We start from the raw sequence: 144179 nt of genomic DNA on the forward strand, positions 1-144179 counted from the left end.
GATCGTAGCGGGACACTGGTTTCAGACCGATTTTTTTGCACCCAGCACGGAGCGGACACTACTCCAGATAACGATTAGGGCTGCGGACAGAAAAACAGTGGGCGAGTCGGCCTTACACATAGAGTGGCACAGATACCCGCATTAAGCATAAGGTGGCAAGCAGGCTGCCGCAGTTGGAGCGTGAAGCCACAGCTGATGCCTCTGACTCGACCCATAAAGTGTTTTCTCTTTACAGGTTAAAATCCCTGAAAATTTTTTTGAAAGTAGCCATTAAGGGGATTGTATAAATGTAGCCCGTTTGCTGGCCATGTGGATAATGGGCATTGCCTGGCACCTACCTTTTGGATCAGTCACTCTCAGTCTTATCCCCATTCTCCTGGCTCTGATGGGTAGGAGATAGATGGAGACCAGGTGCGTAGTCTGTGAGCTGCAGAAACAGGTGCAGTAATGCAGTACAATTAGATCTTAGGAAGAAGCGGCACCAGAACATCCCTCAGCATGTACTAAATGCAAAGATTAGATACATCATCTTTTCTCTCCTGCAGTGGTTTACAGAACTTGTCTCAAGAGCTGACACTTTTACTTCAGGACTGTCACTCCGCCTCTCACCTGTACACTTCCGATCTCTGTTTTCGGCATGGGCTGTCTTCTTTGCTAGTTGTCCCCCAGGGGGCACCTTTCATATAGATTCCCCTACTCGCTCCTCAGCCCCTGCTACGCCATTCCATGACAGGTCTGGTTTTACTACGCTCTGCGCTGCGCCACTCTCCCATCACCGAGCTTTTATGCAGTTGGCATCTGTGTGGCTCCTTGCAGCATTCACTGGGCCCAATTAGAGTTGAACCCGGCTGTTACCTTGCCCATTCCGGCCTTCACTACAGTCCAATGGGAGTTTTGCCCTGTATCTCTCTCTCTCATGGGGGGTCACGGCCGAGACTGACTTGGTTCTGAGCTTGAAATCAGTCCAACGCTCTAGAACTCCCACATGCACCGAGCAAAGGTTAGGAAGTGAGGGGATGTGGCCAGGTATCTTATTCTATACTACAATCCCCTCACACACTATCTGATCCTGGAAGATGATATCCTGTATCCCATGAGACTAATGCACTGAATGGGAACATTTAACCTAAGCAGTTACCAACCACATTTAAAAAAAGGTTTTGTGTTGTTTTTTTTTTGCTTGCTTTTTTTTAATGTTTCTAAAGAGATCCTTAATATATAAAATGCAGCTGCCTTAGCTCCATGCAACCGCCTTCCTCCCAGCGCAGACGTCCCCTGACAACTGACTCTTAGAATGCGTTGTCAACACTTCCCCGTCTCTCTGTTGACTGATATTGACTTTCTCAGCTGGGAGACGTAGACAGAGGTCTGCATCACAGAGATAGCGATGACCCGGAATGGGGAATAAATAAGTGAAGCTCTCACTATGATGCCACTACTAACACCCCTGTTAAATGAGGCTCAAGCCAGTGTGGCTGCCGGCGAAGCCGGGCCCCTGCATTAACAACCACTTTCATGCAGAATATCCAATTTTGGCATCAAACACCTGTCATGGAAAATCAGCATTCCTAGCTGGTGTGTTATACAGTACACTGGTGAGGACGCAGCTCATCATCGAGGCCGGATTAACGGCCACATCAAGGGCCTGGGCCTGAGAAGTGAATGTGGGGGGTGTGGCCAGTGATGTGTGGGTGTGGCCAGTGACGCCCCTAAACCATCAACCTCAATGTCTCCCTAAACAAGTAACTTTAGATACATTTTGTGAGGAAATAGAAATACAATTTTAATATTTACAATCCATGGCTAAACATGTGGCCAGCTGGGCGGCTCGTCACTCATGCCGTCATGACGATGGGCCTATTTTTATCTGGAGGCCTGGAGCTGTAGTCCCATCCGCCCCAATGGCCCTGCTCATAGTCTTTGCTGCACGGCTGGAGAGCAAAACAGGTTAAAAGCCATAAAACCAGACTTCATATTGTCGTGAGGAACCCACCCATCTGGACCGCACTCACACCAGGGCCCTCCATCACTGATGAGAGAGGACCGATCTATCTCAATCACAGAAACCTCATAGGCCTGTGTTACATCACCTAGAGTTATGACCACCGTGCAATTTCTGCCAGGCTTCTGCCTTATTTGGTGGGTTAATTTCACTAACTACCTCAATCATACTGTAACAGCCATCTGCGTAGTGGAGAGGTCCACGATTCAGAAAGATCATTAATCACAGTTTACAGTGAGTGATTGACAAGGAAAAGAGTCTAAACCTGCCAGCCCGGGAGGAAGGAGAAGGGACGTGGATCAGCTTGGAGGAAGCCACACAGATTGTGAGCCTGCAAGCCAGGCCGTCCTTGTGTTCCTGCAATGTGTTTCCTCTGTTCTCTAAAGCTCTGTATGAACAGCAAGCGTTATGTAAGGGAAATATTATTAATTGAAGAAGGGATTGCAGCTAAGCTGTGTGTGCACTTGAAAAAAGATAGCGGAAAACAAAGGCAGAGAATGAAAGCGATCGCATCTACCGCTATATCTGTGTCAGGGGAGGAAGAAAGACCACCCAGCCAGTGTGGGGGAACATGGTATATACTGCACTGTGTGCGCATACCTTGAATGAAATCATTCACCAGCACATTAATGCATTGATCATTCAGTGCTTGTGAGTAGTTGCCTAAATTAGCAGCTACTTACAATGCTTTATTTTTTTTTTTATGTAAAAAAAAAAAACCTCCTGACTTCCTCTCGGCCTATATGTGTCATATAAAGGCACTGAGGAATGTATTTAAAAAGAAGGGTATAATTTTCTTTTAATGACCCTGCCGGGAAATAAAGTGATCACACGTTCTGGCAGCAGTGCATTATGTCAGGCCGAGGGGTCCCGTGAAGGAGAGTTCTCAGATTGCCCATCCAGGATAATTAAAGAGGCCGATGTCTATAAACTAACATGCAACATATAATTTCCAATAGATTTCTTCATGACAAGAATATTGTTACATATTGAGACTGAGACGAGGCCATTTCTTACACCCAGTAGACCTATGTCTGGTCATTTCCGTTACCTAGAGGGGTGAGGGCCCACATAGAGAATGTAGAAGAGCACTTGCACAGAGGGTGAGGTGAGGGCCCACATACAGAAAGGGTTGGGTATGATATGCCAACGGCTGTATAGCCGCCGGGTGAAATACCGATGCCGGAAGCCCGATCATGAGAGATCCCGACAGGGGCACGTAAGTGCACTAACCGTACCAACCCCCACTAACTCTAACCCTCCCTTGATAATACCTAACCTCCCCGATGAGTGCCTAACCCTCCCCCCGGTAGTGCTTACTAACCCCCCTCTCCACATCCTAAACCTCCCCAGGGAGTGCCTAACCCTTACATCCTCACTGTGGTGCCTAAACCCTCCCTCCCCGCAGCCTAACCCTCCCCGGGGGGGTGCCTAATCCTAAATCCTCCCGGCGGTGCCTAACCCTCTCTCCTTCCTGGCTAAGACGGGCCAGCTTACCTTCGTCCAGGAAGCCGTCCGTCGAGATTCCGGCGTCGGGATCTAGATGGGCGTCGTGATTTCGACGCCTGTCTTTAGTCCCGAGTCTGGATTTAGACGCCGGTATTTAGACGACTACCCAGCTGTCGATATTTCCACTACATCCCATACTGAAAGTAGGAGAAAGTTTGCATAAAGGAGTGAGGTGAGGGCCCACATACAGAATGAGGGAGAACACTTGCATAGAGGGTGAGGTGAGGGCCCATATAGAGAATGTAGGAGAACACTTGCATAGAGAGTGAGACGAGGGTCCACATAGAGGATGTAGGAGAACACTTGTGTAGAGAGGGTGAGGTGAGAACCCACAGAGAATGTAGGAGAACACTTGCATAGAGGGTGAGGTTAGGACCCACATAGAGAATGTAGGAGAACATTTGTATAGAGGCTGAGGTGAGAGCCCACATACAGAATGAGGGAGAACACTTGCATAGAGAGTGAGGTTAGGGCCTACATAAAGAATGTAGGAGAACACTTGCATAGAGAGTGAGACGAGGGTCCACATAGAGGATGTAGGAGAACACTTGTGTAGAGAAGTGAGGTGAGAACCCACATAGAGATTGTAGGAGAACACTTGCATAAAGAGTGAGGTGAGGGCCCACATCGAGAATGTAGGAGAAAACTTGCATAGAGGGTGAGGTGATGGCCTACATAGAGAATGTTGGAGAACACTTTCATAGAGGGTGAGGTGAAGGCCTACATAGAGAATGTCGGAGAACACTTTCATAGAGGGTGAGCTGAGAACCCACATAGAGAATGTAGGAGAACACTTGCATAGAGAGTGAGGTTAGGGCCTACACAGAGAATGTAGGAGAACGCTTGCATAGAGGGTGAGGCAAGGGCCTACATAGAGAATGTAGGAGAACACTTCCATAGAGGGTGAGGTGAGGGCTTATATAGAGATAGAGGATGTAGGAGAACGCTTGCATAGAGGGTGAGGTGAGGGCTTATATAGAGATAGAGGATGTAGGAGAACACTTGCATAGAGAGTGAGGTTAGGGCCTACACAGAGAATGTAGGAGAACACTTGCATAGAGAGTGAGACGAGGGTCCACATAGAGGATGTAGGAGAACACTTGTGTAGAGAAGTGAGGTGAGAACCCACATAGAGATTGTAGGAGAACACTTGCATAAAGAGTGAGGTGAGGGCCCACATCGAGAATGTAGGAGAAAACTTACATAGAGGGTGAGGTGATGGCCTACATAGAGAATGTTGGAGAACACTTTCATAGAGGGTGAGGTGAGAACCCACATAGAGAATGTAGGAGAAAACTTGCATAGAGGGTGAGGTGATGGCCTACACAGAGAATGTAGGAGAAAACTTGCATAGAGGGTGAGGTGAAGGCCTACATAGAGAATGTCGGAGAACACTTTCATAGAGGGTGAGCTGAGAACCCACATAGAGAATGTAGGAGAACACTTGCATAGAGAGTGAGGTTAGGGCCTACACAGAGAATGTAGGAGAACGCTTGCATAGAGGGTGAGGCGAGGGCCTACATAGAGAATGTAGGAGAACACTTCCATAGAGGGTGAGGTGAGGGCTTATATAGAGATAGAGGATGTAGGAGAACGCTTGCATAGAGGGTGAGGTGAGGGCTTATTTAAGATAGAGAATGTAGGAGATCGCTTGCATAGAGGGTGAGGTGAGGGCTTATATAGAGATAGAGAATGTAGGAGAACACTTGCATAGAGGGTGAGGTGAGGGCTTATATAGAGATAGAGAATGTAGGAGAACGCTTGCATAGAGGGTGAGGTGAGGGCCTACATAGAGAATGTAGAACATTTCTTGCATAGTTGTTAAGGTGAGTGCTCACATAGAGGGCCCAAGTAAGTCCTTACATTGAGGGGGTAGGAGAGCGCCCGCCTGCAGTAAGCGATCACATAGAGGGTACAGGTCAGTGCTTACATAAGAGTTAGCAGGAGGCGGGAGAGCGCACACACATACACTAAGTGCTTGCATAAATAGTGATGTACTTCATCATTTAAACATGATGCTAAGGTTGAACTGGAGAGTAAGAATGAGACAATTGTGTACAACAAGAGAGAGAGATGAGACAGATGCATAATGTGCAACATCAGAAAAACTGAGAATAAAGGACTGTCTACCCACATTAGAGAGACCGTCTGGAAGTAAGAGACAGGGTGAAATACAGAGTCAGAGAGATAGACAGAACAAAACATGGACTGGACAAAAGGAAGGGCAGCCAGCCTGGACAAGAAGCAAACATCGGGCAGAGACGTTGGGGAATCATAGCCATTCTGCCTCCAGATATGGGCATAATCCAGAGAGACCTGCAATAAGTGGCAGAAGTGAGAGACTCGGACAGATAAGCAAGAAGCACTGAGCAATGAGAGACGTGCAGAGGAAGTGAGCGCTGGTAGACGCACAGACCTGCAAAACAGGAGACAGACCAAGCAGCTATGTATAGAGAGAGAGAGAGAGATCAGATAGTACAAGGATGCAAAGAGAGAGAGAGAGAGATAGTCGTGTACGTCTGGGAGGAGAGGAGACAGCTGGTACCAGTGATGTTCTCTCCTCCGTCTCCATGGTAACCTCTAGGCATCTTACAAGGAGATAGAGGAGAGATGGGGGAGAGCGGTGGGTGTGCATGGGAGATGGAAAGAGACAAAGTGTGATTTAGAAAGAGAGAGCCAAGGAGTGAGCGAGACAACAAGCCACACCAGAATGTGACAGACAAAGTGTGACTGAGTGACACCAGAGGGGCGCCCTGAATCGTTCAGAGAAAGTGAGAGTGGGGGAAATGCCCAGTGACTGTCTGCTCCTCTGTTCTGCACAGAATGTCCTCATCTTGTCCGAACCTGCAATAACTTGTCCTATTAGCACAGTCACAGCTCTGCAGAGTATGTATCTCAATTCATTCTTTATGCACATGCTGTGTGTATATCTCCCCCCCCCACCCATTTAACCTCTCGCTTACCAGTGGCCTGCCACACATTGCTCACCTAACCCATTCTGCTCAAGTTATCCTTCTCCAAACTAGCTCAGCAGAACATCGCCCCAGTCCCCATGTTCCCAAGGCACTGCAGAGTGTTGCATCTTGCATGCAACAGTGGACGAGGAAGGGTAAAGACCATAAGAGAAAGGTGGAGACAGTCTGCGAGGGAGGGAGAAAGATAATATGAGTGGATGGAAAGGGAGAGGGAGAGAGCACATTGATCCTGCCAGACAGAGAGAGAGAGAGAGCAGAGGTAGAGAGAAGCATCACACTCATCTGCTCCCCCCTCAGCACCCCAAAACCAGCCTGCACCCCAAACTGAGGTCAGAGCTGTGCATGTTGGTAGTGCACCAGTTGTGTGTGTTTGTGTAGGTGTGTAGTCAGTTTTGTACTGTATATGTGTGAATGCAACAATGCATCAATGATTTGCGTAGCAATGAAGCAATCTGCATGTGGAACCATTCACCTGTTGTACATCCATGTAACGTGCAGTAGCTGGGTGCATGCTTTGTGGGTGTGTGAAACCCTAACTTGTGTCTTTTGGTTGTGGGTGTGTAACACTACATTATACATTTCAGCCAGAGACACCAGTTGCTTTTCTTGCATAGATATTTTTGTGGGTTCATCATACAGTTAGAGGACGAAAGCAAAACACTGGTGCGGTTACCGTCTTATCCATGGCTACGTCTCATTCAGACATACTATTAGTGTAATAACAGCATTATGACAATTTGCTGACATTTTGTTACGTCCATACAAATCTCAACCTGCAACAATTACACATCCTAATGGTTTTTTCACATGCACAGAAGGGCAGCCTGTGGCTTTCCAGCTGTTGGGGGAACTGCAAGACCCAAGCACATACAAGGCATGCAGGCACTTGTAGTTCCACATCAGCCTGGAGAGCCACAGGTTGCTTACCTGTGAAAGCATCTGGTCATTTGTGGGGTGCAACTTTGAAAGCAGATGTACAGTTAGCCCTTGTACAAGCTCCCACCTGTCTCCAATTCTCTATGTCCCCATACATTTAACTCTAGCATAACTGCCAGGGGCATATGGCGTATTTCATATAGTTGTAGAGCATTCTCTTAAGCCCTATATGCAGATATTAGGGCGCAGAGGACTATATATAACCACATTGGGAGGACTCAGCTGGAATGATCATTGAGATAATAATGTGCAACCAGGGAAGTGTGGGCTATTCTACAATTGTCTCTGTATAACTGAATTCCCATCCCACAGGCAATGATCATCTCGTCTTGGGGCTAACTCTGTGCGGTCCAAGATGAAGTGGTATGTAAGAGGGCTTGCTGGGGCAGCAGTGTAAGTAGCAGGGGCAACGTCTGAGCATTTAGAACGGAGGAAGCTGTGTAAGAGATTGAAGTATGAGAGCTGCATGGTGAAAGAGCTGATGACTAGAGAGAGATGAATGTAATGGTTCTTGAGCTTGTAAATGAATTCATGTAGGAGAGCAGTATGTATCAGCTTTAAGTGTGAGATGGCTGTGAGCTACTGTATTGGTTTGTGATGGGAGGGAGCCATCTAAGTGAGATGGTGAGGTAAAGAAGCACTTTTAGTATGGCTAGACATAGGGAAGAGAAGCAGTGTCACAGTATATTGGAGGAAGCGTTGGCCATTGTTGCGGGGGCAGTGATTGAATGTTCAATGTGGCCGAAAGTAATGCTGAATCTTCAAGGCGAGGGAAACAATGTTAGAGTGCTATGTTTGCAGGTAGCCAACCTTGAAATGTCCAAAGTAATTAGACTCTACAGTGTACAGGGAAGCAATACTAGAATGTCTAATAGGTGTGGGGAAGTTATATTAGAATGGTCACTGAGTAAAGAAGCAATATTAGAATGCCCACTGTGTGGGAATGCAATGTTAGAATGTCCAGTGTAAGCAAAGGCAAGTTAGAATATCCAGTGTGTGAGAAAGCAAGGTTAGAATGTCACATTCATGGAGAAGCAATATTAGCATGTCCAGTGTATGGAAGCATTGTTAGAATGCCAAAGGGAGAAAACTATGTTAGAATGTTCAATTAGTTGCAAAGCAATGTTAGAATGTCAAATTCTCAGGCAAGCAATATTAGCATGTTCGCTGTGTGGGGAAGCAATTTTAGAATGCCTGATGTGTGGGAAAGTAATGTTAGAATGTACAGTGTGTGGGGAAGCAATGTTATAATGCCAAATTTGAGGGAAAGCAATATTAGAATGTCCAGTGTTTGGGGAAGAAATGTTAGATTGCTTAATGTGTGGGAAGCAATATTAGATTGCTAAATGTGTGGGGAAGCAAAATTGGAATGTCCAGTGTAAGTATAGGCAATGTTAATATGTCGAGTGTTAGTATATCCAATGTGTGGAGCAACATTATAATACCCGGTGTGGGGAAAGTATAATATATTGCCCAGCATATGTAAATGCAATGTTAGAAAGGCCAATGTAAGTGCAATGTTAGAATGCCTAGCTTGTAGAAATGCAATGTTAGAATGTCCAATGGGTGGGGAATCCATGTTCGATGACCAGTATGTATGGAAACAATGTTAGAATGCCCAGCATGAAAAAATGTAATGTGAGAATGTAAAATGTGCAGGGAAGCAATGTTAGAATGTCCCGTGTTTGGGGAAGCACTGTTAGAATGTTCAATGTGTGGGGAAGCAATTTTAGAATGTCCTATTGGAATGTCCACCATAAGCATTAACAATGTTAGTATGTCCAGTGCATGGAAAGCAATGTTAGTATATCCAACGGTTGGAGCAATATTAGAGTATCCAGTGTGTGGGGAAAGCATGTTAGAATGCCCAGCATATTGGAATGCAATGTTAGAAAGTCCAATGAATGAAAAGTCTTAGAATGTCCAGCATGTGGTAAGCAATCCGTATTTTCTCTCTGAATTTTCAATGTGTGGGAAGCTGAGTGTAGTGAAGCACTGCGAGAATCATCTTTGTGTGGGGAAGCACGCTAGAATGTACTGTGGGCCTGATACAGCAAGGAACACAGCCGCAAATATGCATGCACCCGGCCAATGTTTGCGTTCTGCGCATGCATCGCAGTGCGCAAACCAGCTGCTGCGATCGGGAAGCAGTCGCAGTGAGCACGCAGTCTGTGATTGACAGGAAATGGCCGTATGGGGGTGGTGGTCAGTGAAACGCAGGTGTGCCAGTGCGTTTGAACGCCGTTACAGGAAAGTGCATAATTAAGTCCCTGCGACGGCATACGTAGCCTGAGCACTAGATGCACACAGGAAGTTTAGCAATTTCTGAGTGAGGTCAGGTCAACCACTATTGTGCATATGGGTCCGATGGTTCTCGATGTTACTGATGTATTCGCTGTCTTGCGAGGTATTGTGGATGTAAGTAAAGATAAGGGGGTGGCATTATGTAGTGCTGGGCACCTGCATCTTGTGCTGCGGCAGCTTTGCAATTGTATTAATTAGCATATTTTTGCAGCGGCCATGTGTGTGCGTGTGCAATCTTGCGATCCGTGCTGAATCAGGCCCTGTGTGTGGTGAAGCACTGGTAGCATTTGCTGTGTTTGGGGAAGCAGTGCTATAATTCTCTGAATGTGGGGAAGCATTGTTAGAATGTGCTGTATGTGGGGAAGCACTGCTAGAATGTGCTGTATGTGGGGAAGCACTGCTAGAATGTATTGTGTGAGGGGAAGCACTGCTAGAATGGCACTGTGTGTGAGGAAGCACTGCTAGAATGTGCTGTGTGTGGGGAAGCACTGTTACAATGTGCTGTATGTGAGGAAGCACTGCTAGAATGTGCTGTGTGTGGGGAAGCACTGTTACAATGTGTTGTACTTGAGGAAGCACTGCTACAATGTGCTGTGTTTGAGGAAGCACAGCTAGAATGCTCTGTGTGGGGAAGCACGGCTAGAATGTGCTATGTGCGAGGAAGCACTGCTAGAATGCGCTGTGTGTGAGGAAACACAGCTAGAATGATTTGTGTGAGGGGAAGCACTGCTAGAATGGCACTGTGTGTGAGGAAGCACTGCTAGAATGTGCTGTGTGTGGGGAAGCACTGCTAGAATGCGCTGTGTGTGGGGAAGCACTGCTAGAATGAGCTGTGTGTGGAGAAGCACTGCTAGAATACGCTGTGTTTGAGGAAGCACTGCTAGAATGTTCTGTGTGTGGGGAAGCACTGCTAGAATGAGCTGTGTGTGGGGAAGCACTGCTAGAATGCGCTGTGTGTGGGGAAGCACTGCTAGAATGAGCTGTGTGTGGAGAAGCACTGCTAGAATACGCTGTGTTTGAGGAAGCACTGCTAGAATGTGCTGTGTGTGGGGAAGCACTGCTAGAATGAGCTGTGTGTGGGGAAGCACTGCTAGAATACGCTGTGTTTGAGGAAGTACTGCTAGAATGCACTGTGTGTGGGGAAGCACTGCTAGAATGCACTGTGTGTGAGGAAACAGCTAGAACGATCTGTGTGTGAGGAAGTACTGCTAGAATGTGCTGTGTGTGAGGAAGTACTGCTAGAATGCACTGTGTGTGGGGAAGCACTGCTAGAATGCGCTGTGTGGAGAAGCACTGCTAGAATGCACTGTGTGTGAGGAAACAGCTAGAACGATCTGTGTGTGAGGAAGTACTGCTAGAATGAGCTGTGTGTGGGGAAGCACTGCTAGAATACGTTGTGTTTGAGGAAGCACTGCTAGAATGCGCTGTGTGTGAGGAAGCACTGCTAGAATGCGCTGTGTGTGAGGAAGTACTGCTAGAATGCGCTGTGTGTAAGGAAGTACTGCTAGAATGCGCTGTGTGTGAGGAAGCACCTCTAGAATGCGCTGTGTGTGAGGAAGTACTGCTAGAATGTGCTGTGTGAGGAAACACAGCCAGAATGATCTGTGTGTGAGGAAGCACTGCTAGAACACGGATTGTAGGAGTGTACTCCTCTCATAATCTTAGGTCTGTCAGGAAGTAATGTTAATCTGTTGATGAAAGCAGATATGGTGGAAGGTGGGGTGTGAGCAAGCAATGTTATATTGGTGAGTATGGTTAATAAGTGTTAGATTTATGGTATTTTGAGACCAAAAGTTTGAAACTTTCAGTGTATGGGGCAGAAATGTAAAAATATTTAATGTGTAAGAAAACTAAGTCAAGAGTGTTAACTGTAAAGGAAAGAAATGTTTAGTATGTCCAGTGGGTAGGCATAATGCAATTATGTTATTAGTAGTAGTAGTAGTATTATTATCCATTATTTATACTGCTTAGCAAGGGTTTTGCAGTGCCTTAGAATGTATGTAAGCATTAATATAGTCGTACATTTCACACAGTCCCAGATGGGAGGGATTCTTCCCCTCTCTGGCATGGACTCATCCATTGCCGCCTGCAGTGCAGCTATTACAACGGCTCCCTACCCTCTTAGCGCAGTCATTGTTCCTCATATTTCTCATAGCCTGCTGCCCCTCCAGTTTTAGTACATGTCCTCTTGCTCTGGTGCTTCTCTTCCTCAGGAGAATGTGTCCCTCCTGCACCTCATTAAAACCATAAACGCCCTAGGGCAAATGACAGATCAACCGCAATGTACTTTAAAAACTTAACTAAATACTTATCTACAAACAAACACACGGACAACAAATGCGGAGTTAAAAAAAAATTGGTCGGCCTTTTTGTTTAAAATATCGTGGATAAACTCGATATGGTGGCACCAGTAAGAAACGGGCAGTTGACAGGGACAAAACCTAGGAGCAGATGACAACAAATACTTGCAGGGCCAACTTCCCTGCCCAAAGGTAAGTACGAAGTTCTCCAAACCCCTCCCTCCCCCCACCACACACATACCAATACACTAAAGGCCCAGTTAGAAATCCAAGGCCGCTGACCCCTTTACGGGAATGAGCCTAAACGGGAGCGCACATATTATCATGGCCCCTAGCCTGCTGTTCTTTCCTGCCCTACAGAAAAGATCTACAACAAGGAAACCAAACAGGGAAGGGAACGCACTGAAAAGAGGCAGATTCCTGCCTGTAAACACTATAAAAATAATAATCTCCCACCAGAGCCGTAACTAGACTTATTGTTGCCCTGTGCCAAAGAGAGCATTGGCGCCCTCCCATTTTTGAAATAGGGACATAAGATAGTGCACCTGAAAAAGGGCCATGGCCTCATGGGGAAGGGCCAGGGAAGAGATGGGGGAGGCCAGGAGATGCTGGGGATAAAAGAAGAGGAAGCTACAAGTGAGAATGATAATAAACAGTAAACTTGACAGACCCCCTGTCTTGTGGTGCCCTGTGCCATGGCACTGGTCGCACTACCCTAGATACGGCCCTGATCCCCACCTCTAAGCACACCACAACCAGCTGACCCCTAACAAACCCTGCATTAAACAATTAATCTGTCCAGAGCTGGCCCTAGACAGGCAAACTAGGCAAATGCCTAGGGTCATGCATTCCAAGCCTGGTGTCAACTCAGCTTGACAGCGGGCAATGGCTGGACTGAGACGGGGCGATGGCGGGAGATTGGAGCTCTGAGTGGGTGGCAGCTCATACAGCCAGCAGCAGTGGGAGCGGAGAGCAGAGACAGTGGGGGCAGCGGGCAGTAAGAAAAATCGCAGCTGGAGGAGGGCTGCTGTGCATGCCCAGCCACAGCAGCTCTGCATCCCATGGACCTTTGTGGAGTCCAGCAGGCTGGGACTGTCTGCAGGGAGACACATAGGGGGATGGGGGCGCCAATGCTCTTGCTGGCACAGGGCACCAAAATGCCTAGGTACAGCTCTGTGGATGAGGATTGCAATGGGTGAGGGATGTTGGATGTTGCTGGCTGCTGCTGTGATCTGTACTGCTGGTTGATTGATGCTGTGCTTGGAGAGGGGTGCTGGGTCAGAGGCAGAACTAGCGATGGTGTCACCCAAAATCTTGCCTAGGGCATTAAACTGGTTAGGGCCGGCTCTGAATCTGTCCCTAGCCTAGGGGTTTATGGTTTAACGTCACACACATAAAAGTGCCCTCCATCGCCATTATTATCATTAGACGTAGGAAGTTGTGGACCGCTTGTGGCACTATATAAATAAAGGATAATATTACTACTACTAATAATAATAATGCAAAAACTAATTGCCAAAATAAGGAATATGCAAAAAATGTAAGTCAATTATTTGCTTCTTTTATTTCACCTTTTTCTATTACATTTACCTATATTTAAGGTTCAGTTACTCAATCAAATACGTAATAAAAGCTATTACATTTTAGAAAAATAAAAAAATGTACATGTCAAAAAATTATTTTGGGAAAAGTGGAACCTATTTGAGATTTAACTAACAATATTGGTTACTTGTGATTCATTGTACAATATAACAGCAACAATTTATCTCTCTTTTTAAAATTAGTTTGTCAGCGCCTTTACATTCCGAGGTTGCGTAATACAATGCTTCTCTCTTCCTGAAGCCACTTCTTCAGGGGCATGGATATGCGTTTAGCGTTGTCTAGAGACACAGCAGAGGAGCAGGCAGCCTCATCCAACACAGTTTATCTAACATAGAGTTCCACACAGAGAAGCAATCATACCGAGTCTTGCAAAACTTATTTGTCCACAGTGCCATCTACAGTCATACACCTGTACTACACCACACTCTGTGGGCCGGATTCAGTTAGACGCGAAAAGCCGTAATCGGCGAAAAAGTTTCGCCTATTGCCGCTTTTCGCCTGTTTGCGTCTTATCTCCAAATTCAATTCCAGGACGTTTTCGCCTAAGCGGAAAGTCAATGCACTGAAACAGGCGGAAAAGTTTCTCCAATGAATGGCAGGTGGAAATAAGTGCAAAATCTCTATTTTGGGGTGCCAATGTGGGGAAATGATTCAGAACCTATGGATAGCCCGCCCCCCAAAGGACAAATCAGCCCAAAAATTAAAAAAATACCTCAGAACACCCCAACAAAGATATGTCATTTTTGGGGCGAAAATTTTAAAAAGTGGGGGACAAGGATAAAAACTAGCGAAATAGGTTTCTTGGGGGGCAGTATGGATGGGGCAGGTAATTTTAGGATTGCAGGTGCATGCAGCAGGTGGATTTTTCAAATTTTTTTAAAAGTGCACTTTAGAGACACAAAAATATGCTGGCACCCATTTACAAGTACCCCAAATTTGATAGGACTATTTATTTTCTCCAAAAAATACAGCTTTATGCCATTCTTCACCACTTTTACAAACATGCTTCTAGAAAGCATTTAACACAACTTAAGGACACAAAGTACATTTATTAGGGCTAATAGTACACATCTGTAATGATTTCCAGTGTCAGAGCGTCTTATTTTGGGGTACAGACTGATTCCCCCAATCTATTCAATACTTTCCGCCTGTTATGCAGGCGATTTCGCGTCCCAAACAGGCAAATGCGGCGGAAGGTACAACAAGTCCGGGACTTTTCGCGGCTAATTGAATACGGGCATGTGCTTGATTCAGAGATGGATGCAGAAGGCTTCCTTGGACACAGCAGCAATGTGTAAATACTGTATGCTAATGCTGCGCTAGGCGTCTGAAGGAAAAAGGCGCCGGCTGTCAGCATCTGCGTTCCGAGTGTTGTGTCCGAAGATGCATCGGATCAACATCGTGACCATAGGTCGCAATGTTTCCAGCATCGGCTGAGTGAGCTGCAGCTTACGCAAAATGGTCGCCTCCTGCCTGCTTATGAGGCCAGAACTCAATCTGTACGTGTGCAGGACGCAGAGACGCTCCACCATTGGGGATGTACGTAAACCATCGGGTTTACGTACATCTCTGAATCAGGCCCCCAGATACTTTTTTGGCGGTAATGACACCAAGGCGAGCATGCGCGCTTTCTCTGGGAAAACCGCAGTCAGCGAAAGGTGACAATGGTATATTTTGAATTAAATACGTTTTCTTAAATATGAAAAAACAAAAAAGCAAAAGGAACCAAAATAAAATATGTTATGGCATGTCAGAATGATCCGGGACATGCATATGTGCAAATTAGACTGTGCCTGTAGGCTTGATGTGAAACACATACAGTAGCTCCAAGCTGATTCTCAGATATGACCTTTGTAAAGAAAACATGCATTTGCATAAACGTCATACGTCTCATTATGTAGACTAGGCACCATTTTAGTTACTATTCTTTGCTCAATCTCTTACGTATTTACGTCCTTTAAGAGATCCGGCCTCCAGCCTTAATACAATGGGCTATATTCAAAGATGGAGGCTAGTGCGCCTTTATGCTAATGCTGCAACCGGTGGAATCCGTACAGAGACACCCACTGCCTGCAGCGCTAATCTGCCGCTATGTATACAAGAAAGCGCTATTGCCGCACCATTAGACATTGCACCAGCCCTATGAAGGGGCAGAATGTGCGCCTGTTCGTGGCCGCCGAAATCAGTGCAGCTGCAGGAAAAAGACAGTCGCTTACCGCGACACTCTTACATCTCGCCAGCCGTCCCGCCTGTTACCACCCAGGAACTCCCGTTGACATTGCCTCTCTCTGCGTTCATTCGTTCTGGGTCTTTCGGCAGTAACCATTGGGACCCATGCGCAGTGCGTCCCAGACGCATATGCAGATTGCAAACATCGGCCACTTGCGTGCGGCATCAACGCTGCGTGCACCTCTGGGTCCAACTCTCAATCAAGTCCAGAGACGTTTGTGAGAGAGCAATGTTACAATGGCTCTGATTCAGAGACGGAATGCCGATTTTTTCGCAGATCAAACGCGATTGTTTGCTCTTGCACATGTGCGAACGCAGCGATCACATTGCGATTATTCTAATACACAGGAACCACTCGCAAAGTGAGTGATAGGTAGTCAGCAATAGGGGTGGTAATGGGGGGGTGATTAATGGAACACAGGTGTGTCAGACCGTTTAAATGCCGTTTCATGGGCGTGCATAAATTAGCAATTGCGTTCTCCTGCGTGTCACGAGAGCTTCAGTGTTTGCGGCTGGTCAGACTTGACTTTCGAGCTGCGTGACTGCCCTGTTCATGCTGTTGCACATCATCGGACAGATATGAGAAGACAGCAGTGGGCGTCCCTATGCTCGGCTGTGCTTTGGATGACAATTACATATTTTAGCAACTGCGATCCGTGAGCGAATGCAGCTGCAATTACATTACCGTCTGTCTCAGAATCAGGCTCAATGTCCAGTGAGTACAGGTCAAAGCAAATAAATGTTGGGGGCTACAATGGTACCATTTTGTGGTATGTGGGGAAGTAGTGTAACGTGTCTTCTGGAGGGAAGCAGTAGGGGAGGACCTTGGGAAGCAGTATGAGCGAGATTGTCTGGGAGTGGCCGGGTGTACAGACACAGCTGGATGAGCGAGATTGTCTGGGAGTGGCCGGGTGTACAGACACAGCTGGATGAGTGAGATTGTCTGGGAGTGGCCAGGTGTATAGACACAGTTGGAGGAGTGAGATTGTCTGGGAGTGGCAGGGTGTACAGACACAGCTGGATGAGTGAGATTGTCTGGGACTGGCCGAGTGTACAGACACAGCAGTATGAGTGAGATTGTCTGGGAGTGGCCGGGTGTACAGACACAGTTGGATGAGTGAGTTTGTCTGGGAGTGGCCGGGTGTATAGACACAGCTGGATGTGAGATTATCTGGGAGTGGACGGGTGTACAGCCACAGCCGGATGTGTGAGATTGTCTGGGAGTGGCCGGGTGTGCGGCAGTATGAGTGAGATTGTCTGGGAGTGGCTGGGTGTACAGCCACAGCTGGTTGAGTGAGATTGTCTGGGAGTGGCCGGGTGTATAGACACAGTTGGAGGAGATTGTCTGGGAGTGGCCGGGTGTATAGACACAGTTGGATGAGTGAGATTGTCTGGGAGTGGCCGGGTGTACAGCCACAGCTGGATGTGAGATTATCTGGGAGTGGACGGGTGTACAGCCACAGCCGGATGTGTGAGATTGTCTGGGAGTGGCCGGGTGTGCGGCCACAGCTGGATGAGTGAGATTGTCTTGGAGTGGCCGGGTGTACAGCCACAGTTGGATGAGTGAGATTGTCTGGGAGTGGCCGGGTGTACAGCCACAGTTGGATGAGTGAGATTGTCTGAGAGTGGCCAGGTGTACAGCCACAGCTGGATGAGTGAGATTGTCTGGGTGGCCGGTTGTACAGCAACAGCTGGATGAGTGAGATTGTCTGGGAATGGCCAGGTCTACAGAAACAGCTGGATGTGTGAGATTGTCTGGGAGTGGCCGGGTGTCCAGCCACAGTTGGATGAGTGAGATTGTCTGGGAGTGGCCGGGTGTACAGCCACAGCTGGATGAGTGAGATTGTCTGGGTGGCCGGGTGTACAGCCACAGCTGGATGAGTGAGATTGTCTGGGAGTGGCCAGGTGTACAACCACAGCAGGATGAGTGAGATTGTCTGGGAATGGCCAGGTGTACAGACACAGTTGGATGAGTGAGATTGTCTGAGAGTGACCCCGGTGTACAGCCACAGCTGGATGAGTGAGATTGTCTGGGACTCGGGTGTACAGCCACAGCAGGATGAGTGAGATTGTCTGGGACTGGCCGAGTGTACAGACACAGCAGTATGAGTGAGATTGTCTGGGAGTGGCTGGGTGTACAGCCACAGCTGGATGAGTGAGATTGTCTGAGAGTGGCCATGTGTACAGCCACAGTTGGATGAGTGAGATTGTCTGAGAGTGGCCAGGTGTACAGCCACAGCTGGATGAGTGAGATTGTCTGGGTGGCCGGTTGTACAGCAACAGCTGGATGAGTGAGATTGTCTGGGAATGGCCAGGTCTACAGACACAGCTGGATGAGTGAGATTGTCTGGGAGTGGCCGGGTGTACAGCCACAGTTGGATGAGTGAGATTGTCTGGGAGTGGCCGGGTGTACAGCCACAGCTGGATGAGTGAGATTGTCTGGGAGTGGCCGGGTGTACAGCCACAGTTGGATGAGTGAGATTGTCTGGGAGTGGCCGGGTGTACAGCCACAGCTGGATGAGTGAGATTGTCTGGGTGGCCGGGTGTACAGCCACAGCTGGATGAGTGAGATTGTCTGGGAGTGGCCAGGTGTACAGCCACAGCAGGATGAGTGAGATTGTCTGGGAATGGCCAGGTGTACAGACACAGTTGGATGAGTGAGATTGTCTGAGAGTGACCCCGGTGTACAGCCACAGCTGGATGAGTGAGACTGTCTGGGACTTGGGTGTACAGCCACAGCAGGATGAGTGAGATTGTCTGGGACTGGCCGAGTGTACAGACACAGCAGTATGAGTGAGATTGTCTGGGAGTGGCTGGGTGTACAGCCACAGCTGGATGAGTGAGATTGTCTGAGAGTGGCCAGGTGTACAGCCACAGTTGGATGAGTGAGATTGTCTGAGAGTGGCCAGGTGTACAGCCACACCTGGATGAGTGAGATTGTCTGGGTGGCCGGTTGTACAGCAACAGCTGGATGAGTGAGATTGTCTGGGAATGGCCAGGTCTACAGACACAGCTGGATGAGTGAGATTGTCTGGGAGTGGCCGGGTGTACAGCCACAGTTGGATGAGTGAGATTGTCTGGGAGTGGCCGGGTGTACAGCCACAGCTGGATGAGTGAGATTGTCTGGGAGTGGCCGGGTGTACAGCCACAGTTGGATGAGTGAGATTGTCTGGGAGTGGCCGGGTGTACAGCCACAGCAGTATGAGTGAGATTGTCTGGGAGTGACCGGGTGTACAGCCACAGCTGGATGAGTGAGATTGTCTGGGAGTGGCCAGGTGTACAGCCACAGCAGGATGAGTGAGATTGTCTGGGAATGTCCAGGTGTACAGACACAGTTGGATGAGTGAGATTGTCTGAGAGTGACCCCGGTGTACAGCCACAGCTGGATGAGTGAGATTGTCTGGGACTCGGGTGTACAGCCACAGCAGGATGAGTGAGATTGTCTGGGACTGGCCGAGTGTACAGACACAGCAGTATGAGTGAGATTGTCTGGGAGTGGCTGGGTGTACAGCCACAGCTGGATGAGTGAGATTGTCTGAGAGTGGCCAGGTGTACAGCCACAGTTGGATGAGTGAGATTGTCTGAGAGTGGCCAGGTGTACAGCCACAGCTGGATGAGTGAGATTGTCTGGGTGGCCGGTTGTACAGCAACAGCTGGATGAGTGAGATTGTCTGGGAATGGCCAGGTCTACAGACACAGCTGGATGAGTGAGATTGTCTGGGAGTGGCCGGGTGTACAGCCACAGTTGGATGAGTGAGATTGTCTGGGAGTGGCCGGGTGTACAGCCACAGCTGGATGAGTGAGATTGTCTGGGAGTGGCCGGGTGTACAGCCACAGTTGGATGAGTGAGATTGTCTGGGAGTGGCCGGGTGTACAGCCACAGCAGTATGAGTGAGATTGTCTGGGAGTGACCGGGTGTACAGCCACAGCAGGATGAGTGAGATTGTCTGGGAGTGACCAGGTGTACAGCCACAGCAGGATGAGTGAGATTGTCTGGGAGTGACCAGGTGTACAGCCACAGCAGGATGAGTGAGATTGTCTGGGACTGGCCGTGTGTACAGACACAGAAGTATGAGTGAGATTGTCTGGGAGTGGCTGGGTGTACAGCCACAGCTGGATGAGTGAGATTGTCTGAGAGTGGCCAGGTGTACAGCCACAGTTGGATGAGTGAGATTGTCTGAGAGTGGCCAGGTGTACAGCCACAGCTGGATGAGTGAGATTGTCTGGGTGGCCGGTTGTACAGCAACAGCTGGATGAGTGAGATTGTCTGGGAATGGCCAGGTCTACAGACACAGCTGGATGAGTGAGATTGTCTGGGAGTGGCCGGGTGTACAGCCACAGTTGGATGAGTGAGATTGTCTGGGAGTGGCCGGGTGTACAGCCACAGCTGGATGAGTGAGATTGTCTGGGAGTGGCCGGGTGTACAGCCACAGTTGGATGAGTGAGATTGTCTGGGAGTGGCCGGGTGTACAGCCACAGCTGGATGAGTGAGATTGTCTGGGTGGCCGGGTGTACAGCCACAGCTGGATGAGTGAGATTGTCTGGGAGTGGCCAGGTGTACAGCCACAGCAGGATGAGTGAGATTGTCTGGGAATGGCCAGGTGTACAGACACAGTTGGATGAGTGAGATTGTCTGAGAGTGACCCCGGTGTACAGCCACAGCTGGATGAGTGAGATTGTCTGGGACTCGGGTGTACAGCCACAGCAGGATGAGTGAGATTGTCTGGGACTGGCCGAGTGTACAGACACAGCAGTATGAGTGAGATTGTCTGGGAGTGGCTGGGTGTACAGCCACAGCTGGATGAGTGAGATTGTCTGAGAGTGGCCAGGTGTACAGCCACAGTTGGATGAGTGAGATTGTCTGAGAGTGGCCAGGTGTACAGCCACAGCTGGATGAGTGAGATTGTCTGGGTGGCCGGTTGTACAGCAACAGCTGGATGAGTGAGATTGTCTGGGAATGGCCAGGTCTACAGACACAGCTGGATGAGTGAGATTGTCTGGGAGTGGCCGGGTGTACAGCCACAGTTGGATGAGTGAGATTGTCTGGGAGTGGCCGGGTGTACAGCCACAGCTGGATGAGTGAGATTGTCTGGGAGTGGCCGGGTGTACAGCCACAGTTGGATGAGTGAGATTGTCTGGGAGTGGCCGGGTGTACAGCCACAGCAGTATGAGTGAGATTGTCTGGGAGTGACCGGGTGTACAGCCACAGCTGGATGAGTGAGATTGTCTGGGAGTGGCCAGGTGTACAGCCACAGCAGGATGAGTGAGATTGTCTGGGAATGGCCAGGTGTACAGACACAGTTGGATGAGTGAGATTGTCTGAGAGTGACCCCGGTGTACAGCCACAGCTGGATGAGTGAGATTGTCTGGGACTCGGGTGTACAGCCACAGCAGGATGAGTGAGATTGTCTGGGACTGGCCGAGTGTACAGACACAGCAGTATGAGTGAGATTGTCTGGGAGTGGCTGGGTGTACAGCCACAGCTGGATGAGTGAGATTGTCTGAGAGTGGCCAGGTGTACAGCCACAGTTGGATGAGTGAGATTGTCTGAGAGTGGCCAGGTGTACAGCCACAGCTGGATGAGTGAGATTGTCTGGGTGGCTGGTTGTACAGCAACAGCTGGATGAGTGAGATTGTCTGGGAATGGCCAGGTCTACAGACACAGCTGGATGAGTGAGATTGTCTGGGAGTGGCCGGGTGTACAGCCACAGTTGGATGAGTGAGATTGTCTGGGAGTGGCCGGGTGTACAGCCACAGCTGGATGAGTGAGATTGTCTGGGAGTGGCCGGGTGTACAGCCACAGTTGGATGAGTGAGATTGTCTGGGAGTGGCCGGGTGTACAGCCACAGCTGGATGAGTGAGATTGTCTGGGTGGCCGGGTGTACAGCCACAGCTGGATGAGTGAGATTGTCTGGGAGTGGCCAGGTGTACAGCCACAGCAGGATGAGTGAGATTGTCTGGGAATGGCCAGGTGTACAGACACAGTTGGATGAGTGAGATTGTCTGAGAGTGACCCCGGTGTACAGCCACAGCTGGATGAGTGAGATTGTCTGGGACTCGGGTGTACAGCCACAGCAGGATGAGTGAGATTGTCTGGGACTGGCCGAGTGTACAGACACAGCAGTATGAGTGAGATTGTCTGGGAGTGGCTGGGTGTACAGCCACAGCTGGATGAGTGAGATTGTCTGAGAGTGGCCAGGTGTACAGCCACAGATGGATGAGTGAGATTGTCTGAGAGTGGCCAGGTGTACAGCCACAGCTGGATGAGTGAGATTGTCTGGGTGGCCGGTTGTACAGCAACAGCTGGATGAGTGAGATTGTCTGGGAATGGCCAGGTCTACAGACACAGCTGGATGAGTGAGATTGTCTGGGAGTGGCCGGGTGTACAGCCACAGTTGGATGAGTGAGATTGTCTGGGAGTGGCCGGGTGTACAGCCACAGCTGGATGAGTGAGATTGTTTGGGAGTGGCCGGGTGTACAGCCACAGTTGGATGAGTGAGATTGTCTTGGAGTGGCCGGGTGTACAGCCACAGCAGTATGAGTGAGATTGTCTGGGAGTGACCGGGTGTACAGCCACAGCTGGATGAGTGAGATTGTCTGGGAGTGGCCAGGTGTACAGCCACAGCAGGATGAGTGAGATTGTCTGGGAATGGCCAGGTGTACAGACACAGTTGGATGAGTGAGATTGTCTGAGAGTGACCCCGGTGTACAGCCACAGCTGGATGAGTGAGATTGTCTGGGACTCGGGTGTACAGCCACAGCAGGATGAGTGAGATTGTCTGGGACTGGCCGAGTGTACAGACACAGCAGTATGAGTGAGATTGTCTGGGAGTGGCTGGGTGTACAGCCACAGCTGGATGAGTGAGATTGTCTGAGAGTGGCCAGGTGTACAGCCACAGTTGGATGAGTGAGATTGTCTGAGAGTGGCCAGGTGTACAGCCACAGCTGGATGAGTGAGATTGTCTGGGTGGCCGGTTGTACAGCAACAGCTGGATGAGTGAGATTGTCTGGGAATGGCCAGGTCTACAGACACAGCTGGATGAGTGAGATTCTCTGGGAGTGGCCGGGTGTACAGCCACAGTTGGATGAGTGAGATTGTCTGGGAGTGGCCGGGTGTACAGCCACAGCTGGATGAGTGAGATTGTCTGGGAGTGGCCGGGTGTACAGCCACAGTTGGATGAGTGAGATTGTCTGGGAGTGGCCGGGTGTACAGCCACAGCTGGATGAGTGAGATTGTCTGGGTGGCCGGGTGTACAGCCACAGCTGGATGAGTGAGATTGTCTGGGAGTGGCCAGGTGTACAGCCACAGCAGGATGAGTGAGATTGTCTGGGAATGGCCAGGTGTACAGACACAGTTGGATGAGTGAGATTGTCTGAGAGTGACCCCGGTGTACAGCCACAGCTGGATGAGTGAGATTGTCTGGGACTCGGGTGTACAGCCACAGCAGGATGAGTGAGATTGTCTGGGACTGGCCGAGTGTACAGACACAGCAGTATGAGTGAGATTGTCTGGGAGTGGCTGGGTGTACAGCCACAGCTGGATGAGTGAGATTGTCTGAGAGTGGCCAGGTGTACAGCCACAGTTGGATGAGTGAGATTGTCTGAGAGTGGCCAGGTGTACAGCCACAGCTGGATGAGTGAGATTGTCTGGGAGTGGCCGGGTGTACAGCCACAGTTGGATGAGTGAGATTGTCTGGGAGTGGCCGGGTGTACAGCCACAGCAGTATGAGTGAGATTGTCTGGGAGTGACCGGGTGTACAGCCACAGCAGGATGAGTGAGATTGTCTGGGAGTGACCAGGTGTACAGCCACAGCAGGATGAGTGAGATTGTCTGGGAGTGACCAGGTGTACAGCCACAGCAGGATGAGTGAGATTGTGTGGGACTGGCCGAGTGTACAGACACAGCAGTATGAGTGAGATTGTCTGGGAGTGGCTGGGTGTACAGCCACAGCTGGATGAGTGAGATTGTCTGAGAGTGGCTGGGTGTACAGCCACAGCTGGATGAGTGAGATTGTCTGAGAGTGGCCAGGTGTACAGCCACAGTTGGATGAGTGAGATTGTCTGAGAGTGGCCAGGTGTACAGCCACAGCTGGATGAGTGAGATTGTCTGGGTGGCCGGTTGTACAGCAACAGCTGGATGAGTGAGATTGTCTGGGAATGGCCAGGTCTACAGACACAGCTGGATGAGTGAGATTGTCTGGGAGTGGCCGGGTGTACAGCCACAGTTGGATGAGTGAGATTGTCTGGGAGTGGCCGGGTGTACAGCCACAGCTGGATGAGTGAGATTGTCTGGGAGTGGCCGGGTGTACAGCCACAGTTGGATGAGTGAGATTGTCTGGGAGTGGCCGGGTGTACAGCCACAGCTGGATGAGTGAGATTGTCTGGGTTGCCGGGTGTACAGCCACAGCTGGATGAGTGAGATTGTCTGGGAGTGGCCAGGTGTACAGCCACAGCAGGATGAGTGAGATTGTCTGGGAATGGCCAGGTGTACAGACACAGTTGGATGAGTGAGATTGTCTGAGAGTGACCCCGGTGTACAGCCACAGCTGGATGAGTGAGATTGTCTGGGACTCGGGTGTACAGCCACAGCAGGATGAGTGAGATTGTCTGGGACTGGCCGAGTGTACAGACACAGCAGTATGAGTGAGATTGTCTGGGAGTGGCTGGGTGTACAGCCACAGTTGGATGAGTGAGATTGTCTGAGAGTGGCCAGGTGTACAGCCACAGCTGGATGAGTGAGATTGTCTGGGTGGCCGGTTGTACAGCAACAGCTGGATGAGTGAGATTGTCTGGGAATGGCCAGGTCTACAGACTCAGCTGGATGAGTGAGATTGTCTGGGAGTGGCCGGGTGTACAGCCACAGTTGGATGAGTGAGATTGTCTGGGAGTGGCCGGGTGTACAGCCACAGTTGGATGAGTGAGATTGTCTGGGAGTGGCCGGGTGTACAGCCACAGTTGGATGAGTGAGATTGTCTGGGAGTGGCCGGGTGCACAGCCACAGCAGTATGAGTGAGATTGTCTGGGAGTGACCGGGTGTACAGCCACAGCTGGATGAGTGAGATTGTCTGGGAGTGGCCAGGTGTACAGCCACAGCAGGATGAGTGAGATTGTCTGGGAATGGCCAGGTGTACAGACACAGTTGGATGAGTGAGATTGTCTGAGAGTGACCCCGGTGTACAGCCACAGCTGGATGAGTGAGATTGTCTGGGACTCGGGTGTACAGCCACAGCAGGATGAGTGAGATTGTCTGGGACTGGCCGAGTGTACAGACACAGCAGTATGAGTGAGATTGTCTGGGAGTGGCTGGGTGTACAGCCACAGCTGGATGAGTGAGATTGTCTGAGAGTGGCCAGGTGTACAGCCACAGTTGGATGAGTGAGATTGTCTGAGAGTGGCCAGGTGTACAGCCACAGCTGGATGAGTGAGATTGTCTGGGTGGACGGTTGTACAGCCACAGCTGGATGAGTGAGATTGTCTGGGAGTGGCCAGGTGTACAGCCACAGCAGGATGAGTGAGATTGTCTGGGAATGGCCAGGTGTACAGACACAGTTGGATGAGTGAGATTGTCTGAGAGTGACCCCGGTGTACGGCCACAGCTGGATGAGTGAGATTGTCTGGGACTCGGGTGTACAGCCACAGCAGGATGAGTGAGATTGTCTGGGACTGGCCGAGTGTACAGACACAGCAGTATGAGTGAGATTGTCTGGGAGTGGCTGGGTGTACAGCCACAGTTGGATGAGTGAGATTGTCTGGGAGTGGCCGGGTGTACAGCCACAGCAGTATGAGTGAGATTGTCTGGGAGTGACCGGGTGTACAGCCACAGCAGGATGAGTGAGATTGTCTGGGAGTGACCAGGTGTACAGCCACAGCAGGATGAGTGAGATTGTCTGGGAGTGACCAGGTGTACAGCCACAGCAGGATGAGTGAGATTGTCTGGGACTGGCCGAGTGTACAGACACAGCAGTATGAGTGAGATTGTCTGGGAGTGGCTGGGTGTACAGCCACAGCTGGATGAGTGAGATTGTCTGAGAGTGGCCAGGTGTACAGCCACAGTTGGATGAGTGAGATTGTCTGAGAGTGGCCAGGTGTACAGCCACAGCTGGATGAGTGAGATTGTCTGGGTGGCCGGTTGTACAGCAACAGCTGGATGAGTGAGATTGTCTGGGAATGGCCAGGTCTACAGACACAGCTGGATGAGTGAGATTGTTTGGGAGTAGCCGGGTGTACAGCCACAGTTGGATGAGTGAGATTGTCTGGGAGTGGCCGGGTGTACAGCCACAGCTGGATGAGTGAGATTGTCTGGGAGTGGCCGGGTGTACAGCCACAGTTGGATGAGTGAGATTGTCTGGGAGTGGCCGGGTGTACAGCCACAGCTGGATGAGTGAGATTGTCTGGGTGGCCGGGTGTACAGCCACAGCTGGATGAGTGAGATTGTCTGGGAGTGGCCAGGTGTACAGCCACAGCAGGATGAGTGAGATTGTCTGGGAATGGCCAGGTGTACAGACACAGTTGGATGAGTGAGATTGTCTGAGAGTGACCCCGGTGTACAACCACAGCTGGATGAGTGAGATTGTCTGGGACTCGGGTGTACAGCCACAGCAGGATGAGTGAGATTGTCTGGGACTGGCCGAGTGTACAGACACAGCAGTATGAGTGAGATTGTCTGGGAGTGGCTGGGTGTACAGCCACAGCTGGATGAGTGAGATTGTCTGAGAGTGGCCAGGTGTACAGCCACAGTTGGATGAGTGAGATTGTCTGAGAGTGGCCAGGTGTACAGCCACAGCTGGATGAGTGAGATTGTCTGGGTGGCCGGTTGTACAGCAACAGCTGGATGAGTGAGATTGTCTGGGAATGGCCAGGTCTACAGACACAGCTGGATGAGTGAGATTGTCTGGGAGTGGCCGGGTGTACAGCCACAGTTGGATGAGTGAGATTGTCTGGGAGTGGCCGGGTGTACAGCCACAGCTGGATGAGTGAGATTGTCTGGGAGTGGCCGGGTGTACAGCCACAGTTGGATGAGTGAGATTGTCTGGGAGTGGCCGGGTGTACAGCCACAGCAGTATGAGTGAGATTGTCTGGGAGTGACCGGGTGTACAGCCACAGCAGGATGAGTGAGATTGTCTGGGACTCGGGTGTACAGCCACAGCAGGATGAGTGAGATTGTCTGGGAGTGACCAGGTCTACAGCCACAGCAGGATAAGTGAGATTGTCTGGGAGTGGCCGAGTGTACAGACACAGCAGTATGAGTGAGATTGTCTGGGAGTGGCCGGGTGTACAGCCACAGCAGGATGTGTTGGTGCGGTGAGAAGAAAATGTAGTTGGTAAGAGCGCAGTGTAGAAGACAGCATGTGCATTTGTGTTGAAGATGTGTAGCGGAAAAGTAAGACAGCTGCAATGAATGAATTAAGTCGTCTAGTGGAGGAGCCTGAGATGTAAGTGTGGAACAGTATTAACAACTGAGGGAAGTAGTACAAATCCACCAGCTGTCGAGAGACATAGCGGAGGCAGCAGGGCTTGTAGTAAAAGCAGTGTTGTGGTAGGGTTGCAGGGTTGTAAGACTTGATGTTGTATCAATATGCTAATCTCCCCCCTCTCTCTCAGGTCTGGCTGTGATTCCACCTACTGCATTTTATATTGTATACTACTCTCACGCACATGTTCTTCCCTCCCCCAAATCCTACACCCCACGAAGCTCCCTCACCATGGTGCAATACGCCCTTCATATTCCCCCCTCCTTCCGGCCCACCAGCATTTACGCTCCTTCCTTCATCCTGCACCCAAACCCTCAGGTTCTACCCACCATCCCAATCTTCAACATGCTTTCCCTGTAATCAGATCACAGAACTTGCCACCAAAGATCACATACTTCCCCCACAGGAACACCCAGCACCCCCATCAATACTCTGTGCCCACACGGGGCAAACGCCAGTCCCCCGCCTCCGGTTTGCTGTTCCCTGCAGCTCTTGAAGGAGCTGTTCCTCCTTCTCCATACCCCTGGGCCATCCTGTGGGACCCAACAGTCACAGACGAGGATGGGGCTCAAAGCTCCGCTTCTTCCACTCCTCGGCCGTTCTACCATCAAGAGTGGGGCCTCTTGGAGCTTGGCGAGCCCGCGCGAGGATTGGACTTGAGAGGGGCTCCCACCACCCTGAGGCCCCACAATTTTCCTCCAAAAGACGAAGGTGAGCAGCAGCTGCTGGAAGTGTCAAAGGACAAGGCACCATATTCACCTAAAACATTTCTGTATCTCTTAACAGGAACAGATCCACAGCTGTACGTCACCATTGTCATCTCCGTGGTCATTGTATTAGTGGCTACTGGGATCATCATCAAGTTCTGGTAAGTGAACAACGAGAAGGTGAATGTAACAAGTCCATAATAATATATAATAACCAGTGGTGGCTCCTATCTTTAGAGTTGAGGGGGGCTGCAATGGCCCAGCTACTGCTATTTGCACATAGGGTCCTAGACCCGATAATTAGAATTTCTTATTTGCAGCAATAAGAAATGTTATATAGCCGGGGTGTGTGAAGCAACACCCACACAGACATGGGCTCTGAAGGTGGGGGGCCAGGCATGCACAGCAGGGGGAGTGGCAGCGACTTAGGTGAGTGGTGCATGGGTGAGTGGTGGCGCAATCATGGCCCCGCCCCAGTGCCAAGATTATAGGCATTGTAAAGCGGGGGGGTGGCGGGGCTATGATTATGCAATTCAGCGCGAATCGCGTCAAAACACCCCCACTCCAGGCCACCCACTTTTGCTTGGTAAGTGGGCGGCTGCAGGGGGTGTGAGTGGGATGCAGAGAGGTGCCTTGCCTACTCCTCCAGGCAGCCGGGAGCGCCAACCAATTTTAGGGAGCCTCCTGGCCGTTCCGTAGGCCAGTCTGAGGCAACTCCTCCTCATTTATCCCTGCAGGATGGTCCGAAGCTGTCTCCTGCTCCCTACCTGCACTGCACTAGTGAGTAGCGATCATACTCACAGGAGGAGGAGCTGGAGCTCACTGGAGGTGGCAGAGCAGTGGTCGATTTTTACTTGGGGAGGAGAGGGGGACCTGCAGTCCTCGGTAAAGTCCGCCACTGATAATCAATAGAGAGAGGGAGAGAGAGTCTTTATATATAGCTAACCAGAGAACAAGATGGTAACTAGCTCACAGGAGACTTCCCATTACTGTACAAGCATATATTGAAATATAGCACTCCAGTTGTGCAAACAAACAAAATAAATGGGGCAAAATGATTGTGGAACATGTAAAAATGTACATGTTTCTCTAGCCAACATATGCTGTATAGTTAAGCGGGGCCCATAACTTAAAAATTATTTATGCTTAATCAGTAATCACTGTGCAATTTACCAAAGTTTTAACTGAAATTGTCTATGCAGCACTCGGAAACACTCTCTGTATTGCAATGGTTGTTGCCATGGTTACATATTTTGAATGGTAGCAATTATTGATAGAAATGGGATGTCAAGCAGAAGTCCTGTTTACAGCACATGTGGTGATTACAGTAAGTTATAGTACCCACCAGTAGCTGGGTCCCCCTTTCCTCTTCCACCATTGTATGTGGAAAAAAGTTTTTATGCCCACCGATCTGTATTGTGCACCTTGTGGATTTAAATGTAAAATATTAAATAATATATACCTAATATTTTTCTACTGTATGATGCCCACAGCCCATTAGAGGCAGGATTGGCCACCTAGTTAGGACTAAAATATCTATAGATTCTGCAGACAGCCATTAGCCTCATTATCCCAATTTATGCCCATTAGACCTCCCCACATGCCATCAGACCTCTCCACATGTTCCATATATGTTCCTCAGACCTCCTCCATGCCACTAATATGACATCTGATCTCCTAACATGCCTCATGCACTTTACATGCCGATCAGACATCCCTCACATGCCACATACATGTCCATCATATCACCCCCACATGCCATCAGACCTCCCCACAAGCAACTTATGTGCCAATCAGAGCTCCCACATGCACTTTACATGCCAATCATACTTCCTCACATGCCCAATACATGCCCATTGGGCCTCCACACTAACCGGTGTAGAGAGCAGGAAGGCAGGGGTGCACACTTCATTCTCTTTGTCCAATGACTGGGTGAGCTGTGTGACCTCTATGCACTGGAGGTCACGTGATGCGGATGCATGTGCCGATCCATTCTAGCCAGCATCATGCCCCCAGCCACCGTGCCCGGTGCACCTTAGAGTAACCTCGGTTGTATGTGTCCTAGCCCACAGATGTTGCATGATAATTAAGTTCCTGCTCTGTCTACAAATAAGTGGTGATGCCATTACCATGACAATCACATTCTATTGTTGAGACTGCTGCTGTGTTAGCTAGTGAGATAAGTAATTACACTAGCAAAACTATATGGTTGTTAGGGACACTGAAAATGTTTTTATAAAAATAGTTTTAAATCCCACTTAGAGACATTCTGCTGTTCCATTTGTTCAGTGCTGCACAATTACTTCATTTCTTAATTGAATCGTTGTGTTGAAGTCCTTCCTGCTTCAAGGGCAAGGCTCTGTTTTATGGTTGGCCATTGATAGTAACCATTGATATATTGTTGGAGATGGTCAATGGTTTTACCATCGATGACAGAGGTCCAGTGGTGCACAGTTCGTAACTTTCCCCTTTGTGCACGCATGGTCACGGTCTCCTTTCCCCTATGGCTATGGTTTTACAATGACCATCTACGGCAAAACTTTGATGGACAACCCCACTCTAAGCCTGATTCAGCAGCGGACACAATTCTGCAATATCCGCAGATCAGGTGATTATTTGCCATTGCGCATGCGTTTAAGTCACACTGCGCACGCATGGCGATCGCTTTGCGATTACATACTCATATTATTATCATTAATTTATATGGCGCCACAAGTGTTCCGCAGCGCCTTACAATGTATGAAAACAAATAGGTGACAAAAGACTTACAGTACAATACAATACAATACAGGACAAGGAACATGGATAATATACATTGCTACATTAGCGACCATAACACCCAGATAAGCAGCAGAACATAAGCAACCAAGTGTTAGGTGCCCAAGTGGGGAGTAAAAAGTAGATGAAAGTAAAGAAGGGAGAAGCACAAGAGGGTAGAGGGCCCTGCTCGCAAGAGCTAATATTCATATAAGAGTCATTTGCAAGGGTAATTTCATGTGGTCAGCGTTTGGGGGTGGTAATGGGGGGCACCGTTTAAACCCCGTTCCGTGGGTGTGCATAAATGAGCCATTGCGATGGCGTTTGCAGCATGAGAGCTCTCTGCATGCGAGAAGAGCTGCAGTATTTGAGACAGGTCAGACAAGCCGCAATGGCCGCATGGGTGTCTGATCTGCGCCAATGTTACCGATGGTTACGCAGGTATGCAAGGCTGGACGCAGATGAGAAGGCAGCAGTGGGCGTCCCTGTGCCCGGGTAAGCTTTTACCCTGTTAGCATATTTTCGCAGCTGCATTACGTTCCAAATCGCAGCTGCGATCGCATTAGCGTCCTCTGCTGAATAAGGCCCTCGCTTCCCATGCCTGGAGAGAATAAACTAACGGCAGATGAAGTAGTCTCCACCCATTAGTAGAGTCAATTGTAGTCCTGATTGGGTGGCTCAGTGCAGGCTACCCCAGATTGACCACCCTGCTCAATCTCCCCTTGTATTGATTGTTATTCAAGTGAATATAGCAGGGGGACAAATGTATTTGATTCTTGATAAAAAGGGCTTGTAATAATAATAATAATAATAATAATGTTATCTATATATATATATATATATAGCGCTTTTCTCCTAAAAGGACTCAAAGTGCTTAGCCCATGTTGTGTGTGTAAAACACCTCTAAGTTAATTTGGTTTGTAGCAGCTCTTGTAAGAGCTATTAGAGCAATAATTATACCTACTAAAGTCCAGCTTCATGCATGTAAAGTATGATGCCCGCACTGGTTGTGTCCTGTGACCAACATATTATAGTGCACGCTTTAGTCCATTCCTTGGATGTCTTGCTTTAAGAGCTCTGCCACCTACCTAGAACTTAGACCTCATCCAATGTATGCATTCAGCCAGGGTAACCAGCAAAAAGGTGCTTCGGCTACACAAGTGATTTTAGGCGCAACATGAACATCCTGCAACTGGTGGGGCAGCACATCGCTGAGTAAGTGGCACCAGTGGGAGAGGTCAGTGACGAAATTCTACTGACATCTAGAGGAACCCAATAAAGCTAGTAGACAATGGTGTGGCAGAGTAACTCATCCTGTCAGTTTATGGTGGCAAAATGTTTGATAAACCCCATCAGCTGTCCAAAAACTAAATTTTGGGACACCCAAGTTACCAGAGAGAAGAGAAATTGCAGCACAGGGGAATCTGCATCTTGACCGTAGTTGCGGACCCCTGCAGGAGGAAAATTGACCTACAAACACCTCCTGGAGCCCAACACCAGGTTTTCTCCATGGCTGGAGCTGAATGCACTTGCCCTTCCTGCTGTTGACAATTGGGAAAACTGCTGGATGCCACACTCTATTGTTTTAATTCCTGCAAAACCATATTTTAGTGGCATTACCCTTTGATTTGAAAACCGACAGATGCATTTTGAGAGCTGGGGGGTCTATGAGCAGTGGGCTCCCCCAAAACATGTTCCCGGTAGCGCCACCTTTCCAGTGATATATTCAGAAAGATGGTGCATGCAAGAGAGCAAAGACAGAACTAGCTTTTGTGCAGTTGGCACATAAGTAGGGGAAGGATTTTGGGGGGCACAGCACTGGCAGCACCAGTGGCAAATTAGTCGGAAGTGTGCAGCGTAGGGCTCTCCTGGATCTATGGACCTGTGTGCAACACACAATTGCACCCATGTTAGCTCCGCCACTGAAAACTGAAAACTCCATCCCAGTCATCATTCTAGAGACAGATCCATTTTTCTGGAGATGAGCTGGCAGTAGCAGCAGCTTCTTTGATGAATTACTATATCCATGACAATTCTTGAGAAGCAGGATTTGCCTGTTACGTTAATAGGACAAGCCACTTTTGGAGGAGAACCTTTTACCCTCACTTTAGAAGATTGGCGATTTGGTGAGAGGCCAGAATTCTATTCTACACGCACTGCTTGGTGAGAGGGGCGTTTACATTCGAGGTTTTCTTTGTCCAACATTACACAGCGCACTTCCTATATGGCCTGGAGTTTAATCAGCACAGAAAGAGTGAAAAGAAAATCATAGGCAAACATTGTACGACATAATATTTGATAACCTTTGAGCATATATTTGCAAAACCCGCCCCCAAATAACGACCAAATGTGCGATTTGCAAAATGCACCCAGTTATGGTAAATAAATAATTGCAGGCCATTATGCACTGCTAATTGTGGTACCTCTGAGTGGCTTCCTGCTGTGTCCTTCAATACCCTTACTGCGTGACTTCCTCTCCAGCAGAGCAGAGGAATATTGCTTCCCCCCACAGAACAAATTACATTACAAACACACTCCGCTCGGACGTGACCTTGCATCCGAGATGCTCGTATTTTAGAAGTGAATTCACTATTATGTCACCATATTAGGCAGTGCTGTACAGAGGATATTCATCATTCACATTATGGCATGTCCTATTGGAGATTACAGTCTATGCTCATTAACAGAAACACACAGACACCAGAGCCCATTTTAAACGACAGCTGACTAATCGGTCTATGTTTTGGGGCACCTTTGGGAAACCTATGCAAGCACTGGCAGGACATACAAGCTGCTAACAGATAGGACCCTGGTTGAAATTGAACTTAGGACCCCAGAGCAGTGAGGCCACTGTACTGCTGCTATAACTTACAATTTTTCAGGGGATCAGTCGAAGGAAGAGGAAAAAACAGGGATTATATTGGTGTTGGAGGAAGAGATATTTTTTATACCTCACAAAACTCTACATGGACAATTATGTTCCCCTGTCAATCGCAATCATATTGTCTAGTTATTCTCGTCACTTTACTGAGGGTTGCATCAAGGTAAACAAAGCAAGACTATTGTAACCATTGAGCAAAGTCCATATGTATAGTCAGTCTGTCACTTTTATAAACACTTAGCATTTGCGCCAGAGATCAGGTCTTCTCTTCCATTATTAAAGGGACGCATATTGCACCTTCCAGTTACATTCCGTCGGACAAGTGTATTTTCTAGGCTCACTTTGCCATATGTAATAAACAAAACAAACAACAGCCTTCAAACACAAAAAGTTATAACGTAATAAAGACAAATCTAATGTCCTTTCCTACTTTGAGAAATTAAGTTATGTAATGGGGGGTATCCACTCAGCGATATACAAACGACAACACGATTGCGACATTGCTGTCGTGCTCTCGTTTGTATAGCTAGTGATGTGCCTAGACTGAACGTCCACTCGTTCAGCCCCGGCACAGCCCTCATCCCCGCACATGCAAATCCTAAACTAAGCAATATATTGGGAGAAAATGGAAAGGTTTAATGAAAGAGGTGGTTCTAGGGGGAAGGAGGCTGGACTCTGACAGGATACAGGACTCTTGATGGAGACTGGACTCTGTTATGCTAGCAGTTGGCTAGAATCTGCCAAGAGGCTGGATGCTGGTAGAAGGCTGGACCTCTGGACACTGGCAGCAAGCTTGACTCTGGACAGACCCTGGTAGGAAGCTGGACTCTGAACGCTGGTAAGAGGCTGGACTCTGGAAGGAGGCTGGATTCTGGTGTTTGAATTTATACTTTTGCACAGCACCTTCATATTTTTCAGGCTCCCCACAAAATTATCTGCAGATCTATATTATCTCGCTGTCTCCAGATACAGGAGAGTAAATACCTACTTGAATCTGTGTGCACCATCTTGACCAAGGGATAAATTTACTAAAGGTTGGTTTGTGGTCGTTTTCTAAACTGTTTGTGTCTAAAAAATGGCTATTTATCATCCGACAAGGTTTCAGCTTCAATTGAATGTTAATTGGGGGAACTTTTTGTTTTTTTCTTTAACTATTTATTTTTCTATTGCTTTTACGCCTAAGAAGCCTGCACATATCATAGTGATCTGTGCAGTGCTCCTCCCAAATTTGCCTGCCACAGGCAGGTCCTTTGTTTGGGCGGGTTTCCCGTAGTTTTGCCGGGACACCTATTTATTTAAACTGCCGTCAGTTTTAAAACCGACCTTTAGTATATGTGTGGATCCTATTCTTTTCTAAGTGAAAGTATAAATTTTTGTCCCAGTATTCCAAAGTCTTTTTTTTTTGTTTGTTTTTGGTGGGTGCTGACTTTAGTAAATGGCCGGGTTTTGGTCGGTTTGCAAAATCTACGGAAGATCGACCAAAAACACAAAACTGACCTATAGTAAATAAACCCCCAAGTTTGCAGACAAACTAGAGGCTGTTGCACCAGCTCACATATAATGTTTTCAAAAGGATAAATATCCAATAATAACTTAACTCAACCTAACTCAATTTAAAAAAAAAACCAAAAAAACCTTTATTACACTTGTAAAAAATATATCGATGAGCGCTGTGGTGTAAATCATATGTATATGTAAGCCAAGTAAAATGCACAACACATAAAAACTTTATAATAAATAAAATAATAAAAACAATTTAAAAATATTTTCTTTCCTTTGACATGTTTAAAGCTCTTTTTGTGCACAACTGGTGTGGAGCACAAATAGACTGACAGCTCCAGGTATTGTGGGATAGGCAATGAGGGTACTCTCCCCATGCTTACCATGACTCTTCATTTCCCTCCGGTAGTCAGCTGCGTGACGTCAGGCGATTTCCAATGCAGTGTTCAACTGCCGCCTGTCAGTAGTCTTGGTGGTTCTTGTTGCCGGACTGCTGTAAACGAGCGGCTCCCTTCTCAGTCTGTGTTGCTGACCGCTGTGTCCCGGCGGAGGACCGATGATGGTCAACTAACTGTAGAGCGGCCACTGATTGGCTCCGGCTCCTGACCGACTGACCAGCCCATGTGGGAACTGTGAGAAGCCGGAGCCAATCAGTGGCCGCTCTACAGTTAGCGGCCGCTGATTGGCTGCCAGCTCCTGACAGTGCACACTAAGCAGTCAGGAGCCGGGTAGCGGTGTATGTGGTCACACACATACTGTACACCACTAATGTATGTGTCCGGTCTGGGTCACTCGGTTTGTTTTTTTTGACAAGACCTGGGGATACTACGGAGACCGGCGCCAGGATGTAGGTGAGTATTGTTTTGTTTTTTTTCCCAGGTACTCCCAGTGGATTCTATCTACGGGACAAGCAGACGTGAACATCTGGCAGCAGGTAAGTACTGTATGTGTGAGTGGGACAGGTGTATGTATTAAAGTTATACTGTATACAATGTGTATGTACTGATGTTATTTAACTATTTATTTTTCAGTGGGGGTACGGGTGTCGGCTACCTGCTGGCACTTGTAATTCCACAAGTGCAAAAGGGCAGGCATGCTGGCAACTGTAGTTCCACTGTAAAATACAATAGTTTTTAACTATTTCCCCTATTATTACCCCCATACCCACAACCCAGGGGTGTGGGGAAAAGCCCCGGACTTCAGACTAAGCCTGTAGTTTCGGGAGAGGGGGGGAACACCTTCTTGTGGGGGTCCACACCTACTCTGAGATCCCTGGCTTAGCCTGACCAGCTTGGGGTGTAAATGCTTTGGCTGGGGAGACCCGGTGATAGGGTCTCCCAGCTGTGGCATTACACCCTGGTCGGTTTGGGTCCGGTGCTGGTTTTAAATATAGGGTGACCCCTACGCATTTTTTTCCCCCCTATACTTAAAACCATTGGCCCTGCAGCCAGGTGCTGGTTCATAAATTCCGGGTGAACCTTACATTTTTTCCCCCCGTAATTTTAGGAACCATGACAGGCTAAGCAGCCCGGGGCTGGTTATGCTTTTGGGGGGGGGACCCTACGTAATTTTTTTTAAAGATTTAACCCTTTTTCTTACAGGGACAACACACAAGCAGCCTTTACATATCTCACAGATATGTGCAGGCTGCTTGTTCAGGAGAGTTAGGCAGAGAGAAGACGCTGCAATCTCAGGTGAGTAATCTCCTTCAAAACTTGCTACTCGCGGGAGATATCTCGATCTGCTTCACCATTGGCCAACTCACTCTCAGCTAACTCACTTCTTAGTACATTTGTGAGTTTCAGGAGCCTCAATTCACCCGAGTTTCGGCGATGCTAATCGAATTGAAAAAAAAAACTTGATCAGACTCGATTCTTAAGGCGGGTATCCACTTGCCGAGTAAAATGAGCGATTGAACGATAACGATATCGTTCAATCGCTCAATAATCGTTCACAAATCGGGCATAAAAATGTCGAAAACGACCAGCGATGCAAGCTCCCGCTGGTCGTTTTCGACATCAATCATCACCTGAACGTGCTGGTCAATCAGCCGATAATGACAGATTGAGAGCATGTTCAGGGATGAGGGAGGGTGTCTGCACTGAACTACACATCATTCAATGTAGGCACTGCAGGGGAAGAGGAACGACTGTACGTTTACAATCTTGTAATCGTACTTTCGTTCCACTATCTGCTAGTGGATACGCAGCTTTTGTAAATTTACCCCTATGTCTCTAGGGGTGGTCCTTTTATCCAGCTCCAAATGGCTACTTTTTTTGGTTGTTGGTTAAAAACTTTATTGATACTTTGTAATTAAAACATGTTTGTTTCCAGACTGATGAGTGCATTTCTTCAGGCTTACTATATGCATATAAAGTGAATATATGTATGCTGCTTCTGTGTTTTTAGACCTTTTGTCTACATTACATTAAGTTTATGCAAAGAGTCAATATTTGCAGCGTTTTTCAAGACCTCTGCAGTTCGCCCTGGCATGCTGTCAATCAACTTCTAGGCCACATACTGGGGGCCACACCCCCTTGGCTGAGAAGTAACCCCACACATGAATGGTCTCAGGATGCTTTACTGTTGGCATGACACAGGACTGATGGTAGCGCTCGCCTTTCCTTCTTCGGACAAGCGTTTTTTCCAGATGCCCCAAACAATCTGAAAGGGGATTCATCAGAATAAAATAACTTTACCCCAGTCCTCAGCAGTCCAATGTTTTTCCTGGAGAGAAGTGGCTTCTTTGCTGCCCTTCTTGACACCAGGCCATCCTTCAAAGTCTTCGCTGCACTGTGCTTAGAAGATGCACTCACATCTGCCTGCTGCCATTCCTGAGCAAGCTCTACACTGGTGGTGCCCCGATCCTGCAGCTGAATCAACTTTAGGAGACAGTCCTGGCACTTGCTGGACGTTCTTGGGCACCCTGAAGCCTTCTTCACAACTATTGAACCTCTCTTTTTGAAGTTCTTGATGATCCGATAAATGGTTGATTTAGGTGCAATCTTACTAGCAGCAATATCCTTTCCTGTGAAGCCCTTTTTGTGCAAATCAATGATGACTGCACGTGTTGCTTTGAAGGTAAGCATGGTAAACAGAGGAAGAACAATGATTTCAAGCTCCACCCTTCTTTTAAAGCTTCCAGTCTGTTATTCTAACTCAATCAGCATGACAGAGTGATCTCCAGCCTTGTCCTCGTCAACACTGTCACCAGTGTTAAAGAAGGAATCACTGACATGACATCAGCTGGTCCTTTTGTGGCAGGGCTAAAATTCAGACCCGCACACTAGGCTGCGTTAGCACGCAGCCAGACGATTTTTGCGCATGTGTACGTTTGACAGTGCGTGAACTAGTCTATGCGATCGGGAAGCGTTCGCTCGCTGCACATAGACAGCTCACTAGCTAGATTGACAGGACAAGCAGGTTGTGGGTGGTGATAGGGGATGGTCCATGAAAACGGGGGAGTGGTAGTGCGAACGCAGGCGTGCCTGAGCGTCTCAACGCCGTTTCAGAGGTGTGCTTATATAAGACGCAGCGTCATAGTACACGTCACATTGTTAAAAAATCACACTGAATCACTCGCAGTGCTTGCGGTAGGGTATGGTCAGCCACAAGTGCTTCGATCGCTTCCGATGGTACTCGATGTTACCGATGGTTGCATACACTTCCTGGACATGACGTGGGAAAGTGGGCATCGTAAGACAGGCTGGTGGGCGTCTGCATACACAGCACGATCGCACGCTAAGACATAGTGGGCGTGCCATTGACTTGCCGTGCGATCTCGGATTTGCATACTTTCGCTGCGTGTGAACGCATCTAGCGGGCGAGTCTGAATCGAGCCCTAAGTTCATTGTCATGGCAAAGAGGGACTCTGTAATTCATCTGATCACTCTTCATGACATTCTGGAGTATATGCAAATTGCCATCATAAAAATTGAAGCAGCAAACTTTGTGAAAACCAATACTTGTCTCATTTTCAAAACTTTTGGCCATGGCTGTATATATTGTACAAACTCACATAGTAAAATAGAGTAAAATAATAATATGGTGTGTAATGAAAAAAAATGTGCAAATGTGTGCAAAATATACAATATGTATATTTTGTAAAATGTTATATAAAAAGAGTATGTGTAAAAAATTTGCAAATGTGTGCAAAATTCGCAAATATGTATATTTTGTGCAGAGTAAAATGATGATATGGTGTGTAATGAAAAAATGTGCAATTGTGTGCCAAATACGCACTGTATATATTTTATGAAATATATAAAATAGATTAAGTGGTGTATAATGATATTAAAAAATTATTAAAAACAGGGTGCATAATATCTACATATGCCACAGTATGGCGCATATGACAGTTATGATGCTCGGCGGTCACATAGATGTATACTGTACGCTTCCATGTACAACATCCACCTTACGCTTTTATCTCCTCTTCCTGCAGTTGTGAGCGCAGACAGAAGCGGAGGCACCATCGCAATGACCGGTGCCCTTTACCAGAAGAGGGAAGCTTGCAGCCCCTCACCGACCTCTCCCCAGACACTGACATCCCTGGGCTGCATCCTCTAAAACTTGGGGACTTCAAAAGTGGCCTAGATGATAGAGGCGTCCCCTGCAGGACGAGCAAGTAAGGAAAATGTCTATTAGGTCCCCCATAAATGTCACCTGTTTCTATGCCCATACCTAGAAATTGTCCCCTATTTATACTTTTCATAGAATGTAGGTTTTATAGAGGTTGTATTAGGGAATTACAGAACCACAAAACCCCCAAGCTATAACTCATGAGGGTAAAATAAATTGGTCAATGTTAACGACTTGTATAACCTCCTGATTTAAATAAAGACACTTGAAGATCCCCCTACATCATCGGGACAGTGTCCTAATGGGATAGACTACAAGTCAAGAAGCTTACACTTAGAGGCATCTAGCTCCCAACATGGCCGCCTGCTGGTAAGGAGTACAGTGGGATTATTTAGTAAGTATAAACACTTTAGTTATTACAAGTAGATTTTTAAAATCAGTAATACACATTGTTTAATACATACTTGTCACTACATTTATTCTTCTGTCTCCGGAGTAGGGTTGGTCATTGATCATCCACGTTTAGCAATCCGATGGCTACTGGCGGCCTTAGGCTGCTTGTCATTGATGGCTTCACACCGATGGTTACAAAACATTGACCATCGAAAAGGAAAGTTGTCGATGGGCAACCCTATTCCAGAAGCAAACTGAGGGTGGACACTATGACACAATTTGTCGAGAACCACGTTATCACGTTCCCCATCCTGCCAATTTCCCTAAGAAGTGGTCGGGATCCCCAATCTTCCAGAGGTCTTTAAGACTACCCAAGAATTATGGGTCTCCCAGATGTTCTGAGAGAGTGGGTAAGTTGGCTTTCATATATGAATGCTAGGTGCTAGCTTTACTTCCTCTTTAACAATGGTTCTTCCATATCTGAGAGTTGATTTGTGGAAAAATGATTAGCTATAAAGAAGCAGGGAATCCATAGTTCTGCTATAATAACCTATCCCATAGGGTCACTGTGCTGTGCCCATGAGCAGGGGAGGTGAAGTGCAAGTGTTCCACAAGTACCGTTGTCACATCAAGAAAGTGTATATATGGACTGTGCATTTCTCGTTATTTTAGGAATTTAGGACATTAACTGTAATTCAAAATGAGTGCTCATCAAACCTGTCACAGGCATAGAACTAAGCGAGCAACAGGTATTCCTCAACTCTGTGGTGCAATGAATGCTCCCAGCCTGTAAAAAGGGAAATTTGAATTTCAAGATTGGGATTTTTTAATGCTCAGGGAAGGGGGGTTATATATGGAGGTGTCTCTGATTATGACCATATGTGATCTACTCTATCTAGTCCTCCTGTAGCCATGTGTTGTAGATATATTGTACAAATAGCACATTCACTGGAAGCATCACACAATAAAGATGATCTGCTGGAGACTGATGGTCCACAAGGTGAAGAAGAGTCTAGGAGATAGCTGGTGGGTCACTATAAACTACAAGTAGTGGGTTTCCTGCACATAATTTTAGATACCATAATGAAATATTGCCATTGTGTCAATAAGTTGTTCGGTTCATCTTTTCACTACAGATAGGTGTAATAGATTATTATTTTCAATTATATCAACCGGGGTGCTACCTTCAGCTCTAAGACATGTATCTATAGACTAAGTAGTAAAAAAGGAGAGTTATGGTAAAACTTACCCTTGTTAACTCTCTTTCTACTTCAGGGTCCACAGGGTTGACCTTGGGGTATAGCTGGATCTGGATCCACGGGCACCACGCAGTTAAAGCTTTTCTGCTCCCACGATGCACTTGGGTCCATCCTCCTCTATACCCCGCCCCCGAGCCACAGCACCTCAGTTTTAGCTGGTGCCTGGCCGGAGTCGGGTCACCCTGGAGCAGTGGGGCTGCATAAGCAGCCCCTAAGCTTTGCTTTAATTTTTTTTAAAGATTTTATTATTTTAATTTTTTACTATCTTCAGAGCGGCAGCATAAGACTGTCCATCTGGACGTCCATGCTGCCGCTCCAACAAGCCCCGCTGGCGCTGCAACGCCGGTACTGATCCGGGGATCGCAGCAGGACCCCGGAGTCAGTGCTAGCGTGGCTAGTCTTTATGCTGCCGGTCTCTGGGGACAGACCGGCGGCGCTAGTAGCGGCGGCGGGCTCCCCCCTCTGTGGATTACCCCGCGTGTCCGCTGGACCACCAGGAGCTTGAGCGGCTCCTCCCCTCAGCCCAGCGCGCCTTCTCTCAAGCGTGCTGGCGTCGCTGGGCTGTGCTCTCTCGGCCACTCCTCCTCAGAGCTCTCCGGCGGCCATCTTCCCAGGCAGCAACGCAGAGCTCCCAGGCAGGCTTCCAGTGGACCGGTCCCCCTGCGTACCTCTCCCCTGATCAGGACAGTGTTCGCAGCGCTATAGCCCTCCCAGACACTGAATCTGGGAGGTTGATTGTAGCTGAAGGTGCAGTGAGTATAACTTCCTGCATGGTATGTGACTTTTGCTAGTGCTGCTGTCTGTGCTTTTTCTACTTACTGTCAGCGTTTTACCTATCCCTTTCCTTCTCCTACGGCCCACAGGTGCGTGGGGGAGGGGTGTTCTTTCTGTGTACTTCACTTATATAGATCTACGTATTTGTGAGGTCCGTCACATACAGCGGTGTGCTACTCAGTACCAGATTGTGGGCTGTTTGTGTTGCATACTTGGGAGTGCGTGGGTGTTATACGCCTTACCTCGTTTCGATGAGACACTTTTATTGCAAAAAATTTTGTGTCATGTCTGATGAGGAGAATGAGCGCTCCGTGGCTCCTGTGTTGGTTTCCTGCCGACGCTGTTCGGCAGGAGTTGACGGGGCGGATTTGTCTCAGGACGGTCTGTGTGGGCGGTGCCAGTTGGTACTTGGACCTTCTAAACCCCCGGTAGCGCAGGATCCTCCGTGGGCGATGTTTACACAAGTGCTGGCGTCGATCGCGGACCGACTTGCAGTCCCGACTGCGGCCCCTTCTAGGGCGTTGCCCCAGCCTACCATCCCCCGTTCCCCGGGTGTGACGCGTCTGGTACAGTCTCCTCCCGGGTCTCAGACTGTGGGTCCTTATGCGGGTTTGCCGGTCTACGTGCAATCCCCCACGGTGCCGCAGCAGTCGATGGTACCTTTTCAGGGCTATCCTCAGGCAGTACCCCCGCCTTGGGTGGACGTCCTCTCCAGCTCTGTTCAGAGCCTGGCGGCTTCGTCATCGGCTTTTCAATCTATGTTGCACAGTGATTTGCCCCCTCGGGCGTCCAAGCGTTCCGGCTTCACTGGCGGCTCAGTTCACGGACACGGATGTGTCTTCGGATGACGGGGAGATCCATGAAGACTCTGACTCGGATGCCGGGGCCCAGGAGGTGGAGGCTAAGTCACATTGAGTAGGATGTGCCGGCCCCCAGGTCAAAGTACCCAAATTTTAAAAAGGCCAAAGTAGCTTTGACGGTTTTTCCCGTCCGATCAGTTGACGGATCATATGGCAGGGGCCTGGCAGTTGCCCAGCAAGAGGTTCCAACCGCAGAAGCGGTTGGCTTCGAACTATCCGTTTCCGGAGGTTCATTGCAGGAAGTGGGAAACTCCTCCCGCGGTGGATTCCCACGTTACCCGCTTAATTAAAAGCGCTACGCTGCCTTTGCCGTCAATCTCCTCCCTGAAAGATCCCACGGACAGGAAGGTGGAGTCTATCTACTCTCTCTCGGGGGCGGTGGTCTGTCCGTCCATCTCTTGGGTGGCTAAGGCCATCGAGAGCTGGGCCAATGCTTTGGAGGATACCTTTCCGGAAGATGCTCCGGAGATCCAGAGAGCGTTGATAGGTCAAATGAGGGATGCGGCTTCCTACATTGGGGAAGCATCGTTAGATGCAAGCCTGCTGACCTCTCGGGTGTCGGCTGCAGCTGTGTCGGCCCGTCGGTCCTTGTGGCTGAGGTCTTGGAGAGCTGACGCTGACTCCAGAAAGGGGCTGGAGGCCTTACCTTTTAATGGGGAGTTGCTTTTTGATCCAGACTTGGACAAAATTGTGGACACTCTGGCTAAATCTAAGTCAGCCTTCCTCCCTTCGGCTTCTGCACCTACCAAGGTTCGGAGTTCTGCTTTTCGGTCCTTTCGGGTTCAGGGCAAGGCCAAAGGTCAGTCCTTCCCGAGGCAGTCGACGACCAAGGCCGCTTCTAAGCCCAAGAAACAGGCCTGGAGTGCCAGGCACCCTTCTTCCAAGCAGGAAGATAAACCTTCTGCCTGATGGGACGGGCCTCCCTCTGGGGGACCACAGAGTGGGAGGCCGACTATTTCTATTTGCCCAGTGCTGGCACAATACCACCACGGATGCCTGGGTTCGAGAAGTGGTCTCCCAGGGGTACACCCTGTCTTTTCGGCACAGACCGCCCCACCAGTTTTTCTGCGCGAGTCCTTTTCCTGTCGCCCCCCTTTTCTGATTTTTCACCAGGACAGAGCGGTGCTCCGCACTCGTCCTGAGTTTTTGCCCAAAGTGGTTTCCAAGTTCCACATTAATCAGGAGCTTGTCGTGCCAGCTTTTCAGTCACCTGATCTTTCCGCTGGTGAGGCTTCCTTAGATGTAGTCCGGGCACTTAGAATCTACGTGGACCGGACTGCTTCGGTTAGGAAGTCTGATTCTTTGTCCTCTTCGGTTTTCACAAGAGGGGTTGGCCTGCCAACAAGCAGACGTTAGCCCGTTGGCTTCGTTCAGTTATTTGTGAGGCTTATGCACAGGAGGGTTTACCTGTGCCAGCCTCTGTTAAGGCTCATTCCACACGTTCTGTGGGTCCCTCTTGGGCTGCTAGACGTGGCGCCTCCGCTGTTCAGCTGTGTAAGGCGGCCACTTGGTCTTCCATTCAAAAGTTTTTGAGGTTCTATGCGTTTGACACCTTCGCCTCTCAGGATGCATCCTTGTGTCTGACTCCGTGGGAAATGGAGTCGAATATACAATGGCCCTGGAGGAAGCACTTCTAAATAGAAGTGTCAGCGAGGAGGGAGAGGAGGACCCTTTGAGGCCAATTGCTGGAGACAGATCCAAATAGCAATCCGGAGGGTTCTTGGACACTCTCTTGCGTCGAGGAGGTGAAAACCTTGCACACAGGAAAAATGTTCCGTACACTGTTGCAGAGAGGGAGTAAGTAAATTGCACACAGGCTAGGTAACAATCGCACTGCTGTGGTGAGAGATAGTAATCGTCCAGCACACAGGTAAGATGATCAGTACACTGTTGCAAAGGATGTCAGCAATAATCCACAAAAGACACAGGAGAACCTGGAACGAGGTAGCAGCAAAGAAGCACTCGTTGCGACAACGTTGCACAGGCAACTTCCTGTGATCTGGAGTCTGGCTTTATCCCCAGCAGTAGCAGATCATTGGTGTATAGCGTCACCAGACCAGCAGCTGCTACCATTGGGTATGGAGTCGTCAGATGATGCAGACTGTCATAGCTGCATCCATGTTGGCAACCGCAAAAACCAGGCATGGAGCAAACTAAGGCAGTTCACATGGCACTAAGCAGAATACTCAGCGCGTTACTCTCCGCCGCACCTGACGTCTGACCACATGGGAGATCAGGGGAAGCCGGCGCAGAGGTGAGCAACGGCCAATCCTAGGCCGCAACCTGACTGTACGTCTACCCATGGGGGAGGCAAAGGATTCGCAGGGAATACCTGCTGTGGCCATCCCATAGGGGGAGCTACCACAGGGACCGCTAGGTGGTCCACAATTTTTGTTAACACCTATGAAAAAGCCCAGGGAGGGTCTTGAGGACAGGATGCCGGGGTTGAGGGGCCAGGTGCCGTATAACAAGATGCACATAGACCATCTTGAATGAAATCCTCTGAAGCTAAGCCTGCTAAACAGGACTTGCAAGACACCAGAGTGGGAGCAGCAGGCTGCTTGTAATTCTTGCTTTTGCTAGACATAGCTGCAAGGATAATTGTAGCAGACAATCTGATATACAGTATGTTATAGCCCTCACAACTATAGGTAGATGTGAGGTACAATAAACCCCTTGTACCTCAGTATTCCAGGGTTATAATGAAATAAAGGAAAAGGTATAAGCTGACAGCTGTGAAAAAATAAACAGACAGCAGCGCTAGCACAAGTCACATACAATGCAGAATATACAATATAACTGCAGTGGGCACTAGGAAATAGCACTGTATAACCTGGCCTTTGGGAGAGGTATACAGGGAGACCGGACCCATCGTTCCCGACCTGAATGCAGAAAATGGCTGCCGTGAGTATCAGGGGGGGCGGAGGGTGAGAGAGGAGCAGCTCAGGGGTGGCAAGACCGCAGTGGAATGTGCTGACATCAACCACCAGGTCCCTGGCCTTAATCTGGGCCCTGCGCCAGTATTTGTAATGCCCTGGTGGTCTAGTGGAGTCCCGGACGAACCGGTGTCCAGATCAGTGCCTCCGGTCTGTCTCCTGAGACCGGAGGCAAGACTGCGCATAGACTTGAGACCCCGCAAGTGGGATTCCGCCTTACCTGTCCCTTTGAGTCCCAGCTACAGTCTGGGGTCCGAGGAGCCCTGCTAGCTAGGTCCCCCCGGAGCCCCGTCGAGAGTACCTAGCCTAGGGCTGGTGTTGCAGCGCCATGGAGGGGTGATGGAGCAGCAGTGCAGAGGTCCAGAGGACTGTCTACCGCTCCTGCACTGTAGTAAAATGAAAATAAAAGTAAATCATAAAAATCACTGTTCTAAAGGTGATCCAGCTCCCGCTGGACACCAATGAAATTGAGTTGCCCTCAGGCTGTAGGTGGGGTATAGGGGGAAGGACAGGAGCATCCTGGGACAGGAAAATGCTTTGCTGTTGGTGTCTGGTCCTCCAAATACCACCTACCCCCCATTGTCCCTACCCCCTATGAACCCTGAAGAAGAAAGAGCGCTGGTTGGTTGGTGCACTGATAAATCCGATTCATTAAATCTAATGGGATTTCTCAGTGCACCAACCAACCAGCTCTCTTTTTCTTTTTAGTCTATAGATACACACAGACTACTTCTCACTCTAGGGTCTCTATAAACGGAATTGTGAGTGTGGTTATTTTGTCGTTGATGAGAAGTAAAAAAGTTTATATCCTGCTTAAAAAAAATATATATATATATTTCTAAATGGCAGAAACTTTAAAAAGTTACACAACTGTTGAGGAAATGACTCCAGTCCACCAGGATGAACCACAATCTGTCCCTGTGATAACTGGCGTGGTCTTGGGTGACTCAGCAGTGATACATATGTTTCTTTATGTGCACAAATGTTACATTTGTCCCAAAAGCATGTACCAGGTGTAGCCCAATAAGTGGAACAATGCAAGAACTATGAATGCAATCTCCTAGGCCTGTGCCCTGTCCCAAGGCTTTGTGTGGATGATACTTGGGGCTCATCAGCAAGCGTTTGGCTAAAATAAAAATTTTCTGATGGTAACGCCTCTCATCATGATCATTAGGAGCCACAAAACTCTGCGATGCCAGACAGCCAGAATTACAAATCGCACATATACACAGCAAGGACGTAGGAGGTGCAGGTGTGAGACGGAGGGTAGAGAGGCCTTCTCATGGGAGATATACCATCTACAATACAGAGCCTGCAAACATGACATAATGTGAGGAGGGAAATATAGGCAGCAGGAAACCACAGCCGTGTTTTGCTAGTAAAGGCATTGCCCTTTTAATATTCTGCCATAAACACAATCAGAAGCACTGAGTTTTAGAACCCGATGCTTGGTTAATAAACCCCTGAGAGTTATATAGTAGGAGCACGGGTTCCCTGCAGCACAGAGTATATCAGGAGGTGAGTGATGTGTCAGTGAGGACAGGACGGGCTGCATGTGACAGGGCAGTGACAAGATTTGAGCAGAGGAATGGAGGCAGCAGGAAGTCACTGATGAAAGTGACAGAGGACCTCATTCAGAGTCGATCGCTTGCTGTAAGCGATCGCTCTGAATGAGGGCGTCCATTTACTTTTTTTAAGTGCCGCCTTCTGGTCGATCGCTAGGCTGTGGGTTACCACCCACAGCTCTAGCGACCGACCAGGGTGATGGTCGCGATGGTCATCACCATCGCGACCATCGGGGCTTACGACCAGACCCTAAGGTTGGGTCTGGGCTCTCGTAAGCCCCAGGGAACTTCCTGCTATGTTTGAGCAGGAAGTTCCCCACTGAAATCTTCAATGTTGTCAGTGGGGCCGCCCCCAAACGGCAATCGTTCCGGCTGGAACGCCTCAGTTTGGCCGGACACGCCCAGCAAACGGGGCGAGCTGTCACTACGAGACCCCTAGTGACAGAGCGCCCGTCGCTAGCCGGGTCTTGCGCATGCGCACGATGGAGCCGGCTCCTTCATGAGCATGCTCTGTGGGGACCATCGACCCGGTTGCGAGCGCATCGGCGCTTGCGACCGGGTCTGAATGAGACCCAAACACTGAAGGCAGCCTTGCAGTGGCCTGCAGAAATCAGAGATGAGTGGTTCGGATCTTCTCACCTAGTTTAGATCTCACGAGGCAAAACGTCATCATTCACGGAGATCTATGCAGAGATCTGAACTTCCTGGGAAGATCCTAACCAAGACCGAATCGCTCATCTCTAGCAGAAATATTTATCATATTACAACCAATCATCTCACTATGATCCAGTGATGTCATTAACACCTAATAAATTGATAGGCTGTCAGCCTCCACTGGCTTGTGGCTACCATTACCTATTTCCTCAACGTCGGTCGCAGTTACGCTGGATGTCTTGCATGCATAGGAAGCCCGTTGTTAATCTTAGTACTCTCTTTTTACCCCTGCCACCGGCCATTATACATTTCTTCTCTCTCCCCTCTGCATCAGGATCCCAGTGGTGACCATGTGAGCTCACACGAAATTCTGTGAAGCTGAGAAGGACTCTAATGGGTGATAAAGAACCCGTCTGACAGCGGGTGGCGGCACAACCCACTTTTCTCCAACCACTGCACCCCAAACACAACTGCGTGATTGGACCGAGCATCAGAAGTGATCAGCCAATGGGAGAGGACCTCAAATAGACAGAAGTAGACCCCCAAAGGTGGGGCTGTTTGTATATATTATGTGTATGTATGCATGGGCGCACATAACCACCCACCCAGGGCTGCCCGTGGAGAAGACTATGATGCCATGAGGCATCATCATAGAAAATGTATGTAATAATATTGTTATATATATAGATACGTGTATGTATGACTGCATGTATGACTGTTAACATGTGAGCAAATTTCACTAAGGGCTTAACCCCATGTATGTGACGTGAGTGTCTCGGGTCCCCCCTCCTAAAAAAAAAAAAGGAAAAAAACTTTGTGTATTGTGTCTGCTCATCTTCTGGGTTTTAATCACAGATTTTATTTCAAATAAAACCAATTTTAAAGTGTAACAAATGGACAGAAGGAAGGTTACGCTGATGGGATGGAGGGCATTGGAGAATTCACTGCCCTCTATAGCAGTACACACCTCTGCCAGCCACGGGTCTCCGCCTGCACGTGGCAGGACACGCTCCCGCTGTCCACCGCCCACAGATCTTCCTCTGCAACAGAAAGTCAGATCAGTGCCATCACCGCCGAATAACACGGAAGCTGTGCTAAAGGCGCAGACTGGGAAGGAGCCGTAATATTATTATTATTACCGTTACTATTTATTTATAGAGCACAGCACTTTACAATAGGTCTTTCGCACCACGGATGACACGATTTTAACTCTCTGTGTGTATGTAAATAATGCAAAGAGATCGCTTAGAAACCCTGATGTATTTTTTTCTATAGATATAGTAAATTAATGACCGTTTTGGATACATAGTAAATGATCACCTATCAAGGATCGCTAAGCCTAAATTACAATGGTCTTCTAGTGTTCATTCCAGAACCCTGCACCTGTCACAAACCCGGGCGGTTCCGCTTTCCTGCCTGGGGTGTCGCTCTCTGATCTGGTGCTTCTAGCACACACGCACACACACACTGCTGAATCTCAGTAGTTTGCTCCTAGCTCACTCAGCTGACGCAACAAACTACTGAGATTCAGCAGTTTGTGTGCTAGAAGCACCAGAGCAGAGAGCGGCATCCCAGGCAGGATAGAGAACCTCCACTGGTTGTGACAGGTGAGGGTGCTAGAATGAAGACTAGTCTTCTATAGTAGAGCTGCTCATGACATTAACAAACTGTTTATTTACGGGAAAGTACCCGGAGTGTATCAGGACTTTAGACATCTGACACAGTGACTATGGGGGAAGATTGTTTCTGATGCGCAGCAGGCTTCCTGTAATGCTACTGAAGTGACATCAGTCTGCAATAAGAAGCAAAGCCATATAATTTCACGTATCTAAGGTCCCGCCACTGTATGTGAACCTTTACTGAATGCTATTAGCAGCTCTTATATAAGAACATTTGTACTTTAGAAGTGCTTTAAGGAGACAGCATATTAACAATCTCATTTATTCATTTAAAAATGATATTCCATTAGATTCTCTCTGAAGGTTCTAATGCAGGGGTCATCAACATGCACCCCTCCATCCGCTGTTGAACTGCACATCCCAGCATGCTCTGTCACCGTTTTTAGCATGCCGTGGCAGGGAATGCTGGGATGTGTAGTTCCACAGCAGCCGGAGGGACGCATGTTGAATAGCCCTGTTCTAACGTATAGAATAGAGTGAAAACAGGACCGACGTTCCAGTGTTTGATATCTTCCACTGAATGGTTAACATTGCTGCACTACTAGGACCTGGGGTCCCTGTTATATTTGGCACTCTCACATGAAGGCAATGTGGTGGTGGTGGTGCTGTTGCATTTCCTGTCTATAGACTGTTTAAATGTTTTGATGTTTTTTTGGACCTCTCTACTTAAGGAGTCTATACATATGTACAAATGCACACAGAGGACGTTGTAGTCATATTATCTGCACATAATAAAAGGAGTTTGAGTGTAACTGTCTATCTCAAAGGAAATAAAACCATATGGTTGTCTAGTTTCTCACTGAGCCTTGGAATTCCTGGTGACAAATATCATGGCTATTCAGAAGTAAAAATAATATATGTACAAACGCTTGATCCATGGAATAATGCACCCGATTCAGAGACGTACGCTCATCCGATGATGAACGTACGAGCGACATGTGAGTGTAGTGGAAGAGTGCGTAACAATATTGGCCCTCATTCAGAGCCGCTCGTTAGCGGCAGTACGCTCGTTCCGAGCGATGTTTGCACATCTGCGCATGCGTACGGATCGTTATACGCATGCGCGAACCAGTCAGTGCGGCCGAAAATCGTTTGTACGCTATATAGCGAGTGCCTGCTATTTTGAGTGACAGAATGAGGCGTATGTGGGTGGTAACAGGGGAAGGTGCTTGAAAATGGGGAGTGGAGATCCGAACGCAGGCGTGCTTAAAGGTCAAAACGGGCGTTTTATGGGTGTGTATATTTAAAACAGCAGCGTCAATGACCACGTCACTGGGTTATTTTAGAGCCAGAACTGCTCGCAAATTTGTGGTAGCAAACACCAACCACAAGAATAGCGAGCAGTTCATACGCTGGTCGATGTACTCGATTAATCTAATAAATAGCGGACATGACGTATGGTGCGAGCGGCCAGGGGGCGTTTTTAACAAATAAACGAGCGTATGTTTTGCTCGTTCGTTCAGACTTAGAGGTGTGAACAGACTGCAATGTGCGTACGGATCATTTGAATAGCCACCCCTTGTTTTTAAACGAACGACCGCAAATAGCGAACGGCTCTGAATGAGGGCCATTATTCCTTGCAAGGAGCAGTGAAGGCCTGCTCCCAATATCACAGGGTCATGCCTCATTTCGGGCACTGTGATTGGGACTGTCGGAGGGTATGGAATTGGGCTCACACCGAGGTTGGAGCCTTCGCCTTCCCTTACCTTCGTCTTCTTCAGATTCACTTTCCGGAGCAGGAAGCAGGAACTCTGCGCAGAACTGAACCTGCACAGCAGATCTACAACAGGGGGGGAAAGGCAGGGATCATTACAAAGGCATGGTAGGAAAAGAAATCCCACTGTCAACCTGATAAACATCTGACCCATATGCACAGGTAAGGCAGGTCAGACCTTACCCAGGAATTGCTTACTTCAGCGCAGGCTATGAGACCTCAGGCGGCGTCTGGTATCGCAGTGGCTAATTTATGCACACCGTTGAAACGCACTGGCGCACCTGCGTTCGCCTGACCACTCACCCGTCACCACCCACAAACGGTACTTCCTGTCAAACACTGTGCGATGGGTCTGCGTTGCCGCTGCGATCGCAGTTCCGATCGCAGTGGCTGGTTTGCGCACGTGCACTGCAATGCGTACGCATGCGCAGTGCGAAATAATCGCCCGATGGCGTGCATATTAGCAACTGCGATCATTGCTCAATCCGGCCCTCTGTGTCATCACATATGTTAAGCGATTCTGGGAGACATGGACTAAGCCTTGAAGAGAGATAAAGTATCAACCAATCAACTCCTAAAAGGTCAGTTTTAAAACACAGCCTATAACGTGACAGGAGCCGATTGGTTGGTACTTTATCTTTCTCCAAGGCTTAGTACATCTACCTTAAAATGTCATTCATAAACATTGTGCACACCAAGGGCCTGATTCTGAATCGGTCGCAAGTGGGAATGCGGATGGGTCTCGCGGGTATCTGCAAAAGGCGCACGCGGTGTAGAAAGAAGTCGCCAGCTGTGCGTGTTCCCCACCGTGCATACACACCAGGACAGAGAACCACCCAGCCAGAGATTGCGAGTGTGGACAGATTGATCTGGCAGTTGACAGATCACTCTTTCCGTGAAATCTGCGCTTCTGGGCGGCGACCTTGTGATCGCACTGATCCGTCTCGTGGGAATGTTGTAGACTTCCATGCTCGTTCGCAGAGTGTGGACGGAGACAGGACGCCTGCTTTAGACTGAACTCATGCACCCAGCATGTGGAGGGTACAAGTCCCGATGCTAATAATGGCGTCTGGAAGTAAGGTGGGCGGGATGGCCATCTGCATGCAGACGCACGGATACTCGCATTAGCGCAAGGTAGTAAGCTGCCTGCCGCGGCCGGACTCAGAATAAAGTCCTAAAATGAGTGACTTCCAGAGATGAGAGCGTATATTACATACAGGCATGTGGAGATTAGACAAGAACCGCACACAGAACCAAGTACATTAAAAGTGTCTGTACCCAGATACATGAAAACGATCAATCGATCCACTAGGACCCAGTGACTTAATGGAGGCAATAAGATCAATCAAACACAAAATGGCTTCCTCCACTGTGTGTACGTTATGTGAACACTGAACATACAAAGGGTAGGAATATGACAGAAAAGGACCCACCCATCTACTGCCCCTCCCTTCGGAAGCTCCTCCCACAGCAGCAGTTCTCTGCCCCCCGTCGCCCAACGGCAGAGACCGTCAGGAGTACAAGCGGCTGCCACGCACAGGAGCCGGGGGATATCGGGGCTTGAGAGCGTGCTCAGATAGCGGCCGGTTTTCACATCACGGACTGAAAGGAAACAAAAACAGAATTGTACATAAAAAAGCGTAAGTAAAAATAAATGTTTAAAAGTCATTTATTGGCTAAGCCCTGCGATCTATCTGGACACCATCTTCTTTTTTGCGGTTGTTGGTCGGTAAATTATTCATAGTGCGGTGGACGCAATGCTGCGCTAGATGCACCTATAAAACACTCTAGGAAATCAGGGTGTAAAACGCAGGGAGACAGCTTGTGATACGTCCAGTGATTCGTCGTTTTTGTGATTCAGTGACGACACCACCCTAAACGCCAGCAGACGCTTCAGCTGTGTCCCAGGGGCTAGCTCTCATTCTGAGCAGATAAAGCCGTAAGGTGGATCACTGCCTCGTTACCATAAACCAGCACCAGGCTCAGACTCTTACTTGGTAAAATTCACTCTCATCTTTGTAGAAAGGAAAAAAAAAAAAAAAAGTTAATTTCAAATAATCTGTCCCCAGATAACGCATAAAGTAAAAGCACTATTGCACGAAGCGAGCACGTACACAATGGCGCACGAAAGGAAAGCAATAAAAACAAATTAGTAAAACAGCATGCGGAAAAAGTAATTGAATAACAGATGAAAAAATCATCTGAAAGGCTGCAGCTGTCTCGCTAATGTACTACATCTGCATTGGGGGAAAAACAAAAACATCCGAGCTTCAGCCGTCACATAACGTACAGTCATTCTGCCCACAGTAACCTGTATCTTCTATGATGAGTCTCAGTAGTGCAGGGCCTTTAGTTTTGTCCTATTTAATCCCCTCTAATCTGTGGATACTTTCTAAACAAAAACTTGTGTTACCTAGGAGGCAGCAAGCCCTCCAACAGCTGCACAGCTCCTAATACATGTCAGATCCAATAAAGTAAAGGAAGATATATCTGGATAGATTTATGTAATAATTAAGTAATCAGTTGAAAAAGATGCCTAAGCTAGTACAAAAAAACATATCCTCATATACGTGGGTCTATCACTATTGGGCCCGATATACATGCGGAAATGCTAGTTTACGCATGTTTTTTTGTAAAGGGCCTATTCATTACTAGGGGACCGATAGAGTTGCCTATTACACGTTTTCGGAGTTTGCTTGCTAGAACCAACACCATCTTCAGATGGCGTTGATTTCCGGAACCCGCTCCTTCTTATGGGAAGGAAGTTTGGGGTTGCAGAGAGTCCACCGACCTCCTCACTTCGAGACCAGCTGCCGTGCGCAAATGTGACCTCAGGTCCGGAGCAGTAAGTAACACGGATACTGATCGCAGGAACAGCTGCTTTTCGGAGCAATATTGAATTAATCCGGTAATTAGGTATCTACCACCATAACTCGCAGGAAGTTGGATAGTTAATTAGCAGGAGCAGCCCAGCCCCCGATGATGAATAGGCCCCATGGGGAGTAGTGATGTCACTTGTGTCACATGACTCACCGCAAAAAAGTGTAAATGGAATGGATAAATGTCAGTAAAGGCAAATCATAGCTATATAGGGGGATCAGCTCATACATGTGACTTTTGTTTCAAATAGAATCTTGTTCATTTTAAGGAAAAATGCAGACTTTTAAAGTAACGCGCTGGTTTTATAAACAGCATGTCATATAGAGATGAGTTTGTAACCACAATCGTTCTGTATCTGTGTGATATAGGAGCCTCATATCACTAATATACTGTATGCCACTGGGGACCCTGCTCCTTCTCCTGTGTAACTCTCAGCCTTCTGCCTCCATTCCCCTCCTCACATTATGTCACTGCCCATGTCACATGCAGACCTGTCCTCACCGACACATCACTCATCTCCTGTTATACTCTGTGCTGCTGGGGGAACCTGCTCCTTCCACTACATAACTCTCAGTCTGTGGCTTTCTGCTGCCTCCATTCCCATCATCACATCATGTCACTGCCCCTGTCACATGTAACCTTGTCCTCACTAACATTTCACACATCTGCTGATATACTCTGTGCTGCTGTGGATCCTTCTCCTCCCACTATATAATTCTCAGTCTGTGGCTTCCTACTGCCTCTAATCCCCCTTCACATCCTGTCACTGCCCCTGTCACATGCAGCCCTGTCCTCACTCACACAATTCCACATGTGAACAGGCCATTGCCTCCAACTAGACCAATAAATATATCTCCTGAAATAATCTACCCTGCAGCCTCACAATTTTGTAAGGTCCTGTAACTTCTCTGTGACTTCTAGTATCCTTATATTTTACAGTAGGGTGTACATTAGTCTCCTTACAGAACATTATCCAATGGTGGGTTAATTCCTCCTGTGTTAGCTGCTCTCCCAGGTCCGGCCACCAGCAAATGCAAAGGTCACTTTTCTGTGCATAAATCACAAAGTTTCACAGAATCCTGGAAGGAAGGATTCTTGTTTCATAATTCCATAATGTCTCTTGGTTTACGTCCATCTCCACCTGATAGGTTGTGGTAAAACTACACATTACTTTTAGTGCTTTTCCTGTGATGTTCAATAAAACGCCTCAACCGTGAATGATTTGAGTTCCATTTGTAATTTTCCGCCTGAGCTCAATAAAACAATAATTTAATGATCTTGTAGTGCGACCTACATAATGCGGGTTACACTGTGTGCAGGGAAGGGTATCAGCTAAATAATCTGCCACTGTACCAGCTGTTTAAGTGAAATATGGTTTTATCTGAATATTTACTAATGAGGCACAGCGGCACCGTTCAGCAGGTCTATTAGTTACTAATGTGATGGAAGGTGGGACAGGAGAATCTGCCCTCTGCAGGGACAGAGGGCCGAATCCGGAGGTGGAGGCAGTACCGATGATTGCGCAGTTGAGCGATTTTTCTGCGCATGCATGAAAATTCTGGCAAACCCTTAAAGCATAGACGCAAACCTAGGTGTACGATGGCGTGCGCAGTGCGCACGACATCAAAATGATTAGAGATGGCATCTGCGATTCATGGGCATATTAGGGTGGAGACTGGGAGGTGACCTGAAGTGGATGCAACAAGAGGACGACTCATGGGCGTGATTCGGCATACGGCCGCGATCTCTTTCGCAGCAGCGCAGCCACAATGGTTATATTTTAAGAAAGTTACAAGGAAGACTCTGCGCTAGCCAGAGGCTGCTCGAGGAGACGATGCGACCGACCGATGGAGCATCGAGTGGTCGGACCCAGCAGCGTACTTGTGCCTTGCTCAGATAGCAGGGTTTGCTCGGGCCATGGCATGGGGAATGCTTTAACTGGCATCTGCATATTTTCACAAATGCAAATCCGTACGAAATCGCATCCGCGCATGTATAGCGTCCACTTCTAAATCAGGCCCAGAGTCTGGAGAGGCGTCCTATGACAGCGCAATGTAACACGCTGCACTGCAGTCACAGTCCATTACACACACCACCCCACCGGCTGCTTTTCTTTTATTTAATATGGTCGCTTTCTCTGCTGTGTTGCTACACAACAACAAGTGCGCAGTGGCTCCTGATGATAACTATAATTGCAAGGGTCACTCATTAGCTGTCTCACTCAGGGGGAAATGTATCAAGTGGAGGTGATGCCCATAACAGCTAATGAATCAGATTCTAGCTATCATTTGTCTAGTACATTCTATAAAATGATAGCTAGAATCTGATTAGTTGCTAGTGGCAATACCTCCAGTTGTCCTCTTTAGACGATTTGATAACTCTCCCCCTTGGTATCAGGGGCATAGCTGTAGTGTTTGTAGGGCATGCGGTTGCTCTGGTGCCCAGACTGCCTCAGGAGCCCACCTCCTCTGCTGTTCAATCGCTTCATCCAGCCGATTGCTGTCTCTGGGAGGGAGAGACTGTGACACTCCCAGCATTGCCTGATGGATGGATGGAGGAGGAGCCGACGGACAGATTGCTGGGGCCACCAGCTGATGAAGTGTGTGTGTACTGTGTTTTAGAGCTCACTGTGAATGAACTAGGGGCACAGTGCTGCATATAATGTGGACTGGGGGCACAGTGCTGCATATAATGTGGACTGGGGGCACAGTGCTGCATATAATGTGGACTGGGGGCACAGTGCGGCATATAATGTGGACTGGGGCCACAGTGCGGCATATAATGTGGACTGGAGGCACAGTGCAGCATATAATGTGGACTGGAGGCACAGTGCGGCATATAATGTGAACTGGGGGCACAGTGCGACATATAATGTGAACTAGGGGTACAGTGCGACATATAATGTGAACTGGGGGCAGAGTGTAGCATATAATGGGAAATGGAGGCACAGTGCGGCATATAATGTGAACTGGGGGCAGAGTGTAGCATATAATGTGAACTGGGGGCAGAGTGTAGCATATAATGGGAACTGGGGGCACAGTGTAGCATATAATGCGAAATGGGGGCACGGTGTAGCATATAATGTGAACTGGGGGCAGAGTGTAGCATATAATGGGAAATGGGGGCACAGTGTGGCATATAATGTAAGGGATTGGAGGGGAGGGGGAGTGTATCACGCCCCAAGATTCAAATCTCAGTCCACTCTTACACCCCCTTAGATATGCTGTGTCATTCCGAACACTCCTACCCATTCCTCTGTGCACTGTGACAGTACTGGGGCATCAATAGAAAACACTCACAACCCAAAGGGTGCAGGAAGTACATCTTACCAAGCTGATCAATGACTGTGCCCAATTGTGTAGATGGATTGGGGGGCGCCCCCTGAAGACCCGGCACCCTAGGCTACAGCCTCATCAGCCTCATGTTTCATTGGCGCTGTGGAGAGAGATGTCTCTTTAGAAGCATCGGGGGCACCTTCAAAATGTTGCTATGGGGCCCTCAAAATTCTAGCTACAGAGACGGATTGTGTATGCTTCTGCGTCACTTTACCCGTAATCAGAGGAGGGCGAGGAGGAGACTTGGAGGTCTCACCAGCTCCTACCCTGTAAAGGTGAGACTTGCTCTACATATTTACAAACTGGTTTTACCTGCTTTACATCCCCCCGCCGAGTATTAGTAAGCCACTACGGAGCCTGTATTTACCAACACTTTCACCAGCCCCAGATTTAAATGACTTTTTGCCGGAGTCAGGGTCCTTATAAAATGCATTCATTCATTCATTGGTTGTCCACAGGCCGGAGATTAAACAGGTGGGGTTGGAACAACAACAGACAATTACAATGCTACCAGCGGCAACGTGAGGCTCCTGTCAAACCGATGCAAAAATATTGTGGTATCAAAAGCAGGTCAATATGTACCGAAGTTCAAACACCGGGGAGCTGTCTTCCCACATTAGTAGCAGAGTCGCCAGCTCGGAGAAATGTGCATCCAAACAAGTGATGGGAATTCACAGCAGCGTGAAATAAACTGCCTCGGGGTATGTGCAAAGTAACGTTCAGAGCTGGTGATGGACGGAATGATATTACAGTGGAGGTGTGGACATGCGGCAGGGAATTTAGATGGCAAGCTCCAGTGGTGCAGGCAATGATACGGTGTAATATACAAACAATAATAATTTTGATTTAAAGAAACTGAAAAACATTTACCGGTTCTGCTTGATGCCAGCTGGAATTACTAATCTGCTTTATTACAGCAAGTCACAGAACAGGGACATCCGTAAAGAATACTGAACTAGGGAACTGTTGTCTTGTAATGATATATGAGGCCACCTGAGTGGTGAATCTATAATGGGTGCAAGGTGTTCTCTACACATGGGCCCCTGGCCCATGGCGCCATCACAGGTATTAGCAATGACTCCAGCGCTGTGCCAGCCTTTGCCATCTTCTGTGCACGTGCCATCGTTTAGAAAATCACATGGGAGACGACGCTGCTGGCAGAAGTCATGGAGAGGGCGGTGGCTGCGCACGGATTCCCTCCCCCCAGACGTTAATACGCCTCTGACATCAGACAAGTATAGAATATTAATAAGTCATCTAACAAAGAAGTTATGGGATACAAAACAGTGATTCCAGGTAGAAAGAACTAGCGTCTGCATTACCTAAAAACAGCCAGCAAGACTCCGTACTATCTGCATAAGACTAATAACGTACATTATACCTGGATGAATGTACAGACACCGTTTTACCTTATAGGGGCTAATGCAGCATTGAATGTGTTTGCAGAGTGTATCTTATGTGATTCTGCATCATGCAATGCTCTGGAGCTGAGCGTACACAAGTAAGTGCCTGGCAGATTCGTACACATTTCAAGCACATCTACACTTGCGACTAAGGAGGCTTCACTAGGCTGTAAAGGGGCCCCCCACACCCTGCACCCATAATAGATACGCCCATGGATGAAAGCGGAAATGCCCCTATTTCCTGATGTATCAGGTGCACCTAGTATGGTCTGCTGCAAATGCGCAATGATGAGGGCGACTAATCGCAAACCGAGTGCACGGGTGTAGGGCAGTCGCACCACAAGATGCGTACAACTCTGCATATAGGCAAATATATGCATTTGTACCGGGCACACCATGTAGGAGCATCTAGCCCAGAGGTTCTCAAACTCGGTCCTCAGGACCCCACACAGGTCACGTTTTCCAGGTCACCTAGCAGGAGCACAGGTGTACTCATTACTCACTGACATTTTAAAAAGTTCTTGTGGAACTAATTATTTCACTTGTGATTCTGTGAGGAGACCTGGAAAACATGCACTGTTTGGGGTAATGAGGACAGAGGCCCTGATTCTGGGCGTTTTCTTTTTTTTTGTGCGGCCTACTGGCCGCTCGCATAGCTGTGGGTGACCTGGATTGTATCAGAGAGGTCAAGACCATCGCGACCATCGGGCTTGCGACGAGACCCTTGTGGTAGGGTCTCGTGGCTGCAAGCCCCAGAGAGCTTCTGGCTTTAATAGAGCCGGAAGCTCTCCCACTGACATCACTTGTGATGTCAGTGGGGCCACCCACAAACGGCAGGCGTTCGCTTGGGAACGCCTCATTTTGTGAAGCCACCCCCCGGCCACGCCTACCAAACGGGGCGAGCTGTCAATCACCATCGACAGCTCGCCCCCTTTGGTGCGAGACCCGGAGCGACGGAGCACCTGTCGCTAGCCGGGTCTCACGCATGCGCACGACGGAGCCGGCTCCGTCGTGCGCATGCCCAGTGGGCAAACATCGACCCGGTTGCGAGCGCTCAGCGCTTGCGACCGGGTCTGAATCAGGCCCAGAGTTTGAGAACTTGTGATCTAGCCCAAAAAGTGCACATTTAATATTACAAGCATCCCAAACTCTGGGGGTGGGGTGGATTTACAGATAGACAGTAAAAACGTCGTGGATAGACACCAGGTGTTAGACAGTCAATAGGTCGGCATAAAAATGGTTGACATAAATATAGTCTACACTTTTTTTTTTGTAGCCCTAATCTTCACCCTCCCTCCTGGTGCCTAACCCTAACCATCGGGGTAGGTATCTGACCCTAACCCTCCCTTCTAGTGCGTACCCTAACCGTCAGGGTAAGTGCCTAACCCTAAAAAACAAACAAGCAAAAAATATGAGATATGGTAAGAACTTACCCTTGTTATCTCTATTTCTACGAAGTCCATAGGGTTCCACAGGATACCTTGGGGTATAGGTGTGACGTCAGTCGCAGGGCACCAAAGAGTTAAGCTTTCAGCCTCCCAGGATGCACTAGGTCCCCCTCCTATACCCCGCCCCCGAGCCAAGGCACCTCAGTTAGTTACCAAGCCATAGGCCGGAGGAGGAGAAGGAAGAGAGAGAACAAAGATCTGGACACATACAAGAATCACATTCTCACCAGAGGGAGACGGAAAACCGGTGACCAGAGCAAAGCCCATCTGCAGCACAGGTGCGACAGGGCGGGAGTCCTGTGGAACCCTATGGACTTTGTAGAAATAGAGATAACAAGGGTAAGTTCTTACCATATCTCATATTTTCTACTTCAGGGTCCATAGGGTATCCACAGGATACCTTGGGGATGTCCCAAAGCAGTATCCTTTAAGGGTGGGGACGCTCCTGTGCAGAAAGGAGAATCCGCCGCCCGAAGGAAGCATCCTGAGAGGCGAAGGTGTCAAACCTGTAATACCTCACGAAGGTATGGACAGAGGACCACGTAGCAGCCTTGCAGATCTGGACTGCAGAGGCACCACGTCGAGCTGCCCACGAAGGACCCACAGACCTAGTGGAATGAGCCTTCAGAGAAGGAGGAACCGGTAGGCCTTCATGAAGATAAGCTTCAGAAATAGCCATACGGATCCAGGCTGCCAAAGTTTGCTTTGAAGCAGGCCAACCCTTTTTACGGAAGCCATAGAGGACAAACAAAGCGTCCGACTTCCTAAACGAAGAAGTGCGGTCAACATAAGTCCTTAAGGCCCGCACAACATCCAAAGAGGCCTCACCCACGGAAAGACCCGGTGAGTTAAAGGCCGGAACAACGATTTCCTCGTTAACATGAAACTGGGAAACAACTTTGGGAAGAAACTCGGGCCGAGTGCGGAGTACTGCCCTGTTCCCATGAAAAACCAAGAAAGGGGGTCTACAAGAAAGAGCCCCTAACTCAGAAACACGTCTGGCCGAAGCAATAGCCAGAAGGAAAACAGTCTTAGCTGTTAGCCATTTAAGATCCACTGATCCCAGTGGTTCAAACGGCGGTCCTTGGAGAGCCCTCAGGACCACAGCCAAATCCCAAGGCGCCACAGGTGGAACAAAGGGCGGCTGAATGCGGACAACACCTTGCATAAAGGTGCGCACATCCGGGATTGTAGCAATCCTACGGTGAAACCAGACAGACAGGGCCGAAACCTGTACCTTCAAAGAAGCAAGGCGAAGCCCATGATCTAGTCCCGCTTGCAGGAAGGCGAGAATCCGAGACAGACGAAACTCCCGCGGTGCATAACCTCTCGGTCGACACCACTGGAAGAACGTATGCCACACGCGATGGTATATCCTCGCGGAAGACGGTTTCCGAGCTCGCAACATGGTACGCACCACAGAGCTGGAAAACCCCCGGGACCTCAGCATCGCCGTCTCAACAGCTACGCCGTCAAAGACAGCCGAGTCAGGTCCGGGTGACAAGGACCCTGAGACAGGAGGTCCGGTCGTAGCGGCAACCGCAGAGGACTGTCCACGGACAGACCCTGAAGGTCTGAGAACAAGTGCCGTCTGGGCCACGCGGGAGCTATCAACAGGAGCGTCCCTCCTTCCTGTTTGAATTTCCGGATTACCCGTGGAAGAAGGGAGACTGGAGGGAACAGGTATGCGAACCGGAACGTCCACCGGACGGACAGAGCATCCACCAGAGACGCCCCTTCGTCTCTTGTGCGAGACCCGTACACCGGCAACTTGTTGTTGTGCCGGGACGCCATGAGGTCGATCTCTGGAAGACCCCATCTGTCCACCAGTAGTTGAAAAACGTCCGGGTGCAGGGACCATTCCCCCGGATGAACGTCCTGGCGACTTAGAAAGTCCGCCTCCCAATTGAGCACTCCCGGGATGAAGACCGCTGATATGGCCGGAAGATTGCGCTCCGCCCAAACCAGGATCCGAGACACCTCTACGAGAGCCGCCCGGCTTCGGGTTCCTCCTTGCCTGTTTATGTAGGCCACGGTGGTAGCGTTGTCCGACTGGACCTGTACCGGGTGACCCTGGAGAAACCGATGTGCCTGCTGGAGAGCATTGAAGACCGCACGGAGTTCCAAGATATTGATTGGAAGCTCCGCTTCTGTCGGCGTCCACCTGCCCTGGAACAGATGTGGACCCGAAACTGCTCCCCAGCCCCGAAGACTGGCGTCCGTTGTCAACAGGAACCAATTTGGAACCCAGAACGGACGTCCCTCGCTGAGGTGGGTCGTCTGTAACCACCAAGCAAGGGACAGGCGAACCTCCGGGGTGAACACCATCGTCTGGGACTTCAGAGACTGAGGCAGCCCGTTCCACTTTGACAGGATCAGGTGCTGCAGAGGTCTGGAGTGAAACTGGGCATATTCCACCATGTCGAACACCGACACCATGGAACCCAGTAACCTCATCGCCGAGTGTAAAGACACCCGGCGGCTGTGCAGACAACTGCGCACCCTTGACTGCAAAGCAGAGATCTTTTCCTCCGTCACGAAGATCTTTTGCTGTCCCGAGTCCAATAAGGCTCCAAGATGCAGAATCCTCCGAGACGGGATTAGAGTGGACTTCTGCCACTTGATTAGCCAGCCGTGCCGTTGCAGCAGGGCAATGGTCAGGTCCAAGTGGCGTAACAGGAACTCTGGAGATCCCGCCACCAATAACAGGTTGTCCAAGTACAGCAACATGCGGACTCCCTGCAGCCGCAGAGAAGCCGCCATAACCGCCATCACCTTGGTGAAAACACGTGGTGCTGTCGCCAGGCCAAAGGGTAACGCCCGAAACTGGAAGTGGTCGCTGCGGATCGCAAACCTGAGGAACTGTTGATGGCGCAAAAGAATAGGGACATGCAGGTAAGCGTCCTGTATGTCCAATGACACCATGTAGTCCCCAGGTTCCAGCGCCAGAATGATGGACCGTAGGGTCTCCATCCGAAACTTCGGTACCCGCAAAGACTTGTTGAGTGCTTTGAGGTTGAGAATCGGACGATACGACCCATTGGGTTTCTGTACCAAAAAAAGATTTGAATAGAAACCCTGGCCCCTCTGGGAGAATGGAACAGGCACTATAACTCCAGCCTGGAGCATAGTGTGCAATACCTTCCGCAGCTCCGTAGCCTTGTTCCGGTCTGATGGTAGACCCGTGGTGAAAATCGAGCCGGGGGTCTGTGCCGGAAGGAGAGGGCGTACCCGTGGGAGATCACCTCCAGAACCCAAGTGTCTGTCGTAGTGACCGACCAACACTGGGCGAACTACAGCAGGCGGCCTCCCACCCTGGGATCCCCTAAAGGGAGGCCCGGACCGTCAGGCCGCAGGCTTGTCATCTGGCTTGGGGGCCGGACGCCTGGTACTCCATGCCTGCTTCCGGGGCTTGACCGATTTCCTAGGGCCAGCCTGACGAGGAAACGACTGTGGTTTGGGCCTGCCCTGGGCCCTAGATGACCGAAAGGACGATGGTCCAGAACCAGAAGGAGCAGCGGCCGACGGGAGACAAGCCAATTTGGCTGCCGCCAGCGTGGCCGCAATCTTATCCAGATCCGGACCGAAGAGAACTTCTCCGGTAAACGGCAACGCTTCCAGACCCTTCTTGGAATCTGCGTCCGCCTTCCAGGATCGCAGCCACAAGGTGCGACGAGCAGCTACCGCTGCTGAAGAAATTCTAGACACCAGAGTACTAATGTCTAGAGCCGCCTCGTTGATGTAGGTGGCCGAATCACGGAGATTGCCAATCAACTCCGCCTGTTCGGCCGGACAGTCAGAATCAAAAGAAGCCTCTAATGAATCCGCCCAGCGCTCCATCGCTCTGGCAACCCAGCAAATGGCCATAGCCGGCCATGCTGCCCCCCCCGCAAGGGAATAAACGGACTTCAGGCAGATTTCCACCTTGCGGTCCGTAGCATCCTTAAGGGAGGACATGGATGGCATCGGCAATGTGGCACTACGGACAAGACGGGTCACGTGAGAATCCACCTGTGGAGGGGATTCCCACTTAGCAAAATAATTATCCGCGAACGGATAAGCCACCGCCAGGCGTCGCTGCGGCTGGTATCTTTTGCCAGGCTGTTTCCACGCCTCCTCTAAATGGTCCACCAACTGACCCGAAAGAGGAAAGACTGTGGCATCGCCCTTCACGTCTTTGAAAAAGGCATACTTAGACTTAGCCGCTGGGGGAACTTCGTCCTCAATCACCAAGGCTGTGCGGACCGCCCGAATAAGTCCAGGAATATATACTTTGGACTTAGCATCAGCGTCCTTAGTATGGAGAGGTTCCTGATCGTAAGGATCCAGAATCTCCCAATCATCAGACGTCCCTTCGTCATCCTCATAAGGAGCGGATAGAGACGCCACCGGCCGTTTATGAGGCCGCATCACAGACTCCCCTTGCAACACATCCGACAAGTGCTGTACAGAACTCGTCAGGGAGTTAACCCACGCTGGCTCCTGAGAAACCGGGAGCGGGGAAATAGGGAGACTGTGGGGTACCACCAATTGTCGTGGGAAACCCTGCATGGGTGACGACACCACAGACTGCTGGGCCAAACCCATCGGAGTAAACGCGGGCTGCGGAGCTAACTGGCCCACTAAAGCTGTTAGCGCCTGAGCAAAACAAGCCCAGGGCGGCTCCTGTACCGGTGCTGTAACCGTAAGAGGCCGCGCCATGGACAAACACTGCCGGCAAAGGCCCTCCGCGCTACCCTCCCCCTCCGCTAACGGTACTTTACACGTGGTACACTGTAGCCGGAGGGGAAAATCACTTTCAGACATGATGGCACCACGTATGTGACCCCTCTCACCAATTATATATTAAATAGGCGAGAGACCACCCTGCAGCACCGCACCGCAAGGGCTTAGCAGAAAGAACAGGGACAGTAATAAAGCTGACAGTCTTGAGAAGAAAAGTTACAGGCAGCAGCGCTAGCACAGTCACATACAATGCAAAGAAAATCAATTCCTGCACTAACAGCGCTGATCACTCAACTACACAGACACAGGGCCTGGTAGGACACAGCGCTGCATACACAGACCTGACCACAGCGGAGGAGAGGTATGCGGGGGGACCCAGACCACGATGCTTCCAATGCAGGCTTCCAGCAGCGTTCACCATGCTTCTGAAAAGATGGCCGCCGAGGAGCAGAGAGAAGGCTGGCCTGTGGGAGGAGCGCTGACACAGGGCCAGTCAGCACAGTGCAGAGAGGGCTGTGTGCAGCGGGGGAGGCGCCGGCTGTGAGACAGGGAAGGCGCGCTCCCCTAGCATGCATTTAACCCCTGGGACGCCGCAGTGCTACCGCTCTGCTGCGGTCCGCTGTCCCAGGGGGTAGTGGAAGCGCAGGTTGGTCGCCTGGCTCCACGCTGCAGCCAGTCCCCAGGGAGCCCCCTGCCTGGGGACTTAGGACCATGTGATCAGCGGGGACCCACCGCGGGACCCCGCTGCTTACCTCTGTCCCCCTTGAATCTGGCCATGGTCCGGAACATCTGGGGTCACCGCTAGCTGTGACCCCAGATGCCCACCAGCATCCCCGGATCAGTACCGGCGTTCTGGTACCGGCGGGGTGTAGGGAAGACAGCATGGACGTCAGGACTGACTGTCCATGCTGTTCATCCAGATGTGCAGCCACAGCTGCATGAAGAAAAGCTTCAGGGGCTGTTCTAGCCCCCACTCCAACAGGTGCACCCGACTCCGGCCGGGCACCAAACTAAACTGAGGTGCCTTGGCTCGGGGGCGGGGTATAGGAGGGGGACCTAGTGCATCCTGGGAGGCTGAAAGCTTAACTCTTTGGTGCCCTGCGACTGACGTCACACCTATACCCCAAGGTATCCTGTGGATACCCTATGGACCCTGAAGTAGAAAAAGTGTCAAACATTTTTGTCAACAATTTTCATGTCAACCTTTTGACACTGTTGACCATTTGTACCTGTGGACCTTTAGTGTGTCAACCTTTAGTCCCAGTCGACCTAATGACTGTCTAACATCTGGGGCCAAATGTAATATGGTGAGAGTTTAGAAACTCAGCCGATGTAATAAAGTCACAGAACATGGAAACTCAGCCGATGTAATAAAGTCACAGAACATGGAAGCTCAGCCGATGTAATAAAATCACAGAACATGGAAACTCAGCCGATGTAATAAAGTCACAGAACATGGAAATGCAGCCCATGTAATAAAGTCACAGAACATGGAAACTCAGCCGATGTAATAAAGTCACATAACATGGAAACTCAGCCGATGTAATAAAGTCACATAACATGGAAACTCAGCCGATGTAATAAAGTCACATAACATGGAAACTCAGACGATGTAATAAAGTCACAGAACATGGAAACTCAGCTGATGTAATAAAGTCACAGAACATGGAAACTCAGCCGATGTAATAAAGTCACAGAACATGGAAACTCCCATGTTTTTCGGACTCAAAACACTCTCAAGATTTAAACTCTCATCCAGGTGTTTCCTTTTTTTGAAAATAAAACTTAATCAATGTATTAGTGTCAGAGTTTTATTGCTAATCTCTCACATTTCTAAACGCTCACCCTATTACATATGGCCCCTGGTGTCTATCTAGACATTGTCAACCTTTTTATGATCTATCTACAGTCCGGAACCCACCTTTGGGAATCTCAGATGAATCAACTGTTTTCAGGCGTTTTTTATATCTTCAAGGCTTCATCCTGGCACTCAGGTGCACATCTCTCACTGTCAGGATATAGGAGGTATGTTATCCCTACATACTGCTGTACATTTACTCTGTAACACCCCATTAGTAATGTACACAGTGTTGTTGGTTTCGGATGACTCGAAATGGTCCAGGATCCCCTGTTTACAACCTGAGACCTATGATGTGGAAACAATATGGCAGAGCAGCACAGAAGACTCACCATTCAGATATCCGTGTCCCTGATCAATATTAAACCCAGAGGTGACAAGAAGATTGTTAGGTGTGACAGCGACAGCATCAGCAAAGCCGGAGCTGGAGGTGTGATTGGACAGGCGAGTGAGGCGGTCTAGGAAGGAGAGATGAAAACAGGAATAATGAGCTGCTGGATCTTCACTCCATCCAAACCGTTTATACAAATAGATTTAACTCACTGTTACCCCATCTACTCACGTGCAATGAGTACGAGTCACCTGGAAGTCTGAATACAGCTTCATCTCGCAACGTTTAGCAAACTGCGCATGAGTTACAGTCGACGCATCTTAAGAGGAGCTGCCCACCCCAGTCGTTTCTCACCGACAACTTAATTGGGCGTTACTGGGAGGCAATGGGGCATTCGCATGTAAAAGAAACGTCCTGTAGGCATTTGGCCAGAATTGTGTTCTGAGAGTCGTGCCTATACAGAGTCCATCTGGCATGGGGTAGGTGCAAGTGCCGTTACTAATGATGACAGCTGCTCGCATATGCGTCCGGGAGGCTGTGAGATGTGTGATCGCACAGATGTGTGCAACTCAGAATACAAGCGGATAGTAGCACAGGAGTTATGATTGCTGTAGGAGCCCAGAGCTGCGACTGCATTGCGTGCGAATCAGGCCCAATATATTAATTACACGTACTGGATTGTATCAGACAGGACAATGACGTACAAGTGCTAAATTAAATCCCCCTAAACTGAGCCACATGCGAGAAAGTCGCCCTCACCTTGCTTCCAATTGACAGCTTTTAAGCAGACTCCCTGGGTCGCGAGGTAGACTTGGTCCGCGGTGGCACAAAGAGCGCACAAGCCCCTGAGAAATAGTTCCAGGGCGTCGCAGGAGTGCAGGAGACTCAGGGAGCCGGAGGAAGACAATCTCCAAATTTTCAAAGAACCGTCTGAAGAACCAGAGTACAGCAACCCAGAGTAATACTGATAACGGAGGAAGAGCAAATGTATTATAGTGTCACATGGTTACCAGCGCACATCCTACACCGCGCCCTTACCTGCAGAGCCGACACCTTCTCTCCGTGCGCTCTCTCTGACCGCAGGTTCTCTTGTGTTTCCAGATCCCAAACATCAATCTTTCCACCATCTGCAATACAGCCAGCGATTACTATTGAAGCTATAGCTGGGTATCCAAATAGCCCCGAACATTGTTTGGGCGCTATTGGATCCCCCAGGGCTATCCAATTAGCCCCGAAGTCCGCCCCACGCCGAACTGGCGAAAACACATAGGATCCGCAATAAGCTCGCGGACCTATATGTTTTCAGGAGAAATGTTCTATTCTTTCGGATGAAATAATAGGATAGGGAGAAAAAAAACAGATGAAAAATCCCCGTTTTTCGCTGATCGCGCCTAATTGAATAGCGTTAAAAACTGAAAGAATGGACCATACCACTTCTTCTAACACCCTTGATTATTTCTAGCTCACCTTATATTCACTTATATTAAATATGAAGTATATACTTAAATATATATATATTAGTTTTTTCTAATAGTCTTAATAATTCAGTAACAACTTATTTCAGACATAGTATAATGTTAGTAATCACTACTACCGTTGGATTTGGATAAAATAGATACTTTTCGATTTGGCGTCACTGATGACAGCTTGTACCATTAATATAGCCTCTTAATACTTTGTTATTTATCTGATATCTTATGTAAAACGCTGAATAAATCACAGAAATATGAACAGCATCAAAGACCTCACAAGAAATCATGTTAGAAATGTACTATTTACTAGGCTAAACTGTTTGCATTGAAGCCAAATGCATTTAAATGATTTAAATTTGGAGAGAGGAGTTTATGTGCTTATAGCTGAGCTGTCTCTGATGTGTTTCCAGGGAAGGGAGACGATTAATATATTTTAGTTTCTTTTTATTCAAAATTTCTGTTATTTATCACACAAATGTTTTTACTATTTCGCCCTGCCATAAAGCGCAGAAGGACACCTGTAATGATTAGATTTATGCAGAGGAGCCCGGCACTCTTCCAAAACAAGTCTGTTACTGATGCCCTAGTGCCTTCCGCAACCAAACCAGCTTAGACAAACAAAATGAAGGGGGCACTCTAGGGACTGCTGCTGTAAAAGATACTTGTTGCCAGCAAGTTTTGTCCAACGTTTCAGATTTATTCTTTCCTCATAAACTGATATGCTGAATAAATATGCCTAATGTGCTGAGATGTATCTACACCAAGTCTAATATGCAGAGCCATATGCAGTCCCAAGTCTAATATGCAGAGCCATAGATAGTCCCAGATCTAATATGCTGAATCATCTCTAGTCCTAAATCTAATATGCTGAGTCATAGCTAGTCCAAAGTCTAATATGCTGAGCCATAGCTAGTCCCAAGTCTAATATGCTGAGCCATAGCTAGTCCCAAATCTATTATGCTGATCCATAGCTAGTCCCAACTCTAATATGCTGAGCCATCACTAGTCCCAAATCTAATCTGCTGAGCCATAGCTAGTCCCAAGTCTAATATGCTGATCCATAGCTAGTCCCAACTCTAATATGCTGAGCCATAGCTAGTCCCAAATCTAATCTGCTGAGCCATAGCTAGTCCCAAGTCTAATATATTGAGCCATAGCTAGTCCCAAATCTAATATGCTGAGTCGCCATATCTAGTCCCAAATCTAATATGGTGAGCCATATCTAGTCCCAAGGCTAATATGCTCAGCCATAGCTAATCCCAAATCTAATATGCTGAACCATCTCTAGTCCCAAATCTAATATGCTGAGCCATAGCTAGTCCCAAGTCTAATATGCTGAGCCATAGCTAGTCCCAAATCTAATATGCTGATCCATATCTAGTCCCAAATCGAATATGCTGAGCCATAGTTAGTCCCAAATCTAATATGCTGAACCATCACTAGTCCCAAATCTAATATGCTGAGCCATAGCTAGTCCCAAATCTAATATGCTGAACCATCACTAGTCCCAAATCTAATCTGCTGAGCCATAGCTAGTCCCAAGTCTAATATGCTGATCCATAGCTAGTCCCAACTCTAATATGCTGAGCCATAGCTAGTCCCAAATCTAATCTGCTGAGCCATAGCTAGTCCCAAGTCTAATATATTGAGCCATAGCTAGTCCCAAATCTAATATGCTGAGTCGCCATATCTAGTCCCAAATCTAATATGCTGAGCCATATCTAGTCCCAAGGCTAATATGCTCAGCCATATCTAAGCCATAGCTAATTCCCAAATCTAATATGCTGAACCATCTCTAGTCCCAAATCTAATATGCTGAGCCATAGCTAGTCCCAAGTCTAATATGCTGAGCCATAGCTAGTCCCAAGTCTAATATGCTGATCCATATCTAGTCCCAAATCGAATATGCTGAGCCATAGTTAGTCCCAAATCTAATATGCGGAACCATCACTAGTCCCAAATCTAATATGCTGAGCCATAGCTAGTCCCAAATCTAATATGCTGAACCATCACTAGTCCCAAATCTAATATGCTGAGCCATAGCTAGTCCCAAATCTAATATGCTGAACCATCACTAGTCCCAAATCTAATATGCTGAACCATAGCTAGTCCCAAGTCTAATATGCTGAGCCATAGCTAGTCCCAAATTTATTATGCTGAACCATCTCTAGTCCCAAGTCTAATATGCTGAGCCATAGCTAGTCCCAAGTCTAATATGCTGATCCATATCTAGTCCCAAATCTAATATGCTGATCCATAGCTAGTCCCAAGTCTAATATGCTGAGCCATAGCTAGTCCCAAATCTAATATGCTGAGCCATATCAAGTCCCAAATCTATTATGCTGATCCATAGCTAGTCCCAAATCTAATATGCTGAGCCATAGCTAGTCCCAAATCTAATATGCTGAGCCATATCTAGTCCCAAATCTATTATGCTGATCCATAGCTAGTCCCAAGTCTAATATGCTGAGCCATAGCTAGTCCCAAATCTATTATGCTGATCCATAGCTAGTCCCAAGTCTAATATGCTGAGCCATAGCTAGTCCCAAATCTAATATGCTGAACCATATCTAGTCCCAAATCTATTATGCTGATCCATAGCTAGTCCCAAGTCTAATATGCTGAGCCATAGCTAGTCCCAAATCTAATATGCTGAGCCATAGCTAGTCCCAAATCTATTATGCTGATCCATAGCTAGTCCCAAGTCTAATATGCTGAGCCATAGCTAGTCCCAAATCTATTATGCTGAGCCATAGCTAGTTCCAAATCTAATATGCTGAGCCATAGCTAGTCCCAAATCTAATATGCTGAACCATCACTAGTCCCAAATCTAATATGCTGAGCCATAGCTAGTCCCAAGTCTAATATGCTGAGCCATAGCTAGTCCCAAATCTATTATGCAGAACCATCTCTAGTCCCAAGTCTAATATGCTGAGCCATAGCTAGTCCCAAATCTAATATGCTGATCCATATCTAGTCCCAAATCTAATATGCTGAGCCATAGCTAGTCCCAAATCTATTATACTGAACCATCTGTAGTCCCAAGTCTAATAAGCTGATCCATAGCTAGTCTCAAGTCTAATATGCTGAGCCATAGCTAGTCCCAAATCTAATATGCTGAGCCATATCTAGTCCCAAATCTATTATGCTGATCCATAGCTAGTCCCAAGTCTAGTATGCTGAGCCATATCTAGTCCCAAATCTATTATGCTGATCCATAGCTAGTCCCAAGTCTAATATATTGAGCCATAGCTAGTCCCAAATCTAATATGCTGAGTCTCCATATCTAGTCCCAAATCAAATATGCTGAACCAGCTCTAGTCCCAAGTCTAATATGCTGAGCCATAGCTAGTCCCAAGTCTAATATGCTGATCCATAGCTAGTCCCAAGTCTAATATGCTGATCCATAGCTAGTCCCAAGTCTAATATGCTGATCCATAGCTAGTCCCAAGTCTAATATGCTGATCCATAGCTAGTCCCAAGTCTAATATGCTGATCCATAGCTAGTCCCAACTCTAATATGCTGAGCCATAGCTAGCCCCAAATCTAATCTGCTGAGCCATAGCTAGTCCCAAATCTAATCTGCTGAGCCATAGCTAGTCCCAAGTCTAATATATTGAGCCATAGCTAGTCCCAAATCTAATATGCTGAGTCTCCATATCTAGTCCCAAATCTAATATGCTGAGTCTCCATATCTAGTCCCAAATCTAATATGCTGAACCAGCTCTAGTCCCAAATATAATATGCTGATCCATAGCTAGTCCCAAGTCTAATATGCTGATCCATAGCTAGTCCCAAGTCTAATATGCTGATCCATAGCTAGTCCCAAGTCTAATATGCTGAGCCATAGCTAGTCCCAAATCTAATATGCTGAGCCATATCTAGTCCCAAATCTAATATGCTGAGCCATATCTAGTCCCAAATCTATTATGCTGATCCATAGCTAATCCCAAGTCTAATATGCTGAGCCATATCTGGTCCCAAATCTATTATGCTGATCCATAGCTAGTCCCAAGTCTAATATATTGAGCCATAGCTATTCCCAAATCTAATATGCTGAGTCTCCATATCTAGTCCCAAATCTAATATGCTGAACCAGCTCTAGTCCCAAGTCTAATATGCTCAGCCATAGCTAGTCCCAAGTCTAGTATGCTGATCCATAGCTAGTCCCAAGTCTAATATGCTGATCCATAGCTAGTCCCAAGTCTAATATGCTGATCCATAGCTAGTCCCAAGTCTAATATGCTGATCCATAGCTAGTCCCAACTCTAATATGCTGAGCCATAGCTAGTCCCAAATCTAATCTGCTGAGCCATAGCTAGTCCCAAGTCTAATATATTGAGCCATAGCTAGTCCCAAATCTAATATGCTGAGTCTCCATATCTAGTCCCAAATCTAATATGCTGAACCAGCTCTAGTCCCAAGTCTAATATGCTGAGCCATAGCTAGTCCCAAGTCTAATATGCTGTCCCATAGCTAGTCCCAAGTCTAATATGCTGATCCATAGCTAGTCCCAAATCTAATATGCTGAGCCATAGCTAGTCCCAAATCTATTATGCTGAACCATCTCTAGTCCCAAGTCTAATATGCTGAGCCATAGCTAGTCCCAAGTCTAATATGCTGATCCATAGCTAGTCCCAAGTCTAATATGCTGAGCCATAGCTAGTCCCAAGTCTAATATGCTGAGCCATATCTAGTCCCAAATCTATTATGCTGATCCATAGCTAGTCCCAACTCTAATCTGCTGAGCCATAGCTAGTCCCAAATCTAATATGCTGAGTCACCATATCTAGTCCCAAATCTAATATGCTGAACCAGCTCTAGTCCCAAGTCTAATATGCTGATCCATAGCTAGTCCAAAGTCTAATATGCTGATCCATAGCTAGTCCCAAGTCTAATATGCTGATCCATAGCTAGTCCCAAGTCTAAAATGCTGAGCCATAGCTAGTCCCAAATCTATTATGCTGAACCATCTCTAGACCCAAGTCTAATATGCTGAGCCATAGCTAGTCCCAAATCTAATATGCTGAGCCATAGCTAGTCCCAAGTCTAATATGCTGAGCCATATCTAGTCCCAAATCTATTATGCTGATCCATAGCTAGTCCCAAATCTATTATGCTGATCCATAGCTAGTCCCAAATCTAATATGCTGAGCCATAGCTAGTCCCAAATCTAATATGCTGAGCCATAGCTAGTCCCATATATAATATGCTGAGCCATAGCTAGTCCCAAATCTATTATGCTGAGCCATAGCTAGATCCAAATCTAATATGCTGAGCCATAGCTAATTCCAAATCTAATATGCTGAGCCGCCATATCTAATCCCAAATCTAATATGCTGAGTCTCCATATCTAGTCCCAAATCTAATATGCTGAGTCTCCATATCTAGTCCCAAATCTAATATGCTGAACCAGCTCTAGTCCCAAGTCTAATATGCTGATCCATAGCTAGTCCCGTCTAATATGCTGATCCATAGCTAGTCCCAAGTCTAATATGCTGATCCATAGCTAGTCCCAAGTCTAATATGCTGAGCCATAGCTAGTCCCAAATCTAATATGCTGAGCCATATCTAGTCCCAAATCTATTATGCTGATCCATAGCTAATCCCAAGTCTAATATGCTGAGCCATATCTAGTCCCAAATCTATTATGCTGATCCATAGCTAGTCCCAAGTCTAATATATTGAGCCATAGCTATTCCCAAATCTAATATGCTGAGTCTCCATATCTAGTCCCAAATCTAATATGCTGAACCAGCTCTAGTCCCAAGTCTAATATGCTGAGCCATAGCTAGTCCCAAATCTAATATGCTGATCCATAGCTAGTCTCAAGTCTAATATGCTGATCCATAGCTAGTCCCAAGTCTAATATGCTGATCCATAGCTAGTCCCAAGTCTAATATGCTGATCCATAGCTAGTCCCAACTCTAATATGCTGAGCCATAGCTAGTCCCAAATCTAATCTGCTGAGCCATAGCTAGTCCCAAATCTAATATATTGAGCCATAGCTAGTCCCAAATCTAATATGCTGAGTCTCCATATCTAGTCCCAAATCTAATATGCTGAGTCTCCATATCTAGTCCCAAATCTAATATGCTGAACCAGCTCTAGTCCCAAGTCTAATATGCTGAGCCATAGCTAGTCCCAAGTCTAATATGCTGATCCATAGCTAGTCCCAAGTCTAATATGCTGATCCATAGCTAGTCCCTAGTCTAATATGCTGATCCATAGCTAGTCCCAAGTCTAATATGCTGATCCATAGCTAGTCCCAAGTCTAATATATTGAGCCATAGCTAGTCCCAAATCTAATATGCTGAGTCTCCATATCTAGTCCCAAATCTAATATGCTGAGTCTCCATATCTAGTCCCAAATCTAATATGCTGAACCAGCTCTAGTCCCAAGTCTAATATGCTGAGCCATAGTTAGTCCCAAGTCTAATATGCTAATCCATAGCTAGTCCCAAGTCTAATATGCTGATCCATAGCTAGTCCCAACTCTAATATGCTGAGCCATAGCTAGTCCCAAATCTATTATGCTGATCCATAGCTAGTTCCAAGTCTAATATGCTGATCCATAGCTAGTCCCAAGTCTAATATGCTGATCCATAGCTAGTCCCAAGTCATATATGCTGAGCCATAGCTAGTCCCAAATCTAATATGCTGAGCCATAATTAGTCCCAAATCTATTATGCTGATCCATAGCTAATCCCAAGTCTAATATGCTGAGCCATATCTAGTCCCAAATCTATTATGCTGATCCATAGCTAGTCCCAAGTCTAATATATTGAGCCATAGCTATTCCCAAATCTAATATGCTGAGTCTCCATATCTAGTCCCAAATCTAATATGCTGAACCAGCTCTAGTCCCAAGTCTAATATGCTGAGCCATAGCTAGTCCCAAGTCTAATATGCTGATCCATAGCTAGTCCCAAGTCTAATATGCTGATCCATAGCTAGTCCCAAGTCTAATATGCTGATCCATAGCTAGTCCCAAATCTAATATGCTGATCCATAGCTAGTCCCAAGTCTAATATGCTGATCCATAGCTAGTCCCAACTCTAATATGCTGAGCCATAGCTAGTCCCAAATCTAATCTGCTGAGCCATAGCTAGTCCCAAGTCTAATATATTGAGCCATAGCAAGTCCCAAATCTAATATGCTGAGTCTCCATATCTAGTCCCAAATCTAATATGCTGAGTCTCCATATCTAGTCCCAAATCTAATATGCTGAACCAGCTCTAGTCCCAAGTCTAATATGCTGAACCAGCTCTAGTCCCAAGTCTAATATGCTGAGCCATAGCTAGTCCCAAGTCTAATATGCTAATCCATAGCTAGTCCCAAGTCTAATATGCTGATCCATAGCTAGTCCCAACTCTAATATGCTGAGCCATAGCTAGTCCCAAATCTATTATGCTGAACCATCTCTAGTCCCAAGTCTAATATGCTGAGCCATAGCTAGTCCCAAATCTATTATGCTGATCCATAGCTAGTCCCAAGTCTAATATGCTGAGCCATAGCTAGTCCCAAATCTATTATGCTGATCCATAGCTAGTCCCAAGTCTAATATATTGAGCCATAGCTATTCCCAAATCTAATATGCTGAGTCTCCATATCTAGTCCCAAATCTAATATGCTGAACCAGCTCTAGTCCCAAGTCTAATATGCTGAGCCATAGCTAGTCCCAAGTCTAATATGCTGATCCATAGCTAGTCCCAAGTCTAATATGCTGATCCATAGCTAGTCCCAAGTCTAATATGCTGATCCATAGCTAGTCCCAAGTCTAATATGCTGATCCATAGCTAGTCCCAAGTCTAATATGCTGATCCATAGCTAGTCCCAACTCTAATATGCTGAGCCATAGCTAGTCCCAAATCTATTATGCTGATCCATAGCTAGTCCCAAGTCTAATATGCTGAGCCATATCTAGTCCCAAATCTATTATGCTGATCCATAGCTAGTCCCAAGTCTAATATATTGAGCCATAGCTATTCCCAAATCTAATATGCTGAGTCTCCATATCTAGTCCCAAATCTAATATGCTGAACCAGCTCTAGTCACAAGTCTAATATGCTGAGCCATAGCTAGTCCCAAATCTATTATGCTGAGCCATAGCTAGTTCCAAATCTAATATGCTGAGCCATAGCTAGTCCCAAATCTAATATGCTGAACCATCACTAGTCCCAAATCTAATATGCTGAGCCATAGCTAGTCCCAAGTCTAATATGCTGAGCCATAGCTAGTCCCAAATCTATTATGCTGAACCATCTCTAGTCCCAAGTCTAATATGCTGAGCCATAGCTAGTCCCAAGTCTAATATGCTGAGCCATATCTAGTCCCAAATCTATTATGCTGATTCATAGCTAGTCCCAAGTCTAATATATTGAGCCATAGCTATTCCCAAGTCTAATATGCTGAGCCATAGCTAGTCCCAAATCTAATATGCTGAGCCATATCTAGTCCCAAATCTATTATGCTGATCCATAGCTAATCCCCAGTCTAATATGCTGAGCCATATCTAGTCCCAAATCTATTATGCTGATCCATAGCTAGTCCCAAGTCTAATATATTGAGCCATAGCTATTCCCAAATCTAATATGATGAGTCTCCATATCTAGTCCCAAATCTAATATGCTGAACCATCTCTAGTCCCAAGTCTAATATGCTGAGCCATAGCTAGTCCCAAGTCTAATATGCTGATCCATAGCTAGTCCCAAGTCTAATATGCTGAGCCATAGCTAGTCCCAAATCTATTATACTGAACCATCTGTAGTCCCAAGTCTAATAAGCTGATCCATAGCTAGTCTCAAGTCTAATATGCTGAGCCATAGCTAGTCCCAAATCTAATATGCTGAGCCATATCTAGTCCGAAATCTATTATGCTGATCCATAGCTAGTCCCAAGTCTAGTATGCTGAGCCATATCTAGTCCCAAATCTATTATGCTTATCCATAGCTAGTCCCAAGTCTAATATATTGAGCCATAGCTAGTCCCAAATCTAATATGCTGAGTCTCCATATCTAGTCCCAAATCAAATATGCTGAACCAGCTCTAGTCCCAAGTCTAATATGCTGAGCCATAGCTAGTCCCAAGTCTAATATGCTGATCCATAGCTAGTCCCAAGTCTAATATGCTGATCCATAGCTAGTCCCAAGTCTAATATGCTGATCCATAGCTAGTCCCAAGTCTAATATGCTGATCCATAGCTAGTCCCAAGTCTAATATGCTGATCCATAGCTAGTCCCAACTCTAATATGCTGAGCCATAGCTAGCCCCAAATCTAATCTGCTGAGCCATAGCTAGTCCCAAATCTAATCTGCTGAGCCATAGCTAGTCCCAAGTCTAATATATTGAGCCATAGCTAGTCCCAAATCTAATATGCTGAGTCTCCATATCTAGTCCCAAATCTAATATGCTGAGTCTCCATATCTAGTCCCAAATCTAATATGCTGAACCAGCTCTAGTCCCAAATATAATATGCTGATCCATAGCTAGTCCCAAGTCTAATATGCTGATCCATAGCTAGTCCCAAATCTATTATGCTGATCCATAGCTAATCCCAAATCTAATATGCTGAGCCATATCTAGTCCCAAATCTATTATGCTGATCCATAGCTAGTCCCAAGTCTAATATATTGAGCCATAGCTATTCCCAAATCTAATATGCTGAGTCTCCATATCTAGTCCCAAATCTAATATGCTGAACCAGCTCTAGTCCCAAGTCTAATATGCTCAGCCATAGCTAGTCCCAAGTCTAGTATGCTGTTCCATAGCTAGTCCCAAGTCTAATATGCTGATCCATAGCTAGTCCCAAGTCTAATATGCTGATCCATAGCTAGTCCCAAGTCTAATATGCTGATCCATAGCTAGTCCCAACTCTAATATGCTGAGCCATAGCTAGTCCCAAATCTAATCTGCTGAGCCATAGCTAGTCCCAAGTCTAATATATTGAGCCATAGCTAGTCCCAAATCTAATATGCTGAGTCTCCATATCTAGTCCCAAATCTAATATGCTGAACCAGCTCTAGTCCCAAGTCTAATATACTGAGCCATAGCTAGTCCCAAGTCTAATATGCTGTCCCATAGCTAGTCCCAAGTCTAATATGCTGATCCATAGCTAGTCCCAAATCTAATATGCTGAGCCATAGCTAGTGCCAAATCTATTATGCTGAACCATCTCTAGTCCCAAGTCTAATATGCTGAGCCATAGCTAGTCCCAAATCTAATATGCTGAGTCGCCATATCTAGTCCCAAATCTAATATGCTGAACCAGCACTAGTCCCAAGTCTAATATGCTGATCCATAGCTAGTCCAAAGTCTAATATGCTGATCCATAGCTAGTCCCAAGTCTAATATGCTGATCCATAGCTAGTCCCAAGTCTAAAATGCTGAGCCATAGCTAGTCCCAAATCTATTATGCTGAACCATCTCTAGACCCAAGTCTAATATGCTGAGCCATAGCTAGTCCCAAATCTAATATGCTGAGCCATAGCTAGTCCCAAGTCTAATATGCTGAGCCATATCTAGTCCCAAATCTATTATGCTGCTCCATAGCTAGTCCCAAATCTATTACGCTGATCCATAGCTAGTCCCAAATCTAATATGCTGAGCCATAGCTAGTCCCAAATCTAATATGCTGAGCCATAGCTAGTCCCATATATAATATGCTGAGCCATAGCTAGTCCCAAATCTATTATGCTGAGCCATAGCTAGATCCAAATCTAATATGCTGAGCCATAGCTAATTCCAAATCTAATATGCTGAGCCGCCATATCTAATCCCAAATCTAATATGCTGAGTCTCCATATCTAGTCCCAAATCTAATATGCTGAGTCTCCATATCTAGTCCCAAATCTAATATGCTGAACCAGCTCTAGTCCCAAGTCTAATATGCTGATCCATAGCTAGTCCCGTCTAATATGCTGATCCATAGCTAGTCCCAAGTCTAATATGCTGATCCATAGCTAGTCCCAAGTCTAATATGCTGAGCCATAGCTAGTCCCAAATCTAATATGCTGAGCCATATCTAGTCCCAAATCTATTATGCTGATCCATAGCTAATCCCAAGTCTAATATGCTGAGCCATATCTAGTCCCAAATCTATTATGCTGATCCATAGCTAGTCCCAAGTCTAATATATTGAGCCATAGCTATTCCCAAATCTAATATGCTGAGTCTCCATATCTAGTCCCAAATCTAATATGCTGAACCAGCTCTAGTCCCAAGTCTAATATGCTGAGCCATAGCTAGTCCCAAGTCTAATATGCTGATCCATAGCTAGTCCCAAGTCTAAAATGCTGATCCATAGCTAGTCCCAAGTCTAATATGCTGATCCATAGCTAGTCCCAAGTCTAATATGCTGATCCATAGCTAGTCCCAACTCTAATATGCTGAGCCATAGCTAGTCCCAAATCTAATCTGCTGAGCCATAGCTAAACCCAAGTCTAATATATTGAGCCATAGCTAGTCCCAAATCTAATATGCTGAGTCTCCATATCTAGTCCCAAATCTAATATGCTGAGTCTCCATATCTAGTCCCAAATCTAATATGCTGAACCAGCTCTAGTCCCAAGTCTAATATGCTGAGCCATAGCTAGTCCCAAGTCTAATATGCTGATCCATAGCTAGTCCCAAGTCTAATATGCTGATCCATAGCTAGTCCCAAGTCTAATATGATGATCCATAGCTAGTCCCAAGTCTAATATGCTGATCCATAGCTAGTCCCAAGTCTAATATATTGAGCCATAGCTAGTCCCAAATCTAATATGCTGAGTCTCCATATCTAGTCCCAAGTCTAATATGCTGAGTCTCCATATCTAGTCCCAAATCTAATATGCTGAACCAGCTCTAGTCCCAAGTCTAATATGCTGAGCCATAGTTAGTCCCAAGTCTAATATGCTAATCCATAGCTAGTCCCAAGTCTAATATGCTGATCCATAGCTAGTCCCAACTCTAATATGCTGAGCCATAGCTAGTCCCAACTCTATTATGCTGATCCATAGCTAGTTCCAAGTCTAATATGCTGATCCATAGCTAGTCCCAAGTCTAATATGCTGATCCATAGCTAGTCCCAAGTCTAATATGCTGAGCCATAGCTAGTCCCAAATCTAATATGCTGAGCCATAATTAGTCCCAAATCTATTATGCTGATCCATAGCTAATCCCAAATCTAATATGCTGAGCCATATCTAGTCCCAAATCTATTATGCTGATCCATAGCTAGTCCCAAGTCTAATATATTGAGCCATAGCTATTCCCAAATCTAATATGCTGAGTCTCCATATCTAGTCCCAAATCTAATATGCTGAACCAGCTCTAGTCCCAAGTCTAATATGCTGAGCCATAGCTAGTCCCAAGTCTAATATGCTGATCCATAGCTAGTCCCAAGTCTAATATGCTGATCCATAGCTAGTCCCAAGTCTAATATGCTGATCCATAGCTAGTCCCAAGTCTAATATGCTGATCCATAGCTAGTCCCAAGTCTAATATGCTGATCCATAGCTAGTCCCAACTCTAATATGCTGAGCCATAGCTAGTCCCAAATCTAATCTGCTGAGCCATAGCTAGTCCCAAGTCTAATATATTGAGCCATAGCAAGTCCCAAATCTAATATGCTGAGTCTCCATATCTAGTCCCAAATCTAATATGCTGAGTCTCCATATCTAGTCCCAAATCTAATATGCTGAACCAGCTCTAGTCCCAAGTCTAATATGCTGAACCAGCTCTAGTCCCAAGTCTAATATGCTGAGCCATAGCTAGTCCCAAGTCTAATATGCTAATCCATAGCTAGTCCCAAGTCTAATATGCTGATCCATAGCTAGTCCCAACTCTAATATGCTGAGCCATAGCTAGTCCCAAATCTATTATGCTGAACCATCTCTAGTCCCAAGTCTAATATGCTGAGCCATAGCTAGTCCCAAATCTATTATGCTGATCCATAGCTAGTCCCAAGTCTAATATGCTGAGCCATAGCTAGTCCCAAATCTATTATGCTGATCCATAGCTAGTCCCAAGTCTAATATATTGAGCCATAGCTATTCCCAAATCTAATATGCTGAGTCTCCATATCTAGTCCCAAATCTAATATGCTGAACCAGCTCTAGTCCCAAGTCTAATATGCTGAGCCATAGCTAGTCCCAAGTCTAATATGCTGATCCATAGCTAGTCCCAAGTCTAATATGCTGATCCATAGCTAGTCCCAAGTCTAATATGCTGATCCATAGCTAGTCCCAAGTCTAATATGCTGATCCATAGCTAGTCCCAAGTCTAATATGCTGAACCATAGCTAGTCCCAACTCTAATATGCTGAGCCATAGCTAGTCCCAAATCTATTATGCTGATCCATAGCTAGTCCCAAGTCTAATATGCTGAGCCATATCTAGTCCCAAGTCTATTATGCTGATCCATAGCTAGTCCCAAGTCTAATATATTGAGCCATAGCTATTCCCAAATCTAATATGCTGAGTCTCCATATCTAGTCCCAAATCTAATATGCTGAACCAGCTCTAGTCACAAGTCTAATATGCTGAGCCATAGCTAGTCCCAAATCTATTATGCTGAGCCATAGCTAGTTCCAAATCTAATATGCTGAGCCATAGCTAGTCCCAAATCTAATATGCTGAACCATCACTAGTCCCAAATCTAATATGCTGAGCCATAGCTAGTCCCAAGGCTAATATGCTGAGCCATAGCTAGTCCCAAATCTATTATGCTGAACCATCTCTAGTCCCAAGTCTAATATGCTGAGCCATAGCTAGTCCCAAGTCTAATATGCTGAGCCATATCTAGTCCCAAATCTATTATGCTGATCCATAGCTAGTCCCAAGTCTAATATATTGAGCCATAGCTATTCCCAAGTCTAATATGCTGAGCCATAGCTAGTCCCAAATCTAATATGCTGAGCCATAGCTAGTCCCAAGTCTAATATGCTGATCCATAGCTAGTCCCAAGTCTAAAATGCTGATCCATAGCTAGTCCCAAGTCTAATATGCTGATCCATAGCTAGTCCCAAGTCTAAAATGCTGATCCATAGCTAGTCCCAAGTCTAATATGCTGATCCATAGCTAGTCCCAACTCTAATATGCTGAGCCATAGCTAGTCCCAAATCTAATCTGCTGAGCCATAGCTAGTCCCAAGTCTAATATATTGAGCCATAGCTAGTCCCAAATCTAATATGCTGAGTCTCCATATCTAGTCCCAAATCTAATATGCTGAGTCTCCATATCTAGTCCCAAATCTAATATGCTGAACCAGCTCTAGTCCCAAGTCTAATATGCTGAGCCATAGCTAGTCCCAAGTCTAATATGCTGATCCATAGCTAGTCCCAAGTCTAATATGCTGATCCATAGCTAGTCCCAAGTCTAATATGCTGATCCATAGCTAGTCCCAAGTCTAATATGCTGATCCATAGCTAGTCCCAAGTCTAATATATTGAGCCATAGCTAGTCCCAAATCTAATATGCTGAGTCTCCATATCTAGTCCCAAATCTAATATGCTGAACCAGCTCTAGTCCCAAGTCTAATATGCTGAGCCATAGTTAGTCCCAAGTCTAATATGCTAATCCATAGCTAGTCCCAAGTCTAATATGCTGATCCATAGCTAGTCCCAACTCTAATATGCTGAGCCATAGCTAGTCCCAACTCTATTATGCTGATCCATAGCTAGTTCCAAGTCTAATATGCTGATCCATAGCTAGTCCCAAGTCTAATATGCTGATCCATAGCTAGTCCCAAGTCTAATATGCTGAGCCATAGCTAGTCCCAAATCTAATATGCTGAGCCATAATTAGTCCCAAATCTATTATGCTGATCCATAGCTAATCCCAAGTCTAATATGCTGAGCCATATCTAGTCCCAAATCTATTATGCTGATCCATAGCTAGTCCCAAGTCTAATATATTGAGCCATAGCTATTCCCAAATCTAATATGCTGAGTCTCCATATCTAGTCCCAAATCTAATATGCTGAACCAGCTCTAGTCCCAAGTCTAATATGCTGAGCCATAGCTAGTCCCAAGTCTAATATGCTGATCCATAGCTAGTCCCAAGTCTAATATGCTGATCCATAGCTAGTCCCAAGTCTAATATGCTGATCCATAGCTAGTCCCAAGTCTAATATGCTGATCCATAGCTAGTCCCAAGTCTAATATGCTGATCCATAGCTAGTCCCAACTCTAATATGCTGAGCCATAGCTAGTCCCAAATCTAATCTGCTGAGCCATAGCTAGTCCCAAGTCTAATATATTGAGCCATAGCAAGTCCCAAATCTAATATGCTGAGTCTCCATATCTAGTCCCAAATCTAATATGCTGAGTCTCCATATCTAGTCCCAAATCTAATATGCTGAACCAGCTCTAGTCCCAAGTCTAATATGCTGAACCAGCTCTAGTCCCAAGTCTAATATGCTGAGCCATAGCTAGTCCCAAGTCTAATATGCTAATCCATAGCTAGTCCCAAGTCTAATATGCTGATCCATAGCTAGTCCCAAGTCTAATATGCTGATCCATAGCTAGTCCCAAGTCTAATATGCTGATCCATAGCTAGTCCCAACTCTAATATGCTGAGCCATAGCTAGTCCCAAATCTATTATGCTGATCCATAGCTAGTCCCAAGTCTAATATGCTGAGCCATATCTAGTCCCAAGTCTATTATGCTGATCCATAGCTAGTCCCAAGTCTAATATATTGAGCCATAGCTATTCCCAAATCTAATATGCTGAGTCTCCATATCTAGTCCCAAATCTAATATGCTGAACCAGCTCTAGTCACAAGTCTAATATGCTGAGCCATAGCTAGTCCCAAATCTATTATGCTGAGCCATAGCTAGTTCCAAATCTAATATGCTGAGCCATATCTAGTCCCAAATCTAATATGCTGAACCATCACTAGTCCCAAATCTAATATGCTGAGCCATAGCTAGTCCCAAGTCTAATATGCTGAGCCATAGCTAGTCCCAAATCTATTATGCTGAACCATCTCTAGTCCCTAGTCTAATATGCTGAGCCATAGCTAGTCCCAAGTCTAATATGCTGAGCCATATCTAGTCCCAAATCTATTATGCTGATCCATAGCTAGTCCCAAGTCTAATATATTGAGCCATAGCTATTCCCAAGTCTAATATGCTGAGCCATAGCTAGTCCCAAATCTAATATGCTGAGCCATAGCTAGTCCCAAGTCTAATATGCTGATCCATAGCTAGTCCCAAGTCTAAAATGCTGATCCATAGCTAGTCCCAAGTCTAATATGCTGATCCATAGCTAGTCCCAAGTCTAATATGCTGATCCATAGCTAGTCCCAAGTCTAATATGCTGATCCATAGCTAGTCCCAACTCTAATATGCTGAGCCATAGCTAGTCCCAAATCTAATCTGCTGAGCCATAGCTAGTCCCAAGTCTAATATATTGAGCCATAGCTAGTCCCAAATCTAATATGCTGAGTCTCCATATCTAGTCCCAAATCTAATATGCTGAGTCTCCATATCTAGTCCCAAATCTAATATGCTGAACCAGCTCTAGTCCCAAGTCTAATATGCTGAGCCATAGCTAGTCCCAAGTCTAATATGCTGATCCATAGCTAGTCCCAAGTCTAATATGCTGATCCATAGCTAGTCCCAAGTCTAATATGCTGATCCATAGCTAGTCCCAAGTCTAATATGCTGATCCATAGCTAGTCCCAAGTCTAATATATTGAGCCATAGCTAGTCCCAAATCTAATATGCTGAGTCTCCATATCTAGTCCCAAATCTAATATGCTGAGTCTCCATATCTAGTCCCAAATCTAATATGCTGAACCAGCTCTAGTCCCAAGTCTAATATGCTGAGCCATAGTTAGTCCCAAGTCTAATATGCTAATCCATAGCTAGTCCCAAGTCTAATATGCTGATCCATAGCTAGTCCCAACTCTAATATGCTGAGCCATAGCTAGTCCCAACTCTATTATGCTGATCCATAGCTAGTTCCAAGTCTAATATGCTGATCCATAGCTAGTCCCAAGTCTAATATGCTGATCCATAGCTAGTCCCAAGTCTAATATGCTGAGCCATAGCTAGTCCCAAATCTAATATGCTGAGCCATAATTAGTCCCAAATCTATTATGCTGATCCATAGCTAATCCCAAGTCTAATATGCTGAGCCATATCTAGTCCCAAATCTATTATGCTGATCCATAGCTAGTCCCAAGTCTAATATATTGAGCCATAGCTATTCCCAAATCTAATATGCTGAGTCTCCATATCTAGTCCCAAATCTAATATGCTGAACCAGCTCTAGTCCCAAGTCTAATATGCTGAGCCATAGCTAGTCCCAAGTCTAATATGCTGATCCATAGCTAGTCCCAAGTCTAATATGCTGATCCATAGCTAGTCCCAAGTCTAATATGCTGATCCATAGCTAGTCCCAAGTCTAATATGCTGATCCATAGCTAGTCCCAAGTCTAATATGCTGATCCATAGCTAGTCCCAACTCTAATATGCTGAGCCATAGCTAGTCCCAAATCTAATCTGCTGAGCCATAGCTAGTCCCAAGTCTAATATATTGAGCCATAGCAAGTCCCAAATCTAATATGCTGAGTCTCCATATCTAGTCCCAAATCTAATATGCTGAGTCTCCATATCTAGTCCCAAATCTAATATGCTGAACCAGCTCTAGTCCCAAGTCTAATATGCTGAACCAGCTCTAGTCCCAAGTCTAATATGCTGAGCCATAGCTAGTCCCAAGTCTAATATGCTAATCCATAGCTAGTCCCAAGTCTAATATGCTGATCCATAGCTAGTCCCAACTCTAATATGCTGAGCCATAGCTAGTCCCAAATCTATTATGCTGAACCATCTCTAGTCCCAAGTCTAATATGCTGAGCCATAGCTAGTCCCAAATCTATTATGCTGATCCATAGCTAGTCCCAAGTCTAATATGCTGAGCCATAGCTAGTCCCAAATCTATTATGCTGATCCATAGCTAGTCCCAAGTCTAATATATTGAGCCATAGCTATTCCCAAATCTAATATGCTGAGTCTCCATATCTAGTCCCAAATCTAATATGCTGAACCAGCTCTAGTCCCAAGTCTAATATGCTGAGCCATAGCTAGTCCCAAGTCTAATATGCTGATCCATAGCTAGTCCCAAGTCTAATATGCTGATCCATAGCTAGTCCCAAGTCTAATATGCTGATCCATAGCTAGTCCCAAGTCTAATATGCTGATCCATAGCTAGTCCCAAGTCTAATATGCTGATCCATAGCTAGTCCCAACTCTAATATGCTGAGCCATAGCTAGTCCCAAATCTATTATGCTGATCCATAGCTAGTCCCAAGTCTAATATGCTGAGCCATATCTAGTCCCAAGTCTATTATGCTGATCCATAGCTAGTCCCAAGTCTAATATATTGAGCCATAGCTATTCCCAAATCTAATATGCTGAGTCTCCATATCTAGTCCCAAATCTAATATGCTGAACCAGCTCTAGTCACAAGTCTAATATGCTGAGCCATAGCTAGTCCCAAATCTATTATGCTGAGCCATAGCTAGTTCCAAATCTAATATGCTGAGCCATAGCTAGTCCCAAATCTAATATGCTGAACCATCACTAGTCCCAAATCTAATATGCTGAGCCATAGCTAGTCCCAAGTCTAATATGCTGAGCCATAGCTAGTCCCAAATCTATTATGCTGAACCATCTCTAGTCCCAAGTCTAATATGCTGAGCCATAGCTAGTCCCAAGTCTAATATGCTGAGCCATATCTAGTCCCAAATCTATTATGCTGATCCATAGCTAGTCCCAAGTCTAATATATTGAGCCATAGCTATTCCCAAGTCTAATATGCTGAGCCATAGCTAGTCCCAAATCTAATATGCTGAGCCATATCTAGTCCCAAATCTATTATGCTGATCCATAGCTAATCCCCAGTCTAATATGCTGAGCCATATCTAGTCCCAAATCTATTATGCTGATCCATAGCTAGTCCCAAGTCTAATATATTGAGCCATAGCTATTCCCAAATCTAATATGATGAGTCTCCATATCTAGTCCCAAATCTAATATGCTGAACCATCTCTAGTCCCAAGTCTAATATGCTGAGCCATAGCTAGTCCCAAGTCTAATATGCTGATCCATAGCTAGTCCCAAGTCTAATATGCTGAGCCATAGCTAGTCCCAAGTCTAATATGCTGAGCCATATCTAGTCCCAAATCTATTATGCTGATCCACAGCTAGTCCCAAGTCTAATATGCTGAGCCATAGCTAGTCCCAAATCTAATCTGCTGAGCCATAGCTAGTCCCAAGTCTAATATATTGAGCCATAGCTAGTCCCAAATCTAATATGCTGAGTCTCCATATCTAGTCCCAAATCTAATATGCTGAGTCTCCATATCTAGTCCCAAATCTAATATGCTGAAACAGCTCTAGTCCCAAATCTAATATGCTGATCCATAGCTAGTCCCAAGTCTAATATGCTGATCCATAGCTAGTCCCAAGTCTAATATGCTGATCCATAGCTAGTCCCAAGTCTAATATGCTGAGCCATAGCTAGTCCCAAATCTAATATGCTGAGCCATATCTAGTCCCAAATCTATTATGCTGATCCATAGCTAATCCCAAGTCTAATACGCTGAGCCATATCTAGTCCCAAATCTATTATGCTGATCCATAGCTAGTCCCATGTCTAATATATTGAGCCATAGCTATTCCCAAATCTAATATGCTGAGTTTCCATATCTAGTCCCAAATCTAATATGCTGAACCAGCTCTAGTCCCAAGTCTAATATGCTGAGCCATAGCTAGTCCCAAGTCTAATATGCTGATCCATAGCTAGTCCCAAATCTAATATGCTGATCCATAGCTAGTCCCAAGTCTAATATGCTGATCCATAGCTAGTCCCAAGTCTAATATGCTGATCCATAGCTAGTCCCAAGTCTAATATGCTGATCCATAGCTAGTCCCAAGTCTAATATGCTGATCCATAGCTAGTCCCAACTCTAATATGCTGAGCCATAGCTAGTCCCAAATCTAATCTGCTGAGCCATAGCTAGTCCCAAGTCTAATATATTGAGCCATAGCTAGTCCCAAATATAATATGCTTAGTCTCCATATCTAGTCACAAATCTAATATGCTGAGTCGCCATATCTAGTCCCAAATCTAATATGCTGAACCAGCTCTAGTCCCAAGTCTAATATGCTGATCCATAGCTAGTCCCAAGTCTAATATGCTGATCCATAGCTAGTCCCAACTCTAATATGCTGAGCCATAGCTAGTCCCAAATCTATTATGCTGAACCATCTCTAGTCCCAAGTCTAATATGCTGAGCCATAGCTAGTCCCAAGTCTAATATGCTGAGCCATAGCTAGTCCCAAGTCTAATATGCTGAGCCATATCTAGTCCCAAATCTATTATGCTGATCCATAGCTAGTCCCAAGTCTAATATGCTGAGCCATATCTAGTCCCAAATCTATTATGCTGATCCATAGCTAGTCCCAACTCTAATATGCTGAGCCATAGCTAGTCCCAAATCTAATCTGCTGAGCCATAGCTAGTCCCAAATCTAATATGCTGAGTCGCCATATCTAGTCCCAAATCTAATATGCTGAACCAGCTCTAGTCCCAAGTCTAATATGCTGATCCATAGCTAGTCCCAAGTCTAATATGCTGATCCATAGCTAGTCCCAAGTCTAATATGCTGATCCATAGCTAGTCCCAAGTCTAATATGCTGAGCCATAGCTAGTCCCAAATCTATTATGCTGAACCATCTCTAGACCCAAGTCTAATATGCTGAGCCATAGCTAGTCCCAAATCTAATATGCTGAGCCATAGCTAGTCCCAAGTCTAATATGCTGAGCCATAGCTAGTCCCAAATCTAATATGCTGAGCCATATCTAGTCCCAAATCTATTATGCTGATCCATAGCTAGTCCCAAGTCTAATATGCTGAGCCATATCTAGTTCCAAATCTATTATGCTGATCCATAGCTAGTCCCAACTCTAATATGCTGAGCCATAGCTAGTCCCAAATCTAATCTGCTGAGCCATAGCTAGTCCCAAGTCTAATATATTGAGCCATAGCTAGTCACAAATCTAATATGCTGAGTCGCCATATCTAGTCCCAAATCTAATATGCTGAACCAGCTCTAGTCCCAAGTCTAATATGCTGAGCCATAGCTAGTCCCAAGTCTAATATGCTGATCCATAGCTAGTCCCAAGTCTAATATGCTGAGCCATAGCTAGTCCCAAATCTATTATGCTGAACCATTTCTAGTCCCAAGTCTAATATGCTGATCCATAGCTAGTCCCAAGTCTAATATGCTGATCCATAGCTAGTCCCAAGTCTAATATGCTGAGCCATATCTAGTTCCAATTCTAATATGTTGAAATGTTAAAAAAACAGACAACCATCACAAAAACCACATCAATCAACGGCTTCTATTATTGCGGAACATGTATAGGACGTACCAACAACAAGAAATCGAGTACTAAACCAGCTACCACTTTCAAATCAAACTACACAAACACCCAGTATGAAATTAAAACCATGATCACATGTAACAGCTAAAGGGTAATATACCTCCTAGAGTGCGACTGCCAAAAACAATATGTGGGAAGAACAATTAGACCTCTCAAAGTATGTATTCATGAATGCATACGCAATATTAAGAAGGGTCTTGAGGATCACAATCTATCAAAACACTTCAAAGATCACGCCATGATAGTGACCCGAAATAACTTGTATTTATAGGTAGACAGGGAGTAAAAAACAACTGGAGAGAATGGCAATTTCACCAATCAAATAAACAAAAATGAGTTAAGATGAATGTATGAATTAAAAACATTTGCACCCCGAAGGTTTAAACAAAGACAATGAGGTCAAATCCATAATAGGCAAACAATGAAGAACCATATGTCTTTTACTTCAACCAAAACACAGATAACGTAATAACAACACACAATAATCGAATTAGGGACACAAATTGAGCCATACATGTTAAACACCGAAACAAACCTATAGTGGTATATGATAGACCGACATGTACCCAAATTGGCACACCCCAAGACAGTAATTCTGAACATAGTAAGTTCCCTACAATATAAAGGAGTTCCCCGACATTTATTATAGACACTAATAGATACACGAGAGAACCAATAACTACATAGAACATTTCATACCTCTGTAGAACTGTGCTTTATGGTGCATACACACGATCAGATTTTTCCTTCAGATATGAACGATAACGATTTAAAAATCGTTCAGTCGTTCATATCTGAAGGAAAATCGTTCATATCTGACATGCCTGAACGATGGACGATCAACGATGCGCGTTCCCGTTTGTCAGATAACGATATCTGACATCTGATGGGTTTGCAGTCAGACTTGGACGATTCCATTCATTTTAATGTAGTCAAAAATCGTTCAATCGTTCAAATCGTTCAAAACTTTGGTAAAATCGTTCAAATCGTTTAATCGTCCATCTGACAAATCTGACAAGTCTGACAAATCTGACCATGTGTACGCTCCATTAGAAGTAGTTTCAAAACTGGGTATATCTTGCTACAAGCAGCATAGAATAAAACAAATAGATGTTGCCATCCTCCACTTACCCAATAAGATCCGTCTAATCCATGAATGACAGCCACAATAACCAATCCTGAGGAAGCTACCATCCACCTATCAAATTCTGCTTCCATTAATTTACATAGACAAAGACCACCCCCTTTCAAGCTACAAACCACGATTACCTCCTAGAAGAAGGCCACAGAAGGCTGAAACGCGTTGGGACATTAAATATTCCCCACCCACGGCAAGAACTCTCAAACCCAAAGACGTTATTACAACTACGTTCCCGATCAGCAGCACACCACTAACCACGTGACGCGACATACCCGGAAGCACGGCAAAGACAGAACAGCGGCGCCAGGAAAAAGTAGACATCGGAGACAGGAGTGGAGCGCAATGGTGTCAATGGTAAGTGCAAGTGGAAGAGAATCTCTGTAAGGAACGGAACACCCGCCAACAGGCTCCTTGGAGCCCAAACCGAGGTTGTCACCCCTAAGACCATGGTCCACCGCTTCCAGAGCCGTCACTCCGAGGGCGGCCCCATACGGGTGTGCCATCGAAGTCCCGATCTGCGGGTAGTGAGACCTGATCCGGAGCATCACACACCCAGGACCTCATTCAGAGGCGGACGGAGGATGCAAGCGGTCGCTCAGAAACTGGGCGGCCACTTGCATCCTGACCGCCCGCCTCTGTTGCGGTCGTTAGGCTGTGGGTTAACACCCACAGCTCTAACGACCGCTCAGGTGATGGTCGCGATGGTCAGAGACCATCGCGACCATCGAGGCTTACGACAAGACCCTAGGGTAGGGTCTCACTTGTCGTAAGCCCCGGAGAGCTTCTGGCTCTGTCTGAGCCGGAAGCTCTCCACTGACATCACTATGTCAGTGGGGCCTCCCCCAAACGGCAGGGGTTCCCATAGGAACGCCTCCGTTTGGGCTGCCACCCCCCGGCCCGCCTTCCAAACGGGGCGAGCTGTCAATCAACATCGACAGCTCGCCCCCTTTGGATCGAGACCCGCTACGACCGGCGCTGTCGGTCGTAGCGGGTCTCACGCATGCGCACGCCGGCGCCGTCATGCGCATGCTCTGTGGGGGGCCATCGACCCAGTCCGAGCGCATCGGCGCTAACGACCGGGTCTGAATGACCCCCCCTCTCCCTTCCATACTCTGCCCACAGTACCAAACAGAACCAACACCGATATTTGCACGAACTTTATTCCACATTCTTTACAATAGCCAGAGTAGCGGGACGCCGCACTCTGTCACATTTCTGGACAATCATATTTTGAATATACCTATACTTTGGTCTGTAGTATCGGGAACATACATCTGAATAACCAGTTGGGAAACTATCAAAAGCATACAGATCTTCTTTTGATCATTGAATGGAACATTATTGATATTTTTATCCTTTATCGTCATTTGTATGTAATAATTTTTTACTCTCTGCCTATTTGAAATAAATATCATTATTAATAATATCCATAAGTCCTGATATTATTTTATACATCATTATTATGTCAATAAATGTCATTGGTACATAGCACCATATATAAATCAAGAAATATAATTATTACACCTGATTTCCATAATTATCACAATAGGCCCAAGTGCTGCACCAAATTTACCTTTACTGTACCATAAACCTCGAGCTCAGTACGCAGAACAGCATCCTTACCTATATATTGGGAGCTGCCTGTTTCAGCACTTGGGAGGTGGCGCCCTGATTTTTCTATATGTCTTTATGTTATATGTTGAGCCGTATCTAGTGCAAAGTCTAATACGCTCAGCCGTATCTAGTGCAAAGTCTAATACGCTCAGCCGTATCTAGTGCAAAGTCTAATACGCTCAGCCGTATCTAGTGCAAAGTCTAATACGCTCAGCCGTATCTAGTGCAAAGTCTAATACGCTCAGCCGTGTCTAGTGCAAAGTCTAATACGCTCAGCCGTGTCTAGTGCAAAGTCTAATACGCTCAGCCGTATCTAGTGCAAAGTCTAATACGCTCAGCCGTGTCTAGTGCAAAGTCTAATACGCTCAGCCGTATCTAGTGCAAAGTCTAATACGCTCAGCCGTGTCTAGTGCAAAGTCTAATACGCTCAGCCGTGTCTAGTGCAAAGTCTAATACGCTCAGCCGTGTCTAGTGCCAAATACAATATGATGAATCATATCCAGATCCAAAACTCATAACTAGATTCATATGTATAAACATATTTTACGCCAAGTTTAATATGTGCGGCCATATCATAAAAGCAGTTGTTGGTTTTTGTTTCAGTAAATGCCAACAATAAAGAAGGCTGGGGCCCCTCTGTGGCTCTGGCACAGGTAAATGCCCATCACCCCAGCAATGCCGGCCCATGCCTGCGGGGAAGAACAATGGGTAAGGAGCCAGGAAACATATAGTGAGACTCACCTGATCCAGATATCAGCAGCTTTGTATCCGGGACATATGTGAATGCTGAAACAGCGGAGAATGTGTATATACTGAGCAGAGGCTGACCTGAAAGGAAGCAGGAGAACGGGACATATAGTATGAGCTGCTATCATTTCATCACACTATCCCTATGGTTATCAGGCTGCTGTACAGCAACACCAAGGGCACGATCTGGTCCAGCAGTGAGAAGAGGAACCCCGGCTGTATATTCACAGAATCGGGCAAAGTCCTCCTCCTGGACAGTTAGGTTACCAGCAGGTGAAGGGGGCATGTGGGCCCTCAGAGGGTTCTCCTATGAATCACCAGCCTCCAAGCATTTTTCAAGTGAACCCACAGCAGACGATATTATCATAGAGGTTACATAGGCGATGCATTAAACTGTATCTTAGTACCAAAGGAAACAAATTGTGAACAACAATCAGCAATTGCTCCATACGGCTATCCTCAGCCATTCTCGGAGGATCTTTATTTCTTTATTTAACCCTCATAATTCCAATAGAATTTATGGAAAACTGCTTACAGTCAATGTCTTGGTAATGGTCCATCTCCCATCCACTCCCATAGCAACCAATCAGCTTCTGCCTATCATTTTATAGAATGTACTAGATAAATGCTACCTCAAACCTGACTGGTTGCGATGGGCAACGTCTCCACACTTTACACTGCTTGATACATCTCCTGCCTATGCCCTGGTATGCACTTGCTATCAATCCATATTCCCTTTCCATCATCTACATGCTACGGCTCCCTATCTTCTCCTGACCTGTACCTGCCACACCAATGTGGTACGGCTCCTAGCAGCTGCTGCAGCTGTCACCTGTGATCAGACTCCACACTTTAATGCTGCTGTCCGTCGATCCACTGGCGACAAAATCCTCGCCAACAGGTAGAAGATCCGAGTCTGTAAATCAGAAAAAGTCATTTATAATGTCCGATACCGGACAAATGCCAGGAACCGGCCCCCGTCACCTCACTGCCCTTATGCGTCACTTACTTAACTTAGATTTCCCTTGTGCGATTAGTACCAGACACGTGACTCCTCCGGTGTGGCCAGAAAACATCTTGAGCTCCCTGCAGGACGCCATGTCCCATACACGAACTGAGGTGTCCCAGCTGTCTCAAGACACAGGCGAAAGGAGAGGTGTGCAAAGAGAGAAAAGGAAGTGACATACAGATGGGGTCTAGTTTATGTAGCACAATGTGTAGGGAAATAGATTGGAGAACGGTCCAGAATTCTCCGCTTCTTGCTTGGTGCGCCAACTACTGCATAAATTAATCTGCACATAATGCATAGCCGCACCACCCCCATGCATCCCCTTGTAATAGTAGCCGTCACCACTAGGAGCGCATTTCCACTAACGCTATCCTTTGGTGCAATCGCTATCTCCTATCTTTGAGTATGCAAAACTGCAGAGCTCACAATTCCAACCACACTCCCACAACAAGCTCTCAGTACAAATGACCTATGTGCGAATGCCCCATTGCCGCCTACTTACACCAAGTGAGCTGCAGCTGTCCGAAATTAATACACAGATGCGTACGCTCAGTTCGGATGCAGGCGCGGTGCACAAAATCGCAAGCTCCATCCACAAAACATGCAAACTCTGCTACTACGTACCCCAAGGATAATACAAATGAAGATGAGAATGGTATAAGGCAAAGGCAATCAAGCTTGTAGCTCCACAGCTCTTGTGGAACTACAAGTCAAAGCTTATCCTATCAGCCAAAGAGCTACAGGACATTCTGGGTCTTGTAGTTCCACAACAGCTGGAGAGCCACACGTTGCCTATCGCTGGTTTAAAGGAATCTGCCAGAGGTGACATGGATGGCTCACCTCCCCGAGATGATGTATGTGTCATGGATGAGGGTGCACGTGACCAGATCACTGTGTCCTTCCAGACTGTGGACGCGGAACTGAGCGTGTAGCAGTGGGGAGGGGCCTAGGTGCCACGTGGGGTGGACAAGGCAATTGGAAAAGTGACAAAAAAGTGACGGCAAAGCCAGGAACCAAGACAGTTTGATAACGCAGAGGAGTCCGATGGGGCATTATGTCACAGAGAGTAAGGATGATAAATAAGGCACAGCATGGAGAGGATAGAGAAACAAGGACGGGTGAGAATAATGGAGGAAATGAGGAGAAAACAGAAGAAAACAGACGTTATATACAATACTGGATGTGCATTATACACAGAGCAAATGCCACGTTTTCCCCACTTTGCTGCATTTCAGAAACAGTGGAACTAGGTGCAATCAGTCAGTATGAACAGCTGACGCTTCATTAGCAGATGCCTTGTCCTGTCTGCACTACAGTACCCAGCTACTCTCAGCCCTCCTCTCCCATTGTGTCCATCCTTGCTCGAGCAGGGCCCTTCTCCCCCTTGTCCTCTTTACATAAATATGCCAACTGCTCACTGCAATGATGTATCTGTGTGCATGTATATATAGTGTACATCCTATATCTAGTTGGGTTTAGGGCGCCGAACTGTAAAAAGGGCACTCGTGCGTGGGCCAAAGGGGCGTAACCTTAAGAAGCTCCCCCCTTTCCATCACTCTTGGGCCGTGCCCAGCATTTACGCACATGCTGGGTTGCCCCCCAGGGCCGGCGCTAGGCTTTGCTGCGCCCAGCACCGTCCTGTGTGGCCGCCCCTTCCCTTCTCCGCTCCCTCCCCCTGAAGCTTCATAAACACTTTAGCGCCGGGAGGGATGGTGGGCGTTTCCAGCGCCCGCCGGACACCATAGCGCTCCGGGCGACGTCCCGGCTTGCCCGGGCCTAGAACCGCTACTGTTGCCCCCAAGCTCTCACCTTACTCTTCTGCGGTGAACGCTGCACCACAACTTTTCTCACTGTGGCCCGCGTGTTGGGATGGCAAGGAGCCACCATAAGGGCAGGGTGCATTTTGCCATTTGGAAATCGGGCAGGGCGCGGAAACACTATATATATTATATAGGTCTGTATTAGTCTGTACTTATGTATCCTGTTCTGAATTTATCCCTTTGTACAGAGCCTTCTAAATAAAAGATAATTATAATAATAATGATATTTATTCCGTAAGGGAACAATACAGGTAATATACAGCATACTTTTTTATTTTTATAAACAAGCTAATGGTTATATTCACAGGAACACAGCAAGCGCCCCAGGAACCTGATAGAAGTACAGTGACACTATCTGACTATTTGACATATATCTGTGAATGTTATAAGGTGTTTTCTCATGATGGATTCATTTGTATCACAGGTTTCATTGCTCTCTAGCTTGTGCAAAGTATTTATAACATTTACATACAAGCTCATTCTGAAATTATAATATTGTGTTTAATTTCAAACCAGCAAGATACAAACAAAACAAACACAAACACATCTATCTAGTAATATGTCAGAGTTAGTTCTCACGTCTCAGCAGCTCTGCAGGATTCGGGATCTCCCCGGGACGTTTCAGCTTTACTTGTGGAGCGGACTCCTGCCGGCCCGGTGTAGAAGCAGCGTCAGACGCCGGGGTATTCTGTTCAGTGAAGTCTGGGAGCGAGGTCCTGGCCACACTGTAAGGACACACTATGTCACTAAGGGCAGAATTCAATTAGCCTCACTTAACGGGGAATTTATTTTCGGGTTTCATGAGACCCAAAACAGATATCCCTGATAGGTATGCAGTTAGCGGGTGATAACACCTAGTTGAGGCATAGGTCCGTGAACTTTTCACGGACTCTAAAGCTGCATACACACACAACGATTTTTTGAACGATTATCGTTAAACGATATCGTTTAACGATAATCGTTTGAAAAAATCATTCACTTTCTGAGTCAAATGATGAACGATTATCGTTCATGCGCGTTCACGTTTGTAGTTCAGTCAGACTTGTCAACTGAACGATTTTCATTAAGGGAATATGCAAAAATCGTTTGTAGTTCATAAAAATCGTTCATTACACTTTAAAAAAATCTGACAGATAATCTGACAGAAAATCGTTCGTAAAAATCGTTCATAAAATCGTTGGTAACAAAATCGTGTGTATGCAGCTTATGAGTTAATGAACGTTAACTGCACTTCGCGTCCCTTTTTAACACTCGATAAAAAGGGGTTTGGGTGAAAAAGGGAGTCTGACTGAATAGCCGCAGGTGATACAGCCCTAGGCTTAATTGAATTCCGCCCTAAGGGCTAGATGTACTAAGCCTTGAAGAGAGACAAGCTGTAATAAAATAAAGTACCAAACAATCAGCTCCTGTCACTTTTGAAACACATAATGTAACATGACAGTTAGGAGCTGATTGGTTGTTATAATTTTTCAAAGGAGAAGGCACAGCTTTAAGAACACTGAAGGATGAAACCTCTATAACCATTGGAGCAGCCAAGGGTTTTGTTTTCTACTTTTTCTACTTTTACAATAACATCAGCGCCAACTCTGAATTCCACCATCTTATATATAAAATGTATTGGTCTGGTTGTTTGTCTGTCTGTCTGTCTCTCTGGTTATGCATTCGGACACCCTTGCACCGATTGGGATGAAACCAACGCAAAGTGATCTAGTTGGATCCTTGCCAGGTTTTGGGGGGTAGGGTCCCGATTGAACCTCCCGTTGAAGTATGCTTTGCAGAACCTGTACTGGGCCTTCTACTGGATGGATTTGCATGAAAACTTCACAGAGGGGTGGCAATTCGTCTGGGATGCCTAATGGAGTGGTTGGGGGTCCCGGTCGGACCTCACGGCAGAGTGCGCCGGGCAGAACTTTGACCCAGGGAGCCTGTACTGGGCCTTCCACTGGATGGATTTGCATGAAAACTTCACAGAGGGGTGGCAATTCGTCTGGGATGCCTAATGGAGTGGTTGGGGGTCCCGGTCGGACCTCACGGCAGAGTGCGCCGGGCAGAACTTTGACCCAGGGAGCCTGTTCTGGGCCTTCCACTGGATGGATTTGGACGACATCACATAAATAAAACTTAATAACTTGAAGATTTAAACTCGGGCAACGGCGAGTACTGCAGATAGTTTTCAACACCTATGGAAACAGGTGACGCAGTTTCTCTTCTTCAATAGTTTTTGCCAAAAACAGCAACTGCGCCACCTACTGGCTGGATCCAATATTGAAGTCTGTCATTCTAACGTTCCTGGGTATTCTAGATCTGTTTTGTTTTCTCTTTTCTAATGGGCAAAAATGTTTTCTTCATACATGCTGGAAACAAAATAACCGTTGCCAATCATGAAGGAAGTAAATCTCTTTTCAACAGACCTCCAACCAGTATGCACCAGCTTTAGCAAAACTGTTTTTGTTTTTTATTAATAAGCAATACTAATTAAATATGTCCCTTTAGTCCTAGTGTTTGTGCTCAGCCTTCCAAGCACACGGGCCCAAGGGTAGCAAAAGTGGCCTTCTACAAATCATTGACGGTCTCAGCTGCGGATAATGGACTCCAGGGCGTGCTTCCAAGGGGAGAGTCTGTTATGCGCGTACGCAATTATGTAAATTAGATGCAAATACCAAAGAAGACAGCGATTCAGCTGCTCATAGAGGAATCCAAATACCCTGTTCTCTAATTAAGTAAATGATGTCCCTAACAACATGTATTAATGACAGAATGCCACAGAAGCACTTGGATTTATATCTGACCTGCCGTTTCCATTCGTCTCCACAGTTTCTTCTTCCTGTTTCACTTCCACCTGTCGAGACAGCAATTCCTCCAACAGCCGCCGCAGTTCAAGCTTCAGAGACACCTGTACGTAGGAACAGGAGACACAGATATCTGGTCATCAGAGTCACTTCCATTTACTAGCACAGAACTGATGGATGAGATCTCCTATAGTAGCACAAGCAGAATATATGGCATCAGAAATATATATCTACATTATAAATGTTGGGAAAAACTAAACATTTCAAATATTGTTTACATATATGAGCTGGGAATTATATACCCCCCCCCCCCCCACAGTTATATTCCATTGTTCCACAGTTATATACCCCCCACACAGTTATATTCCAAACTGCACCTGTCTCTGTGCCATGCGCACACATGGGTACGTGCCCAGAAACGCACCCTGCGCCGACTTTTGTGGGAATGGAAAATGTGGTGGTTAGAATAAATACATCACATTAAAATCTTACCTAATACTACTGGAGGAGAATGCTCTTTATATACAGTATCTGAACTTTTCTATTAAAAAGGGTGTGGAATGAAATGTTCAAATTCAGAATATCGAGATTTATTATGTCAACACCATAACGTTGACACTGACATGTCATCATTTTCAGAATGTTGACAGTCAGAATGTCTACATTCCAATTTTAGCCTAACTCTAACCGCAGCCTAACCCTAATTGCAACTTAAACCTAACTGCAACCAAACCCTAACTGCAGCCTAACCCTAGTTGTTGCCTAACCCTAATTGCAACCAAACCCTAACTGCAGCCTAACCCTAACCCTAGTTGCAGCCTAACCCTAGTTGTTGCCTAACCCTAATTGCAACTTAACCCTAAACCTAATTGCAGGTTAACCCTCATAGCAACCTAACCCTAATTGCAGCCTAACCCTAATCCTGATTGCATCTTAACCCTACCTGCAGCCCAACCCTAATTGCATCTTAACCCTAAATGCAACCTAACTCTAATTGCAGCCTAACCCTATCTCTAATTGCAACCTAACCCTAACTGCAGGTTAACCCTAATAGCAAACTAACCTTAATTGCAACCTAACCCTAAATGAAACCTAACCCTAATTGCAGGCTAATCCTAATTGCAACAATAGCCTAATTGCATACAGTTTAACCCTAGCTGCAACCTAACCCTAACTTCATGTGTCAACATTCTAACTGTCATCAACCATAATGTCGACATTTTTGTCAGTGTCGACATTCGGACTACATCCCCTCCTAAAATGCTTCTCCTTTAGCCGACTATGGGGGTCATTCAGACCCACTCGCGAGCGGCATTACGCTCGCAAGTGGGTCGATGGGCCCCACTGCGTATGCGCACGACGGAGGGAGTTCCGTCGTGTGCATGCGCGAGACCCGGCAAGCGAAGGACTTTCCATCGCTCCGGGTCTCGCATCAAAGGGGGCGTGCTGTCGATGTTGATTGACAGCACGCCCCCTTTGGTGGGCATGCCGGGGGCGTGCCTGCCAGACGGAGGCGTTCCCATGGGAACGCCTACCGTCTGAAGCCGGCCCCACTGACATCACTAGCGATGTCAGTGGGTGTGATTTTGGCTCTGATAGAGCCAAAATCACTCCTGGCCTTGCGGCTGGGAAACCCAACCGCAGGGTTTCCCTCGCAATTCCAATGGTCGCGATGGTCAAGACCATCGCGACCATCTTTTTGCACGCTCATATATGCTGTGGGTGGTGACCCACAGCTATACGAGCGTCCAGGAGGACGCTCCATATTAATGGAGGAGAGCCCTGATTCAGAGCGAGCGCTCTGGTCAGAGCGTCCGGCTCTGAATCAGGGCCTATGTGTCTTAAACTAATCATGAGTGTAAGCTTTATTTTAAGTTGTAACACGTGGTATAGAAATGAGGACCCCAGACAGGCAGGTACTCAGTGAAGCAGTGTCTTTTTATTGACAGCAAACACTGCACCTTAGCATATGTATGCATAGGCCTGCATACACACAGGCACATAACAGAAAATAAGCAAATAAACATAAAAGTCAATACCCCTGCTCTCCTTGTGCTTAACAGTGAGCAGTTACAATATCTGTGGACCTTCCAGGTGCTGGCACCCTACTGCTAACCACCACCCCCGGCCTATTGCCTGGCCAGCTTGTCCGGTATCAGGAGCCAAGAGCATCAGGTGTGTGAGAGTTTTAAACCCTCCCTGTACTCCAGTGATTATTCCGGCTGGGTCTGTGTAAATGTGAAAACGTGGAATTCCACACCTCCACAGCTAATGCAGAACGCACAGGTTTCACTACAGCCTCCCCTACATTTCAATATTTTCATATGTGTACAATGATGTGCATGCTGTACATAGCTCAGCAGGAAGAGTTTAATGTAAAGCTGTAGTGCCTATCTTACTGTGGTACTGCAGGTTCTGTCATATAGAACCAACATAACAATTACAATAACCATCATTAAATGGCGGTGGAAGGGGAGGGCTGAGTGGGAGAACTAATCACAGGCTGCAATCTCTTGGTGCACAACTGGTCCTGGGACGAGATTTGTGAGTGACTGGGAGGGTACTCTGATATTATTATTATTATCTTTTTTTCTAATGTTCCACAAGGGTCCTGCAGCGCCGTACAAGGGGATAAAATTGACAACAAGATGCTTAAGCACAGACTAATACAGATAGTTTACACATTCACATAAATACATAATATGTAGATGAGAGGAGAGGGGAAATTGTGGCTGCAGCTACAGATGCACAGTCACACACACACACGGCTGTACACCAGGTAGGGGCTTTGTAGCTGCATGTGCATAAAATCGCAGACTGACAGCCATCAAAAGAAGCAGGCGCGGCAGTGTCTGACTAGTCTTCATTCTAGCACCCTGCACCTGTCACAAACCGTGCCGTTCCTCTTTCCTGCCTGGGGTGTCGCTCTCTGTTCTGGTGCTTCTAGCACACTCTGGCTTGTATATCAGCAGTTTGTTGCATCAGCTGAGTGTGCTAGAAGCACCAGAGCAGAGAGCGACACCCCAGGCAAGAAAGAGGAACTGCACTTGTTTTGACAGGTGCAGGGTGCTAGAATGATGACTATCTAAATTCTATGTTTCTATCTGACTGACAATCAGCCTCTACATTGAGAATTGCCATCACACCTACAACACATTATCTTATATCTATTTATACATATGTAACACACCAAGCACTCACCTTTGCAATCTCGCAAGGGGTCAGATCCCGAGGTAGGTGCTCCAAAGCCTCAATCTGTCTCAACTTCTTACGCAGCTTCCGGATTTCGAGATCATCCATCTCCCCCCGGCAGGATAATTACACACGTCAGAGATACAGTCACTGACTTGCGGTCCTGCTGGTGTATACAAGTTATATGAAGTTGGGACACAGAAATGGAAATGAAACTGGTCCAGATATATTTCTGTGGATACTGTAGGTGTACCAGGAGAAATGGACAACCAATAGCAAAGTGCAATGGACTATGCTGCCATTATATCAGTAAATGTTAATAAGTAATAAATAATGTCCAAGCAAAGAGGAGAATTCAATTCCCGACATAGGCCCGTATTCAATTTTATTCGCACCCGCGATTCTTTTTCGCCTCCCGGACATTTCGCCTACTTCGTCTGTTTTGCAGGCGGAAAAGTATCGCGCGCGTCCCCGCGTTTCCCCATATTCAATTTGAAAAGATGCGAAAAAACGGGACCCGGCGAAACTGTTACAGGTGAAAAGTCCTGTCAGATTTGGGGAAATCATCCTGACACCCCCCAAAAGGTGCTCTAACATGGGGGGATCACGATGGGTACCCCTGATTTGGCCTGCTGAAGGTATTTGGGGTTTTTAAATGGGCTCAATAGGTGCTAAATAGCGTCTTTACATAAGTGGTGAAGAATAGCATTTTTGTGGGGGGGCTTTGGTGAAAATAACTAGTCCCAGCAAATTTTGGGTACCTGAAAATGGGGAGCAGCATATTTTAAAATTGCTAAAGTAAAGTTAAAAAAATCGTGAAAAATCCACCTGCCGCAAGCACCTGCAAAGTAAAAAATACCTGGGGCATAATTGGGGACCCCTCTGGAGTCTATTTCGCTAGTTTTTAAGTTTGTCCCCCAACTTTCATTTTTTCACCCCCAAAATGAAAGTACTTTTTTGGGGTGTTCTAAAGTGTTTTTTTACATTTTTTTTGCACAGTTTACCTTTGGGGGACTGTCTTAAGCATGCCTGGGGGTTCCCGCAACATTACACCCCAAAACCCCAATTCTGCACTTTTTTCCGTCTGCCATTCATAGGTGAAACTTTTTCGCCTATTACATTCCATTGACTTTCCGCCTAGGCGGAAAGTCTTTCGAATTGAATACCTTTCCGTCTGGCGAAATGACGTCGTTGCCAAAACTTTTTTAAATGATCTCGGCTTTTCGCTCCAAATTGAATACGGGCCACAGGCGCGATGTGCTGTCCCAGAACGGTACATCACGTCCTGCCGGCATCACAAGCTTTCCCTCGCACCACATATGGGCCGATACCAACACTGCCATAATAGGCCTATTATCGTGCCAGATTGATTTCCTCCTCCCAAAGAGAAGACACAAGGCACAGATGGATAAAGGAGCCCAGTAGATGCCAAATAGATGGATAGAGAGATGTTTAGCCTGTCAGGCTAAACAATAACACAATAATACAACCTCTCGTCCTGCTTTTCCCACTTATTTCTCCGTGTCTAAAATAATTTCCTCTGGGTGTGCAAGAGAAATTACAACGTAAGCTCCAGGGAAGTGGGTGTGATTGGTTAAACATTCTCCAAAAAGTGCTGCGTAATATGTTTAACTATATAAATAAAGGGTAGTAAACATGGAAATTATATATAAAGGAATATACAGTATATAGATACATAAACGTACTGTATGAGAAGTGCAGGAGGTGACAGTGATGGATATACAGCATAATACAGGTGATAATATATAGGCAAGGACAGAGGTGTATGAGGCTGTATATACAGGAGAGCAGTAATGTGTGACTACAGGGTGATATATAGACAGATAGGGTATATAATATATAGAATAAGGAGAGGAAGTAGGTGATGGATAGATGTATGTATGTTATGTGCAGGAGGTGACATAGTGATGGATATACAGCATAATACGAGGGTTGTTCAAAAAGTAATGCCTAAATGCTCACAACTCAAATTGTATTATAGATACAGATTTGAAAATTTGCAGTAAAATACTTTGAAGTCTTAGTAACAGAATGACTCTACTCAAAAAATTCACCATCTGCCCTCAAACAGTTTCTCCACCTCTCAACCCAAGCTGTGAATCCACTTGAAAAATTCCAGTGGTTGGTGTTTGACCCAGGAACGTATGGCGTTTTTAACAACCTCTATGTCTTCAAAATGTTGACCCCCGGAGACCGTATTTGAGAGGGCCAAACAGATGAAAATCAGAAGGAGCCAAATCAGGACTGTATGGTGGATGTGGCACTATTGCCCAACCCATTTTGGCAATGGCCGCAGATGTTGCCATCGAAGTGTAAGGTCTGACACTGTCGTGGTGTAAGATGACATTTGACAGTCAAATTGCTGACCTTTTTTTTGCGGATGGCTTCTTTCAGCTTCTTAAATGTAATAATGTATCGATCACTGTTGATTGATTGGTTTTGTTCCAAGTAATCGATGAGAATAACACCTCAGTAATCCCAGAAGAATGTGGCCATGACTTTGTTTACAGATCGCTGTGATTTAAACTTTTTTGGCCTAGGTGAACTTGGGTGTTTGCATTGCTTTGATTGGGCCTTTGTTTCTGGGTCATAAAGGAAAACCCAGGTCTCATCTCCTGTAATTACATTTTCCAAAAACATCTCAGGGTTGGCTTCAAAGTTGGTCAAAAGGTCATTGCACACTTCCACCCTCTGGGCCTTATGATCCCTGGTTAATTGCTTTGGAACCCATTTAGCACACACTTTACCATATCCCACATCATTGATTACTATTAGTGTTTCTACAGTGCCATGGCTACATTCAAGTTCATCACTGATATCTCTGATGGTCACACGATGGTCTTTCTGTATCATGGCATCGACTTTGTGTCGGTTCTCTGCTGTCACTGCAGTTGATGATCTGCCACCATGAGGTTTGTCGCACACGGACGATTCTCCCGATTGAAAACGCTTCATCCACCTTCTGACATTGCTATAGTCAATTGTACGCTCACCATACACTTTTTTCAGTCTTCTGTGGATTTCTGTAGCACTGCAGCCTTCTTTTTTCAGAAATTTAATGACAACTCTTTGTTTCATCTTGGATTCCATGGTATTTCTTGGACTACCTAAACAAAACTACATAAATAGGGGGTCATTCAGACCCGCTCGCGAGCGAAGGTCGCTCGCTAGCGGGTCGATGTTGGGGCGAATGCGCACGACGGAGGAAGCTCCGTTGTGCGCATGCGCGAGACCCGGCGAGCGACGAGGAATACGTCGCTCGGGGTCTCGCACCAAAGGGGGTGTGCTGTCGATGGTGAGTGACAGCACGCCCCCTTTGGTGGGCGTTCCGGGGGCGTGGGTGCCAGACGGAGGCGTTCCCATGGGAACGCCTACCGTCTGAGTCCGGCCCCACTGACATCACTAGTGATGTCAGTGAGAGTGATTTTGGCTCTGATAGAGCCAAAATCACTCCAGGGCTTGCGGCAGCGAGACCCTACCGCAGGGTCTCATCGCAAGCCTGATGGTCGCGATGGTCTTGACCATCGCGACCATCATCATGGACGCTAGCATAAGCTGTGGGTGGTAACCCACAGCTATGCGAGCGTCCAAGAGGCCGCTCCATTTTTAGGGAGGAGGGCCCTGATTCAGAGCGAGTGCTCTGGTCAGAGCGTCCTGCTCTGAATCAGGCCCATAGTTAGCAGACATATTAAAGTAGAAACTGACAAAGTTTCAATTAAATGTTGCGTATGATTTCAGAGATATGAGCATTTAGGCATCACTATTTGGATAACCCTCGTACATGCGATAATATTTGTAATAATATATAGGTAAGGACAGAGGTGTATGAGGCTGTACATACAGGAGGACAGTAATGTGTGACTACAGGGTGATACATAGACAGATAGGGTATATAATATATAGAATAAGGAGAGGAAGCAGGAGGTGATGGAGATATGTATGTGATGTGCAGGAGGTGACAGTGATGGATATACAGCATAATACATGTTATAATATATATACAGCATAATACATGTGATAATATATATATACAGCATAATATAGGAGATAATATATAGATAAGGACAGAGGTGTATGAGGCTGTACATACAGGAGGGCAGTAATGTGTGACTACAGACAGACAGGGTATATACTATATAGATTAAGGAGAGGAAGCAGGAGGTGATAGAGATATGTATGAGATGTGCAGGAGGTGACACAGTGATGGATATACAGCATAATACATGTGATAATATATAGGTAAGGACAGAGGTGTATGAGGCTGTACATACAGGAGAGCAGTAATGTGTGACTACAGGGTGACACATAGACAGACAGGATATATAATATATAGAATAAGGAGAGGAATAAGGTGATGGATAGATACAGTATAATACAGATGATAATATATAGGTAAGGACAGAGGTGTATGGGGCTGTACATACAGGAGGACAGTAATGTGTGACTACAGGGTGATACATAGACAGATAGGGTATATAATATATAGAATAAGGAGAGGAAGCAGGAGGTGATGGAGATATGTATGTGATGTGCAGGAGGTGACAGTGATGGATATACAGCATAATACATGTTATAATATATATACAGCATAATACATGTGATAATATATATATACAGCATAATATAGGAGATAATATATAGATAAGGACAGAGGTGTATGAGGCTGTACATACAGGAGGGCAGTAATGTGTGACTACAGACAGACAGGGTATATACTATATAGATTAAGGAGAGGAAGCAGGAGGTGATAGAGATATGTATGAGATGTGCAGGAGGTGACACAGTGATGGATATACAGCATGATACATGTGATAATATATAGGTAAGGACAGAGGTGTATGAGGCTGTACATACAGGAGAGCAGTAATGTGTGACTACAGGGTGACACATAGACAGACAGGATATATAATATATAGAATAAGGAGAGGAATAAGGTGATGGATAGATACAGTATAATACAGATGATAATATATAGGTAAGGACAGAGGTGTATGGGGCTGTACATACAGGAGGACAGTAATGTGTGACTACAGGGTGATACATAGACAGATAGGGTATATAATATATAGAATAAGGAGAGGAAGCAGGAGGTGATGGAGATATGTATGTGATGTGCAGGAGGTGACAGTGATGGATATACAGCATAATACATGTTATAATATATATACAGCATAATACATGTGATAATATATATATACAGCATAATATAGGAGATAATATATAGATAAGGACAGAGGTGTATGAGGCTGTACATACAGGAGGGCAGTAATGTGTGACTACAGACAGACAGGGTATATACTATATAGATTAAGGAGAGGAAGCAGGAGGTGATAGAGATATGTATGAGATGTGCAGGAGGTGACACAGTGATGGATATACAGCATAATACATGTGATAATATATAGGTAAGGACAGAGGTGTATGAGGCTGTACATACAGGAGAGCAGTAATGTGTGACTACAGGGTGACACATAGACAGACAGGATATATAATATATAGATTAAGGAGAGGAATAAGGTGATGGATAGATACAGTATAATACAGATGATAATATATAGGTAAGGACAGAGGTGTATGGGGCTGTACATACAGGAGGGCAGTAATGTGTGACTACAGGATGATACATACAGACAGGGTATATACTATGTAGAATAAATAGATATAACCAGCATGGGATATACAGGGAGCAGCAGGCTATGTGGCACTCTGCTCACCATGATCACCCCCTCCCTTACCCCTCTCACGGCCACCCGGAAGATAAATAAAGGCAGGCTGGGCGGAAGTACAACCTATCGGCCGTGTGATTGCCGGGCTGCAGTCGGCGTGTGGAGGTTGTGGCCCCGGGGCCGGTCTGTGCCGTGTGACTGGCGGGGATCCACCCCCGTAACGCCCACATCCGGGTACCCGCACCGGGCTCCCCTGATTTATTACCACATTGCTGGATAGAACCCAGCAAGTGCCCGGATGACAGGGGCGCACATATAATATTCTGCCGCTGTGCCATGGTGTGTCTCCTACCATGCAACTTTGCCATCTGCATTCCCACCCTGTCACCTGCCTGTCCACCCTACCATCTTCCTACCCACCCTGTCACCTGCCTGTCCACCCTACCATCTTCCTACCCACCCTGTCACCTGCCTGTCCACCCTACCATCTTCCTACCCACCCTGTCACCTGCCTGTCCACCCTACCATCTTCCTACCCACCCTGTCACCTGCCTGTCCACCCTACCATCTTCCTACCCCTGGACACAGGACAAGCCCTTTGCTGTATTTCCTTCACCCTCTGCCTTCATTCAAGTGATCCTCAAGCAGCTAGCAGACCCTTGGGGAAGTTTTCTTTGGGTTGGTTAATAGCATTTGCCCCCTGCTTGCTCCCAGTAAACGAACCCCTGTAGTAACGAGTCCAAAAGTCAAATGGATCCAGTGTAAATTATGCCGGTACACACTAGGCAATGTCTAGTGTGTATGGCAGTGGCGGGGGTGGCTGCAGCGGCAAATGCGTACATATTTGCAGATGCTGGGAATGACGGCGGAGGCCATGCAGCCGAATGCAGCTGTATGCAGGTTCAACGGAGGATGTCGTCAATGACATAGTGGGGGCACACTAGACGATGTCCCCTATATGTCGCAGATCGGGGTATATTTACTAAAGGCCCCCACATACACGGCACAATATACGTGCCGATCCGACGGATCGGCACGATATATCGTGCCGTGTATGGGCACGATATCGTATCTGATGTGCTGCACGCTCCCGCGGGGTCGTGCATCGCATCCCCAGGTCTTCCTGCAAAACCATCTGATCTGGGATGCGATGTACAATCCCATTCAGATGAAGCAGGGGGAAGCCAGCATATCATGCGGTCTGCGGGGACCGCACGATTGCAGGCGGTGACAGCACGATCCGTCTGCCGACGGATCGGCAGTCGCCCTACACGGTGCATCACACCGTGTATGGGCACCTTAAATTGTGGGTTTTTAGAATTGGAGATGTTGCCCATAGCAACCAATCAGATTGTATTAATATTTATTTGGCACCTAGAAGATAATACAGGTTGAGTCTTCCATATCTAAATATTTTGATCGTCTCTAGTGTGTACCCAGCAAGTACCTTTATTTTAATTGCAGCCTTTTTCATGATTCTTCTGTCTGTTTTAAATGTGATGCCGTCTCCCTTCTACTCATGGGAATGAATGACTTCAGTTCAGGGGAAGGTAGGGGGTCTTATACTCTGTGCTTTAAATGTGGAGCAAAAAGCGCTTATGTGACACATTCCTTATGGGATTTAGGGGGTCATTCAGACCCGCTCGTGAGCGTCAGTACGCTTGCAAGCGGGTCGATGTTCCCCACTGCGCATGCGCACGACAGAGGGAGCCCCGTCGTGTGCATGCGCGAGACCCGGCGAGCGACGGGCTTTCCATCGCTCCGGGTCTCGCACCAAAGGGGGCGTGCTGTCGATGTTGATTGACAGCACGCCCCCTTTGGTGGGCGTGCCTGCCAGACAGAGGCGTGCCTGCCAGACACTAGTGATGTCAGTGGGAGTGATTTTGGCTCTGATAGAGTCAAAATCACTCCAGGGCTTGTGGCAGGGAGACCCTACTGCAGGGTCTCCGTCGCAAGTGCGATGGTCAAGACCATCGCGACCATCTTTTTGGCCGCTCGCATATGCTGTGAGTGGTCACCCACAGCTGTACGAGCGGCCAGGAGGCCGCTCAATTTTCATGGAGGAGGGCCCAGAGCGTTCAGCTCTGAATCAGGCCCTTAGTCCCAAATTTATAAGGTTTCCATATTTTATGCTCTCTCATGCCTGTATTTGCGTACGCACGCTTCCGGAGTATGCATAATGCGAAAACATGCAATGTACGCTACACAAACAGGTGCACATTTTAAGTAAATACTTAAGAGTTTGATTCTGAGTCGCACAGATTTCTCTGCACGGGCGCAAATGGCGAGTTTTTGCATACATCACATGCGCAGATGCGGATTTATGCATCTTTGCATATGTCCCTTCTATTCTGATTGGGACGGAGTTTGGCAAGATGTCTTCCAATGAAATTGGACGTTTGGTGTGACGAAAATGCGAGAATTTTAAACCGCCCTGAGTTGCGTATCTTATGCTCTATGCTATTCTACAGCCATTTTGCACGAAACTCAGAATCAACCACTTAGTTTGCATTGTTGCATGCAGGAATTATGCACATTCTACCCAGTTGTCCTGCCCTCGTAATGATGTACAGTTGCATATACATATATATATATATATACACGTGATGGGATCCTGTGTGTTGGTATCAATAGTACCATTTCTTTATATATTTTTTAATATTACCCAATTGAAAGAAACCGTGTGCCTGATTCAGAGGTGCACGCTATTACAACCACTGCGTCTTTATGCTAATGCTGCGGCCGCTAGACTTCGTATAGAGACGCCCACCGGCTGCAGCGCTAAATTGCCGCTCTACGTATCAAGATGCACCATCACTCGCATATTGGTCGCACCGTTGAAGATTGCACCAGGCCTATGGAGGCGCATGAATCTCTGCCTGAACGTGGCTGTGGACTGAAAACATGGCTTGCGTGCTGTATCGACATTATGCATTTCTGAATCAGGCTCTGTCTGCTGGATGTGATGTTCAAAACTTTTGTGCTGCATAAAATTATATTGAAATTGATTATTTTTATTAAATACAAGAGTGTACAGTATATTTGGTGCAGGAGCCTATCTATAATGGGTGCAGGGTGTGTGGTGTAGACGGGCCCCATTTATTCAGTACTTGCCTCTCCGGAGTCCTGCCATGGCAGTAGCAGTGCTGTGCGCAGTAGGGAAATCGTCGGGAAAATGGCTGCCGCACCATTTCCACAGTGCCCTGCGCATGCACAGTTGGCACTGGCATAACACTAGAGGCTACTCTAGTGCCTGGAGTTGGCTGCGCTCAGTGCGCTGCCAGCCACCAGGTAGAGAGCAGGGGGGGCTCCGGATGGAGACTGCAAACGTGCCCCCTCCTCTCCTAAACTCCTGACTATTAGTGATGTGTGGCTATTAGTGATGTATGACTATTAGTGATGTATGACTAATAGTGATGTGTGACTATTAGTGATGTGTGGCTATTAGTGATGTATGGCTATTAGTGATGTGTGGCTATTAGTGATGTGTGGCTATTAGTGATGTATGACTATTAGTGATGTGTGACTATTAGTGATGTGTGACTATTGGTGATGTGTGACTATTGGTTATGTGTGACTATTGGTGATGTGTGACTATTGGTGATGTGTGACTATTAGTGATGTATGACTATTAGTGATGTATGACTATTAATGATGTATGACTATTAATGATGTATGACTATTAGTGATGTATGACTATTAGTGATGTGTGACTATTAGTGATGTGTGACTATTAGTGATGTGTGACTATTGGTGATGTATGACTATTAGTGATGTATGACTATTAGTAATGTATGACTATTTTTAGAAAGGAAACAAATTAAAAGTATTAATTTGTTGTACAGTGTTATCGGTAGTCTGCACTTGCATCTTGAGATGCATCAAGTTTCATGTTTGCTGGCAGTGAGCATATATTCGCAAAGTTATTGCCAGGCCGGGACTGTGTGAGTGGTGGCTCAGGCGTAGGCATGCCGGGACCGCTTTCAGGGTGTTTCTTAGCACTGTGATCCCATATGCAGTAAATATGGCTCCGGCATTTCAGCCATTCTGTCCGCCCATAGGGTTACTCAGAATGCCGATTTATCAACTGGTCTGTGATCAATGCTGCGTCTTTGCACACAGTTACTTAGATTTGCACTGGTGGGAGTCTCAGTACAAATCCAGGGGGCTGTGACATTTGCATATTTTCAGTGCAGCGGGAAGCGATCCACACGGCATGGGTTAGCACCTCTCCAGAGATCTTCTGGCCACTTGGGGAATTGATGCCACAATGAGTTGCTGCACTTCACTGGGCTAATGGGGGTCCTACACGTCACTAGGCATCCCATGACTTTTTGCACCTCGGTATATATATATATATATAGATACATACATACAGTTGAAAAACTACATACGTGGTTTGGATTACACAGTGTCTAATTTTGTAAGGAGAGAGGTTCCTAAACATTCTTATGTCTCTAAAAAAGAGCTTCATGCTCTAAAAGAACTTAGGGCCTGATTCAGACCCGTTCAATAGGCTGCGTTCGCATGTAGCCTGCCGATGTTTGCAATGTGCGCATGCGTATAAGACGCAGTGCGCGAACTAGTCCATGTGAATGGGAAGCGTTTGCTCGCAGCGCATAGCCACCTCGCTAGAATGAGTGACAGGACGAGCCGTTTGTGAGTGGTGACAGGGGGTGGTCGATGAAAACGGGGGTGTGGTGGTGCCAACGCAGGCGTATCTGAGCGTCTTAACGCCGTTTCGGTGGTGTGCATAATTAAGACGGAGCGTCATAGTACACGTCACATGGTTGAATTACACACAGCAGTACTTGCGGTAGGGTATGGTCAGCCACAAGTGTTGCGTATGGGTCCGATGTTACCGATTGTTGCATACACTTCCTGGAGATGGAGTGTAACACTAAGGGAAAGTGGGCATCTTAAGACAGGCTGGTGGGCATCTAAATACACTCCGCTATCACACGCCAAGACACATGGTGGGCGTGCTAATGCCTTGCCGTGCGATCTCGGGATTTGCATATTATGGTTGCGTGAGCGTGCATCTAGCTAGTGGGTCTGAATCTTGTCCTAAGTGCAAATGATGCTGTTACAATAAGAAGTGCTGATAAAGGAGGTACTATTGTACTGCAAGATATCATCAAATATAAGGAAGAGATTTACAGGCAGCTTAATAACACTTGTGTTTACATTAAATTAACAGGAGATCTAACTACGGCCCTCATTCAGAGGCGGTCGCAAGAAGCGACCACTCTCTCTGAATGAGGGCGGCCGCTTCACTTTTGAAGTGCGGCCTCCTGGTCGTTAGCTAAGCTGTGGGTTACCACCCACAGCTTTAGCGACTGACCAGGGCGATGGTCAAGACCATCGCGACCATCGGGGCTTGCGACGAGATCGAGCAGGAAGCTCCCCACTGACATCACTGCTGATGTCAGTGTGGCCGCCCACAAAACGGCAGGCCTCCGTTTGTGAAACCACCCACCCCCGCCCCATCTACAAAACGGCAAGCTGTCGATCACCATCGACAGCCGCCCCTTTTGTAGAGACCTCTGGAGCGAGAGATTTTCTCTCTCACTTCGGGCTTGCGCACGCGCAGCGCGGCCGCTGCGCACGCGCAGGGCCATAACATTGACCCGGTTGCGAGCGCTCAGCGCTTGCGACTGGGTCTGAATGAGACCCTACATCCTTTAAGAGTGAGATCGATACCCTGTTGATGTCGGCACATGAGAATTCTATTATTGACGCAACTACAAGAAAGTGCCACTAATTTATTCATTGCCCAAAATACATAAAAGTCTTGTTGATCCGCCAGGACGGACGATTATTGCAGCACGTGACTCTCTGTTTTCTGTTATTTCAAAATATTTAGGATTTTTATTTGCAACCTGTTACTCAAGCTGAGGCTACTTACTTAAGGGACACTACAGATCTACTCTTGAAATGACAGGGTTTGAATAATTTGCCTAAAAAATTTATTTTGTGCAGTATAGACGTTGGAAGTCTGTACACCAGTATACCGCACAATTTGGGTTTACAGGCTGTGAAATTGCTTTTGGAGAATAATCTTTTGTATAAGGGTACAGCTGTTTCTTTTCTTCTAGATTTACTAGAAAAACACCGGAAACTACATTTATTTTGATGGTGGGTATTACCTGCAGAGGCAAGGCTGTGCTATGGGGTCAAATGTGGCCCCGGCATTTGCCAATGCCTACATGTATGACACTGAATGCAGGTTGTTTTTGACAAATCAGGCATTCTCGGATAGATTGATTTTTTTAAGTTCGATATATAGATGACATACTTGTCTTGTGGGCAGGTGAGAGAGAAGACTTTGTGTCTCTCATGAATGCCATCAATACTATGGATAGTACAATCAAGTTCACCTTTACCTGTGATGAGGAGTGTGTAAATTATCTTGATGTTAAGATCTCCAGAGTCTGGTTTGAGTACTTGTCTTTATACTAAACCTACAGACATGAGTATTTTATTACATGCCCAAAGTAACCATCCCCTTGCCATGAAAAAGGGATTGCCTTTTTCTCAGTTTCTGAGAGTATGGAGAGTCACCACTGTGGAAAGTAGGGCAAAGGCAGATATTCAAATTATGGGCCTGATTCAGAGCCGCTCGTAAGCGGCCGCTCGTTCGTTCCGAGCGATGTTTGCCCAACTGCACATGCGTACGGATCATTATACGCATGCGCGAACCAGTCGGTGCGGTCGAAATTCATGTGCTCGTAAAATAGCGAATGCCTGATAATTTGAGTGACAGGAGTAGGCGTATGTGGGTGGTAACAGGGGAAGGTGCTCGAAACGGGGAGTGGAGATCTGAACGCAGGCGTGCTTAAAGGTCAAAACGGGCGTTTTATGGGTGTGCATAATTAATACAGCAGCGTCATTTTATAGCCAGAACTGCTCGCAAAATTGTGGTAGCAAAAACCAACCCCAAGAATAGCGAGCAGTTCATACCCTGGTCGATGTACTCGATTAATCTAATAAATAGCGGACATGACGTAGGATGCGAGCGGCCAGGGGGCGTATTTTTAAAAAAAACGACCGCAAGTTTTGTTCACTCGTTCAGACCTAGAGGAGTGAACAGACCGCAAAGAGCGAACGGTTCATTTGAATATCCACCCCTTGTTTTAGAACGAACGACCGCAAATAGCGAGTGGCTCTGAATGAGGGCCTATGTTTGATAAATTATTCTAGGCGTGACCTTGAGACCGCTAGATGTAAGGTTTTTTGTCTATTCCCCGTGATGAGTGTTTAAAGAAAAATCCAAAATCCAAACAATCTGTGTTCCCTTTTATCAGTACTTTTTCTTCTACTAGTCCAGTGACTAGTAAGACTTCAAAAAGATTTTGGCCATTAATTAGTTCTGATACTAATATACCTTCTCTTTAATTAATTGTTATAAGCGAGGAAGGAATCTTAAGGATTGACACGTTAAAAATGATGTTACTGACAGAGGGATGACACAGTAACAACATTTTCTATGTAGACCTTTTGGCTGTTACAGGTGCACTGATTGTGTGACCTGTCGCCATCTGGAAGTAGGCACATACATCACGCATCCCCACTCTGGTTCAAAAATTCCGATCAGACATGTATTAACATGCACCAGTAAATATGTCATATATGTTGTTAAATGCCCTTGCGGACTTGCATATGTGGGAAAAACTGTTTGCACATTTAGAGAGAGGGCTGCACAGCACAGGTCTGCCATTAGGCTAGCTCTTGAAGGTAAAATGAGTGACCAGCCTGTTGCTCGTCATTTTGTTTCAGCTAGGCATTGGCTTGCTAACATTAGATACAAACTAGTTGACCATGTGCCACTGTTGGTTAAAGGTGGTGATAGAATTTATATTTTTTACTCATTAAGCGTCACCTGTGAGAGTGAGGATATAAGGACACGCCATAGACCACCCAATCACCTTTGAAAAAGTTACATGGTATGTGACGAAACGCGTTTGATACATTGTTGCAGTGTTGCATTGATTTATGCCTTATTAACACCTGATTTCGGCTTTCGCTGAACGGCACGCTTACCTTCAGTATCCGGTTAAGCTTACACATATTCCGGCTGAATACATGGGATTCTGGACCTCAAAGAACAGGGGGGCCCCAATAATGTTCTACCAGTTCTCAGTGAGTACACGTAGAAGCAGCTGATGAACGCGGTCTTGATACCGGAGACACCTGTTCTGAGTGTGACTGAGATATATGGCTGATTGACTGGACATTTTTTATTTTTTACTTCTTGCACAGAAACTGTTTATTACCTATTACAGCCGCTGGCTAAACAAGTATTTAAGATCACTCTGTACGGCTAATATTTACATTTATGAAGGATGCTCAGTCTGTGATACTTTACTTCAATCTACAAATACAAATTCATGCGGGCCATGCTCCTCCATATATATAGGAGGAGGCTCGGCATCTTAAAAGCCAGTCAGTGTGCATACCTCCAGATAACGGCATTTACTCAAACAGGGGCCCGTATTCAATTAGTGGCGAAAAGACGGAATTCGCGAAAAGTATCTCGGATGACGTCATTTCGCCAGGCGGAAAGTTCCTCCGTATTCAATTGCAAACACTTTTCGCGTATGCGAAAACACAATGCAATGTAATAGGCGAAAAAGTTTTGGGTGATGGGAAAAAAAAGTGCAAAATTGCTATTTTGGCGCGTAAAGGTGGGGAAATCACTCTGCACCCTTGGAATAGCCCCCCAAAGGGTAACTTTGTCAAAAAAGTATTTAAAATAAATAGAGGAACGCCCCCCCCCAAAAAAAATGTAAAAAGGGGGTGAAAAAGTGCAAAGTGGAGGTACAAACTTAAAAACTAGTGAAATAGACTTTTGGGGGGTCTGCAAGTAGGTGTGAGGTTATTTGATTGCTGGTCCTTGCTGAAGGTGCGTTTTTTTACGACTTTTAAAACAACAATTTAACGACTTTTAACTATGCTTGCCCCCATTTACAAGTACCCCAAATTTGACAGGACTACTTATTTTCATGCTAAATAAGCAAAATGCTATTCTTCACCACTTGAGCAAAGTCGCTACTTTGGAGCAATTGACAGCACTTAAGCACCCCAAATAGCTTCATTAGGGCTAATCGGGGACATCTATATTGATCCCCAATGTTAGTGCATCTATTGGGGGGTTTAGCAAACAAATGATTAACTCTGTGCCCTTGTAAGACAAGAATAGCAGCTTCCAAACTCCTCAGAGAGCACACCCTTTGCTCTACGTATAGATATGAAACAACAAAAGATTAGAGGAATAACCAGCGCTATGTCAATGTATAGAAAGTGAAACCGATGGAGAGGTTCTAGTGGAGTCAACGTTGCAATTCTCCTCTAGTGTTCTTCTTGTTACAAATCACCAGAATGACACTTACATTAGCATTCTGGCAGCAATACATAAAAAGGTTTCTTTGTATCCTTGCCTGGATAAACGGAATCACTATACACCACTCTGTTTCTATTAGAAAGACACTTACATTTGTATACTGTCACAAATGCATCTCATGGTATCTTTTCACCTTCTCTTTGGAAAAACACTTGTATTCTTAATGTACTGAAGATCTTTATTTTTCATAAAAATTAGGCTCTGATTCAGACCCGCTCACTGCCGCTGGCCGCTCGCTGGGTCTATGGGCGTTTTTTTTTCTCCGGCGGCTCGCAAAGCTGTGAGAGACCACCCACAGCTTGAGCGAGCGGCTAGGAGACCATCGTGATAATCGCGACCATCGGCCCTGCGACGAGACCCTGGGGTAGGGTCTAGGCTGCCGCAAGGCCGAGTGGACTTCCTGCTCTAATAGAGCAGGAAGTCCACTACTGACATCAGTAGTGATGTCAGTAAGGCCTCCCAACAAATGCCAGGCGTTCCTAAGCCCCGTGGATAGGTACATGTATCACAGCTTGCCATCACAAAAAATCCAGAGGTGTCGCTATTTTGTTTAAACATGACTTACCATACTGTGATATGATCGGGGTAGGGGTCCCTCTCCTGGGGTAGATGGACACCTCCTTACACAGCAGCTAGGAAACAGCACTCCAGACATGGGTTTTCATGCAAGCTGGTCGGCGCCAGTTTTTATTGTGCAACACCAACAATCAAATAAACAAAACATAAAATAAATCCTAACCCGTCTGGGCTCTAACTAGACAGTAAATTCCCTCACTAACCAAACACTAAATAAACTCACGTCCACAGTACCTTCTGGATTGTAGCAAACAGTGTCTCAGAGCAAGCTAACCTGTGGGCCTGCTCTCCCAGGTATGAGACACTGCATCAAAACTCTTACACAGCTATATTGAGCCACTTCCAGGTGTAATCCCTAATTAGCCTGCTCACAGGTTGAAAGGTCTAATGCCTGAAACAGCCCTGTGAATGGTGCCCTCCCTTCTCTCTCACATCCACACCCCCAGGACCCATTCTCCGGCTTTTGCCAAAAGCCGACACTCATATCTGTTTGTAAAACAGACTCTTCCTGGGGGTTAAAACACATATTGAAGGAATCTGGGACACAAATACACGCCATCCCTAACTTCTCCAGTGCTTCTATCACAATACAAAATACTGAATCAAATTATAGATAAACATGGGAGGTTTATGATACTAGATATTGAAATTAGACATTCTAAGTTTACTTTGATAAACGTATATGCATCTTTCTTTAACCACTTAACCAGACTACTACAACAAAGAGACAACTATCCCTTGATTATGGGTGGAGACTATAATGTAATACTGGACCCACACATGGATAAGGCCCCTCCACCCCTCAGACAAGATACAGCCACATGGAAAATACTTCCATCTCTACTAAATACACTAAACTTGACAGATCCCTGGTGGCTGCTAAATCCTACAGATCATTCATATACCCATTTATCAGCAGCACGTGGCTCCTTGTCCCGAATTGATTATATTTTGTTGTTGGACATTCTGATGGCTAGACTAGAAAAAGCAAATCTAGACAATATTGTAATTTCAGACCATGCCCCAATTTCAATAACTCTAACCTTTCCCTGTGATAACTACCGAGATAATATCTGGCGTTTTCCAGTAAATATGACCTCATCAGAGGATTTAAAAGCATATCTAAAGTCAAAGTGGTCTAATTTTGTAGATGACATTATTGAGCACTGGGACAATCCTAGCTTAATGTGGGAGACATCTAAAGTTGTATTGCGGGGACATATCATTAGCTGTATGGCCAAGCGCAAAAGAGACATGTCAGGGAATAGACACTCCCTGACCGCAACGGTAGATCAAACATTTAATGAATATACCAAAGATCCCTCCCCAGACAAATTAAGCCAATATAAACAAGCTCGATAATTTTTGGAATATTTTCTTATCATATAGGAAATGGACCTCAGATTGCACACCTTGAACATATATATACATAATTGGAGGTGCTACCTGTGGAGACAATTGATATATGTACAAAAAGACGAAATACAGGTGCTCAACTCCAAATTAACTGATTGTATATAAATAAATAAATTTTTACAGTGAATAGAGGTTTTTGGCATAATCTTGGCCAAAGTTATGGGCCTACCCACCACATCCGGGTAACCTCTGTCGGGTAGGTCCCTAACATACTAGGGTTCAAATCCAGAGTGCAGGACACCTCCAAATTGGCCCAGCTAAGCCGCTTCAGGGCACCGCCATAATTAGAAAAGTGCAGTGTAAAACAGATAGTTAAGAGCAGCCATTGCTGCATATAAAGAATGAAAAAAAAAGTGAGGTACATGTATAATAAACAAACAGTGAAGGGTTAAAATGTTTTATAGTGCGGTTCCCTGAAACAGATCAACCAAAGCAATCCAGGGGGACCCACGCCTCAAAAATAAACCAAAGCTGCACTACACAGTCTAAATATTTGCAGGACTTATATTGTGCCTCTGTTTCTTCTCACTCAGGCTAAACAGAACATAGAGATCTCTAAACACAAATATTATAGGTGGGGGAATAAAACAGTCCGCCTCCTAGCTAATATGGCAACATCAAGGAAACTTAGAAATCACATCAAAGCAATAGTCAACCCCACAACTAAATCCCTTGTCACTGATTCCCAGAAGATCCTTTCTTTATTCAATGAGTATTATTCTGTATTATTACCCCCAGCAAGCCATTGCTACGGAGCAGCAGAAATTGTTGTTAGATGAGGTGCGCCTTCCTATGCTTCAACATGATCAAAGGGAGACTTTAGACGCTGATATCACTGAACAAGAACTCAGGGATACCATAAAGGCATTGTCAACAAAAAAAGCTCCTGAGCCGGATGGTTACTCCGGGGAATATTATAAAATTCTCCAGGAGGATATCTCCCCGTTATTATTGGATCTATACAGACATATCCACCGTAATTATCCTTCTCTTCTGTTCTTTAATAACTCACATACCATTCTTCTACCTAAACCAGAGAAAGATCCTCTTTTACTAGGTTCATACCACCCAATTTCTTTGTTAAATGTGGACCTAAAAATCTTAACAAAAATAATGGCCACATGTCCACAAAACATTTTACTGTCATTGCTGACTGAACACCAACTGGGATTTGTGTCTGGTGGGCACTCAGTGAAGGGTATTCGTGCTGCTCTGGCCACTATTATAGCATCCAGTAAATTGCCTTATGCTCAAAACATGCTCTTCAGCCTTGACACTCACAAGGCGTTCGATACGGTCCTTTGGCCACACTTATTTGAAATTCTTTCTCGAAGATAATTTACCCCTGATTTCATCAGATTGATTCGATTTTTATATATTTCACCCACTACCTCATTATTAGTAAATGGAATATGTGGCTCGCCAATAAAACTGGGTCGAGGTAGCTAGACGATCATCAAATGGGGGACTAGGATTACCGATGCTCTTACGGTACTATAACGCCTCTCGTTTGAGCCAAATGGTGGCTTGGCACGCCCCTATTTTCACTAAATGATGGGTAGATCTAGAGGGAGCTCTGGTGGGGGTAGACTTAATTTCATACTTACCCTGGCTACCACGTCAACACCGACCTAGGTCCGTACTTTCAACCCCGGCAGTAGCTTTAACACTTTCTACATGGGACACTCTTAATAAAAAATTTGCTCTTTCCAAATACTCTTCCCCTCAGACTCCCCTGTGGCACAATCCTTCCTTTACACCGGGGCTCTCGTCAGCTGTGGCATCTATCTGGTCTGCAGCAGGTATCCCACGCATTCGTCATATTATAGGACAATTTGCTCCACAAAACTTTGGTGATTTTCAGCAGACATATAATATCCCTGACTGCTCTCACTACCAATATCTACAACTCCGACACTTTGCACTTTCTACCCCCCAGCCTCGTGCACTGTCCCCAATAGAAAAACTGTGTATATACCGACCCACTGATAGAGGCACTATATCCTTTCTCTACCATTCTGTTTTGGCATTGGAATCCCCCTCACCCTCTATACACGAACTCGCATGGGAAGCAGACTTGGGACAACCAGTGGGAGACGATACCTGGGAAATAATATGCCTCGCTATCTCCAAATGTTCTCTTAGTGTAGCCATCACAGAAAACTCATATAAAGTTTTTACCAGATGGTATCTAGTCCCGGAGCGCCTTCATCAAATGTTTCCTAATACTTCTGACCTTGGTTGGAGACAATGCGGCCACATTGGCACATTTTATCATACTTGGTGGACATGTCCAAAAATTATTCCATTCTGGAACATGGTCCGTACCCTTATATCATCAGTTGTAAATATATCTTTCTCTCTATCACCTGCCAACCTGTTACTATGTGCTCCGGTAGACCAGGTTTCAAAAAATACGAACAAATTGATTGTTCACATCTCATGTGCAGCTAAGTATCAGATAGCACGTAACTGGAAAAAATCAGATACTCCAACTCGACAAGAACTCTTGAATAGAATTTGGTTTATATCTAAAATGGAGTACACTACCAGTCTTTTGAATAACTCAGTGGAGAGGTTTCACTCTATTTGGTCCTCCTGGTACTCCCTCCAAGCGGTTACCCTTCCTGGCCTCACGTGAAATATGATTCATAATTTTGACCCGGTTTCATTATTTACTTATTTATTCATTATTCTTTAATTGATTTATTTACTTTTTTTTCCGATATTATTCTGTCCCCCCCGCTCGCTTATATTCATACTTATACTTATATTTTCTCTCCCTTCCCCATCTTCTCCCCTTTTTTTTATTCACCTTTTTTTCTGCTTTATCTCTTTACCTTTTTCTTTTACTATATTACGGTTATTATACTATAGTTTATTTCAACTTATGAGGATGTTTTCTTCAATTATTATAACATTGAAGAACTTTTTCTCTCTCTTTTTCTTTTGTTTATTATATTTTTTGATATGTACATTTGTTACGTATTAGAGATATTGTTTTTCTATATTCTATTGTCCATTGAGATGTAATACTGTTTTATATATCTAGTCCTATAAAACTAATAAACGATTAAAAAAAAAAAACTGGGTCGAGGTACGCGTGAGGGATGCCCACTTTCACCTCTATTATTCAATCTTGCAATAGATCCTCTCCTTCGTATCCTCCAGCAGTGGCCAGAATTTCGTGGGGTTAAGATAGGCACACATAATATCAAACTCATAGTTTACGCAGATGATATTCTGTTATACATTGCTGATCCTCAATTTACTTTGACAAGAATTATACATAAGATTGGACAGTTTGGTGATATTTCAAGGCTTAAAATTAATGAAAATAAATCCACTGTGATGTTATGGGAAGCAATCGGGAAGCCGACTGCCTAAATACCGGCAGCTGGCTTCCCGACTGTCTTATCCCGGCAAGGGTGAAATGCCGGGCGTCTAGATGTAGACGCCCGCATTTTCCCGACGCCGGGAGACCGGCGCCCGGCATCACGATCGTAGTGATGCCGGGCGCCGCTAGCGGACAGCCGCGGGGGGGAGGGTTAGGTTTAGGCACCCCCGGGGGGGACTTAGGGTTAGGCACCCCCCCGGGGGACTTAGGTTTAGGCAGCAGGGAAGGGGGTGGTTAGGTTTAGGCACTTAGAAGGGGGATTAGGGTTAGGCACCCCTAAGGAGGGTTAGAGTTAGGGGGGTTAGGTTAGTCTATACTTACCTATCCACGATCGGGATTTCCAGCGCTGTCCGGCTTCCGCTGCTTCGAATTCTGCTCCTGTCGGGCTGCCGCTGATGGGAATCGAACAGCCGGCCATGCGGCCGGCAGTATTTCATACCCATTCCGATGTTATTACATCCCACTTTGCACATCCCGTCATGGGGTTCCTCATTTTAATTTTCCTGGGCCTCCTCACATTTAGATTATCTAGGCATTCAAATACCAAAAAACCCTGCTCTTTTATATGAAAAAAATGACACCCGCATAATTCAAAATATCACAGTTGAGTTCAGAATTGGCAACACTTGACTCTCTTATATTTGGGGAGAGCGACTCTAATAAAAATGATGATGTTCCCTTGCCTTCTTTATATGCTACAGGCACTACCTATTTTACTCACATCAAAAGACATTCAATTTATTAATAAATGATTTAGGTCTTTTATATGGCAGAATGGTAGAGCCCGGATAAGTTTAAGAAAGTTATATCAACTGTGATAGAAGCACTAGAACAGTTTTGAATGGCTTCTATGTCTGTCCCAGATTCCTGTCCTATGTGTTTTAAAACCCCCAGGAGAAGTCTGTTTGGTAAAACAGACTAGAAATGTTGGCTTTAGTGAAAAGCCGGAATGGGTTCTGGGGGTGTGGATGTGAAGAGAGGGAGGGCTCCATCCACAGGCCACTCCAGGTGTTGGGCCTTTCAGCCTGGTAGCAGGCTTGTTAGGGCTTGCACCTGAAAGTGGCTCAGATAAGCTGGGTTTTGTTATAGCTGAGTGTCTCATACCTGGGAGGGCAGTCCCGCAGGCTAGTTTGCACTGAGACACTATGTGATATCACCTGTAAGTACTGTGGACGTGAACTTATTTAGTCTTCTGTTAAGTGAGGGAACCTGCTGTCTAGTTAGAGCCCAGACAGGCTAGGATTTTTGCTTGTGATTTGTTTTATTTATGTGACCAGTACAATAAAGACTGGCTCCGACCAGCTTGCACGAGAACCCCAGAATTGTGTCCTGTTTCCCCGGCTGCTGTGTGTGTAAAGAGGGAGTCCATCTACCCCAGGAGAGGGACTCCTATCCCGACTGTGTCACACAACCTAAAGCAAATGGGGGGATAAATTTCCCAAATGTTCTTGATTACAATCACTCATCACTACTGAGGATATTAACAGATTGGTTACATGACAGGGAGGTTTACGCTAATACATTAATAGAGTCACAATTTCTCCCCACTATGGATTTAAAGTATTTCTTACACATACATGACCAGGAAGAACCAATAGAAATCCGAGATAATCCTTTGCTCATGACAACTAGACGTCTGTGGCATATTTTGCACCACAAACTAAAACTCAATGCGCACAAACCAATACATCTACAATTGTTGCGCAATCTGGACTTTCAAGAAGGACAACATACCCCTTTACAATATGGAGGGTCGGAGGTGTGCATACTATAGGCAGTTTGGTGGAGTTTAACGAGAAAAGACCCCTGACGTCAGGGGCGCCGAGAGGGGGGAGCGCGTACAGTTTACCCAGGCCCAGGCTGCCAGAGGGGCCCGGCGGGGGCCTGGGTCCGGCGCCACCCTCCCCTCACTCCTCCCTCCCTCTGCAGCAGCTCAGCACACAGCGTGTGCTAGGCTGCAGTGGGAGATTGCTTGCGGCTGCTAAGCAGCAGCCACAGCAATCGCCTATGCCTGAAGGGAGGAGCGATCACATTGATCGTGCCCCCCTCTGGCTTTGCGCTGGGCTGAGGGGCTCACAGTGCCCCCTTCTCGGCGCGCAAGCGGCGCTGCAAAACAATGTTTGTTTGTTTTTTTTCCAAGGGGGTGTGGCCACGCCTACCGTGATTAGACCACGCCCCCTCTTTACTGGGGCCCCATGTGGCGCTCTACGCCCCTGCCTGATGTTCCTAGAAGCATCGGAAAAATGTGAGACTTTAAGGGCATATCCTCTGGCATACTTCCAGGCAAGACACTATATTGCATCAGTAGCGCGTACATTTTCACCCACTGATTGGAACAACCCACTAGATAGATTAATAGGTAGACAGAATCCCAACAAGAACATATCTACATATAATAAATTTCTTGGCAAAGAACTGGACCATACTTTGGTCAGCCAGGGTATGCGCCAGTGGCTGAGTTAATTCCCAACCCTCTCAATGGAGGACTTAATATGAGGGTTATCAAGATCACTTACACTATTGAGTGCTAGCACATACAATGAGTTATTCTTAAACATTTACCATAGAACTTATTTATCTCCCCACAGAAGATACAGAATGGGTCTGTCAGACACTCATACATGTTCTAGATGTGATACAATAGAGGCAGACTTATATCATTGCATATGGCAGTGTCCAGTAGTTCAGGGCTTTTGGAGAAAAGTCAAACAAGATACTGAACTACACCTGGAAAGCTATGTACCCTTCACACCAGAATGGGTGGTACTGGGTATCTTTCCAAAGGAGCCGAGACTTACCTAAGGCAGCAGAAAACTATTAATAGAGCTGCAGCTAATAAAACTATCTTTCAGGAATGGATCCACCCAACTCCTATAACTTTCACACTGTAAAAAGAAAAGCTGAGATTTATTTTTAGAATGGATTGGGTGGAAACCACGTTCAATAGAGAAAGGAAAGCCTCTTCTTTTTTTGAGACATGGGAGAGTTATATCCCCACCTTGTCAGACACAATGCAAACGCAAATTTAGAACTGTATGCGTAGGACACAACGGTATGAGACACAGATATTGATGGGAGACTCACCAATTCAGTTACCAGAAAGGTGAATTGTGCACCTGAATTGAGAATGTTGGCTTGGTCGGTGGGTGGACGTCATACGGAACTTTATTTCATCATATGTTTTTATTTTTTTTATTTTTATATTGTCAAGAGCTAATTAAATATAAACACATGTTATTTGACTGATAGAAATTATTGTTAACATATTTCCAGCTGTTTAGCAAAAAGAAATCGCAAGATTTAATGTGTGGAAGTATATAGTATTGTGTTTGAGATTAATGAAACATTTAAGCACTGATAGATTTCAAGTATGTAACTGAAATCGATATTGTATTTTTTTTTTTTTACATTATGTACATGTAAATGATTCCCTTGCTTCCATTTAAAATAAAAATATAAAAGAAAAAAAAATACGAGTGTTTTTCCAAAGAGAAGGTGAAAAGATACCATGAGATGCATTTGTGACAGTATACAAATGTAAGTGTCTTTCTAATAGACAGAAAGTGGTGTACAGTGATTCCGTTTATCCAGGCAAGGATACAAAGAAACCTTTTTATGTATTGCTGCCAGAATGCTAATGTAAGTGTCACTCTGGTGATTTGTAACAAGAAGAACACTAGAGGAGAATTGCAACATTGCCTCCACTAGAACCTCTCCATCGGTTTCTATACATTGACATAGCGCTGGTTATTCCTCTAATCTTTTCTTGTTTCATATCTTTTAAGGGGTGTTAGGCTGATTTCCCCATTTTTGACAGCACTTGCCGCCTGTTTAAGTTTCGCCAGGTTGCGTTTTTTGCGTCCTTTGGAATTGAATACGGCGAATCGCGGGGAACGCGCGCCAAAAATTTCCACACCAAAAACACGTGATGTAGGCGAAGAGTCCGGCATGCGGAAAAGTATCGCGGGTGCGAAACTAACTGAATACGGGGCCAAACTATGAAAGCTGCTAATATTCCTATTAGATTGACCGTTTGATTTTATCTGATTTGAGTCCATATAGGTCTTTCTTTGTTTCTTTGGGAGAAGTCAGCATATTCAATATTTTGCCGGACTAATTGTGAACAGCTGCATTATCATAGAGGTTTTTTTTATTTATGGATCATGCATAAAGGATTTGCTTCTGGTATCTATTTATAAATGGACTCTAGTGATCTGCAACATTTTTAAACCTTTATTCAACATTGTTTCATTGTGCTACTTATACAGTTGCTGCTGTTTCAATTTTATGTTCACTTATTTATGTGATAAATTGGGTATTTAAGTGAGTGATTAAATATATATTTTTATTTGACACATCTATCCTATTTTTTTTTTTTTTTTTAATGCTTGGACAGCTTATACTGTCCCACTAGGTATAATACATTATATTTGGTTGAATTAATTTTTTTTTTTTTTTTTTCTGTATAACACTACGAGGCATATTCAATTCCAGGTGAAAAGTCCCGTGCTTTTTGCATGCTGGACTTTTCGCCTATATTGCTGGTTTTCAATGCGAAAAAGCTTCGCGTGCGTGCCCGCTTATCCCCGTGTTCAATTAGAAATCATCGAAAACGGGACCCGGCTAAACTTTAACATGCGAAAAGTACTGTCAGATTTCGGGAATTCAGCCTGACACACCCCCCCCCAAATAATGTACTGATATTGGGGATCACTGTAGATACCCCCGAAAAGCCCTGCTGAAGGTATTTGGGGTACTTAAATGCTCTCAATAGCTGCTATTTTGTGTCTTTGCATAAGTGGTGAAGAATAACATTTAGCTGTTTTTTTTTGCCTCCAAATAAGTAGTCCCAGCAAATTTGTGGTACCTGAAAATGGGGACTAGCATATTTTTAAGTTACTAAAGTGTATTTTTAAATATCGTAAAAAATCCATCTGCCGCAAGCACCTTAAAAACACCTGGAGTAGACTTGGGGACCCCCCTGGAGTCTATTTCGCTAGTTTTTAAGTTTGTCCCCCAACTTTGGACTTTTTAGCCCCCAAAATGAAATAACTTTTTTTGGGTTAACTAAAGATTTTTTTTATACTTTTTTGACACAGTTTACCTTTGGGGGACTGTCCCAAGGGTGCAGGGGGGGTTGCCACAGCTTTGCACCCCAAAACCCCAATTCGGCACTTTTTTTCGACACTTATTCCTAGGTGAAACTTTTTCGCAGGTCCCATTGCATTGACATTTCACACTGGTGAAAATTCTTCGGAATTGAATACGGAGGAAACTTTTCGCAAGTTGAAATGACATCACGCATGATACTTTTCTACAGAAACTGACTTTTCGCACCTAACTTGAATACGGCCATACCTATCATCATTTTACACTACATTTATTGTTAGTTTATTTTGGGGGGGACATGATCTAGTGGTAGCGCAGACTATTGCCTATGTATAAGGGGGTGATAGAGGCAGAAGGCTCTTGCAATTAGAAGCCACTTGGATCCTCCGTTTGAACACGGTGGCCCCTATGGGTCTTAATAAATGTCTTAGCCTAGCATGTTTCTAATAATATGAGGCATATATATATTATATATATATATAATATATATATATATAATGCTGCATTTGGTATCTTTCCATATATAGTATGGACACTATGCACAAACAGTGATTCATATAGTAGTTATGTACACTTACATTGGTCTTCATTGAGATATATGGTATTAGAAGCCATTCTGTCATCATTAGAGTAGATGACATTGTGTCTCATGTGCTGGTGCATTTTGCAATTGCCTTATATATGCATATTTGTTACATTTAGCTATGATTGCTTTGTATACTATGCTCTGCTTTTTCTTTTTTTTGATAAATGCTATTAATGTATTTTTTATGTTTCATAGTTGCTTATATATATTGCATGTTCTTATAATTTTTGTAATTATATTCATTCATTATTGTGTATTATTCTTATAGGTTTAGGGTGTTCATTGTACTTTATGATCGCTCTATATGTTTATCAGTGTGCTTTTGTGCATTAGCTATCTCCATGGTAACCGGGGATGCACGGTTCTGGTTGGTTTGTACACTCCCAGGTGAGCATGTGACGCCATCGTGTCACTGCCTATGGCACGTGATGTAATTGCGTGTGACGTTATCGCACATTGTGCATGGTGACGCCGCGCACGCCACCTTCCTTGACCAATGCTGTATATCGAAAACCCCTTCAAAATCCATCCAGTGGCTCAAGAGATTAGCCCGAATGAACAGACAGACCGCTAAACCAGGGACTTTATTTATAAATAAAACCAAACACTGGGGTGCCGTGCAACTCAAAATGGACTGTAGAAGAATCCACTTATCATATCCATAAAAGAACGTTCAGGGTACACTCACCAGATTTTAAGCTGCATAATTTCATTACTGAGTCAGCATAATTACAAACAGTAGTCCTGTGTTTCAGTCCTCTATGGAAAGTTGGTCCCTAGAGAACCGAAACATCGGACCATTGTTTGTCATTATGCTGACTCAATAAACAAATGATGATACTTAAAACCTGGCGAGTTACTAATCATGAAACGAATTGTATTGTATCTGGCGTAATTATTATATAGCACATATGTGTCATGGGCATGTCATACGCTTGGTGACAAATCAATCACATGTTGAATCATCTTAGAAGGAATACCATTGGTTCAAACACTTGTCACTCCTTTGTCCATGCTACATTTCTTTGAAATAAGATTTTATTTTGTTTGTTTTTACTCCACCCAAAAACTACTGGGGATTATTTTTTTTGGTTAAAGATTTTTAGAAGATACATTTTGGCAATAGGGTGGTTTTGCCTTTTAAATTGTTGGTGCTTTAAATCTAGTGGCTAAGGGGTCTATTTACTAAGCAGTGTTAGGAGACAGAGTGAAAAGTGATAAGGTGCCAGCCAATCAGCTCCTAACTGCCATCCCACAGGCTGTGTTTGAGAAATGACAGTTGGGAGCTGATTGGCTGGCACCTTATCACTTTTCACTCTGTCTCCTAACACTGCTTAGTAAATAAACCCCTAAATCTCCGAAATCCAACAACTCACAGGAAGGGAGATGTATCAAGCATATAGTAACCAATCAGTGTCTAATTTCATAAACTGCACTAGTACAAAAGACGGTTAGAAGCTGATAGATTGCTTTGTGCAAGTCCTCCACTCTATTACTTTCCAAGGCTGGATACATCCCCCCCTATTCTATTACATTTACTCCCATGGCCCAAATGCAATAGCCAGATGGCAACCGTCCAGTGCCCGCTTCCAGTGCCAGGGCTCAGTGCAAAGAATGAGGACCTTGTCCAGTGGCCAGGATATGTCCAGCTCTGATATATATGTAAAAGATTCATATCTTCTAAGTGTGGTGTCACATTGGCGATTTCGCTGCTAGAGCTTTCCCAGCTAGAAAAGCATTGGTGCTCAGAGTGTATCATTTCTTCTGTGGTCTCAGGATGAAGTGACAGACGAATGTTCTTCGCTTGTCCCACGGCAGCGATTACGCTCAGAACATGTTTCCTGCGGGATCTTCGGAGCTTAATCAACCTGTCACCACGGTAGCAATGTCTCTCTCTTCTTTGCAGCTCAGGGGATGCACCAGCTCGGAAAGGGCGAGGGCGTTAATAAGGGTAAATGAGTCTTAAGTGTTTATGTAAACACGTCTAATGCTGAGTACACACTAGACGATATATCGGGTACATCGTCTAGTGTGTGACCACGATTTGCACTCTCCTGCGGGTCCCTAGCGACATTGGCCCTACTACCCGTCGGACACGACATCGACCAGCGTGTATGCACTTGCCGCATGTCCGTCGCCGGTGATATCGCACTGGGCACACATCGCCTACCCAGCTTAATAGAACCTGTGTTCTGCTAAATAGTTGATTTTGATGTTGGTTGCCCAGCCTGAAAAGAGAATCGGCAAGGATTCAGCCCTCCTGGTGTCCTCTGTGCAATAATCTGGCCTAAACCTTGCATGTTCGGCCTCTCCTCTGTAATCTTCATTCTTGGTAGCACAAAGGTCCTCATTCAGACCCGGTCACAAGCGCTGAGCGCTCGCAACCGGGTAGATGTTTAGGCCCTGCGCACGTGCAGCAGCCGCACTGCGCATGCGCAAGCCCCGGAGCGAGAGAGAAACTCTCTCGCTCCGGAGCTCACTACAAAAGGGCCGGCCGTCGATGTTGATCGACAGCTCGGCCCGTTTTGTAGGTGAGGCGGGGGGGGGTTTCACAAACTGAGGCGCCTGCTGTTTTGTGGGCGGCCACACTGACATCAGCAGTGATGTCAGTGGGGAGCTTCCTGATCGATCAGGGCAGGAAGCTCCCTGGGGCTTGCGAGTGCCGAGACCCAACCTTAGGGCCTCGTCGCAGGCCTCGATGGTCGCGATGGCCTTGACCATCATAACCATCAACCTGGTCGGTCACTAAAGCTGTGGGTGGTAAACCACAGCTTAGCTAGCGACCAGGAGGCCGCACTTAAACATACAAGCGGCCGCCCTCATTCAGAACGAGCGCTCGCTTCTTGCGAGTGCCTCTGAATGAGGGCCAAAGTCCTGAGGCTGAGACCATGGGCCTGATTCAGCAAGGAACGCAAAGGAGAGAACGCACGCACTTGGCCGATATTTTTGCACTGCGCCTGCGTATGCATCGCACTGCACGTGCTCGAACTAGCCAATGCGATTGGGTTATGGTACGCAGACTGCACGCAAAGTGCCGTTAGTGGGTGGTCAGGCGAACGCAGGCGTTATAATGCCGTTATAGGGGAGTGAATAATTAAGGCAGTGTGGTGGCATACGCAGCCATACTGTAAGCTGTACACAGGAAGCGGGCAAAATCCTGCGGCAGGTCAGATCAACCACTATTATACTAATGGGTCCGAGGGTTGTTGATGTTACCGATGTTTACGCTATCTTGCGTGCTGATCAGGCTGTGAGTAAAGGGAGATGGGCGGCTTAATATGGGGCTGGGCACCTGCATCTTGTGCTGCCGTCTCCGTGCGTATGCATTGATTAGCATATTCTCGCAGCGGCTGGGTGCGTGCGTTCCTTGCTGAATCAGGCCCCATGTACGGTAGGGTATTGGTGACCTTAGCACTGCTCCCATCTTCATGTCATTCTCTTTCAGTGCCTGCTACTCTGTATATTATAAAACGATTTTTATAACTCAAAAAGACATCAGTAGCGCGAATATAAAACCTAGATTATTCATCTCCATTCTGGAAATGTTGTAAATAGTAATGAGGCTCTTTGGCCTCTGCTATACTAGCTGATTTATTTTCATGCTACATTATTATTATTTTATGGCATTTAATATGAAATATATCCCTTTCCGAGGGGACACCAGAGCGTTTAACCTTGGTTTGAATTGAAAGTAATAATTTGTAATAATGGAATAATATATATACCTGTATATAGAGACACTACATTCGGTCAGAGTAAAGGGGCCTATCCATTAGCAGATGTATTTCTGAGCAATGAAAGACAAAAGATATTGCTTGAAAATTCCGGTGGCTGTGCTGAACGATATCTGTCATGTACATGACAGATTTTGGCAAACGGTGAGCGTTGAACGATATCACGACATCGTTCAGGGAGTGGATTATTTTCTCTCCAGCGCTCTGTAGCTGCTGCTAATATCTTTCGTCGTTCGTCGTTTACCGCATATAAACTGCACGATATTGCTAATATTATCTGGCAGCGATATGCGATAATTGATCAACATGTTGGAGAGATGAAAGATTAAATTTATCGGCCGCGGGAGTGCGCATCTGTCATCGCTAAGGGTCTATCCAATAGCAGATATAATGAACAATTGAACGATATATCGTTCAATCGTTCATTTTATCTGCTAATGGATAGACCCCTTAACAGTGAGGAACAATTTTATTTTAAATACGTCTATTGGTCTCAATATGAAATTTGAGTTCTCATTGTTATCATTAAACAAATTCATGGTATGTGACATTTTTCTTCAAATGCATTGTTTAATTACACTTTTATTATTATTATTATTATTATTATTATTATTATTATTATTATTATTATTATCTGTTACCTCACACATAGAGGAGGCCGACTCTGAATCCGGGGGCTGAAGTCCGCAGCTATTTTCAAGTAAACAATATATCTGATTATGCATCCACTTTGCATGAGGCGCTGAGTAAGGGTCCAGGTGTATAGGTTCTAAAACCCAGCGCTTCCTATTTTGCTTATGCCCTAAATGTTATTTAATTTAAAACAGGGATGGGGAATGTCCGGCCCGCGGGGCGTATATGGCTGCAAAATCATTTGGTCTAGCCCGGCTGTGGCTCTCTCCCCCTCAGCGGCAGCAGGCAGCGCAGCGGGCATGCAGGGCTCTCTCTCCCTCAGCAGCAGGCAGAACAGCGGGCGTGCAGAGCTCTCTCTCCCTCAGCAGCAGGCAGTGCAGCAGGCGAACATGGCTCTCTCAGCGGCAGCAGGCAGCGCAGCAGAGCTGTACAGGGCTCTCTCAGCGGCAGCAGGCAGCGCAGCGGGCGTGCAGGGCTCTCTCTCCCTCAGCAGCAGGCAGAACAGCGGGCGTGCAGAGCTCTCTCGCCCTCAGCAGCAGGCAACACAGCGGGCGTGCAGGGCTCTCTCTCCCTCAGCAGCAGGCAGCACAGTGGGCGTACAGGGCTCTCTCAGCGGCAGCAGCAGGCAGCACAATGGGGGTGCAGGGCTCTCTCTCCCTCAGCAGCAGCAGGCAGCGCAGCGGGCGTACAGGGCTCTCTCAGCGGCAGCAGGCAGCGCAGCGGGCGTGCAGTGCTCTCTCCCTCAGCAGCTGGCAGCACAGCGGGTGTGCAGGGCTCTCTATCCCTCAGCAGCAGGCAGCACAGCGGGCGTGCAGGGCTCTCTCTCCCTCAGCAGCAGGCAGCACAGCGGGTGTGCAGGGCTCTCTCTCCCTCAGCAGCAGGCAGCGCAGCGGGCGAACATGGCTCTTTCAGCGGCAGCAGGCAGCGCAGCAGAGCTGTACAGGGCTCTCTCAGCGGCAGCAGGCAGCGCAGCGGGCGTGCAGGGCTCTCTCCCTCAGCAACAGGCAGTGCAGTGGGCGTACAGGGCCCTCTCAGCGGCAGCAGGCAGCGCAGCGGGCATGCAGGGCTCTCTCCCTCAGCAGCAGGCAGCACAGCGGGCGTACAGGGCTCTCTCAGCGGCAGCAGCAGGCAGCACAATGGGGATGCAGGGCTCTCTCTCCCTCAGCAGCAGCAGGCAGCACAGCGGGCGTACAGGGCTCTCTCAGCGGCAGCAGCAGGCAGCACAATGGGGATGCAGGGCTCTCTCTCCCTCAGCAGCAGCAGGCAGCGCAGCGGGCGTACAGGGCTCTCTCAGCGGCAGCAGGCAGCGCAGCGGGCGTGCAGGGCTCTCTCCCTCAGCAGCAGGCAGCACAGCGGGCGTGCAGGGCTCTCTATCCCTCAGCAGCAGGAAGCACAGCGGGTGTGCAGGGCTCTCTCTCCCTCAGCAGCAGGCAGCACAGCGGGTGTGCAGGGCTCTCTCTCCCTCAGCAGCAGGCAGCACAGCGGGTGTGCAGGGCTCTCTCAGCGGCAGCAGGCAGCACAGCGGGCGTGCAGGGCTCTCTCAGCGGCAGCAGGCAGCGCAGCGGGCGTGCAGGGCTCTCTCCCTCAGCAGCAGGCAGCACAGCGGGCGTGCAGGGCTCTCTCTCCCTCAGCAGCAGGCAGCACAGCGGGCGTACAGGGCTCTCTCAGCGGCAGCAGCAGGCAGCACAACGGGGGTACAGGGCTCTCTCTCCCTCAGCAGCAGCAGGCAGCACAACGGGGGTACAGGGCTCTCTCTCCCTCAGCAGCAGCAGGCAGCGCAGCAGGCGTACAGGGCTCTCTCAGCGGCAGCAGGCAGCGCAGCGGGCGTGCAGTGCTCTCTCCCTCAGCAGCAGGCAGCACAGCGGGTGTGCAGGGCTCTCTCTCCCTCAGCAGCAGGCAGCACAGCGGGCGTGCAGGGCTCTCTCTCCCTCAGCAGCAGGCAGTGCAGCGGGTGTGCAGGGCTCTCTCTCCCTCAGCAGCAGGCAGCGCAGCGGGCGAACATGGCTCTCTCAGCGGCAGCAGGCAGCGCAGCAGAGCTGTACAGGGCTCTCTCAGCGGCAGCAGGCAGCGCAGCGGGCGTGCAGGGCTCTCTCCCTCAGCAGCAAGCAGCGCAGCGGGCGTACAGGGCCCTCTCAGCGGCAGCAGGCAGCGCAGCGGGCGTGCAGGGCTCTCTCCCTCAGCAGCAGGCAGCACAGCGGGCGTACAGGGCTCTCACAGCGGCAGCACAATGGGGGTGCAGGGCTCTCTCTCCCTCAGCAGCAGGCAGCACAGCGGGTGTGCAGGGCTCTCTCAGCGGCAGCAGGCAGCGCAGCAGAGCTGTACAGGGCTCTCTCAGCGGCAGCAGGCAACGCAGCGGGCGTACAGGGCTCTCTCAGCAGCAGGCAGCGCAGTGGGCGTGCAGGGCTCTCTCCCTCAGCAGCAGGCAGTGCAGCGGGTGTGCAGGGCTCTCTAGGCGGTAGCAGGCAGCTCAGCGGGTGTACAAGGCTCTCAGCGGCAGCAGGCAGCGCAGTGGGCGTGCAGGGCTCTCTCTCCCTCAGCAGCAGGCAGCACAGCGGGTGTGCAGGGCTCTCTCTCCCTCAGCAGTAGGCAGCACAGCGGGTGTGCAGGGCTCTCTCAGCGGCAGCAGGCAGCACAGCGGGCGTGCAGGGCTCTCTCAGCGGCAGCAGGCAGCGCAGCGGGCGTGCAGGGCTCTCTCCCTCAGCAGCAGGCAGCACAGCGGGCGTGCAGGGCTCTCTCTCCCTCAGCAGCAGGCAGCACAACGGGCGTACAGGGCTCTCTCAGCGGCAGCAGCAGGCAGCACAACGGGGGTACAGGGCTCTCTCTCCCTCAGCAGCAGGCAGCACAGCGGGTGTGCAGTGCTCTCTCTCCCCCAGCAGCAGGCAGCACAGCGGGTGTGCAGGGCTCTCTCTCCCTCAGCAGCAGGCAGCACAGCGGGTGTGCAGGGCTCTCTCAGCGGCAGCAGGCAGCGCAGAGGGCGTGCAGGGCTCTTTCTCCCTCAGCAGCAGGCAGCGCAGCGGGCGTACAGGGCCCTCTCAGCAGCAGTAGGCAGCGCAGCGGGCGTATAGGGCTCTCTCAGCGGCAGCAGGCAGAGCAGCGGGCGTGCAGGGCTCTCTCAGCGGCAGCAGGCAGCGCAGCGGGCGTGCAGGGCTCTCTCCCTCAGCAGCAAGCAGCGCAGCGGGCGTACAGGGCCCTCTCAGCGGCAGCAGGCAGCGCAGCGGGCGTGCAGGGCTCTCTCCCTCAGCAGCAGGCAGCACAGCGGGCGTACAGGGCTCTCACAGCGGCAGCACAATGGGGGTGCAGGGCTCTCTCTCCCTCAGCAGCAGGCAGCACAGCGGGTGTGCAGGGCTCTCTCAGCGGCAGCAGGCAGCGCAGCAGAGCTGTACAGGGCTCTCTCAGCGGCAGCAGGCAACGCAGCGGGCGTACAGGGCTCTCTCAGCAGCAGGCAGCGCAGTGGGCGTGCAGGGCTCTCTCCCTCAGCAGCAGGCAGTGCAGCGGGTGTGCAGGGCTCTCTAGGCGGTAGCAGGCAGCTCAGCGGGTGTACAAGGCTCTCAGCGGCAGCAGGCAGCGCAGTGGGCGTGCAGGGCTCTCTCTCCCTCAGCAGCAGGCAGCACAGCGGGTGTGCAGGGCTCTCTCTCCCTCAGCAGTAGGCAGCACAGCGGGTGTGCAGGGCTCTCTCAGCGGCAGCAGGCAGCACAGCGGGCGTGCAGGGCTCTCTCAGCGGCAGCAGGCAGCGCAGCGGGCGTGCAGGGCTCTCTCCCTCAGCAGCAGGCAGCACAGCGGGCGTGCAGGGCTCTCTCTCCCTCAGCAGCAGGCAGCACAACGGGCGTACAGGGCTCTCTCAGCGGCAGCAGCAGGCAGCACAACGGGGGTACAGGGCTCTCTCTCCCTCAGCAGCAGGCAGCACAGCGGGTGTGCAGTGCTCTCTCTCCCTCAGCAGCAGGCAGCACAGCGGGTGTGCAGGGCTCTCTCTCCCTCAGCAGCAGGCAGCACAGCGGGTGTGCAGGGCTCTCTCAGCGGCAGCAGGCAGCGCAGAGGGCGTGCAGGGCTCTTTCTCCCTCAGCAGCAGGCAGCGCAGCGGGCGTACAGGGCCCTCTCAGCAGCAGTAGGCAGCGCAGCGGGCGTATAGGGCTCTCTCAGCGGCAGCAGGCAGAGCAGCGGGCGTGCAGGGCTCTCTCAGCGGCAGCAGGCAGCGCAGCGGGCGTGCAGGGCTCTCTCTCCCTCAGCAGCAGGCAGCGCAGCGGGTGTGCAGGGCTCTCTCAGCGGCAGCAGGCAGAGCAGCGAGCGTACAGGGCTCTCTCAGCGGCAGCAGGCAGTGCAGCGGGTGTGCAGGGTTCTCTCTCCCTCAGCAGCAGGCAGCACAGCGGGTGTGAAGGGCTCTCTCTCCCTCAGCAGCAGGCAGCACAGCGGGTGTGCAAGGCTCTCTCAGCAGCAGCAGGCAGCACAGCGGGCGGGCAGGGCTCTCCCAGCCGCAGCAGCAGGCAGCACAGCGGACATGCAGGGCTCTCCCTCAGCAGCAGCAGGCAGCACAGCGGGCATACAGGGCTCTCTTAGCGGCAGCAGGCAGCGCAGCAGAGCTGTACAGGGCTCTCTCAGCGGCAGCAGGCAACGCAGCGGGCGTACAGGGCTCTCTCAGCAGCAGCAGGCAGCGCAATGGGCGTGCAGGGCTCTCTCTCCCTCAGCAGCAGGCAGCGCAGCGGGTGTGCAGGGCTCTCTCAGCGGCAGCAGGCAGCGCAGCGGGTGTACAGGGCTCTCTCAGCGGCAGCAGGCAGCGCAGTGGGCGTGCAGGGCTCTCTCTCCCTCAGCAGCAGGCAGCACAGCGGGTGTGCAGGGCTCTCTCTCCCTCAGCAGCAGGCAGCACAGCGGGCGTGCAGGGCTCTCTCAGCGGCAGCAGGCAGCGCAGCGGGCGTGCAGGGTCTCTCCCTCAGCAGCAGGCAGCGCAGTGGGCGTGCAGGGCTCTCTCTCCCTCAGCAGCAGGCAGCACAGCGGGCGTACAGGGCTCTCTCAGCGGCAGCAGCAGGCAGCACAACGGGGGTACAGGGCTCTCTCTCCCTCAGCAGCAGGCAGCACAGCGGGTGTGCAGTGCTCTCTCTCCCTCAGCAGCAGGCAGCACAGCCGGTGTGCAGGGCTCTCTCTCCCTCAGCAGCAGGCAGCACAGCAGGTGTGCAGGGCTCTCTCAGCGGCATCAGGCAGCACAGAGGGCGTGCAGGGCTCTCTCAGCCGCAGCAGCAGGCAGCACAGCGGACATGCAGGGCTCTCTCTCCCTCAGCAGCAGCAGGCAGCGCAGCGGGCATACAGGGCTCTCTCAGCGGCAGCAGGCAGCGCAGCAGAACTGAACAGGGCTCTCTCAGCAGCAGCAGGCAGTGCAGCGGGCAAACAGGGCTCTCTCAGCGGCAGCAGGCAGCGCAGCAGAGCTGTACAGGGCTCTCTCAGCGGCAGCAGGCAGCGCAGAGGGCGTGCAGAGCTCTTTCTCCCTCAGCAGCAGGCAGCGCAGCGAGCGTACAGGGCCCTCTCAGCGGCAGCAGGCAGCGCAGCAGAGCTGTACAGGGCTCTCTCAGCGGCAGCAGGCAGCGCAGAGGGCGTGCAGGGCTCTTTCTCCCTCAGCAGTAGGCAGCGCAGCGGGCGTATAGGGCTCTCTCAGCGGCAGCAGGCAGAGCAGCGGGCGTGCAGGGCTCTCTCCCTCAGCAGCAGGCAGCACAGCGGGCATGCAGGGCTCTCTCTCCCTCAGCAGCAGCAGCCACCGCATCGGGCATATAGGGCTCTCTCAGCAGCAGCAGGCAGCGCAGCAGAGCTGTACAGGGCTCTCTCAGCGGCAGCAGGCAGCGCAGAGGGCGTGCAGGGCTCTTTCTCCCTCAGCAGCAGGCAGCGCAGCGGGCGTACAGGGCCCTCTCAGCGGCAGCAGGCAGCGCAGCGGGCGTATAGGGCTCTCTCAGCGGCAGCAGGCAGAGAAGCGGGCGTACAGGGCTCTCTCAGCGGCAGCAGGCAGCGCAGCGGGCGTGCAGGGCTCTCTCTCCCTCAGCAGCAGGCAGCGCAGCGGGTGTGCAGGGCTCTCTCAGCGGCAGCAGGCAGAGCAGCGAGCGTACAGGGCTCTCTCAGCGGCAGCAGGCAGTGCAGCGGGTGTGCAGGGTTCTCTCTCCCTCAGCAGCAGGCAGCACAGCGGGTGTGCAGGGCTCTCTCTCCCTCAGCAGCAGGCAGCACAGCGGGTGTGCAGGGCTCTCTCAGCGGCAGCAGGCAGCGCAGCAGAGCTGTACAGGGCTCTCTCAGCCGCAGCAGGCAACGCAGCAGGCGTACAGGGCTCTCTCAGCAGCAGGCAGCGCAGTGGGCGTGCAGGGCTCTCTCTCCCACAGCAGCAGGCAGCGCAGCGGGTGTGCAGGGCTCTCTCAGCGGCAGCAGGCAGCGGGTGTACAGGGCTCTCTCAGCGGCAGCAGGCTGCGCAGTGGGCGTGCAGGGCTCTCTCTCCCTCAGCAGCAGGCAGCACAGCGGGTGTGCAGGGCTCTCTCTCCCTCAGCAGCAGGCAGCACAGCGGGTGTGCAGGGCTCTCTCAGCGGCAGCAGGCAGCACAGCGGCCGTGCAGGGCTCTCTCAGCGGCAGCAGGCAGCGCAGCGGGCGTGCAGGACTCTCTCCCTCAGCAGCAGGCAGCACAGCGGGCGTGCAGGGCTCTCTCTCCCTCAGCAGCAGGCAGCACAGCGGGCGTACAGGGCTCTCTCAGCGGCAGCAGCAGGCAGCACAACGGGGGTACAGGGCTCTCTCTCCCTCAGCAGCAGGCAGCACAGCGGGTGTGCAGTGCTCTCTCTCCCTCAGCAGCAGGCAGCACAGCGGGTGTGCAGGGCTCTCTCTCCCTCAGCAGCAGGTAGCACAGCAGGTGTGCAGGGCTCTCTCAGCGGCAGCAGGCAGCACAGAGGGCGTGCAGGGCTCTCTCAGCCGCAGCAGCAGGCAGCACAGCGGACATGCAGGGCTCTCTCTCCCTCAGCAGCAGCAGGCAGCGCAGCGGGCATACAGGGCTCTCTCAGCGGCAGCAGGCAGCGCAGCAGAACTGAACAGGGCTCTCTCAGCAGCAGCAGGCAGTGCAGCGGGCGTATAGGGCTCTCTCAGCGGCAGCAGGCAGAGCAGCGGGCGTGCAGGGCTCTCTCCCTCAGCAGCAGGCAGCACAGCGGGCGTGCAGGGCTCTCTCTCCCTCAGCAGCAGCAGGCACCGTAACGGGCATATAGGGCTCTCTCAGCAGCAGGCAGCGCAGCGGGCATACAGGGCTCTCTCAGCGGCAGCAGGCAGCGCAGCAGAACTGAACAGGGCTCTCTCAGCAGCAGCAGGCAGTGCAGCGGGCGTACAGGGCCCTCTCAGCGGCAGCAGGCAGCACAGCAGAGCTGTACAGGGCTCTCTCAGCGGCAGCAGGCAGCGCAGAGGGCGTGCAGGGCTCTTTCTCCCTCAGCAGCAGGCAGCGCAGCGGGCGTACAGGGCCCTCTCAGCGGCAGCAGGCAGCGCAGCGGGCGTATAGGGCTCTCTCAGCGGCAGCAGGCAGAGCAGCGGGCGTGCAGGGCTCTCTCAGCGGCAGCAGGCAGCGCAGCGGGCGTGCAGGGCTCTCTCTCCCTCAGCAGCAGGCAGCGCAGTGGGTGTGCAGGGCTCTCTCAGCGGCAGCAGGCAGAGCAGCGAGCGTACAGGGCTCTCTCAGCGGCAGCAGGCAGTGCAGCGGGTGTGCAGGGTTCTCTCTCCCTCAGCAGCTGGCAGCACAGCGGGTGTGCAGGGCTCTCTCTCCCTCAGCAGCAGGCAGCACAGCGGGTGTGCAGGGCTCTCTCAGCGGCAGCAGGCAGCGCAGCAGAGCTGTACAGGGCTCTCTCAGCCGCAGCAGGCAACGCAGCAGGCGTACAGGGCTCTCTCAGCAGAAGGCAGCGGAGTGGGCGTGAAGGGCTCTCTCTCCCTCAGCAGCAGGCAGCGCAGCGGGTGTGCAGGGCTCTCTCAGCGGCAGCAGGCAGCGGGTGTACAGGGCTCTCTCAGCGGCAGCAGGCTGCGCAGTGGGCGTGCAGGGCTCTCTCTCCCTCAGCAGCAGGCAGCACAGCGGGTGTGCAGGGCTCTCTCTCCCTCAGCAGCAGGCAGCACAGCGGGTGTGCCGGGCTCTCTCAGCGGCAGCAGGCAGCACAGCGGCCGTGCAGGGCTCTCTCAGCGGCAGCAGGCAGCGCAGCGGGCGTGCAGGACTCTCTCCCTCAGCAGCAGGCAGCACAGCGGGCGTGCAGGGCTCTCTCTCCCTCAGCAGCAGGCAGCACAGCGGGCGTACAGGGCTCTCTCAGCGGCAGCAGCAGGCAGCACAACGGGGGTACAGGGCTCTCTCTCCCTCAGCAGCAGGCAGCACAGCGGGTGTGCAGTGCTCTCTCTCCCTCAGCAGCAGGCAGCACAGCGGGTGTGCAGGGCTCTCTCTCCCTCAGCAGCAGGCAGCACAGCAGGTGTGCAGGGCTCTCTCAGCGGCAGCAGGCAGCACAGAGGGCGTGCAGGGCTCTCTCAGCCGCAGCAGCAGGCAGCACAGCGGACATGCAGGGCTCTCTCTCCCTCAGCAGCAGCAGGCAGCGCAGCGGGCATACAGGGCTCTCTCAGCGGCAGCAGGCAGCGCAGCAGAACTGAACAGGGCTCTCTCAGCAGCAGCAGGCAGTGCAGCGGGCGTACAGGGCCCTCTCAGCGGCAGCAGGCAGCACAGCAGAGCTGTACAGGGCTCTCTCAGCGGCAGCAGGCAGCGCAGAGGGCGTGCAGGGCTCTTTCTCCCTCAGCAGTAGGCAGCGCAGCGGGCGTATAGGGCTCTCTCAGCGGCAGCAGGCAGAGCAGCGGGCGTGCAGGGCTCTCTCCCTCAGCAGCAGGCAGCACAGCGGGCGTGCAGGGCTCTCTCTCCCTCAGCAGCAGCAGGCACCGTAACGGGCATATAGGGCTCTCTCAGCAGCAGGCAGCGCAGCGGGCATACAGGGCTCTCTCAGCGGCAGCAGGCAGCGCAGCAGAACTGAACAGGGCTCTCTCAGCAGCAGCAGGCAGTGCAGCGGGCGTACAGGGCCCTCTCAGCGGCAGCAGGCAGCACAGCAGAGCTGTACAGGGCTCTCTCAGCGGCAGCTGGCAGCGCAGAGGGCGTGCAGGGCTCTTTCTCCCTCAGCAGTAGGCAGCGCAGCGGGCGTATAGGGCTCTCTCAGCGGCAGCAGGCAGAGCAGCGGGTGTGCAGGGCTCTCTCCCTCAGCAGCAGGCAGCACAGCGGGCGTGCAGGGCTCTCTCTCCCTCAGCAGCAGCAGGCACCGTAACGGGCATATAGGGCTCTCTCAGCAGCAGGCAGCGCAGCGGGCGTACAGGGCTCTCTCAGCGGCAGCAGGCAGTGCAGCGGGCGTGCAGGGCTCTCTCTCCCTCAGCAGCAGGCAGCGCAGCGGGTGTGCAGGGCTCTCTCAGCGGCAGCAGGCAGCGCAGCGAGCGTACAGGGCTCTCTCAGCGGCAGCAGGCAGTGCAGCGGGTGTGCAGGGCTCTCTCTCCCTCAGCAGCAGGCAGCACAGCGGGTGTGCAGGGCTCTCTCTCCCTCAGCAGCAGGCAGCACAGCGGGTGTGCAGGGCTCTCTCAGCGGCAGCAGGCAGCGCAGCAGAGCTGTACAGGGCTCTCTCAGCGGCAGCAGGCAACGCAGCGGGCGTACAGGGCTCTCTCAGCAGCAGCAGGCAGCGCAGTGGGCGTGCAGGGCTCTCTCTCCCTCAGCAGCAGGCAGCGCAGCAGGTGTGCAGGGCTCTCTCAGCAGCAGCAGGCAGCGCAGTGGGCGTGCAGGGCTCTCTCTCCCTCAGCAGCAGGCAGCACAGCGGGTGTGCAGGGCTCTCTCTCCCTCAGCAGCAGGCAGCACAGCGGGTGTGCAGGGCTCTCTCTCCCTCAGCAGCAGGCAGCACAGCGGGTGTGCAGGGCTCTCTCTCCCTCAGCAGCAGGCAGCACAGCGGGTGTGCAGGGCTCTCTCTCCCTCAGCAGCAGGCATCACAGCAGGTGTGCAGGGCTCTCTCAGCGGCAGCAGGCAACGCAGCAGAACTGTACAGGGCTCTCTCAGCGGCAGCAGGCAGCGCAGCAGAGCTGTACAGGACTGTCACCAGTGGGGCCGGGCTGGTTACATCAGTGCTGGACTGAGAGGACCCCAGGGCTGCCCTTGCACCTTGTCTGTCACATGACCATCGGGACTGCCCCTCTAGACTTTGCCTGGTGACATACAGACAGCCCCCCCTCCTCTTGGCAGCCGGAGCCCACCAAAGGAGTAATTGAGATGGTGGCCAGCTAACATCACACGCCTCACCCAAGAGAAGCAGTACCAGCCATCACATTGGGGGTGAGTTAATTACATTTTTGACCAAATATAGTAAGCTAATTTTTAAGTTGATAATTTTGTATGGCCCGCAAATGATGTTCTAAATATCCAAATGGCCCTCAGCAGAAAAAAAGGTTCCTCACCCCTGATTTAAAAGAACAATGCTTCTACTGTACCCTTTTACATTTCGGGCATAAAAATGATTGGAAGCACCAGGTTTTAGAACCCGACACTTAGTAAATAAACCCCCTTGTGTTCATTGGATGACACACTTTTAAATACATCCTATTAGTCTTGCGCTCGATTCAGACTCGCTCGTTAGGATGCGTTCGCTCGTAGCTGGTCGATTGTCGCTTTCTGCGCATGCGTACGCATCGCAGTGCATGTGCGCGAACCAGTGCGAGAGATCGGGAAGCGATCGCTCGTTGCGCATAGACAGCCCAGCAGAGTGAGTGACAGGAGAAGCCGTTTGTGGGTGGTGACAGGGGCTGGCCACTATAGACGGGGGAGAAGAGCTGCAAACGCGGGCGTGCCTGAGCGTCTCAACGCCGTCTGTCAGACAT

General features: G+C 47.6%; 2 protein-coding genes across 6 annotated transcripts; one reads left to right on the forward strand and one right to left on the reverse strand.

Moving 5' to 3' along the window:
- Positions 1–6706: 6706 nt before the first annotated feature.
- PIANP (PILR alpha associated neural protein) lies at positions 6707–49747 on the forward strand. Of its 2 annotated transcripts, none has more exons than XM_088480894.1 (6): positions 6707–6815; positions 7735–7815; positions 27459–28039; positions 28115–28196; positions 39618–39800; positions 48530–49747. In XM_088480894.1, exons 2-6 carry the CDS (start codon positions 7778–7780, stop codon positions 48549–48551), a joined length of 906 nt encoding a protein of 301 aa, XP_088337020.1. In that variant the 5' UTR covers positions 6707–6815; positions 7735–7777; the 3' UTR covers positions 48552–49747. The 2 variants fall into 2 exon arrangements, with proteins under 2 accessions (XP_088337020.1, XP_088337021.1); XM_088480895.1 differs by having other exon boundaries at positions 7735–7785.
- On the reverse strand, positions 48999–108707 carry LOC148514783 (uncharacterized). 4 transcript variants are annotated; one of them, XM_088480891.1, is made up of 14 exons: positions 108550–108707; positions 102803–102956; positions 99602–99705; positions 97392–97537; positions 95833–95938; positions 94993–95111; positions 94816–94899; positions 93978–94064; positions 68607–68695; positions 68328–68532; positions 67570–67695; positions 53022–53190; positions 51581–51654; positions 48999–49235 (listed from the first exon to the last, which is right to left on the reverse strand). In XM_088480891.1, exons 2-14 carry the CDS (start codon positions 102899–102901, stop codon positions 49147–49149), a joined length of 1497 nt encoding a protein of 498 aa, XP_088337017.1. In that variant the 5' UTR covers positions 102902–102956; positions 108550–108707; the 3' UTR covers positions 48999–49146. The 4 variants fall into 4 exon arrangements, with proteins under 4 accessions (XP_088337017.1, XP_088337016.1, XP_088337018.1 ...); XM_088480890.1 differs by having other exon boundaries at positions 102803–102959; XM_088480892.1 differs by having other exon boundaries at positions 102803–102959; positions 108529–108707.
- Between the last annotated feature and the right edge of the window lie 35472 nt (positions 108708–144179).

The sequence above is a fragment of the Taudactylus pleione genome, unplaced genomic scaffold (assembly GCF_031769625.1).
Source record: "Taudactylus pleione unplaced genomic scaffold, aTauple2 ptg000258l, whole genome shotgun sequence".
Taxonomy (NCBI): domain Eukaryota; kingdom Metazoa; phylum Chordata; class Amphibia; order Anura; family Myobatrachidae; genus Taudactylus; species Taudactylus pleione.

Coding starts and splice junctions, on each gene's coding strand:
- PIANP (XM_088480894.1), top strand. CDS start 7,778: ATGAAGTGGTATGTAAGAGGGCTTGCTGGGGCAGCAGT. Junction 7,816..27,458: donor GGGCTTGCTGGGGCAGCAGT/GTAAGTAGCAGG, acceptor CCTCTCTCTCAG/GTCTGGCTGTGATTCCACCT. Junction 28,040..28,114: donor TTTTCCTCCAAAAGACGAAG/GTGAGCAGCAGC, acceptor ATCTCTTAACAG/GAACAGATCCACAGCTGTAC.
- LOC148514783 (XM_088480891.1), bottom strand. CDS start 102,901: ATGGATGATCTCGAAATCCGGAAGCTGCGTAAGAAGTTGAGACAGATT. Junction 94,065..94,815: donor AGTGTGGAGTCTGATCACAG/GTGACAGCTGCA, acceptor GCTTCCTTTCAG/GTCAGCCTCTGCTCAGTATA. Junction 68,696..93,977: donor GCTGCTGATATCTGGATCAG/GTGAGTCTCACT, acceptor GCTGTATTGCAG/ATGGTGGAAAGATTGATGTT.